This window comes from Nicotiana tabacum, chromosome 13 (genome assembly GCF_000715075.1).
Source record: "Nicotiana tabacum cultivar K326 chromosome 13, ASM71507v2, whole genome shotgun sequence".
NCBI lineage: Eukaryota > Viridiplantae > Streptophyta > Magnoliopsida > Solanales > Solanaceae > Nicotiana > Nicotiana tabacum.
Genome location: NC_134092.1, coordinates 35,411,801 through 35,555,979, shown reverse-complemented (window position 1 = coordinate 35,555,979; position 144,179 = coordinate 35,411,801). Strand labels below are relative to the sequence as shown.

The window sequence follows — 144,179 nt, the reverse complement described above, 5'->3', positions numbered from 1 at the left end:
ATTATTCAAAATGGGATTATTTATTTAATCAGAGTCGCCACTTGGGATAATTATTATGGTGTCCCAAGTCACCGATTTATTTGAAATCCCAAATCGAGGAAGTTTTGACTCCGAATTACGGTCCGCAAACACAGAAGACCAGGTAAGGAATTCTGTTAACCCGGAAGAAGGTATGAGGCACTCTCGGATTCCGTGATTTTAGCACGGTCGCTTTTAATAATTATACCTGGCATAACCAATTCTGGATATTTTATGTTCTAGGGAACTTTGTGCACTTTCATCTTAAACCACTTTTAATTGCTTGATTATTTGTGACTATGGAATTATCTTGAAACGAATCACGCGTACGTGTATTCGTTTTATTTGGTATGTCATGAATCATATCACGCGTACGTGTACGCAATTAATAACACTTTATTATTTTTAAGATTGTTTTGTCAAAGTTGCGCGAACGCATACTTTGCCTTTAATTTGGAAAATCGTAACTATGTCACGCGAACGTTTACGTAATCACGATAATTGATTGGTTAACACGCGCCTAAAGTATACTAACGGTGTTCATTATTCTTCCTAAACTTTAAGATTATTGTGAAGCCATGAGTTATGGAAGTCAATTATGGATGAAGTGTAAAATTTTAATTAAGGAGCATTAGCAAGATCACTGATATATCTAAGTTGTTGAAAGCATTTGATAATTATGAAGTATTAATTTTTAAACAAGTTAGGCCATAATCTATAAATTAGTAATCATCTGAACTATTAAACAATGATGTAAGATAATGAAATAAAACCATAGGATCATTACACATTCCAAATACGTCATTAAAATAACAGACTTAACAAATTACACTTATGACCAATTACTAGTAGATTTAAACCAAGAAACTTCTATAATGGTAAAGTCAGTAAAGAAACTTCTCATGGACAAATATATATATTTAAGAAAAAAAAACATCATCATCACTTCATTTGCACGAATGCATGAGGCTTTCGTTACTGCTAATATCTATTGGCAAACTAATTGAATTAGAAAGAAAATTTATATATTTATTCAGAACGAACATGCTTGCCATTATGATAAGAGAAAATATATAATTCAAATAATTAATATCGAACACATATGAATACGTAGGTCCATTTCAAAGTTCAAAAGTAAGCCAACAAATTAAAATAGGAACGAGGTTAAAGTTGGAGTTGCAACGTGGGATGAGTACCTGGGAACGGGTCCAGTTCTCAGTAGAGAAAGCAAAAGCAGTGATAACTTGTATTCCCAGTTTGGAAGAAATATTGCAAATATTTTTGAGATTTGGAGTAAGAAATTTGTGACCCTCTTGCACAGGTAAACCTCGAGCATTAGCCCATCTCCTCAATATGACACCTTCTTCAATTTATAATGAAACTTCATGTACAAAAACTACTAGCTACTAGCCACGTCTGTTTAGAACACATCAATACCAAGCTCACGAGATCGTAACCGTGAACCTCGAATAAGACATCGCCCAACTGACCAGAAAACCTCACCTTGAATGGACCTCTTCGACCTCGAACATCAACAGGGAAAACTCTAACTGGTTTTAGGGTGGGTGGTGGCTGGTTTAGGTGGCTTAATGGCTAAAGGTTGAAAGAAGTTCACTTCTTGAACAAGAGAGTGATGGATAAGGGTCTAGAGAGGAGTGGCCGGCTGTTAGGAGTCTTCAATGGAGGAAAGTGAAGGAGATGGTGTTGGTTCAAGCTTTTTCCAAAGCTTTTCCTTGTTCTTATTTTTACGTTTTTTTTTTTCAAAAAAAATCCCCCCCCCCCTCCCCCCTTCATTTGTGAAGTCCAAAATATATAGATGTGTGGGTTGTATAACTGATGTGAGTAGGTGGTGAGAAGAGTGTGGGAAGTGGGGAAAGGGACGTGAGGGAGTTAGAATTGTGGGGAGAGGAGACGTGAGGGAGAGGGGAGTTTAGCAAACAAATATGGGAAGTTAGGGGATTGGGGTGAGCTGGGTAATTAGTAAAGATAACATTTTATTTTTGTATCTTTCAAGATTTTACCCGTTGTTTTTTTTTTTTTGCTGTCTTTTGCTTTTCGTTAGTTTGTAGCTTTTTTCTTCTTTCTTTTTTAACTTTTTACTAACCTTTTTTTTATTAAACAAAAAAGAAGGTAGAACCCATAGGTATATATATATATATATATATATATATATATATATTAACCAACTTACTTTTAGACTTAAATATTATATACATAAGAAAACAAAATATTTACATTGTAGTTTAAATTATACTAAGAAAAATACTAAAGCTAACTTATTTATTATATTTCTAATTAAAAGAAACCATATATTGTTGTAAATTTTCATTTTTATATTTACAAATAGAAATAAAATATGTTCTATAAGTATATATATTAGTTTATATATATATATATATATAAATTAGACCTAAAGAAAATATTTACACCAAAATAGTATAGAATTTGGGTATGGTCAAAAATTAGTTGTTCACAGTCGGTGCTGCAACAGATTGATATTTGGTTATTGCATTTCATCTTTACTTGCAAATTTCCTTGGTTGTGTATCTGATTTATTCACATATCTTCTTTATATGCTGGATTACTAACTAAGCAGAGTATGTCAAGTTCTTGTGTGGACCAAGGTGATTTTATATGTGATTCATGACTTGATCATATTATTGTTCAGTAGTTGTTAGATTTATGAATTGTACAGGTGATAAGCGAGTATCATTTATAATTCTTGTTTTTATTACCTCGCGGAGGTCAGTTATGATACTTGTTGAGTGCATGGGGTCGATGGTACTTATACTACACTTTTGCACCTTGCGTACAGATCTTGGAGCTGAGTTGCTGTGGATGGCGGAAGCTGGCATTGAAAATGTACCTGCTTTCCGGATATAGCTACCACTTGTCCTTGGTAACTTTGGCTAGGTAATCTGTTTATGTATATTCCGAACAAATATTGTATCTATTTTCACACTAGCCTTGTAAAACTAAGTCTTAGTGGCTCATGACTTGTACTACCAATCCTTAGGTTATTGTATAGAAATTCAGTTATTTCACTTATTGATTTCTTATTATTTTCATTAAAATTGTGTTGACTTTTACTTGGCATACCTAGCGCGGTTGGGTTAGGTGTCATCACGACTAGGTGGATTTTGGGTCGTGACACGTTGGTATCAGAGCTCTAGGTTCATAGGTTCTATAAGTCATGAGCAAGTATATAGTAGAGTCTTGCGGATCGGTACGATGACGTCCATACTTATCTTCGAGAGCCTACAGGGCACTTAGAAAATACTTACCATCTTTTTTTCCTAATCGTGCGGCCTTGATTCAGCTTGAAGCATATCTCTTGGATTTTCTTCCATCCAATCGTGTGTTATGTGAGCGCTCAATATCAGTTGTGCATCGACGGCTTGTGATATCATGGATGAGGTGTGAGATATGTTCTCGGTGTTGTAGTTATAGGCCAGTCTGGGGTCTTGAGGCCAAGCATAGAACGCAGTTTGGGCTCAATGACTTCCGTTGTGTGAGTATGTGCTCTTGGACTTATATGTCTGGTAGTGTCCCCAGGAGTGGAATTGATAGCTCAATGAGTGGTTGGATAGCTATATGATGAGTATTATGTGACTGAGGAATGTGCTTATATGATGGTTCTGTTAGGTTCGGATGGTGATATTAGACTTGATCGTATGCCGGAATTGAATTTTGATACTTCTAGAATGTTTTGGCTCTATTTGGCGAAAGTTGGCAATTTGAAGATATGTAGAGTTCATAGGCTTGACAGGGAGTTGACTTTGATATTATCGGGCTCGGATGTTTGTTCCGTGAGTTGGAATAGGTTATATATGTCATTTAGAACTTGTGTGTAAAATTTGAGGTGATGTCGAGTTATTTAGATGTGTTCGGTGTAAGTTTGGAATTTTAAAATTTGAAATAGTTCATTAAACATGAATTGAGGTGCGATTAATGGTTTCGATGTTATTTTGTGGGATTTGAGGCCTCGAGTATGTCTGTGATATGTTTTGGGACATTTTGGTATGTTCGGACGAGGTCCCAAAGGGCTCAGGTGGGTTTCAGACCACCTGGAATGTGGTTGAGTTTGGTTGAAGGTTGGTAGGCGTGGTGCAATTGCACCTGCGATGGCTCATCTATGGTATTTGGTAAGTAAACGCAGAAGAGGTGGCTTGGGAGTAGAGTCCACAAATGTGGAGATTGACCACATAAGCGAAAGCGCAAATGTGCTAGGGTGTCTGCTTATGCGATGTCAACGGAGTTTGGGTGTGTGCCCAGGTGCGAAGGTCTTTCCGCATCTGCGAGTCTGTAGATGCAAGGTTGTGTTCACAGATGTGGTTGGTTGGGGATTCAGTGGAACTCACATATGTGAGTTGCTTGTCATAGATACGACGCCGCAGATGTAGCTAATTGGTTCGTAGGTGCACAGATATCTGGGCAGATTTTATATATATGATGGTGGAGTCATTTTATCACATTTTGTGTTTTGGAGCTCAATTTTGGTTGATTTTGGAGGATATTTTCAAGATTTGGATTGGGGTAAGTATTTTTTACTCAAATTTGATTATTTCTACATGATTTCATATTTGATTTTGGCATTTGAGTGATGAATCTAAAAGAGAAATTGGGGGTTTTGTCAAAACCTTTCTAAAGTGAATATTTGAGATTTGAACATTGATTTGGGTGGATTGTGATATTGAGCATGTGACAACATCGGGCGGATAATGATATAGGGTCTATGACCATGCTGGACGGATAATAATATTGAGCATGTGACGCCGCCATGCGTATTGTGATATTGAGCACGTGAGTTGTCCGTGCGGATCCGAAATATTGTTTTTATTAGCACGTGAGTTTTCCATGCAGCACGTTAGTTGTCTGTGCAACACGTGATTTGTCTGTGTTGTTAATATTATTAGCACATGAGTTGTCCATACAGCGTGTGGATATGGATCCATCCCCCTAGGGTCACCCTCTCATTTTTCTTCTTGATCGTATACTCGCAAATTGTGAGAAATCGATGGGTTTCTAGTTGATGTGTTATGAGGAAAGTTGATCAGTGTTTTGGTTCGATTATTGAGATTTTGTTGTGGGCCTTAGAGTCGTATTGTGATTTCAATTTGGATCGAGTTGGACGTTGCAACGGATTGATATTTGGTTATTGCATTTCATCTTTACTTGCAAATTTCCTTGGTTGTTTATCTGATTTATTCACATATCTTCTTTATATGATGGATTACTGACTGAGCAGAGTATGTTAAGTTATTGTGTGAACCAAGGTGGTTTTATATGTGATTCATGACTTGATCATATTATTGTTCTATAGTTGTTAGCGAGTATCATTTATAATTCTTGCTTCTATTACCTCGCTGAGGTCAGTTATGATACTTGTTGAGTACATGGGGTCGATGGTACTCATACTATACTTTTTCACCTTGCGTACTTATCTTGGAGCTAAGTTGTTGTGGATGGCGGAAGTTGGCATTGAAGATGTACCTGCTTTCCGGATATAGCTACCACTTGTCCTTAGTAACTTTGGCTAGGTAATCTGTTTATGTATATTCCGAACAAATATTATATCTATTTTCACACCAGCTTTGTAAAACTAAGTCTTAGTGGCTCATGACTTGTACTACGAATCCTTAGGTTATTGTATAGAAATTCAGTTATTTCACTTATTGATTTCTTATTATTTTCATTAAAATTGTGTTGACTATTACTTGGCATACCTAGCGGGGTTGGGTTAGGTGCCATCATGACTAGGTGGATTTTGGATCGTGATACGTTGGTATCAGAGCTCTAGGTTCATAGGTTCTACGAGTTATGAGCAAGTGTATAGTAGAGTCTTGCGGATCGGTACGATGACGTCCATACTTATCTTCGAGAGCCTACAAGGCATTTAGAAAACACTTCCATCTTTGTTTTCTTATCGTGCGGCCTTGATTCAGCTTCAAGCATATCTCATTTATTTCTTTATCCAATCGTGCATTATGTGAGCGCTCGGTATCAGTTGTGCATCGACAACTTGTGATATCATGGATGAGGTGTGAGATGTGTTCTCAGTGTTTTGGTTATAGGCTAGTCTGGGGTCTTGAGGCCAGGCATAGATCGTATATTGGGCTCAATGGTTTTCATTGTGTGAGTATATGCTCTTGGACTTATATGTCTGATAGTGTCCCTAGGAGTGGAATTGATAGCTCAATGAATGGTTGGATAGCTATATGGTGAGTATTATATGACTGAGGAATGTGCTAAGATGGTTTGGATGTGACGAGAAGAATTTTGCTTCGGATGCGAAAGGACTATGGATGCTTGATTTCTGTCTTGATGTGTTGAACAATTTTGAGTTATGAGTGTGTTAGGGATATTTTAGTTGCTCAGTTGTGGAATAAAGTATACTCTTATGTCTTGTTGACGAGTTTAGCCTCGAAAAGATTAAGTGACTGCATAGTGGTTGTGGACATAAAAGGGCATAGAGAGATGCCAGTTTGAGGCTAAGCATGTGGGTTATCTCCTGCGGGGTGGTCTACAGATGTGTGATCTTAATGATGTTTTTGGGGCGTGTTTTCTTATATCTGTGGGTTATATGTGTTGCAATTTTAGTTTGGATCGCCTTGAAGGAGGTTGCACGACTGTCAGGGGGATCGATATGCGCTTAGCAGATGATATGAGGTATTTTATTATTAGTGATACATGAGCTTATGAAGGATTTTATTGAATTACAGTGTAGTATCGTGGTAGATATGGATAAAGGGTATCGTGATTTATCGGATGTTATGTTATATGGCTTCGAGCCTAGTGAGAGAGTCTGCTATCGACAATCAGATTGCATGGTCATATGTTATATTAGTTTCAGTCTAAGGCATATTTATGGATCAGTTATGACCTGAAGAGGTTGGTTTTGAGGATGATGGAATTAAGGAACTTCTGGATGCATGATATGTTATACTTTATGGGCATAGGGACATCTTGGAATGATTCAGGCTGGTTAATCATAGTGGATGTAGTGTGCAAGGGGAAGGGATTCACTCAGTTGCTTAAGGTGGGGGTTACTTCTTTTGGTGTTTGTGTGCTAATGGGACACTAGTCGCTCGGCTCGTTTGGGCGGTGCATTGGATATCAGAGCAGAGTGGATGAATCTCGAGAAGGTTCTAATGAGTTCAAGTTTCATATGTGGTATTTGAGCGTTCTCCGAAATTGTATATGGATAAGATGTGAGATTGCATTGGATGGAGCTTCAAATTAACAGAAGGTCTCTTTAGAGTGGGTATCTCAGTTGCAGCATTATTGGGTGCTTAAGAGGGAATACAGTGGCTTATGGGCCTTAGGACGACGTGGCTTCATGCCTATTGTGGTGGTCTTGCGGTTTAAGGACCGTAGTGTACTAGCAAAGAGAAGTGCAAACTTGAAGGCAAGTCGAGAGAGACTCGAAGAAATGGGTCAGCTTGGTAGTGGTTCGGGTCGGCATGGTAATAGAAATGATCGGTTATTGTGGTTCTTCTGGTGTGGCGAGGCTTTGTAGGTGTTTTGTGGCAATGATCTTGGGCTTTACGATCTACATCACTTGGTTGAGTTAGAGGGATTCAGTTCTAATGGCTTGGTTATGTGCAAACGGTTTTCGAAGAGTTCTCGATGGTATCGACCACGGCTTGAGGCAGATGTCTTCTACAAGTATGAGGAGTTTATTGTGTGTTGTGATAGGGCCAAGTGGAAGGTTTCTGGCTGAGGGACTGTTTATCTTGCTTATGATTCAGAGTTGATAATGGGATTTCTGTGTTTTCATATAATGACATGATAGAAGCGGTGCGACGTGTGGGATTGAGATTTGCATGTACAAGTTTATGGTTCAGTTTTGAAGGGGAGGTCATGAGCTCTAGATAGCATGGATAGCTTCACATGTTTAGAAGAATGTTGGCACTATTTTATATTACCTGAGAAGAGTGTGCATTTCTGAAGACGCACTATGTTTGGACTTGCGGATGCTTGACTGGTATTACGGTAATTGCATGGTTGATCGACTGCTGATGTTTAGATTTTGCTATGTGGCATGGAAGAATTGTTCCTTGGTCATGGATGGTGAAGGTATATTAAGAGGTTAACAGCTAATTGTATGTGTTATGGATAGGTTATTGTGAACTTTTGGAAGGTTATTTACCTATTCGTGGATGATCGGAGTTGATTTGGAGGCTACTGGTAGGACTAATGGGGATGTGTATTCTACATCGAGTCGGATTTATTTTCTCAGCGCAACTATGGTTGAGGGGGAGTGTCATCGGTTAGAATTGATCTTATTCGTATATTGATATGTTCCATATGTTACTCGCATATACTATGATGGATTGTGCGACTGTTGACTATTTACACACATGATGTGGTTTTGCTTGGGCCTTGTGACAAAATTCGAGCAAGATGGTTCTTGGGGTGTTGAATGGTGGATGCCTCTTTAGTTATGGTCTTCCTGTTTGTGGTATATTGTGCTATCCGTTTCTCCATGGTTATGGTCATGCACTTAGCGTGTTTGTTGTTGATATGCATATGGCTGTTGATTGTGAGCATCATGGCTCGAGGTATTCCATATGGACCGGTGTTTGGATTGGGCCACGCATAGCGGCGGAGATATGTTGGGATATGATCCTTGTTCTTATTTCATGTGCATTGTTTCTCCTTTGTATGATGGGTTCATATCATTGCGCTTTGTGGTGGTATCTATTAAGCTTGCGGGACGGTTCTCTCATTTTTTTTCTCTTTCCATTATTGGGTATATTCGAGTTGTTGCTTATTTGGTGTGCCGATTGCACAGTATGTGGCTCGAGGTGGCGCCGGTGTGGTATGTCGGTCAGCAGCTTGTATTGGATGGGATGAGTTATTGGACTTGGAATGAGTGCTATCGGATTTGATTAAGGCATGTCTAACGTCACTAGTCAGCTTAGAATTTGGCTATGGTTCTTGTCGGGCGGATAGCTCCAGGACTTGTTGATCTGATGAGAGGTTATGAGTTTCTGTGTGTTTCTTTCATCATCGGCAGTGTACGAAGGTTTAGAATGAGGTTTCATTTGATATGAGGTTTGTTACCGGTACCAAGTTTAGTAATATGCAGCTATTATGCTTAGAAGGTATTACTATGAGTATGTGAGGTATGTGGTATATCATGTGATTATATCTTGGAATATGGTTATGGCTTGATACAACTTCTTCAGACTTATATAGTGTATAGATGTGAGAATTGGGTCTTATAAGCAATTCCGGATGTTGGAGACTGGTTCTAAGGTTCACGGACTAAGATTGAAGGAAGGATCTTTAGTTATGTTGAGTTAACGGGCTTACATGTATTTGGGGTGACATGGGATCACCCATGGGAATGTGTATGGTGTGTTTATACCGTGATTTGATGGCTTTATAATGACTCTTAGCATGTTTGAGGACGAACTTATGTTTAAGTGGGGGAGAATGTAACGATCCGACCAGTCGTTTTGAGCATTTGCATTCCGTTCGGTAGATTGAAGTCTTGAGTAGCTTCATATGATGTATTGTAACTTGTGTGTATGGTTGGTTTTGGTTTTTGAGTTGTTTGATATTGACTTGGAAGAATGATTTTCAATTTGGAAGCTTTAAGTTGGAATGTTGACCAAGTTTGACTTTTGTGCATTTGACCTCGGATCGGAGTTTTGATGGTTTCGTTAGGTCCGGATGATAATTTTAAACTTGGGCATATGCCCGGATTTGCATTTGGATACTCTAGAATGTTTTGGCTCTATTTGCGAAAGGTTGACAATTTAAAGGATTGAAGAGTTTATAGCTTTGACCGTTAGTTGACTTTGATTTTATCGGGTTCATATTGTTGTTCTAGGAGTTGGAATAGGTTCGCTATTTCATTTGGAACTTGTATGTAAAAGCTGAGGTGATTTCATTTGGAACTTGTGTGTAAAAGCTGAGGTGATTCTGAGTTGCATAGACGTGTTCGGCGTAAGTTTGAAATTTGAAATTTTCAAATAGTTCATTAAGCTTGAATTGAAGTGCAATTCGTGGTTTCGAAGTTATTTTGTGGGATTTGAGGCCATGAGTAGGTCCGTGTTATAATCTGGGACTTGTTGGTATGTTCGGAAAGGGTCCAGAGGAGACCGAGTGGGATTTAGAACACTTGGAAGGTGGTTGAGTTTGGCTAAATGTTGGCAAGCCTGGTGCAATCGCACCTACAAAAAGAGGTGCGTAGATGCGATGGTGCATCTGCGGTATTTGGTGCGTAGAAGCAGAAGAGGTAGACTGGGAGCACAATCCTCAAATGCGGAGCTTGATCGCAGATCCACTAGGGTATCTGCTTATGTGATGTTAGCGGAGGCTGGTGTGTGTGCATGTGCGAAGGTCTTTCCGCATCTGCGAGACTGCAGATGTGAGGTTGTGTTCGCAGATGCGGTTGGTCGGAGCTTCAGTGGAAATCACAGATGCGAGATATTTGTCGCAGATGCGACGCTGTAGATGCGACTGATTAGCCCGCGGGTGCAGAGATGCCTGAGCAGATTTTATATATACGATGGTTGAATCATTTTATCACATTTTAAGTTTGGGAGCTCGATTTTGGGCGATATTTGAGGATATTTTCACGATTTGGATTGGGGTAAATATTTTTTACTCGGATTTGATTATTTTTACATGATTCCATCTTTGATTTTGGCATTTGGGTAATGAATCTAAAAGAGATATTGGGGGGGTTTTGTCAAAACTTTTCTAAAATGAATATTTGAGATTTGAATATCGATTCGGAGTAGAATATGAGCGAAACTAGTATGGTTAGACTCGTATTCGAATGAATTATCGGAATTTGTGAATTTTGTTGGGTTCTGGGATACGTGTCGGAGTTGACTTTTTGGTTGACTTTGAGTATTTGATTAAAGATTCGATCTTTATCGTTTGGGTTTGTTTCCTATGGCAATATTTGGTGTTTTTGAGTTGCTTTTGGCTAGTTTTGAGCCGTTCAGAAGTTGATTCGCATGGGATGGTGTTTCTAGAGTATTGTTTTGGCTTGCTTGAGGTAAGTATCTTACCTAAACCTTGTTGAGGCACTAGTTGCCAGAGTTATTTATAATAGCTACATGCTATGGGCGGCGCACATGTGTAGGGATGAGATCATATGCGTGTACAGGGGTATTTTTCATGCTCGGGGTAGTGTTTAGGCTATGATATGTCTTAGATTGATTGCGAAGCTTCATGTTGTGAGGATTCTTGTATTTGTACCCCCGTTATAAGCTATTTTAGACATGTTTGAGGTTACATAGAGGTTACTCTCCTTATTAAACTTGATAATTGTTACTTTTTGTGATGTAATTGCCTGATTTGAGCTGTGATAGAACACTTTGCACATGCATACACCTTAGCATGTCACTTATACCAGTCCAGGAGTATGAAATTTGATGTTCATTGATCATGTACATGTATTCTTGTATATCTGATTTCTGTGTGATATGGATTGGACTACTAGCATGCGACCATGCCAGGCAGATTGTGATATTAATCCTATGACCATGCCGAGCGATTTGTAATATTGAGCATGTGCACACGTCGGGCGTATTGTGATATTGAGCGTGTGACCATGCCGAGTGGATTGTGATATTAAGCATGTGACCATGCCAGGCGGATTGTGATATTGAGCATGTGAGCACACCGGGCTGATTGTGATATTGAGTTCGTGACCACGCCGAGCGGATTGTGATATTGAGCTTGTGACTACGCCGGGCAGATTGTGATATTGAGCCTATGACCACGTCAGGCGATTTGTGATATTGAGCACGTGAGTTATCCGTGTGGATCCGAGATGTTGTTATTATTAGCACGTGAGTTGTCTGTGGCTCTGTGCAGAACATGTGTTGTCCGTGTAGTTGATATTATTAGCACGTGAGTTGTCCGTGCAGCACGTGAGTTGTCCGTGCAGCATGTGGATATGGATCCATCCCTTTAGGGTAACCCTCTCATGTTTCTTCTTGAAGGTTTACACGTGGATTATGAGAAATCAACAGGCTTCTGGTTGATGTGGTATTAGGAAATTTGATCAGTATTTTGGTTCGGTTATTGAGATTCTGTTGTGGGACTTAGAGTCGTATTGTGGTTTCTATTTTGATCGGGTTGCGCGCCGCAATGGATTGATATTAGGTTATTGCATTTCATCTTTACTTGCAAATTTCCTTGGTTGTTTACCTGATTTATTCGCATATCTTCTTTATATACTGGACTGCTGACTGTGCAGAGTACGTTAAGTTATTGTGTGAACCAAGGTGGTTTTATCTGTGATTCATGACTTGGCCATATTATTGTTATGTACTTGTTAGATTTATGAATTGTACAAGTGATTAGCGAGTATCATTTATAATTCTTGCTTCTATTTCCTCGCTAAGGTTAGTTTGATACTTGCTTTGTACATGGGGTCGGTTGTACTCATACTACACTTCTGCACCTTGCGTGCATATCTTAGAGCTGAGTTGATGTGGATGGTGGAAGTTGGCATTGAAGATGTACCTGTTGTTTATACCCAATTTTGCCTTCATATTTTATAAAGTATTCTATATACTTTCAAAATATCATTTCGCATTATTACTCAATTTATAGGGGTTATATAAGTATTTTCTACAATTTTTAAAGCTTTAAAATTAATTTTCTTGTATTTAATCATTTAAATATCTATTAATTATCCCTTCAAATTATTTTAGGGTGACTTAAATATCCAAATTTATTATTTGTATTCACATGCATCTTATAATATTTCACTCCATTTTTTACAAAATTAAATTTGCATTTTTTCTATTTATCTACATTAGCTACAATAATGGCGTATATTCTCATAATAATTACATTTATTATATATTTTATTTCAAAATAGTATTTTTATATTTTTATGACTCTGACTTATTGTTTTTAAGTATGTAATGTCTTAAATAATATTTTTTATTATTTATTATTCATTTTATAATTTATTTCTTTATGAATTTCGTGTATTTAAATTATAGCCCAATATATAGGGATAATTTCGGACCAAAACAGGCCCAAAACATTTAGCCCATCCCCAGTTCACCTTCAGCAACCCAAGACCAAACAACCCTCTTTAAAACCCAGTCGCGACCCGACCTTAACCCGCCCCGCGCCTCTTTCGAACTTGGCCGTTGATCTCAAATGATCAACCGCCCAAATTAAGCCGACCCCTTTCCTTATATCCCTCCCCACTAACCCTAGAGATCATTTCCCTACCCAGCCACCTCTATGTTCTCTCTCCATTCTCCTCCTCTCCTCACAAAACCCTAGCCGTCTTATCCCCAAAATGCTCTCCAAATCCGGCTATACTATGGAATCCTTTCGTGATTTGCTTGCCTTATTCCGCTACTACTCACGTGTTCATGGTGTTACTTAGTATTTGCCTAACTTTGATAAGTACTGCCTTTCAAATCGGGCATGATTGACTCCAATTTTTGAAGATCTGGGTGATGTTTCATCTATATACATTTTACGATGAATGATTCTTGTATTTTCGGTCCGATTATTGGCCCTTGGACTCAACTAGGGTTTGAAATTTCTTTCACTTCTTTTATCGGCTCTATTAGGGACTGTATGCAATCATTTCTTTACTTATTTAGGTTTAATTGATTATTTTCCATGTTATTCGTCCTAATATATCACTATAAAAGCCCCTTCCCCAATTCCCCTAGGGGGCCGGGACTACTGTTGTTCTCTCACTCTCACTTTCTATATTATTCAACATTCTTGATTATGGCTGGCTGAAATCCAAGGCCACCAGAATCCTCTCTATCGACCTCCCTAGTGCGAGCACTTCTCGAGGCTCATTTGAAGCTCCTGTAAACTCCGACGCACTAGAATTTGGGGTTTTGGTTGTTCTCTTTGATACTGATATTTAAGTTGTTGTTGGCACTTGGTTTTCTCTTCTATTTGTTTGTTGAATCTGCAAATTAGTGAGTACCTTGACTCTTACAATTATATCTTCTTTTGCTTGTGTTCAATTCTCAGTATAGACATGTTGTTTGAACTTTGTGAACCAATATGACTTCAATATTGTGTTATTTTCATTTGCAACCCTACTTGCTTTGAAGCTATTTTGCAGTTCTGAATTTTCTAGTATCAGAACCTGCTTAGATTTGAAACTTCAATATATGCTCATTATGTTCAGCTTGAATGATTTTGACAATCTTTAGCCTGCTTTGTTGCTTTGATCACTTATTATTTGAGTCTTTTCTCAATCTTTGTCTTGGATTCTCGAACTGAAATTCTTAAGGAATCATCTCCTGCCCTCTTTAGTATTGATTATGCTTCTAGTTGAATCCCAATACACTTAGTTCCTGTTATTATGCATAGTTGAGTGCTTAAGTATTGGAGTCCGCATGTTCTATTTAACCTTGAGTTGATATGTCTTCCTGCCATGATACCTTTGGACTTAGGAATCTTTATGTTATACTCAGCATGATTAGGCTTCTTATTGATTACTATAGACCATGCATACTTGCCTGTTTGTTATGTGCAATTGCCATTCCCTAACCATGACTCTGTCAGACCTTCATAACTTAGACTCCTAGGTTTAAAATACATTTTAGACTAACTATGGATCATGCTCTACCCTAAACTCACTCTGAAAAGCTTAGCATGTTCATTTTGTATGTGTCTAGTGTGCTTACCTTATTAACCCCAAGTGGCATGTCTCATCAACTCTCTTAATGTTGTATTCATGCTCAGCATGCTATCACTTGCTGAATGATTAAACATGTGTTGTTAGTTTGTCATATCAAACTTACCATGTTGAAATTAAGCCATACTGATTCTCCTAGTTTGCATGTTCTTTGTTTAATCAATCCTGTCACTCTTGCTTCTGAAATGCAAATATGCTTTCCTGTAAATCCTGCCATATAGTCTCTATGGGAGTTGCTGTTAGTAGGTTCCAGAATCATTTAAATGATTTTCATGTGCGGTTCATTAGTTTATGTAGTAAAGTTTTTAATCTGCAATTGCTGGGTAAGTGGGACTTCTATCTGGGCTTGATATGGGTCCATGTGTGGGCTTGAGCTCTGCAATAGATACACTCCAATGTTTGGCTTGAGTTTGGGTCTGGGTCTACTACTTGTGTGAGGAATGAGCCTGTTGAAGGCCCAGGCAGTACTGGTTATCTCCTCTTGGACCTACTCTATATGTTGGGCTTGTAGTCATTTCAATTACGTAATATTTGAGCTTGTTTTTTCTTTTATCTTTGGGCCTGTAATAATTTGTAAACAAATAGTTGGAGAGTTAGTGAAATGGGGGAACGGCTATATTTCATTTTTGCATAAAGGGGTAAAAAACATGCCTATAATAATCTAAGTGTTTCACTTGTTCACATGCTCTATTTCTACACGCTATTAGACAGCATGCCTATAGGATTTAAACATCATTGGTTATTTGCTCAACTTGCTCTATTGCTATGTGTTGTTAGATAGCATGCCTATAGGATCTTGTTAAGTGATTGAGAATTGCTTACATTGACATTTCCTCCGGCCACATGACTCACCTAGATACCATGCCTATAGGATCTTAAATTGATTAATCAAATTGTCTTCTTATCACATTTCCCACCTAGAAAACATGCCTATAGGGTATTACTACTCGCTTAGAAAGCATGTTTATAGGATCAAAAATGAATAATTCTGTGCTTTCAATTGCCTCACTGCCCAAGTACAAATTTCCTAGAGATTATGCCCATAGGTCTTTAATAAGTATTATAATCAGCAGCGTCGTTAAGATAATCCGCCTAGACGTACTGCCTATGGAATTCAATCACATAGAAACCATGCCTATAGGCCCTAAACATTTTTTTAATGTGTTTCAGCTCCAAAACAGCCTATGACAGTTTCTGCATAATCTGGAACCTCTTTAGCATAAAATTCATGGTTGTTTTGCGTGCATTTGTGACTATGTATGGAGGCCAACTTGAGCCCTTAATTGCGATTATGTGCAGTCCTACCTGTTTTGAATGTGCGCCTAGCTTTATCATTTTTGAGCATCCTAAGTAAAATCTAGAACCACCCAAATAGTAGGTCCAAAGCCTCCTCGACCATAGGTATGGGACGGGTATGTAACGACCCGACTGGTCACTTTGAGATTTAACATCCCATTCAGTGACTTAAGGTCCCGAGCAACTATGTAATGTGAATTATGACTTGCGTGTGTGGTCGCGACTAGTTTTCAGATGATTTGGGATTAAATTGAAAGAACAATTCTTACTTTTGAAACTTAAATGAAAAGTGTTGACCGGAGTTTTGACTTCTGTGTAGACGACTTCGAAATCATATTTTGATGATTCCAATAATTTCGTAAGATGATTTTGGATTTAGGTGTGCGTTCGGATTTGGAATTGGAGGTCCGTAGGGTAATTTAAAGCATTTCGGCGAAAACTGGAATATTAAAGTTTTGGAACGTTGAGAGGTTTGACCGAGAGTCGACATTGGTGATATCGGGGTCGGATTTTGATTTCGAGGGTTGGATTAGCTCTGTTATGTTATTTTGAACTTGCATGCAAAATTTGACGTCATTCCGAGTTGATTTGATATGTTTCGGGGCGAGTTTTGGAAGTTAGAAGATTTGGAAATTCATAAGTTTGATTCGTGGTGCGATTCATAGTTTCGACGTTGTTTGATGTGATTTGAGACCTCGAGCAGGTCCGTGTTATGTTATGAAACTTGTTGTCATGTTTCGACGGGGTCCCAAGTACCTCGGGTGTGTTTCGGATAGGCTACGGGCCATTTCTTCATGCTTTTGAGTTGTCGGTTTCTGGTATTGCTATTGCTCTTCGCGATCATCAAGATGAAGCTGTGATCGCGAAGTGATTCTGGGAAACTCAGCATTTTTGCTTATCGCGGATGTGACAGTGGGCATGCGTTCGCGAAGGTTCAGCTGGTTGTTGCTCGAGTTCGCATTGGGTGTTACGCCTTCGCATAGCACAGCTCAGTAGCTCGTATATATATTTTTCTCTTTCACGATCGCACCTTCTGGTTCGCGATCGTGTAGTACCTTTTTGTGGGGCAGTATTCTTTTCTTCTTCGTGATCGCATGCGCGAAGAAGAAACAATGACTGCCCCAAAAATGCACTACGCGATCGCATGGATCCATTTGCGATCGCGTAGTGCATTTTTGGGGCAGTCATTATTTCTTCTTCGCGATTGCGATGTGCAAATACCTGGGCAGCAGAATATATTTTCCAAATCTAAGGTTTGACCATTTTTATCATATTTTTGAGTTGTAGGCCTCAGATTTGAGCAATATTTTAGGGTTCTTCGCGTGTTGGTTTGGGGTAAGTGTTCTTCACCCGTAATTTATTATATTCCATGATTTTATCTTTATTTTTATCATATAATTAGTGTTTTTAGTTGAGGAAAAATGGGGATTTTTGAAGAAATCTTTCCAAATGTAAAATGATGATTTGAAGGACGAATTGATATCGAAATTTGGTAATTCTTGTATGGTTGGACTCGTTATCGAATGGGTGTTCGGATTTTATAATTTTGGTCTGGTTCCAAGATGCGGGCCCAGGGGGTTGAATTTTAGTTCTTGTTAAAGATTGAAGCTTTATTATCCGGAATTGTTTCCTATGAGTTTTATTTATGATTTGAAGTTATTTTGGCTAGATTTGAGCCGTCCGGAGGTTGTTTCACTCGAGAAGGTCATTTTAGAGTAACGTTCTAGCTTCTTTGAGATAAGTATCTTGCCTAACTTTGTGGGGGGGAACTACCCCTTAGGATTTGAGTCATTTATGCTAATTGTGTCATGTAAAGGCCGTGTATGCGAGGTGACGAGTACGTGCTCGGGCTTAATTATGGAAACTTGACCGTTTAGTGATCTTAGGTTCTTATGTCCATTAAATATGAAGTTGTTTTGCTATGTTAAATTCCCCATTTACTAAATTCACCCTTATGCGTTTTATTTGGAATTAATTGCTTCATGTTTTACCCTTATTGCCGATTAAACTCTTATGTACCTTAACTGAAGTTGTTGCCTCTTTAATCGTCATGCTATCCTTTCCGTAATTACTTAACCTTAATTGAAATCATTATTATCTTTCCGTAATTGCTTAACCTTAAAGAAAGTTTGGTATCCCTTTCATTGTTGAAGTATTCTTATTTGGGGTCATTGATTCGTGCTATCTCTCTTGTTGTCGAATTGCACTTTCGTGGAATCATTGTTACACATTACCTCTCCCTTGTTGAACTATTCTTATTGAGACTATCATTTCCCTATTGTGCCTTTCTTTGTGAGTTCGTTTTTCCGTTTCTTTGTGTTCTGAAGTTCTTGTGTTGATTTACTTGTCGTATTCTCGTGTTATTGTTGTTGTGGTTGTTGTATTCAGTGTTGTTGAGCCGAGGGCTATGCGTGGTTGTGATATTGAAATTGTTTTGAGGAAATGTTGTGGCATATGGGCACATATTGTGAAAGTCATTTATTTGAGTTGTTATATTTTTGGCATACATGTTTTGTTGAGAGAATTGTTATGTTGTTTGCATGAGGTTTCTGTCGTGCGGTTGTTATTGTGTTTGCACGAGGTATTTTTCATGCGGTTGTTATTGTGTTTGCACGAGGTTTCTGTCGTGCGGTTTTTATTGTGTTTGCACAAGGTTTCTGCCATGCGGTTGTTATTGTGTTGCACGAGGTTTCTGTCGTGTTGTTGTTATTATTAATACGCATGCGGTGGTATAAGGTCAGGGTGTTGAAACGCATGCGGTGAGATAAGGTGGGCTTAAAATGCGTGGCTAGTAGGGGAACTACTAGAAGCCATGCGGTGTGATAAGGTGATCTAAAACGCGGGATGCTATTTTGGAAAAAATGATTTTCAAAACTAAATATAAAGGCTCCCGCGGTGATATAAGGAGAGTTATGATTCATTTTACGATTTGAGACTACGAGGCGGTACCCCGGGAGGGCTCTTGTTGCAATTTCCCATTTTCTGTGCACTTGTCTTTGATTATTGTTTTCCTTAGCATACTATTAATTGTTTTCCTCCGTGTTGCACAATTTGCTCAATTCTATGTGGCTAATCTTGTTGTGCTGGTCGTTTCTTCAAACTTCATTGCTGGTTTTGTTATACTGTACATTTCGTGGTGATCGTTTCTTATGAGCCATTCATTGACTCTACTCTTATTTGTTGACTGGAATTATGATAGAACACTTGCACAAGCATACGCGTAGTTAAATCACCCATATCGGTTTTAAAAGGTGAATCCTTACGTCATTAACCATTATATGTACTCTTGTCTTCTTGCCTTCTGTGTGAGGATTGTTCTATTGGCACGTGAGTCGTCCGTGCGGTTATGAGTTGTAATGTGGGCACAAGATGCCAAGTAATTAGGGTTCATAAATTGGGACCCGTGAGCTGTGATTATGAGGTTCGGTACCTCTTGGAAATGCTTGAACAGATCTAGTGTGAAAGCGGTTGTTCTTATTGAGTTGTTGCTGGTTTTCCCTTTATTTGGTTTCCCCGGGCTTAGACTGTGATCAGTTACTCAACAGCATTATTACCCGACCGCTTCCTGTTGAATATTGTTGTTACTAGTGTATCATTGCAAGTATTGTTTTGTATTCCTTATCTTGCTTAGCTTTATATTGATATTGTTTATCTTTTAGTTCATCTACACACTTGTTCAAGTTGTTTAGTCCGGTAGGTGTCTTGATTGTCCCTCGTCACTACTCCACCGAGGTTAGTCTTGATACTTACTGGGTACCACGGTGGTGTACTCATACCACGCTTCTGCACATTTTTGTGCAGATCCAGGTGCCACGGTTGTTGTTGATTATTAGCTGGCTGGTCGAGCATTGCTATGAAGACTCAAGGTAAACCTGTCGTCACGTTCGCATGCCTCAGAGTCACCTTATGATACTTTGCTTATACTGTTTAATTCTATTCTAAACAGTTGTATTTAGGAATTTTCTAGCAAACTCAGTAGAGCTTATGATTTGTACTACCGATTTTGGGGATTGTAATTGTATATAAGATTTTTATCTTGTATTTATCATTCTATTTATTTACTATGTGCTGTCACGACATCCTACTGAGGGAAATTGGGGCCGTGACAGGGTAATGCATGCCTAGGATGCGGTTTAGAATTGAACTAGAACGCTTTAGGTAAACAACTTTAAGATAGTAATTGGGTAACAGGAGATGATAGTCTATGCCCGCTGAATAATATGAGCAACCCCTACCTTAAGGGAGTTGCGAAGTATTATTTATGTTGCACAGGGTGATCCTTTAGGCTAAAAAACTTAGGATCCCCCTATATATGTTTACCACTTGCACCCCTGTTTATTTGAACTTAGATCAAACTAGGTTGTACCTTATAATCCTTAAAAGATTACACCAATCACTTATTAATGTATAGTATACTTCCTTCATATGTTCAATCTTCTTTATGATTGTTTCACATTGTAGTTGGATATTTAGATTCCCTCTCTTTCTTTAATTTACATGATCACATAGGACAATTATAATCCGATAATCTCACGTAGCATAAAATTCGGTCGGGAACCACAGTTGTGGATCTCGAAGAGTGGCTAACCCCTTCTTTTCGAGTTAATTTGAGACCTTACCCAATCTTTGGTGACACGAACTAGTTCTAATCAGAGTTACTTGCAAATAGGTTCCCTAACTCATCTTAAATCGTTAGGTGGCGACTTTTCTCTTTTAATACCCATTTAAAAGAGTTGTCACACGTCGAAAGCGACACCTGCTTTCAGGATATATCTACCACTTGTCCTTGGTAGCTTTAGTTTTGTAATCTGTATATGTATATTTCAAATAGATGTTGTATCTATTTTAATACCAGCTTTATATTTCATGAATCGATCTTCGATTTTGACATTTAGATTATGAATTTTAAAGAGAAATTGGGGGGTTTTGTCTAAACTTTCCTAAAGTGAATTTTTGAGTTTTGAACATCGATTCGAAGTCGGATTTAAGTGAAATTAGTATGGTTGGACTCGTAATTGAATGGGTTGTTGGATTTTGTGAGTTTTGTCAGATTCCGAGGTGCGAGTCCGAGGTTGACTTTGAGTATTTGATTAAAGATTCGACCTTTTTCTATTAGGTTTGTTTTCTAAGGTATTATTTGATGTTTTTGAGTTGCTTTTGGCTAGTTTCGAGCCGTTTGGCAGATGTTTTGCATGGGATAGCATTTCTAGAGTATTGTTTGGCTTGTTCGGTGTTGGATTTGGCTTGTTCAAGGTAAGTAACATTTCTAAACTTGGAATTGAGGGTAATTATCCCTGGGAACAATGTTATTGTGATATGTTGAGGTGTCGCACATGCTAGATGACGGGCGTGTGGGCGTGCACCGAGGTAATCATGATTCAAGTTGACTTTTATACCATTACCAGACTTATTTTGTTATCATAGCATGTTATATCCGTATTTTCCCCTACTTGATGATTACCTAAGTTATGATTCATGTTAGAAATCATGTTTAGGCTATGTGATTATTCGGTTGAGACCTAATGGGGCTATTTCTGTTATTTTGAGTTATCTGAATTAATTGTAATTATACAATCGGTCATGGTTCTTCATTGGCACATCATATCTTAGTCTCTGTTCATCATTCATTATTACATCACATGTTATTATTGTTTCTTTTCCATATATGGAGTTGTTGGGCTGAGTGGTATGAGATTGTGAGCCCTTGAGACTTGAGAGGTTGATGACTGGGGTGGGCCTTAGAGCCGTGTTGAGAGTATTATTGTGGATCGGTTTGCACGCAACAACAGGCCTTATTGGCTTTATTATTATTGTGGATCGGGTTGTACGCCGCAACAGGCCATATAGGCTTTTGATTAGCGCTTGGGCAGGATCCGGCCCTCCAGAGTCTGACATACCAGCAGTGAGCGTAGGCATGGTGATATATACACGTGCTTTGGTGAGGGGCTTATGAGCCAGGCACTCGTACAGTGATGAGTGATTGTGTGTGTGATAAAGTGGGTAATTGAGACAGATAGCTTGAGTATGTTGAGAGTGATGGTACCTGGGAGTATCACCGTGAAATCATTCATATGACATGCATACTTGGTATGTAGGCATAGAGATGCATTTTTCTCATGCTAGACGGTAATGTGACATATATGATTTGACATGTATATTTGACATATGTATATTCCTCATGCTACACAGTATATGATAATTAATGACTTGACATGTATATTGACATGTAGGCACAAAGATGTATTTTCCTCATGCTAATTGATAAACGAAAAGTCTTATCTGATGTTGTAAATTGGAAAATACCGTTCTTTTGATAAACTCATGTTTAATTGATTTCATTGGTAAGATTTAGATTTGGGTTGTTATACTTGAAAGACATGTCTACTTTTTCGTATCTGTGAACGAGCTAATCATTACATCTCTTGAGTTATATACCTCTATAGCCTTCACTATACTGCTATGAATTGTTAATGGTTATTGGTGATGGGAACTGACCTTCTTCTGAGCTCGTCACTGCTTTCAACCTGAGGTTAGATTTGTTACTTATTAAGTATACGGGGTCGGTTGTACTCATACTACACTTCTGCACCTTGCGTGCAGATCTTGAAGTTGATGTTGTTGTGTATGGCGGGAGCTGGCACTGAAGATGTACCTGTCCGGTTGCAGCTGTCACTTGTCCTTGGTAGCTTTAGATTTGTAAATCTTTTTATGTACATTTCGAACATATGATATATTTACTTCGTACCAGCTTTATAAACTCTAAATCTTAGAAGCTCATGATTTGTACTACCAATCCTTAGGTTATTGAATAAAAGTTTATTTAATTTATCATTAATTTTCTTAATAATCTCATTTGGATTGTGTTGACTATTAGTTGACTTACCTAGCGGGTTGGGTTAAGTGCCATCACGACTAGTTTGATTTTGGGTTGTGGCAATTTTGTTTGATTTTTCAGTTATTTTAAGCTTAAAACAAAAACCAAATCAAATTTTGACGGTCGTGACAATTTTGTTTGATTTTTCGGTTATTTTATGCTTAAAACAAAAATCAAATCAAATTTTGACGGTTTTTAAATATTAAAACCAAATCAAACCAAACCAAAAAAAACTCAATTTTATTCTTCGGTATAAGCTAGTCTTTGGTTTGGTTCGATTTTTTGATTTTTCATTAACATCCCTATCTGATATACAATAATGATAAGACATTGAATTCAAGTCTCAGATTATATCGATGATACGACATTGTGATAATGATGATTGGATTATGTTGTTTGATTAGGCATTACATAGAATTGGTATGGACATGAAATGATATATATTTTATCAAACGGTATATGAACTAAATAATTGTTGATTACTATTTATTACATTACAATCTTGTTATATAATGTATGTGTTATTTGTTTGGCAAATCAAACAACCTCCTACTGTTCAATATAGTCATCCTAACCTTTATTGGGTATTTAGGGGCCATTCGGTTTGATGTATAAAGCAAAATAATTTTGATAAAGTCTCGACATGAATAATACATTGTTTATTTGCATAAAAATCCTAGTATAAGTTTCAACATAAATAATGCATTGGTTGGTTACATTTTGCCAACTTGAATAAATTATATACGAAATATGTATTATTATGTGAAATAGAATGTAAAATAATAGTATATGTATTAGTAATACAGAAACTAAAATAATAAAATGACAAAATTATACTCACACTTCCAAATTAAAATCTTTTTCTTTTCCTAAGTTTAATATGCAAAATCTTGATTCTTAAATTTAAATTTTTAATAAAATATTTGATTGTTATTTCAAAAATTATACAAAAACTCAAAAATATAACAAGAAATAATCTCTACATTACTAATTCCTGCATAACTAATCCTTGTATAATTAATTCTTTCATAAATAATTCTCGTATAATTAATTCTAACATAGTTAATCTTGATTCTTAAATTTAAAGTTTTAATAAAATATTTGATTGCTATTTCAAAAATTATACAAAAACTCAAAAATACAACAAGAAATAATCTCTACATTACTAATTCTTGCATAACTAATCCTTGTATAATTAATTCTTGCATAACTAATTCTCGTATAATTAATTCTTACATAGTTAATCCATGCATAACTAGTTCATCCATTGCTAATCCCTTCATTACTTATTTTCAAATCAAAGATCCTTAAACATTCATAAAAAATAACTTTCGTTTGATTATTCAAATTTAAAGTAGATGAAGCATGAATGAAAATTTTAAATGATATTTGACCTTTTTGTTTAACTTAAAATTTGTAAAACAAAGTCTGTAATATGTGTATCCGATAAATAATATTAATTATTTGTAACTTTTTGCACAAATATATTGTTGGTCATAGTTCAAAAGGATCAATCTTTAGTAAAAGGATATAATGAACAGTTATCTGTAAATTTATTTAGTTTTGCAAACTTCAGAGGCATATGAGAATAGTGCCACGACGGAAGGGGGAGGGAGAAGGAGGGAGAAGGAGGGAGAGAGAGGGAAGGGGGAGGGAGGGAGAGTAAAATAACATAGACTCTTTTTTCACATAATTATTTGGTAGTATAATGTCACGATCTGCGATTAAAGAATTATGAAAGCAAAGCCATAAAGGAATCTCGTACCAAGTCAAGAAATGCTACTATTAATACAAAACAACAAGACAAGCCAACAATATGACATTTAAAGTGTACGGGTAAGACAATTAAGGCAAGTAGCAGTTAATCACGGAGCATGGAAGAAACGAGCATTTCAATACAAGAGAAAATAGTGACAAGTGATAAGTTAAGGCATAAGAAGCAATTAAAGCATGTAACAGTTAAGATATGGAACAAAATAATTAATGAAATACGGAAAAGCATGAAAACAACTATCTTGACGGCGTATATACACTCGTGACCTCGCATATACGCCGTTACACATGTAAATCATATAACATATAGTTCAAGGATTCTTAATTCCTTCAAATCAAGGTTAGACCCAACACTTACCTCGCTCGGCAAGCAAATCATAACACAATCGGGGCCTTTCCTCTAAAATACGCCTCCAAACCAATCGAATCTAACCAAAATCGACTCAATAATATCAAACAATGCTAGGGAAATCAATTACAATACATAAAGTTAAGATCTTTACACTTTTACCAAAAATTCAACCTCGGGGCCGCTTGGTCAAAATCCGAGATTCGGACCAAAACCCAATTACACATTCACCTCGAGCCCTATTATGTGATTAGTTTCGAAATCCGACCTCAATTTGAGGTCTAAATCTTAATTTTACAACAAAAAAAACCCCCCAATTCTACCCAAATCCCTAATTTTCTACCATGAATGAGCATAAATCAAGGTTAGAAATTAATAGGCGTTGATGAAAATGGAAGAAAATAAGTTAAAGTACACTAACCTGTGAAATGGTGATGAAATTTCTTTTCTAAATCGCCTCTAGGCCAAGCTCTAATGAGAAGATAGTGAAAAATGAGTGAAATCCTATCTTATGGATATTTAATAGACTAGGCGTTAGGCCTTCTTCGCGTTCACGAAGGGCCTGGCACGTTTGCGAAGCACAATAGCCAGAATGGCCTATGCGTTCCTGAGGTTCCTCATACATTCGCGAAGCTTCTCCCCCAGGTCTTCGCGTACGCGAGCCAGAGCTCGCGTTCGCATAGAATAAACCTCAGTTTCACCCTCCCAGGCCCCTTGCTCTTCGCGTTCGCGTATTGCTGGTTGTGTTCGCGAAGGGTAATCCTACCATAGCTTCGCGTTCGCGTACACAGCTTCCCGTTTGCATAGAGGAAAAACCTCCCCAGCCCAGATTACTCTTCGCGATCGTGAAGGAAAAAGCACCAGGTAATAGAAAACTCCAAAAACCAGCAATTTTTCTAAGTTTAAAAATCATCCGTAGCCAATCCGAAGCTCACCCGAGTCCCTCGGGCTCCAAACCAAACATGCACACAAGTGTAATAACATTATACGAACTTGTTTGCATGATCAAAACATCAAAATAACGCATACAACCACGAATCAGATACCAAAATAATTGAAATTTTCAAAAAAAACTTAAGAACATGAAATTTTACAACCGGACAACTGAATCACGTCAAATCAACTCTGTTTTGCACCAAATTTTGCAGGCAAGTCATAAATACTGAAATGAACCTATTCCAAGTTCTGAAACCAAAACCAAAATCCAAACCCGATAGCAACATAGTCAAGTTATAGTCAAACTTAAGTATTCTTTAAACCTTTAAATTGCTAGTTTTCAATAAATTACGTTAAATCAAGCTCGGGACTTTCGAATTCGATTCCGGGCATACGCCTAAGTCCCAAATCACGATACGGACCCACCGGGACCGTCAAAATACTGATCCGGGTCCGTTTATACAAAACGTTGGCCGTAGTTAACTCAAATGAGTTTTAAGGCACGATTTCATATTTTTATAAATTTTCTCATAAACACTTTTCGGAAAAAGGACACTGACTATGCACGCAAATCGAGAAAGACTAAATAGAGCTAATCGAGGCCTCGGAACACAGAAATGAAGGATAAGACTATAAATGACCTATCGGGTCATCACATTCTCCACCTCTAAAATAAATGTTCGTCCTCGAACGGACATAGAAAGGGACCGGGACTAGTGAAAAGTTGTGAATATCTACTCTACATGTCCGACTCGGACTCCCACGTGGCTGCCTCGATCGGCTGACCTCTCCACTGCACTCGAACTGAAGGATAACTCTTAGACATCAACTGTTAGACCTACCGGGCTAGAATAGCCACCGACTCCTCTTCATAAGTCAAATCCTTGTCCAATTGGACTGAGCTAAAATCTAACACATGGGACGGATCACTGTGATACTTCCGGAACATGGACACATGGAACACCGGATGAACTGCTGATAAACTAGGTGATAATTCCACTCTATAGGCCACCTCGCCTACTCTATCAAGAATCTCAAAGGGTCTGATATACCTAGGGCTCAACTTGCCCTCCTTTCCGAACCTCATCACACCCTTCATGGGTGAAACCCGGAGCAATACCCTCTCTCTAACCATGAATGCAACATCACAAACTCTACGATCGGCAAAACTCTTCTGGTTTTACTGAGCGGTGAGAAGTCGATCCTAAATAATCTTGACCTTATCCAAGGCATCCTGAACCAAATCGGTACCCAACAACCGAGCCTCTCCGGGCTCGAACCATCCAACTGGCGAATGATACCGTCTCCCCTATAATGCCTCATATGGAGCCATCTGAATTCTCGACTGGTAGCTGTTGTTGTAGGCAAACTCTACAAGCGGTGAGAACTGATCCCAAGAACCCTCAAAATCCATAATGCAAGCGCGAAGCATAGCCTCTAATATCTGAATAGTGTGCTCGGACTCTCCGTCCGTCTGGGGGTGAAATGTTGTACTCAACTCAACCCGCATGCCTAACTCACATTGTACGGCCCTCCATACATGTGAGGTGAATAACATACCTCGATCAGAAGTGATAGACACAGGCACACCATCAAGACGGACGATCTCGTAGATATAGATCTCAGCTAACCGCTCTGAAGAATAGGTAAGTGCCACTGGAATGAAATGTGCCGACTTGGTCAACCTGTCAACAATGACCCATACCGCGTCGAACTTCTTCTGAGTTCGTGGGAGTCCAATAACAAAATCCATAGTGATACGATCCCACTTCCACTCAGGAATCTCTAGCCTCTGAAGCAAACCACCAGGCCTGTAATGCTCGTACTTTACTTGCTGACGATTTAGACACCGAGCTACATATGCAACTGTATCCTTCTTCATCCTCCTCCACTAATAATCCTGCCCTAAGTCCTAATACATCTTGGTGGCACCCGGATGAATATAATACTAGGAACAGTGGGACTTCTCAAGAATCTATTCACGAAGCCCATCCACATTGGGCACACAAATACGACCTTGCATCTGTAAAATCCCATCATCTCCAACAGTAACCTGCTTGGCACCACCGTGTCGCACCGTGTCCTTAAGGACAAATAAATGGGGATCATCATACTGATGCTCTCTGATGCGCTCATATAAGGAAGACCGAGAGACTGTGCAAGCTAGCACATGACTAGGCTCTGAAACATCTAACCTCACGAACTGATTGGCCAAAGCCTGAACATCTGCTGCAAGCGGCCTCTCACCAACTGGAATATATGCAAGGCTACCCATGCTCACTGCCTTTCTACTCAAGGCATCGGCCACCACATTGGCATTCCCGTGATGATACAAAATGGTGATATCATAATGCTTCAACAACTCCAACCACCTCCTCTGCCGCAAGTCGAGACCCTTTTGCTTGAACAAATATTGTAGACTCCGATGGTCTGTGAATAATTCACATGACATGCCGTAAAGGTAGTGCCTCCAAATCTTTAGCGCATAAATAATGGCTGCCAATTCTAAGTCATGAACAAGATAATTTTTCTCGTGAACTTTCAACTGTTGCGATGCATATACAATCACCCTGCCATCTTGCATCAATACTGCACTGAGTCCAATACGAGATGCATCACAATACATCGTGTACGATCCTGAACCTGTGGGCAACACCAACACTGGCGCCGTAGTCAAAGCAGTCTTGAGCTTCTGAAAGCTCAACTCACACTCATCCGACCATCTGAATGAGGCACCCTTCTAGGTCAATCTAGTCAATGGGGCTGCTATGGATGAAAGCCCCTCCACGAACCGGCGATAATAACCCACCAAACCCAGGAAATTCTGAATCTCTGTAGTTGAAGTAGGTTTAGGCCTGTTAGGAACTACCTCAATCTTCTTAGGATCCACTTTTATGCCATATGCTGATACAACATGTCCCAAAAAAGGCAACTGAGTCTATCCAAAACTCACACTTTGAAAAATTGGCATATAACTTACTATCCCTCAGAGTCTAAAGTACAATCCGGAGATGCTGCTCATGCTCCTCTCGACTGCTGGAGTAGATCAAGATATCATCAATGAATACAATCACAAAAGAATCCAAATAGGGCTTGAACACCCAGTTCATCAAATCCATGAATGTTGCTAGGGCATTTGTCAATCCAAATGACATCACTAGGAACTCATAATGCCCATGCCGAGTCCGAAAAGTCGTCTTAAGGACATCGGATGCCCTAGTCTTCAACTGATGGTAGCCAAACCTCAAATCAATCTTCGAAAATACCTTGGCACACTGAAGGTGATCAAATAAGTCTTCAATCCTCGACAACGGATATTTGTTCTTGATAGTGACCTTGTTCAACTGCCGATAATCTATACACATCCTCATCGACCAATATTTCTTCTTCACGAACAACACGGGCGCACCCTAGGGTGAGACACTGGGTCTAGTGAATCCCTTATCTAGCAAATCTTGCAACTGCTCCTTCAATTCCTTCAACTCTGGCGGGGCCATACAGTATGGTGGAATAGAAATAGGTTGAGTGTCTGGAGCCAAATCAATACAGAAGTCAATATCTCTGTTGGGTGGCATTCCCGACATATCTGTAGGAAACTCACGAACAATTGGTACTGAATCCATGGAAGGAGCCTCCGCACTAGAATCGTGAATATAAGCCAAATAAGATAGACACCCCTTCTCGACCATATGTTGAGCCTTCACGTAAGAGATAACCCTGCTGGTAGAATGACCAGGAGTCCCACTCCACTCTAATCGAGGCAACCCTGGTATGGCTAAGGTTACCATCTTGGCATAACAATCCAATATAGCATGATAAGGTGACAGCCAATCCATACCCAAGATAACATCAAAATCTACCATATCAAGAAGTAGGAGATCTACGCTAGTCTTAAGACTCCTAATAGTAATCACACACGAATGATAGATGCGATCTATAATAATAGAATCTCCCACAGGCGTGGACACATACACAGGAGCACTCCAAGAATCACGAGGCACAACTAGATAAGAAGCAAAATAGGATGACACATAGGAATAAGTAGAGCTCAGATTAAATAGAACTGAAGCATCTCTATGGCAAACTAAAACAATACATATGATAACTGCGTTTTTTAAATCGACCTCAAGCCTAGTTGGGAAAGCATAAAATCAGGACCGGGCCCCACCACTCTGACCTACGTCTCTAGGATGACCTTTAGTTGGCTGGCCTCCACCTCTAACGGCATGACCTCCAACTCTGGATGCCTGGCCCTTGCCTCTCGCTGGCTGCGTGTGTTGTGGAGCAACCGGTTCCGGAACCATGGCATGAGAACTCTACTGTGGCATGCCGCCCAACAATCTCGGACAGAACCTCCTGATGTGACCAGTACCTCCACACTCAAAACACCCATCCTACTGTTGTGGCTGCTGAAGCTGAAGATGACCCGAACGGGTTGGATAACCACAGTGATAGCTCTGAATCGGAGGCGCACTGATAGGGGTTGATGGTGCACTTTAGGTTGGCTGCCCAGAATGAGGCACATAAGGACCACGACTCCCTAAAGCACTGTGAGATGCTTGAAGCGTTGACTGAAATGGCATAGGAGGATGGCCTCTACCAAAAGTACCCCTTCCTCCAGATGAGGCACCACTAAAACCACAGAAATAATGAGGCATCTTATCAAACACCGGCCCCCTCTCCTGAGCACGAACCATCTCCATCCGTCTAGCAATATCTACAGTCCTCTGGAAAGAAATATCACTCCCGATTTCCTTGTCCATTTATAGCCTAGTAGTGAAAGTGAGCCCATTAATAAATCTCTTCACTCTCTCCCTCTCAGTAGGAAGAAAGATAATGGCATAGCGAGCTAGGTCCACAAATCGAGTATCATACTGGGTAACAGTCATACTACTTGTAAGGCCCCGCAAAATTTCACCTAGAACCCGAGGTTTTGTGGTGCCGAGGAAGCTAATGTATTTGAGGTCATGATCAAGAATAAGTACCCACTGCCAAGGATAGATGACTTGTTTGATCAATTGCAGGGTGCTAAATATTTTTCCAAGATTGATTTAAGATCCGAGTATCACCAATTGAAGATCAGGGAGCAGGATATTCCGAAAACAGCTTTCAGGGCCTGGTATGGGCACTTTGAATTTCTGGTAACGTCTTTTGGGCTAACAAATGCCCTGACAGCTTTCATGGATCTTATGAATCGAGTCTTCGAGCCTTTTCTTGAATCCTTCATGATAGTATTTATTGACGACATCCTTGTATATTCGTGAAGTCGAGAGGACCATGTCGATCATCTCAGGGCAGTTCTACAGACTTTATATCAGCATAAGTTGTATGCGAAGTTTTCGAAATATGAATTTTGGCTTGAATTTGTCACGTTCTTGGGTCATGTCGTCTCTAGAGGAGGAATTAAGGTTGATCCTCAGAAGATTGCAGCTGTGAAGAATTGGCCTAGACCTACAACTCCAATAGAGATACGCAATTTCTTAGGCTTAGCGGGGTATTACAGGAAATTTGTGGAGGGATTCTCTACTCTTGCCTCTCCGTTGACTAAATTGACACAGAAGGCAGTTAAGTTCCAATGGTCAGATGCTTGTGAAAGGAGCTTCCAAGAGTTGAAATCAAGATTGACTACGGCACCGGTGTTGACTCTACCAAAGGGTACAGATGGGTTTGTGGTATATTGCGATGCTTCAAGAATCGGACTTGGGTGTGTGTTAATACAACATGGAAAGGTGATAGCTTATGCTTCTAAGCAACTCAAGAATCATGAAAAGAACTATCCAATACATGACTTAGAGCTTGCAGCGGTGGTATTTGCATTGAAGATTTGGCATCATTGTTTGTATGGGGTCCATGTGGATATATTCACGGACTATAAGAACCTTTAATATATTTTCAAACAGAAGGAATTGAATCTTAGACAAAGAAGATGGCTTGAGTTACTCAAGGATTATGACACTGATATTCTATATCATCCGGGAAAGGCTAATAATGTGGCGGATGCTCTTAGCCAGAAATCTATGGACATTTTGGCTCACTTGGAGGCATATCAAAGGCCATTGGCCAAGGAGGTTCATCAGTTGGCTAGTTTGGGAGTTCGTCTTGCGGATGCTAGTGAAGGAGGGGTGGTTGTGCAAAATAGGGCCGAATCATCACTTATGGTAGAGGTCAAGGAGAAGCAATACAATGATCCATTGTTGGTACAATTGAAGGAGTGGATTCATAAACATAAGACCATGGCCCTTTCTCTTGGCATGGATAATGGTACACTAAGGTACCAAGGGCGACTATGTGTTCCAAATGTAGATGGTCTTCGGGAAAGAATCATGACCGAGGCTCACACTTCTAGGTATTCCGTGCACTCGGGCTCTACAAATATGTATCATGATCTTAGGGAAGTCTATTTGTGGAATGACATGAAGAGGAATGTAGCGGAATTTATGGCAAGATGTCCAAATTGTCAGCAAGTGAAGGTCGAGCACCAAAGGCAAGTGGGTTGGCACAGAACATAGAAATTCCAATATGGAAGTGAGAGATGATCAATATGGACTTTGTGGTGGGAATACCTCGCACGTCTCATAAATATGACTCAATTTGGACGATTGTGGATCGACTCACGAAATCAGCTCACTTCTTACCGGTTAAGGCTACCGACACTGCAGAATAATATGCTTAGTTGTATATCAAGTAAATAGTCAGGTTGCATAGCACTCCAGTTTTTATTATCTCAGATCGAGGGGCACATTTCACGGATAATTTTTGGAAAAACTTTCAGTAAGGTTTGGGTACTCAGATGAATCTTAGTATAACCTTTCACCCGCAGACTGATGGGCAGGCAGAGCGGACTATTCAGACGCTTGAGGATATGTTGCGCGCTTGTGTTCTTGACTTCAAGGGTAGCTGAGATGACCATTTTCCACTCATAGAGTTTACCTACAATAACAGTTATCATGCTAGAATTTAGATGGCACCGTTCGAGGCTTTATATGGTAAAAGATGTAGATCTCTCATTGGGTGGTTCGAGATTGGAGAAGCGGAGTTGATAGGGCCAGACCTCATGCATCATGCTATGGAAAAGGTTAATATCATTAATGAGCGGTTAAAAACTGCTCAAAGTCTTCAGAAGTCCTATTCAGATGTTCATCGTAGGGATTTGGAGTTCAAAGAAGATGATTGGGTATTCTTGAAGGTTTCCCCTATGAAGGGTATAATGCGGTTTGGTAAGAAAGAGAAATTGAGTCCGAGGTATGTCGGACCGTACAGAATCATTCAAAGGATTGGTCAGGTGGCTTACAGGCTAGAACTACCTCCAAAGATCTTTAGTGCACCCGGTATTTCATGTATCCATGTTGAAGAAGGTGGTTGAAGATAAGTCACTTATCGTTCCGGTTGAGACTATTGAGGTTAATGAAGAATTGACTTATGAAGAAATTCCAGTTGTCATTCTTGATAGGCAAGTTCGAAAGTTGAAGAATAAATAAATTGCCTCCGTGAAAGTGTTATGGCGAAGCCAACAAGTTGAAGAGGCCACCTGGGAAGCCGAGGAAGAGATGAAGAAGAAGTACCCTAATTTATTTGAATAGCTATATAATAGTATCCATGATGTTAAGAGCTAACTTTCTATAAATTATATTCCCTCTGTACAACGTATGTTAAGGATACCCCTCTTGGTATTGCAATGTTTATGGCATTGTGGCCGATGTTATTTCCATGTTGTTTACATCGTTGTGTTGTGGTTATGTTGTTAGAACTAGTTTGGGATTCTCTAGCAGGTGGATAGGTCCAATTATAGGGGAGACTGTGGCGAAATTTTGAAAATTTAGGGAGTTAGTCAAAAATTTGGAACTATTGGTTTTCTAATGGTGGATTTTGGCCCTCATTCGAGGACGAATGATCTTAAGCGCGGGAGGATATAAGGTCCCACGAAATATCACCTAGAACTCGAGGTTTTGTGGTGTAGAGGAAGCTAATGCGTTTGAGGAATGTAGAAATTCTTCGCGGCTCGCAAGCTCGTCGCGGTACAGACTTTTGGGGTTGCTTAGTGAGTTGAGGAGTTGAAGGAAAAAGTTTTAAAAGTTTTCAGAACATGGCAGTTCTGCGGTCCACTATGCGAACGTAGAACCAGTTTGCAGGCTGCAAATCAGCAGCGGATTGAAGAAAAAAGATTTGCCAATTTTGAGGACCATTATGCGGTCGTAGAACCTTTATGCGAGCTGCAAATGCCATCACAGATCCCGCATGAGAACTTTTGAAAGGAGATTCTGCGGTCCATTATGTGACCGCAGAATTGGTCTGCAGACCACAAACCTGTCCCAGAGTGAAGCTGAAATGCCCAGTTCTTGAGGGCCATTATGCGATCCATTTTGCGGACCGCAGAAGTGTTATGCGGTCGCATATGCGACCGCAAAATCGCATCGTGGCTTCATGTTTCTAATTTTGTGACCCGACCCTATTTCGATATATAGTTGTTAAAGACCATTTGTAAGGTAAAAACCTGATTTAGAGAGAGGGGAGTGGTCTAGAGTGAGAGGGAAAGTTCCTAAGGTTACTGTTCATCAACTCTTGCTCAAAGTTGAAGAATTCACAAGAAAAAGTCACAAGGTCTTCATCCAAGAGGTAAGGCTCCATACCCTAGTCTTCAATTTCGAGTTTGGGGTAAAAGATGGATAATGGGGAGTGTAATTCTTAGGTGTGGGGGTGTTATCTATGCATGCATATACCAACAAAGTTGTAGAAAGGTTGTTGAGCTAGAAAATGGTAGATGTTGGGTTGGGGATGAAGGAATCCACCATAGGAGGACCTTGAATCCTTAATGCACATATAGTATTTGATAAAATGCTCAAATGAGTTAGAACTATGAACTCCTTCCTAATTTGTGTTCAATTTTGTTGTATCTCTAAATAGATCGAAGTGGCTAAGATTTCTGAAACATTGTAGTAATTTAAGGAAAGCTCAAGGCGAAGTATGTTGGCTAAACTTCTCTCTTAGAATTGAACCCCCCAATATCCTTGTAAGTCCTGAGTTGTTTATTATAAATTGATTATTTCGAATAAGCCTTGTGTCAAAAGATATATGTTCAATATGTATTCCAATGTTCTTGTTATGTCACATCCTATTTCAAAATGTGCTCGAAGCATGGGTTGTATATCTAAATGTTATAACTTCAAGTCGTGAATCAAATAAAAGCTATTATGCCAAATTGTGTAAGAAATCTCAGTGTGCTTAACATTATTAATTGCTCATATGTGGACTTAAAGTCTTGAATAGAAATGCTTTGTTGTTGATTATCCATAATGATGTTTGAAAGTGAAAGAGATGAACATGAAATATGAAATACGGCCAATGTGCCAAGAGTGACATTGCATTATGGCCATCAGTGCCAATGAACTGAATGATGAATAAAAGATAATGAAATGAGTTATCAATCCTTTAAATAAATAAACACCCTGGGAGTATCGTTAGTCACCGAGGAAGGGTAGGTTAAAACCTAACCCCGAAACTGCGCGTGCCGGTGTAGGAGTGAATTGTGATTGTACCCCTTTAATGAGAAGAGATTGATGTGATGAGAATATTCCCCTTTATTGGGATGAGATGATTGCTAGAAAGTGTGATGTCAATCCACACGGCATTGTTGTGAGACGACCTAGCCGATCGGGTCGTGATCGGATGCCATGCCGCACACATGGCGGTGATTGTGCTTGAGATTATGATTGAGAATAATGATTGAGATTGAGATAATGATTGTGATTGTGGTAGATCTCTTTGGATGAAATGGCCTAGGCGATCGGGCCGTGATCGGACTCCGTGCTTAAATCACGGTGGTATATCGGTGCTAAGATCTCCCAACCTAAAATATGAAAATTTACTTGAAAACTTGTCTTGCTCCTAACTTGATGTTGTGGTATTGTTTGAGGCTCTCATTGATTTTATGACTGTTCTTCCTTGTGTTATCATTTCATTCGTTCTATTGGGAGGGTGTTTATTTATTCATATTAGTACTATTCCATATGTACTAACGTCCCTTTTTGCCGGGGGTGCTGCATCTTCAATGGATGCAGGTGGTTCCACAACAGGCGACTTTGATCATTGATAGCGGTACACCCTCTTCCCAGCTGACTTGGTGAGCCCCACTTCATATCGGGGTCGTATATCTTTTGTTCATTGTATACTATATTTTGAGTTATAGCCGGGGCCTTGTTGCTGGCACTATCATCGCATGTTTTTTGTATCTATTAGAGGTTCCGTAGACATAATGTGGACAATATATTGGTGTTGAAAAAGTCAAACTAGTGGCAAGTGGAAAATGGAAGAAACAAGCATTTCAATACAAGTGACAAGTTAAGGCATAGGAACCAATTCAAGCATATACCAGTTAAGATATGGAACAAAATAATTAATGAAATACGGAAAAACATGAAAACAACTATCTTGATAGCGTATATACACTCGTGACCTCGCATATATGCCGTTACACATGTAAATCACATAACATATAGTTCAAGGATTCCTAATTCCGCAAATTAATGTTAGACTCAACACTTACCTTGCTCCGCAAGTAAATCAAAGATAAACCGGGGCCTTTTTTCTAAAATTTGCCTCCAAACCAATCGAATCTAACCAAAATTGACTCAATAACATCAAACAATGCTAGAAAAATCAATTACAATACATAAAGTTAAAATATTTACACTTTTTCAAAAAGTCAACAAAGGTAAACCCCAGGCCCGCATGGTCAAAACCCGAGATTCGGATCAAAACCCAATTACCCATTCACCCGAGCTCGTTTATGTGATTAGTTTCAAAATCCAACCTCAAGTTGAGGTCTAAATCTCAATTCTACTCAAATACCTAATTTTCTACCACGAATGAGCATAAATCAAGGTTAGAAATTAATGAGTGTCGATGGAAATGAAAGAAAATAAGTTTAAGTACACTAACCTATGAAATGGTGATGAAATATCTCTTCTAAATCGCCTCTAGGCCGAGCTCTACTGAGAAGATGGTGAAAAATGAGTGAAATATCGTCTTTGGGATATTTAATAGACTGGGCGTCAGGCCTTCTTCGCATTCGCGAAGGGCCTGACGCGTTCGCGAAGGGCTTGATAGCCAGAATGGCCTACGCGTTCGCGAGGTTCATCACGTGTTCGCGAAGGCTTCTCCCCCAGGCCCTCGCGTTCGCGTAGAACAAACCTCACCCCCCAGGTCCCTTGCTCTTCGCGTTCGCGTAGTGCTGGTCGCATTCGTGAAGGATGATCCCACCATAGCTTCATGTTCGCATACACATCCTCGCATTCGCATAGAGGAAAACCTCCCTAGCCCAGATTACTCTTCGCGTTCGTGGGAGTATCTTCGCGATCGCGAAGAAGAACGCACCAGGTAACAATAGACTCCAAAAACCAGCAATTTTTCTAAGTTTAAAAATCATCAGTAGTCTATCCGAAACTCACCCGAGCCCCTCGAGCTCCAAACCAAATATCCACATAAATGTAATAGCATCATATGAACTCGCTCGCGCGATCAAAATACCAAAATAATACCTAGAACTACGAATCAGACACCAAAATAATTAAAATTTTCAAAGAAACTTAAGAACATGAAATTTTACAACCAGATGTCCGAATTAAGTCCAATCAACTCCGTTTTGCGCCAAATTTTACAGGCAAGTCATAAATACTGAAATGAACCTATACCAAGTTCCGGAATCGAAATCCGAACCCGGTAATAACAAAGTCAACTTACGGTCAAATTTAGGAATTCTTTAAACCTTTAAATTGCTACTTTTCAACAAATTACGTTAAATCAAGCTAGGGACTTCGGAATTCGGTTCCGAACATAGGCATAAGTGCCAAATCACGATCCAGGTCCGTTTACACAAAATGTTGACCGTAGTCAACTCAAATGACTTTTAAGGCACGATTTTACATTTTCATCAATTTTCTCATAAAAACTTTCCGGAAAAGGGACACGGACTACGCACACAAATCGAGGAAGACTACACGGAGCTAGTTGAGGTTTCGGAACACATAAATGAAGAGTAAAACTATAAATGACCTATCAGGTCATCACATATAATAAAAATTATATTTTGACTATCTAAATTTTTATTTGATTTGAGTTGTCGTATAATCTAATTATAGATTTTATGACAAGTGTTGAATATTCATTATTCGTTCATTCTTGTTTGCTATCGAATTGTTACATTTGATAGGTAATAATGCTTATCATCTTAATTTTTACTTAATCTAATATGTTATTAGTTTTTGAATTAATTATTTAACTTTTAATAATAACGCGGATATAGGTATCATGCATTATCGTTATAGCCATTTAAACATTTTAGCTTACCAGCTTTTATGATTCTTGTTCTTTCCCTATTTTAATTAAAGTATTTCTTTTATGGTAAAATTTGATACAGAACACTAAGTAATTTTCATAAATGAAATACCTAGTCGACTTTTATTAAAATCAACTTAAATTTTCCAGAGTGAAGCGCATATTTAGTAAAATAAATTGTTTAATAGCATATGTTTGGATTTGAAAATAATATATTTTAACTAAGTTACTGATATGCCCCTTGAAAGATAGTGTTCTCGAAGATATCTAATGTTCGGCCAAAAGCATGTATTTTTGTATATGAATCGCCTCATATTTTGCTCTATTTTTTGTTGTTTTAATGTGTAATTGCAATGAGTTGAGCTAATTCTTTTGATGTTTATATGTGTAGGAGTCAATTGGAAGTGATTTGAAAAGTTTGCGTGCAAAGTGAAGTAAAAAACGAAAGAATTTGGAGGAAGTACGAGTTTGGTGCCTAAGTTCACGCCAGGCACCAACTAAAACGCTGTTGACAACAGGCTAAAAAGTTCACTGTCCAACTTCGCGCCAGGTGCCAAGCGAGACACTGAAGGGCGGATTTTGTCCTAATTCGGCTGGTACTTGATGATTTCAACCCTACATGCCCCCAACTTGTATAAAAGGGTTTCTAAATCCAATTTGGGGGAGATCGAACATACTTTGAAGGAGAATTTACGTGGGGAAATGCAAACCATGCTTGGAAGAGGCTTCCGACTAGTTTTTCTTCGCTTCTCTTCCTTTAACTTTATAGTTCATTAGTTCTAGAGTTGTGGGTGCTACATGAACGTTGTAGTTTGAAGCTTGAATTATTCTTATTATTTTATCATATTAGTTTGTTTATTCAATCTTGCACTTAATTATTTGATTGCTTGATCACCAATTAAATACTATCTACGAATTTAGGATAGAACTCGGGAGAGGAAATTCTAGATTGCATATAAGATTGAGTAGAGCAAGATCTTGAACCTAAGTATTGGGAACGAATTTGCGGTTATGATAGAGATATACCTAATCGCCTTGCTTGGTTACTATACATGAATTATTAATGCGTTCTTGTTAATCCTAACTTGAATAGGCGAGTAGTACTTCGGTAGAATACTACGAGTAATATCAACCCTGTCAATCAATAAACTAGATAAATTAATTAGACAATTTAAGTGAAAAGACTCAACGGGATTGTTAGCTAACCCATAGCTTTGGAATATTCTCTCCCATTAAATTCGTCTTTAAATTTGCCGACTCGTTTCTTTTAATTTTTTAGTTTGCTACTCTAGATTAATTATAGATAAATAATCACATTTTAGAAAATTGCTTGAATAAATTAATTGTCTTAGTTTAATTTAGTAAATAGTTAATCATAAATCCCCGTGGGTACGATATTTTGACTTATAATCCTATATGACTTGTACGACCACGAACACTTGCGTGTGTGTTTGAGAACAAGAATATTTTCATTGAAAATTATAGGAATTCTCAGATTGAATATGCAAAAGTTGCACCATTACACCAGTGAGGAAAAAAGTGTACAGATCCATGCACATTGTGTGCTGCTCTATTTGCAGATTAGCACTTAGATTCCAATCTGCATCTTTGTTCTTTTTCTTCTTTTTTCTTTTTCGAATTTTCCTTTTAATTAACTTTTGAAAATTATGATAAAAAAGGTGAGACAATATTTGATCATGCCATCTAAGCAACACATCCACCTATATACCTTGCCAATTGGGAACCCATGTGGACACCAATTAATAGTTCTTGCCCCGACAAAGCTCTAAGTATTATACATGCAAGAACATGTAAACTATTTAATTATTCTCAAACAAAAAATTTAGAACCACAATTTCAACTTTAAAAGAGCAAATAGTGAAAGAAATTTAATTTGACTGAAGTGGATCAGTAGAGCTAAATTATGTTACTGCAATGCAAACTATGATGGTGATCTTTTAGTCACCAAATTAATTTTGACAAAATTTCAATAAAGAGCATTCACAAAATTTTCCCTTTTGTTTATTAATGGTTCCATCAATTTTGAAAATAAATTTTAAAATGCTTTTTAGAAAAGGAAAATTTTCAAGTCGACTGAATGAGATATAAAAATATGAATCTGATTCTTTTTCACCTACTTATTTGGTAGTTCTATAAAAATTAAATGTTAAGAATTACATTTCGATTATCTAAATTTTTATTTAATTCGAGTTGTCACATGATCTAATTATAAAATTATATGAAAACTATTGAATACTTATTTTTTTCACTGTTTCTGATCATTACAAATCGTTCTTCACACATAGTAATAGATAATGCTTATGATGTTGATTTTTCATTTAATTCACTTTATTTATTTTATAATAAAAGCACAAAAGACAAGAATTGACATGTTTAATGTAGGTGAAGTATATAATTTGACTACACTATGTTAGCAGTGTGTGACCAGGTAACCGAATTATGACATATTAGTCACCCAACTAGTAAAGGACAAAAATAAGAATTGAGAAAAAAACTAGTAAAGCTAACTAAAAAAGTTTAAAACTAAAAATTACAACATTGAAGAAAATGTAATAACAAATAAGTAGTGAAATGTCCATAGGTCTTTTTACTCGAACTTATAGTTATTAAGTATTTTTAATTTGATGTTCAATATTCATTTTGGGTTCGATTAATTCGCAAATTTCACTTTAAGAGTAAAATATTATTTTATCAAAGATGACTCAAAACTTAAGACCTCTAGATACTTACCACTAATTATTACCTAATAATTGCAATTACATGCCACATTATATTATATAGCAATATGATTCAATTTCTCTGTTTATATGTTAGTTAAGGGGTCCACCCTTTTCCAAACGAAAAAGTAAAAAAACAAATTAAAACTCTCAAAAGGGAAAACAATATTAAAAGACGAAAAAAAGGACAGCACCCCTGTTCCACAGTGGACAGTTCTATAATAAACAAAATGAAACAATAAAATTCATATTCAAAACCCTTCTCCCAAGTCTTCTCTTTCTTCCCCAAATACAATTACTCTCTTTTCCCTCTTTCTCTCCTCCCTCCCTCCCTCTCTCTTTCTCTCTCTCTCTTCTCTCTCTCTCTAAACGTATCAGGGAACAGTAATATATATATATATATATAGATAGATAGATATAGAAGAGGTATATATATACACAGAAAGAAAATTGTTTGTGGGGTAGGTGATTGGGGAGGGGTGGTGAAGATGAGTAGCAGCAACAGTAGTGGAGTTGTTGTTGGAGGGGTTAGGGTTTCAATTCCGAGCAGTGTTCGGAAAACGATTCAGAATATAAAAGAGATCACTGGGAATCATAGTGAGGATGAGATATATGCAATGCTCAAAGAATGCTCTATGGATCCCAATGAGACTGCCCAAAAACTCCTCTTTCAGGGTCAGATAAATATGTGCTTCTCTATACACACACATATTTTTAGCTATGTATATATGATGTTTGATCTTCCTTTTTTTTTTTATTTTTTATGATTCCTTTTCTGTCTTGATTACTCTCTACAGTGAGTTTTGGTGACAGATTTTTATTCTATTTGTTCTCCTGAATATTGGCCTTTATTTTTGATGTCTTTCTTCTTTTATTTTCCTTATTTGCATGTGTCTTATACTGTATTGGGTTTCAATGGTGGACTTTATCAGGCTGTTAAAATTGTTTTGAGCATATATATGTGTGTGTAAAAACATGGTCTTTAAATTATTTTGGTACTATTCCCTCCCTTTTTTTTAAACAGAGATGGCTTCCCCCTCCCAAATGAATTTTTTTTATGCCGATTACGTTGAGAGAACCCTCTAGTTTCGGAGAATCCTTGATTTGTGTCAAAGACAAACTTTTTATAGCAGAAAGGGCCCAAAGAATTCATATAGTCGGCCCGAGCTACGTGTAAAATAAGGGAGAAAAAAGTAAGCCGGTTGGTGCTGATAACATTTTGAACTACATTTTTTGTTCAAAGATAACATTTTGCAGTTATATTTTGTTATAGAGAAGGTTTAGCCACACTTTGCATCCTCTATTTGGTGCACGGCGGAGTTGTCGATGAATTTTGTATTTTATAGTAACTAAGCAATTAAGAGGGTCAACTGTTCTTCTTTCTTGTTTTCTTTATTACATTTATGACGGTTAGATCCAACGCATTCTCTCATAGAAATCCGAACCTTCAAAATATAGGAGCGGAAAATTTCGCTTGCTCCATTATCTTGTCTTGCTGATTTTTTAATAATTTTAGTTACTTGCACTAGTAACCTATGGGTTTCAAGGTAACAAGTCTAATTGGAAATTTGCAAGCCTTCTCGTAAAAAAAATGCATAGATTGGTCTTGTTTTGTGTGTTCTGTATTTTGATGTTCTCTGCGACTAGTTCTTTTTAAAGCTACGCATACTGCCCCAGCTAGACTCTTGTTGTTGTTGTTGTTACTTTTCCTTTCCTAGCTATGGAAATATATAATTTGTTTTCTCTTTACTCATCTAATTTGAGGGGTTATTTACAGATACATTCCATGAAGTAAAAAGGAAACGCGATAGAAGAAGAGAGGTATGGTTAGTGACTATTTTTCATGCTTACAAACACTCTCCACAAAGACCCATTGGGCATAAAGTAATGCTGACCTGATTTGCCTGTAAATTTCTCATAAAAGTGGTTTAGAAGTTAATTTTCCCCCATTAATTTATTTATGTTTTCTGGGTGGGGGATTCATTAATTAAGGCCTCAGCTGATTCTAGGTGTCCGAAGAGGTTAACGTACATATCGACAAGTGATATATTAGCTGATGCAGATTCATGGATCAAAATTGAACCTAGGGTGGTGGAGCAATTATTGCCCGACACTAAAAAGAATGTAATGTACCATCTCAATTAAACCTCTTTGCTAAGATGATGCTGTTCTGCATGTGTGAATGCCTAAGCTATTACCCACTGTCATCTAAGTTGCAACTCAGCTGGCTGATTTGCGAAAAAATCATGTATTTTTATGGTGCAGAGGATGTCTACTTCGTATAACAAACCTGATTAATGCAATAAAATCCGGAATGTGCAAGTATGCATGAGCACCTTGGTTTGTATTAGTTCATTTTTTGCTCTTGTTGACCCCATGAATGTCAAATGAGTTTCTTTTCCTGTAGAATTCCATGGTATAGTTCAATTTTCATATCAGCACGATGCTTTAATTTCTTCACATGTTCTCTCTTAACGACCCAATAAATGTGAGTGTTAGGATGACATGCTTCCTTGTCCTTTTACATGCTGTTCCTGAATTGTTATACTCCAACTTGATTTGCGTTTGTGCAGAATTTGAACAAGGAGTCTGCTGAGCCAAAGTGGAAACCAGCTATGCAGGGGAGGGGAAACAAGGGGAGTCGGGGAAACTTCACTTCTCGCCATGTTTCGCTTGGTAAACATCCATTTTGTTGTATTTTCCTGTATTTGTGATCTCTTATGCTGCCTGTGATTTCATATTTGTCATTCTTGTGATAACATGATTTTTGCGTGATTTTTAAATTGCTGACCTACTTTCCTTTTTTATTTCGTTCACGCTTTGTGCAAAATGACAAAAGCATCTCTAAGAATCCAAATTAATACCAGTTTATGTTATTGTGATCTTGATGCTGCTTCTAATCAACAATCTCAGACAGTTTTACACAGTTTGCCTGATATATTTAAGCACATTATAAGTTGCCGCAAATTATAACTGATTCTCACTTTTAACTTTCGTAAGTAACACTGGTCAAAAGGTAACAAAGAGGACTGATATTCTGCCTTTTTGGCAGCGAGTAGGCTTTGAACAATTAACATAACTTACTGAGACCTGCTCCTTTACCTTGGGAGAGTTTTCACTATATCTTTCAGATTGAGTCTTATGAGCCCCTCTTTTCCTATCCACTCATAATTGGTGTGTATATGTTTGGTCAGATGCTGGTGGTCGAAGGAACTCTGCACCTGATAAGGAAAATGGAGGCAGTCAAGTTTCTGACAAGAGTGTCAAGCCATCTTCCGTACCAACTATTGAGACGAAGAATACTATAAGGTGTTATTGATGTTTTTGGATTTTACTCCGTCTGTGCATTACAGCATATGTGTGCTCCTTGAATTGCCACTGTTAAACCCCTTCAGATTACAAAATATGGTTTTTGTTTCCTACACATAGTTTGAATATTTCTGTGACCTAACTTTTTTGGCTCTTTTGCAGCTCATCAAGTTCCAGAGCCAATGGGCCTGGTGCTGTAGCTTTTGGGAGTAACAGTGTTGTACATGATGCCCATGCATCAGCAGGCAGAGGGATTAAGCAATCTGAAGCCACTGCAGGTGCTGGCTCTGTCAAGTCGGAGGAACCACTGCACTCTCCAAGTCATGATGTGATCAAAAGCCCTAGAGTGTCTGTAGGAACCAGGGATACACTTGGACAGAAGATGCCAAACTCCAGCAACTCTTCAACCTCCTTGTCTTCACCACCTTCGTCAGGAGCTTATTTTTCAGCATCAGATCCTGTTCTTTTGCCATCTCATGATTCACGACTCCCTGGTGCAGTAGGCACAATTAGAAGGGAAGTTGGTGGCCAGCGTGTGTCATCTGATCATGTCCCTACCAACTCGATCGGGAGCAAGGCAACCACTGGTAAGCCTGTGAAGATTTGTCTGAGAACTTGATTGTCATTGTTTGGGTTTTTAGGAAGACATACTTATTTCTCGTCCAGTTAATGAAGCTTATGTATTTGTTTCTGCCTATGCCTGTACAGCAGTTTCTGACTCTAGAAGTTCGACTGTGCAAGTAAAAATGTCAAGCAAATTCCAGGGGCCTGGAAAGAATCAGCTTCCAGATTCCTCACAATGTGCTTCATCGGCTCAGGGTGCTTCTTCTCTTAGTAGGCCTTCATCTAATTACAACAACCGTCCCCTGGTTGGCCCACAAAAAGGTATAGTACTTTACAAGTTGACTACTCTACACATTAGTATATTGTTTTCTTTCCCCCTCCCTCTCCATGAAAGACTCTTTTAATTGATATTGCTACTATAATTGTTACCCCACTTACTTACCTGATGATTGAAGAACTCCATTTTTGCCCTCTAATTACGTGCTCAATGCTTTCTGTACCTTCTCCTTTTGTATTTTGTGAGAAGTTTGAACCTTTTCATATGGATTTTTTCTAGAGCTGAGAGTGATCTTTTTTTGCCAGTTGGTGTTTTTGTTGGTCCAACTTGAGAGATAAAAAGGTCATCTCCTATTCTCATTTGCAATTGCGATTTTCTTCTCAATTTCTCATTTATCTGCATTTTACGGTTTGTACCTTTACCTTTTTGTGTTTGGTAAGAAGTTTTGAACCTTTTCATATTGATTTTTCTAGTGCTGAGTGATTGGTTTTTTCCAGTTGGTGTTTTTGTTGGTCTAACTTGAGAGGTAAAAAGATCATCTCTTATTCTCATTTGCAATTGCGATTCTCTTCTCAATTTCTCATATATCTGCATTTTTGGTTTGTATCTCCTCCTTGTGTCTATAGTCCTACTTGGGGGTCTTAGTGTACCAGTAATCTTTAATTTTCCAAAACAGAATGGTGGTTGTTGCTAGTGAAGTCGTGTACCTGGTCCATGCTATGTCTGCTGGTTTACTGTACAGGTGTCATTTTTGTTTAAACTTATTCTTTGTATTTCTGGAATAAGGAAACCCAAAAATGTCATTCCCAGATGTTGACTACTCTTAGTCTCCGGTTGACTCAATAACTCCATTGTTTGCTGCTTTAGAGTGTTCTGATACTGTTGCTGTTTGTTAAATTTGATTTCAGTGGAATTGTAGCAATTAGGGTCTCTTACATGCATATTCATTCATACTGTCATGCTGAAGCTAAACACCTGTCTTCTTTATTTCACTGCAGCTGGTCCTGGTAAGGAATGGAAGCCAAAGCCTACACACAATAATATTGCTCAGGGTAAAGCTACATCTGCTAGTTCATCTGATCTTTCTACAGTTTCTGCTGAAGTCGATACACAACCGCAGCCTCCGTCTGTCAGTGTTGAATCAAAGGAAGGGACTTCGGAACTGCTGCAGAAGCTAGAAAAATCACATATTTCAGAGATTCAGCATGTTATTATCCCTAACCACCTTCATGTGCCTGAGGCTGAAAAACTTGGGTTCTGTTTTGGAAGTTTTGAAGCTAGCCTGGGTTTAGGTGTGAGCCCTTACAATGCTGCTGAGAATGAAAAGACTCCATCACTTTCTGGAACTTCTGAGGATATTGAAGAAACAGAAAATGAGCAATTTTCCAGGTCCGTCATCTCATGGTCTCTCTTCCCTCAATCCCTCTTCTCCCCTGTTTATGACTTGTGAAAGCTTTTGGTAGTTGCTCTTCTTTTAGCTTTAGGAGTCTAGGACTAGGATGAGTAGTATCAGTAATATTTCTCCTGTTAGAAGTATAGATGTTAGGAAAATCTGGAATGTCTTGTTTTTGCTGTTTTATATTACACGGCAATTAGAAGAGAAATGCATATAATTAGTTGGTGGATGCCAACGTTGTTAGAAGGGGCTTCTCCTGTTTGAGTTGTATATTATTACCTTACAAAAGATATTTTAAGCATTATAGGGGGTAAGGAGGGAATTGTTTGTTTTAAAGTCCAGTTTTGCAGTAATATTAAACAAGATATTCAAATATGTTTCAGTATATAATTCAAGTAATATATTTTTTCAATATTTTGGAGATTGAAAAATTTTAGTTACTGAAATTTAGTGATGCAATTTAGATTCAAGTGCTCATTATTCGGTCTTCAATTTTTGAGACAGCTGGCAGCTATGTGTTGTTTTGGCAATGGTTCAGAAAGCATTCCAAAAACTAAAACCAAGTGTTGTTTGGTTTGAGAAAAGTTGAAACCAACTTGATCTGGTTTTGGAAACCCAAAACTGATTAACAAATCTTTTTCTAAGCAAAATCTGACTTTGAAACCAATTCTTCCAAACTAACCGTAATCCAAACATAAAACTTTCACCCAGAATCATTTCCGGATTAGGTTCTTCTGGAACCAAAGGCAAGCCTTCTCCAAATTTCTTCTTCACTGACCTAGTTTTCTTCTTTTCTTAGAAGTTTGGACAACATTTGGAAAGGTTTTTTTTGAAATAATCTTTTAGAACAACCATATTGAAACTGAGACGTGTTTGGATATTTGTAGTTTCTTTGAGAAAAAGTTTGTGGAAGTGAGTGTGTTCTGCTTACAAGAAGAGCTTTCTTAATTATTTAGAAAAATATACTTTGAAATACACCCTCAAACCACAACTTCAAAAAACAGTTTTTGGACCTTTTTTAATCTTAAACAAACGCGAATTTCAAATATTTCTTTTCACAAGGTTTGAGAATTAATTTCATGGATAGAATCCTCTAATTCTAGCTTTTAGATAATTCTTCTTGAAGATTGAGACCTAAAATATCTTATTCAAAGTGTTTTTTCTTCTTTCATCTTTTAAGTGCCTCTCCTATTTCTATTATTTTCTGTTGCATATGATCTTGTTGCCATTAGCTGTGTATTTTAGATCTTGATGGAATGCTGTTATATCACACTTGACTCAGTTAGTTAGATATATACTTCCATTTCTAGCACGTTAAGATGTTAACATTTTTCATTCTTATGAGTGAATGCAGTGATCAAAATCCACCAACCACCGCAGATTTTTCTGACCAGTCTCCGCCTTCAAGTGGGCAGGAGAATTTATCTGCAAAGCCAGAAGATGTATCACCTTCTGTCCCTGAGTACAGTGAATCTAAGCAAGAGACTCTGCAAGGAGGCCATCAGTATTCAGCTGTTCGTACATCCCCCAACTATAGTTTTGGTTTTGTGCCACCAACATTAGGCAGTCAGCTTGCACCTTTTGAAAACTCTGAATTACAGTCTCATGATGTTTCTCGTCTTCCAAACTTTGTTGTAAGCCTTCATTCTCTGATGTTCTTTTTCTATGTACTGTCATTTTACTGGTTCTGAAGCTTCAATTTAGATCAAATTGGTATAGAAACTTGCAAGTACAGTAGGTAAAATATCCATAGTTAGATTAACACCTTGTCATGGACTCATAATATGTGTCATCAGTGTTGGTTTCACCTCATTTGTGAGTGGCAAGGTCCTCGAATCTCATGCTTTATTGAGTTAAGGTGGGGTCTAAATTAATGTTGAATGTAGGAAATATTTGACAGCAGTAAATAACGTTGTTCGGGATGATTTGACATATCCCGAAAAGTTTGAGACCATGTGGAATCAATATATTATCAATGCAAGAAAATTTAGTTCTCATACTCGAGAATTGTTAAAACAATTCATTTTTCCTCTAGGTTCAGCAACCAATTGACCCAACAAACTACTATGCCCAGTTCTACCGCTCCAGTGCTGATGGTGATGGCCGCATTTCACCTTTTCAATCAGCGGGAGTTTCTACCAAGTACAATGGCAATGTTTCAGTTGTGCCTCCACAAACTTCTCAACCTGCCCAAGAGGTATGAAAGTACTTTATCAGGTAGTATGTTCTATTTTTTATATTACTCTTATCCAGGAAAATATACGTGGAGGGGGGGGGATACGTGGAGAGGGGGGGGGGCAGAGTAATGCAATTGACAGCTTATTAAGGGTTTCATAGTGCATGGATGTAAAGTGAAATAAGAATGATCCCAGAAACAGAAAGATGAATGTTTCTGTTTGGAATTGTATGATAGGCGGCTTCACTACATTTGGTATTTAACAATACCTTTGCAGAATATATGTGGGAGAAACTCAGTTACGCCTTTGACTGAGTATTGGAATATGCTTGTCACCTCACTCCTACTCATATTCCCACTCCTCTGGTTTCTTGTCTTCTCTTCCCTTAAAGTTGGACTAGACGAGTTGGAATAAATTGGACTTTTCGTCTTAAAATCTATCATGATTTAACCATTTTTGAATTGTTTTTCCTCCTAAAGTTGGTACTCTAGACAGGACTATAGTTGCCATTATTGTACAGCTTGGATCAATGATAGCCAAATGTGATGATTACCAGAGTCTACAATGGAATGGTAAACTGTAGAAACTGTAGAAACTCTGTTACTTATCAAAAAAAAAAAAAAAAAACTCAGTGACCTAGTCACGCTGCTCATCATTGCTGTAGCATCTCTATGGTCCTTCTGCCAGGAAGTTCCAATCCCTTGTGCTCAGGTTATTCACTCTTGAAGCACACATAACTACAACCACCCACCTCTCGCTGCTTCCCTTACCCTTCTTCGCATCAACTGTTTTTCTGTCTATTGTATTCCCTTGTATAGTAATTAGTTCTTCCTCTCTGCTTTCTTGACTTATCCATTGTTTAATTTCCTTTACTAATGATGTGCTTAGCTTAGACGGAAAGTTCATTTTTCTGCTAAAAACCCAGTGAAAAGCTCTTATTGGTGCAAATCAGAATTATCATCATGGTTGCAGTTCTAGCAGGGTTCAGTTCAATGTCTCTCGTTGGTTGACTGTTTACATAAACTTATATGACTTGTATAGTTCAAGAAAATGTGATAAGACAGATATTTTTAGAGAATTATAAAATCCTTTTCACACTGTACATAATTTCCATAGTGTAGTGAACATTAATGAAATGTTTTGGAGTTGTATTCTTAGAAGCCTGAGTCATTTTAAGCAAATGCTTTCTAAGTTCTATAAGCTAAGTTGCTCCGACATGGCAGTTTAGGCGCCGCACGTGTTGACACGACACTAGTATAGGTGTGGGTATGGGATCTATATCGAATCTGGTCAAACAATTTTGGGTACTTTGACCACGTTGGATGGAAAAATTCGAGATGAAATACAATTTGATTCCTTAAATCAGAACCAAAACTAGGGTAAATTTGAAGCAAATAGTACCAAGTGTTTTGGATAGCGTGCGGCGACAAATAGCGACGAGGGCCCGCTTCACTGAGGCGAGAGGCGCGCAGCTAAGCGCTCGCCTTTTTGATGTGAAGTGACAATTTATACAAAAACATAAAATATTATATACATATAACTAAAAACTCAATAACAATAATATATTAATAAATATATCAATTCAAAAATTAAAGACTCAATAGATAGTCATAGTAGATTCATAAACTAAAGTCTAATAGTCTAAACCAAGCAACATCTATTCTTCTTCAAGATTTTCAAATTCTACAACCAGAGCAAACAAAAAAAAGGGCTACTGCCTCTGCTCTGCCTCTGATCGAAAAACAGAACCCAAAAAAAAAAACAGAGCTCTGGTCGAAACAGAGCAAAGAAAGAAGAAGAAAAACAGAGCAAAGAAAGAAGAAAGAGCTGATCACTGAAGAAAGAAGAAGAAAAAGAAAAAAGAATTAGACAGCAATGGTGAAGTCGACTAGAGCGAAGAAAAAAAGAAAAAGACAGCTGAAATAGAAGAAGAAGAAGTAAGGAGAAGAAGAAGAAAAGAAAAGAAAATAACATACCTGAGTTAGTGTGCTGATGGCTGATGATGGAAGAAGAAAGAAGATGAAGTCTTAATTTTTCTGCTGAGAAATGGTCGCTGCCCGTCGCTGAAGGAGAAGAAGTGAAACCCAAACCCTAATTTTGTGTTTTAATCTAAATCGCTGCCTTTTCTTCCGTTTTTTTCAAATAGCGTCGCCTCGCAGTGCCTCTCGCTACACAGGCAGAGGCGCTCGCCTTTTCTGATTCTCAACGCAACAGATCAAAAAAGTGCAGCTGCCTCGCCTCGCGTCGCCGCACGCTATTAACGACGTAGCGCTCGCTATTTACAACACTGATAGTACCTTATCTAGGAAATCAATTTTTTACTTATCTACAACTTGAGAATAAAAAAGAAGTCCACACTTTACAAGCTATGCGTAAGTATTCTACAAAATTTCTCAAAATTTAGAGATTTTTTATATTTTTATTTTTTTGAATTATTTTTAGCCGGATCCCCTCACCCGTATCCGTACTAGGATCCGTATTTCCGAATCTTAGAATTTACATCTCGAAGGATCCGACCTCTAGATCCGCACCCGTGTCGGACACCGCATCCGTGTCCGAGCAACTTAGTCTATAAGTATTGAGATGCCTACTTTTGCTGTTTGAAATTGATGTTTTACTAATTTTCGATTCACTAGAAGGTTCATGCTAATGGTATGAGTTCTTCTTAGATGTTGCAGTGAGCCACCAAGTATATAGTAAATCTATTCAAGATAGCTTTTGACAATCTGCTGTAAAATCGTGTGCTTGGTGCTAGCAGTCCCTTCTGTATTTATGACGGAACAAACTTTATTTAAGTTCTGGTGATTTTTGTGCCATCATAACTCTCCACAGAAGTATAGCACATCTATTTGTTAATAATTTGCACAGAAAAATAGTTTATTTCTTGGGTCACCTGTTTGATGTTGAACTTGCTAACTTCAGGTAATCTCAACACTAACATACTTACTGATATGTATTTAGAATGATTTGCAGGGAGGAAACACTCTCGTTTTATCTTCAGCGGCTCCAACACCACTTGCAACTCAAGCTCCTGGGCTTATGCAAAGTTCAGCAGCTGTAACTCAGCAACCTCTCCCTGTATTTCGACAAGCTGCAGGGATGCATCTACCCCATTATCCTCCAAATTATATTCCATACGCTCACTACTTTTCACCATATTATGTTCCACCAACAGCCATCCATCAATTCTTAAGCAATGGTGCATTTCCCCAGCAACCTCAGGCTGGTGGCGTATATCCACCTCCACCATCCGCTGCTGCTGGCAGATACTCACTTTCACAATATAGGCCAGGAGCTAATATAGGAAACTCAACTCACAGTGGAGTGCCTGGCTCGTATGGGCCATATGGATCCTCCACAGCCAACTATAACCCTAGTTCAACTACAGCAGCTGGAAACCCTGCTTCTAATGATGATCTTTCTGCTGCTCAATTTAAGGAAAACAATGTCCACGTGAATGGGCAACAACAGGTTGATCTTGTGTTTAGTTTAAATCAATGTTAATATTATCTTTTTCACTATTGAAATATTTACTTGACATTATTCGCATCATCTTTAAAGTTCTCGAACGGTGAGCAAAAGAGATTGTGTAGTGATGAAAGATCAACCCCTGAGTTCAGCAGCAAGGGGGTGCTATCCCAAAAAGGATGGAGAAAGAGAAATGAGTAATAGGTCTATATTGATTTATCTCTAGTGAAAAGATATTTGCATCATTCTAACCTCAAATAAAGTGAAAGAAAACCATGTAAAAATAATCATTACTTGAGAACTTGAAATGCTTTGAGCAGTATGATGATGGGCTGAAAACTGATTGGAGCTGAGAATTGATGAAACTAGTTCTGAATTTCTAATTGATAATTATATGATAATTAATCCGAATGCAATATGGTAATTGTTAATTTTCTTTTGGATAAGTATGGTAATTGTAAATTTTCATTTGTATATTGTCTAAAATGATACTCCCTTTGTTTCAATTTAGATGACACACTTTCCTTATTAGTCCGTTCCGGAAAGAATGACACATTTCTACAATTGGAAACAATTCAACTTTAAACTCTTTATTTTACCCATTTACCCTTAATGAGAAGCTTTTATAACCACACAACTGTCATGGTCCCATAAAGTTTTTACCCCTTGAGCTTTTAAGACCACAAGTTTCAAGTCTTTTTTTTCTTAAACTTCGTGCCGAGTCAAACTACCTCATCTAAATTGAAACGGAGGGAGTGCAATATATGCTGGAGAAACTTGGTGTTGCTGGATCTCAATATTGGGGTTTTTTGGGGGAGTGGAGGGACAGTAGCTGAGCCACATAGCTCCAAGGTGTGACAGTCTAACATCCCTTTGCCGAAAAAATACACCGTTTAGATAGGTAAAAATTAAGAATTTTTATGTAATATATATTATGCTTTGAATCCCTTGACTTCTTCGTTTATTTATTTATTTTTAAATTTTGACTCCCCTTAGTGAAAAGTATGGCTTCGTTATTGGGCAGGGGACTTGTGTGTTAGTGAGGATGGACATTGTATTAAAGAAATCTTGAGGCTATTTCTGCTCTTTTAAAGCATTTCTAAAATATTCGAAAATCTCCTTCCCCTGCACTTTAACCAATGATTCTTTAAATTTTTTCGCTTACATTGGAGAGCCATATTGACACTTGGACTTTCTGTGAATATTTGTGTGTCTCAGGGGAAACTGCTATCATGGTGTTTATATTTATTGGAGTATGATCTTCACTTTTTTGAGTGGTCGTTAGTGTACGCTTAGTGTAGTCTTAGTGAAGAGCAAATTATGGAACATAATTTTAGGTGAAACAATTGATTTTTGTGTTTTGTATTTTGCTTTGCATATTGTATTATTTCTTGCAGTTGCACCCAAGGGTGTGCCTAGTGGTCAATGAAGTAGGAGGAGAACCGTGAGGTCTCTGGGTCCAAATCCCAGCGGAGACAAAAAACTCTGGGTGATTCCTTATCTGCGTAAGCATTGGTGGGCAGAGCTACCTAGTACCTGAACTGGTGTGAGGTAGTAGGTACTCGGTGGAATAGTCGAGGTGTGTGCCAGGTGACCGGATACCACCGTCGGAAAAAATAAATATATATGTACTTTCCTGCAGTTTCCGGAGTTTCTATATATGATGTTTGCGTGTGTATTCTTATAGTTTATGCATGTGTGTATATATATTTGCTTTAGATGGCAGTCCTCCTTTGTGGAGGTTCTAAGGGTTCCCTTGGAGTGTTGTGTAGACTTTGCCTTCAACATTTTAAATTTTTGTTTGCTTTCTTCAAGGTTGCAAAACAGATGTTGTGTTACATGGCAGTCCTTTTGAGGAAGTTTCCACGATTCCTTTGTTCTTGTGCGGGTGTCGAGTAACATTGTTTGTCAGTCACACCTTTGCTCTTGATTGAATCAACCTGCTGGTTGTGGGGACTTGTACATTGGGAAATTGAACTGGCATGTTTCTACAGTCTGTCTGGAAAGGCTTCTCCTTTGAAACTGAGATATTTGCTTTCATTTCGAAATCTAATTTATGAATGAGCTTTTGCTATGATTTATCCTTCTGACTTATGTGGTAAATAATTTTGTATACTGGTTGCTTTGAGTTTTGGAGTAGTGACAAAGACAAGTATCAAATCTTTTGTTGTTTGAGATAATTTAACGTGTAACCTTGATTCTATGCCCACCTCTTAATTCTTATAAAGGTTTCCAAGTTTAAAGTTGATTGTTCTGAAATAGCATCGTTATGTAGGGCCTGAGCCCATTGATTCTGACCTTCTCTCTCTTGGCTGTGTTTATCGTCTCTTATGTTTTTACTTTATTAATGTGTTCTATAGAAATGAACAATTTTGTTTTTGCAGAGTGAGGGCTCAGGTGTGTGGATTACTCCAGGCCGAGATTTATCCAGCTTGCAAGCAAGTTCTTTTTATAACCTACCCCAGGGTCAAGTGGCTTTTACTCCCGCACAACCTGGCCACGGAAACCTTGCTGGTCTTTATCATCCAGCACAACCGGTGACTGCACAGACTGTTCATCCACTTATGCAACAGTCGCAGACGATGGCTGGTCCAGTTGATATGGTAGGACCAACAGCCACTGTCTATCAGCAGCCTCAACATTCACAAATTAACTGGCCGAGTAGCTACTAAGGAGCTGTTCCTGTCATTTGTAAACCACAAAGAAAAGAAGAAATGAAATTATTGATTGGAATTCACAAGTTTGGAGATGGAGGCAGCATCTAGCAAATGCCAAAAAGACAATCACTGTTCAGGTTGACTGTAAATCTATGAGAGAATGCCCCTCCTAGGGAAAAAAAACAATGAGGTATCACTTTTCTTGCTTGGGATTGAGGATGCAAAGGGTATATCCTCCTGTAACGAATAGTGACAGTCTTTTAGTTTTGAGGCTGGCAGGCATAAGCAAATCGATTTTCCATTACATTTTGGTAGCCCTTCGATAGTTTTCAGTATTAACTCTTTTCTTTTCAGTCATTTTTTCGAGTTTCTTTCCTATATATCCTTCTTTGGTAGGTTTGGGGCTCCTTAAAGCAATGTGGTTTTTAGGGGATTTTCATACATTTTCTTCCCTTTTTTGGCTCCAATCTTCTTTATCTGTAAAGTTAGTTTTGACATTAGAAAACAGACGTAGTTAGACTGTTGTAATTGATGCTTGGCACAAGCAAAGATCCTGCATTCTTTCAGTTTTGACTGTTGTAATTGGTGCTTGGCACAAGCAAAGATCCTGCATTCTTTCAGTTTTGCTGGATTACTTAACAGTGGTGAGCATGGTGGGGTAAATTGGTATGATACAGCTTTTAAAGCTGTTGGTACATTGGAAATTTTAAAATCTTGCCGATGCCCGAGTTAATGTGATTTTGTATTTTTTCTTAGGTTTGTCTTTTCGATTATTCAGTACAGAAATGTACATTATCAAGAAGTGAAGGGGTACAGAATGTGTTTATTTTAAAAGAATCTGCTGGATTAGCTAAGATGCTGGATATCATAACAGCACATGATAAACTGTGGTTTTCTTTGATATCTTGGATTCATATTGGCAATATCAAAATATTATTGCTATTTCAGTGAGACATACAGACAAACATGAGTCCAAGCTCTTTGAATTTTGGAAGCTCAGAAACTCACTATTAGGACCAACTACTTTCCATGTTTTAATGGCTTGGCCCAAGTGTTGCAATTCAACCTTTCCTCAAAAAGCTTCTAATTGTTGAAGCTTTGTTTTCCCTTCATAATCTTCAAGTAGCCTTTGCTAAGATGATAGTTTCTGGATAGAATGACAGCTCCAGTCTCCTCCCTTAATTTAACAAAATATTGTGAACATGGAGTCAAATCTCATTAGGTTCTCTGGGGGTTAATCCCAGGACTCTGAATGACAGCTATGGTCCTGAATCCTAATGAATGAAGCTATGTTTCCACTTGTGTCATCTCATAATATTTTATTAAAACAGATTTATGGTACTTTGGAAAGTACTAAACAACATCCCTTATTTATGTAATTAAATTTTGAACTAATCCTGAACTTGTTTTGTGTTAAAGTATTACAGTACTAGCCAGAGATAAGTGATATCCCAGTCAAGCAGTTTCTGTTCTTTTAACCAAGGTGAGAGAGAGATTGAGATATGTTCAGGTGCGTATGATATAATTTAGAAGTGGGTTGAATGAGCAAAGTATCAAAGAAAAGTCAACATTGAAGTTTAATAAGGAGTTTTGGAAACTTGAGCAAGTGCAAAAATAGAACCAGGAAGAGAGAACAGGAGCGTATAGGCCGCGCTCCTCTGGACTATATATATTTTTGGGGGAATTATGGGTTTTGGCTAGTTGGTTAGAACACTAAGTATATTCCACTCATTTATTACAATTATTAACCCCTAAATACATTGAAACCAATATTGATGTAAGGGTATTAATACAATTCTCCTCCAATTATATTGATGTAAGGGTATTAAAGGTGTTTAAGAGTTAGAAACATCATTTAACTCACAGATCGAATAAACCATAGAATCTTGAGTTCTGAAATTGTTGGGTTTGTTGATGAAGAAGATGATTAGTGATATGACATGATTATTGAGTTATGTATTACTTTAATGGCTTCAGTGCTTGGGTAAATGCTAAGAATATGTAATAGACTAGAATTTATTGAAAGTAGAGAAAATTAAGAAGATAACAATTGAGAAACAAGCTTTTATTATTCGAGTATCAATGGAAATGAGTTACAATTGATCCACCAAGCTAACTTTACAGTTGATGCCTGAAAAAAGAAGAAAAAGAAGACGATTAGGAGAAAGAGAGAGGGGAGGAAAGAGAAAAGGTACTTGTAACAGAATTTACCGGTAATTGGCTAATTCATTCGACTCATTCATATATATATATATATATATATATATATATATATATATATATATATATATATATATATATTACATGCTAGAAGAAGGCGGGGGAACTGGGCCTTAGAAATTAGGCCCAACTTATTAATACACTCTACCTACTCGGTGTAATAACCCGTCTATCAATCCAATTTATCAGGCCCAAGCACTCATACTAAAGTGAGTGTCTAGATGATTCAACTAATTTTCCTAATTTGTAACCTAGAGATCTCCGAACATAACAATCCCATCCCTTTCGAGAAAGACCTTGTCCTCAAGGTTGATGTTGTGCAATAAACTCAAGGGATCGACTCTTGATGTAACCCCAGTCCTTCTAAGAAGGTTCCTTTTCATTCAGATTAGCCCACTGAACCAACAATTTCACTCCCACACCATTAGTGATTTTGACCATTTTGCGCCGAAGAATGGCTACAAGTTAAATCAAAACTCGACCATCTGCATCACAGGGGGGAGGTTGTCGCTCCAGAACTATGGTTGGGCCAACTCAGGGTTTCAGTCTTGAGACATGAAAAACAGGACGAAGTTGCGACCCAGGTGGAAGCTCCAATCAGTAAGCTGCTGACCCGATTTTCTATTCAATCTTATAAGGTACATAGTACTTGGTGCAAAGCTTCACATTTTTGCGCACATCAATAGAATACTGTAGGTAGGGTTGTAACTTTAGGTAGACTTTATCCCCGACTTCTAATATCCTTTTTGACCGAAGTCTGTCTGCGTAGAATTACATGTGATCTTGTGCTCTACTTAGATTTTCTTTTTGAGCTTGTAGCATGTGCTGGAGTTGAGCCAAACTCAACCCTGCTAGTGACTGACCGACATTAGGCGAGGATCATGTTGGTAGTTAGGGTGGGGAATACCCATACAAGGCTTGAAATGGAGTTGTCTGTAATGCACTATGAAAATTTGTATAATACCATCACTCTGCCAAATGGGGCCATTTGGACCATAGCTTAGGATTATCAAACACCATTGCTCACAGATAGGTTTTTATACACCTGTTAAGTTATTCTGTCCGCCTATTTGATTGTGGATGGTAGGCTATACTCATATTCAGTTTGGTCCCTATAGTTTTGAAGAGGTGTTGCCACAAATGGCTAGTGAAAATAGGATCCATATCTGATACTATTGATCTGGTCTCTGGGCAATCCATGTAATATGTAGATCTCATTGAGAAATAGATCAGCCATTGAAAATGGGTGTTTGAGAGCCAAAAGATGATCATACTTAGTGAGCTTGCCAACTACCTCTAGCATGGCATTTTTGTTCCCAACTTTGGGCAGTCCCTCCACAAAGTCCATGGAGATGTCTTGCCAGGCTTGATCTAGAATTGGGAGAGGTTGAAGCAATCCTGGGGTGTGAATATTCTCTGTCTTCACTTTTTGAAAGACATCACACTCATCCACTCATTTACAAACATTCCTTTAATGTTAGGACAATAGAAGAGAAGTTGTAATATTTTATAGATACACTGATGGCCTTGATGTCCACCAATGGTAGAATAGTGCGTAGTCTGCAATAATATTTTCCTGAGATCAGTGTCCCTTCCCACATAGATCTTCTGCTTATACCTTATGACTCCCTGATGCAATGAATAATCAACCTTATTGCTAGGAGCAACTGTTAACTCACCAGTAGTTGTAAGGCTATTGGATCATCCTCATAACTGATGTTAATTTCCTGCAGTCAAGTGTCCTGTATAGTATATATAGCCAATAATGTAGAATCTTCGTCCTGCCTTCTTGAAAGTGTATCTGCCACCTTATTCTCACTCCCTTTCTTGTACTGAACCTCATAGTCCAGTCCCACCAATTTTGTCAGTTCCTTCTGTTATAAGGTTGTAGTTACCTTCTACTCTAGTAGATACTTTAGGCTTTGATGATCTGTCTAAACAATGAAATGTTCCCCTCGCAAGTAATGTCTCCATGTCAACAGTAATATCTACTTATTACTTCTCATAAGTAGATAAGCCTCTATGCTTTGGTGCCAAGGCCTTGCTGAAAAAATCTATAGGTCTTCCTCCTTGCATTAGTACAGCCCCCGTCCCGGTAGCATATGCATTAGTTTCTACCACAAAGGACTTTGAAATCAACCAAGCCTATCACTAGTACTGTTGACATTGCTGTCTTTAACTGCTGAAAGGCAGCTTCTGCCTCATCAGTCCATTGGAAGGAGTTCTTCTTCAGCAAGTTAGTTAGTAGCATGCTGATGATTCCAAAGAATTTAACAAACCTTCTATAGTAGCTAGTCAAACCAAGGACCCCCCTTAGAGCCTTAACAGACTTGGGTACATGCCAGTTCATCATTTCTTCAACTTTGGCAGGGTCAGTGAAAACTCCTTTTCCTAAAATGATATGCCCCAAATATTCCATCCTATCATGTCCAAAAGTACATTTGGACAGCTTTGCATAAAGATGTACCTTCTAAACTTTCTTGAGATGTAACACATGATTCTCCATAGAAGAGCTATAGACTAGTATGTCATCAAAGAATACCAATACAAACTTCCTCAAGAAGGGCTTGAACACATGGTTCATGAGACTTTGAAAGGTAGGAGGGGCATTGGTCAAGCCAAAAGGCATGACCCTAAACTAATAGTACCCTAGATGTGTTCTAAATGCAGTTTTAAAGATGTCACCCTCCTTCATCCTTATTTGATGATAACCAGCTCTTATATTAATTTTTCAATAAATGCAAGAACCATTTAGCTAATCCATCAGGTCATCCACCAAGGGAATTGAAAACTTATCTTTAATTGCCATCTTATTTAGCTCTCTATAGTCAATGTAAAACCTCCAACTCCCATCTTGTTTCTTGACTAATAACACAAGGGAAGAGAATGGGAATGATAGGGTTGAATAGTACTATTGCTAAGCATTTCATTAACTTATTTCTCTATCTCATTTTTTTGAATGTAATTATACCTGTATGATCTGATACTGACAGGTGCTGCCTCAGGTTTAAGTGGAATGTGATGGTCATGATTCCTCCTTGGTGGCAAGCATTTTGGCTCAACAAACACTCCCCAAAACTCATTAATTACATCCTGGATCATATCAGGTATGCCTTTATGTTCTTCTGTGGTTTTGATGGTGATTGTGAACAGATGTGCCCATAATACTTGCTCTTTCTTGAGCAGATGTGTTTTACACCAGTAGTTGTCATACTTTGTAACTTACCTTCCTCATAGTAGCCTTTCAAATCCACCCCTTTTCCTTTCACACTCACCTGCAATCTATAACCAATAAAATTAAACAAGACTAGATTGTGTTTCCTCATCCAGTGTACTCCAAGGACTATATCACACCCCCTATATCCAATAATCTCAGTTTATGCTCAAAATAAATCCCTTGAATCTTCCATTTGAGCTGAGGGCAAGATTGGTAACTCATCCGGTGTCCTCCATTAGTAGCAGCCACCCGCATAGGCACATCCTCTTGGATTGCACACCACAGTTGTTTGGCAGTACTACTAGCTATGAATCTATGAGTAATGCCAATGTCTGCTAAAACTATTAATACGTGTTTCCCATATACTCCTTTCAGTTTGATTGTTGTAGAGGTCATAGTTACTGATAGTTCATTGAGGTTGATTGCCTCATCAATAACTATTTCTGAGTTTTCATCAGGGAAAAATTCATTCTCCTGATTAGGTCCTATTTCCAACTATTCATGATCAGTAGTACCAGATAAGGCATTCAGTAGTTTACTCTTACAAACATGCCCAGGGAAATACTTTTCACCACACTTGTAGCACTCTCTCCTGGTCTTTCTGGCCTCAAACAGTTTGGTCCCTGAGATTGATGCATGATGACTTCCCTCCTTCTGCACATAACCTAGAGGGTTTATTTCTTGTAGTACTAGCAAAAGGGTACTAAATTGAGTTGATTGTCTTCCTCCATAAACTCTATTCTTCCTGCTCATGGACTCCAATAATTCCTCCTTGTATCTAACCTTCTCCACAGCATGACTTAGGGATAAGGATCAAGCTCTTGACTGTGTGTCTAATCTCTTCCTTAAGTCCTTCAATGCAGAACTCCAAGAAAAATTCTTCAGGTATAGTGGGATGTTTAATCAACACCCATGCCTTCAAGTCCTTAAATATCTCTAAATACCCATTCATTTTGTTCCACCCTTTTAAAATTTTCCCAACAAATTGAGGTTGTTATTATCAGCATCATTGAATCTTTTACAAATTTCTTCTATGAAATCATTCCATTTAACAGTGCCTCTACTCAGTTGGTAAGAGAAATACCAAGCTTCTGCCCTCCCATTTAGATGTAGCACGCCATTTTTTAATTTGTGTTATGAATAAGTTATGTGATTGTAATGAAAATACCTCTCACATTTCTGCAGCCAAGATCTGGGATCTCAATCCTCAAAATAAGGGCAATCGATATTAGAGGTAGAGTTGTTCAATGGAATCTGCCAGTTGAAGTTTCATGGGTCTCCATCATCCTTCCTACCAGACCCTTCAATCGTGTGAGAACTTGTTGGAGTACTCCCTAAGATTACATCCGTGCTCGCGAAGAATTTATCCATCATCAAATCAAATTTATGATTTAATTCATACATTTTAGAGTCATTCGACTCCAATTTTTTGTTGGTCTCTGCCATGTAATTGCGCAATTGACTTTTCAATTTTTTGACACTATCCTCTGTAACTTTTGCTCAAGTTTTTGGTACTGTCATGGTGCCAGGAAGATGCTCTGATACCAACTTGTAATAGACTAAAATTTATTGAAAGAACTAAAGAAAAATAAGAAGATAAAAATGGAGAAACAAGCTTTTATTATTCAACTATCAATGAAAATGAGTTACAACTGATCCACCAAGCTAACGTTACAGATGATACTTGAAAGAAGAAGAAGAAGACGATTATGAGAGAGAAAGAGGGGAGGAAAGAGAAAAGGTAGTTAGGGAGCTATAACAGAATGTACCGGTAATTGTCTGGATCTTCAGCTCCTTATCGTATATTTATTACACCTCAATTGAATATTACAGACTGGGCCCCTTTTGCTAGAACTGGGCCTTAGAAATTAGGCCCAACTTATTAATACACTCTACCTACTCGATGTAATAACCCGTCTATCAACCCAATTTATCAGGCTCAAGCACTCATACTAAAGTGAGTGTCTAGAGGGTTCAACTAACTTTCCTAATTTGTAACCTAGAGATCTCCAAACATAACATAATCGAATATACTAGATTTATTTTACATAATTTTGAAGGAATAAAGTTTGGGTGGCTTGTCTCCAATGCTAAGCCCTAAATAGGTCATGTGGATTTTTATGAACAAGCGTTGATCAAAATTGACCGTATTAATGTAGATTGATTGTTACTGGCTGAAAGTATTTGAAAGGTTAAACTAGCAAGGTAAGTTGGACGCATACACGTTTACTAAAAATGCATGAATTGATGTTTATGAAGATTGTTTTAAATGTGAGTAAGGTTCGTATGAACAAGCAACCTATACTTTCCATTCCATATATATATTCGAGATTGAATAATGTTATCTTTTATGTTATATTCAAGTATGTGATTCCTGCGGCTAAGATTATACCAAAAAGTGAATGAGATGTTCTTGAATGCATAAAACTACGGTGAAAGTGTCCATGATAAAGATTCATGTTTGTATGTTTTACTTGATTTCAAATGTATGATTTGCTTTCAAGTTAAAGTGTTAAAGTTAATATGTTTTATGAGTTGGCTCACAAAGAGTTTATTCTTAGAACAATGAACTTTTGTGAAATGCTTTATGATATATCGTTATTATTGCAAGTATCCTTAAGTTTTGGAGACTTCCTCAAACCTTATTGGGAGGATTAAATGATATTTAGGAGGTACAATTTTATAAAAATTATACTCAACCTTTTATTTTATGTTTCAGATACTGTTATATACGTGCTACGTATCTCCTCCACCTATTGATTTATTTTGATAAGCCTCACTCTTACTTCTATGGCTGTAAGTAATAGACATCATCCTTTTAGATGAGTCGGAGATTTATATCTGGTGCCATCGTTCCTTTTACGGAAAAGGGTTAAAAATGTCCCTAAACTATTGGAAAAGGTTTAAAAATACTCTTTATCCACCTATTGGGCTAAAAATACCCCTTTATTCACCTTTTTTGGTTCACTTATGCCCTTTGACCATTAGACCAATGCGAAAAAATAATAATTATTTAAATTACACGTGACAACTTCTTATTGGCCAAAATTAAAACATAACTCATTAGAAAGACCCACCCATATCTACCATTTTTTCGTACTAACCCGCTTCAAACACTAACCCGACCCGATCAAAAAGTTCAACTAAAAAAAAGAGAGGGCCCACTTCTATCAAACTCCATGGAACAAAAGCTCCATAGAAGTTGCAGCGAACATATAGACGCAAATTTACTACGTGATTTTCTTTTTCTTGTTATGGCATCCAGTTCAATTTGCACGATAGACACAAATTGCATTATATTCAAGAGGAGTTTAATTTAATCATTTTCACATAGCGGAAAGATCTCAAAGTGATTGTTTGGAGGATATCATAAACCGTTGGACTACCCCTTGTTTTCCGTCCCACATTATTGTCAAGAAAATCATTGGCTCATTCATGCTAGGCTTTTCTTGTTTGTTTAATTTGTTTATGAACCTTTATTTGATGATAATGAACACATGTAAATCCACGGGTTAGATAGAAGTGAGGCGTCTTTTTTGTATTTGAACTTTTTATTCGGGTTAAGTTAGTGTTTGGGGCGGGTTAGTCCGAAAAACGGGTAGATATGAGTGGGTCTTTCTAATAGGTTAGATGTTTTAATTTCGATCAATAAAAAGTTATCACGTGAAATTTAAATAATTATTTTTTAAATTCAGCATTGACCTAAAGATCAAAGGGCATAAGTGAACCAAAAAAGTGGATGGAGGAGTATTTTTAACCCAATAGGTAGATGAAGAGTATTTTAAAACCTTTTTCAATAGTTCAGGGGTATTTTTGACCGTTATCCGTTCCTTTTATGTTCATACAAGTATTAGGAACACTGTGTGAAGTCTAGCTATTTATATCATAACTCTGTTTGGTCTCTCCTATTATGATAACGATGTCATTCCTATAGGCCCTTATATATTTTGGCCAAGGCCTAGATTATCCTTTTGAAATAATGATGAGACTATTTATGCCAAATATTTATGATGAAATTTTCAGAATGTTTAAATTATGTTTTATGTACGTGAAGGATTTTATTAAATAGATTGACAAGTTTATGTGATTTATTCTGTGTAAGTTAAGGACATCCCAATTATGTCCTCTTTTTTTTACACGTAAACGAAACAAATTAAGGCACCGTCATATTATATTATTAAGTCCAATAAAAGTTGAGGGGTAAAATAATAATGATCTTAGATTGAGGAATGCGGACGTGGATCCAGGATTTTAAGAGGTTGGATGAACTACTATGAAGAGGTGGATCTAAAATTTATATTTGATCGGTTTAACTTTAGGCTCTTACCATGAATCCATAATACTTTTCAAAAAATAGATTTGAAATTATTTTTTTTTTAAATTTTAGTGATTTTCACATATATATTTATAATCCGTATTGAAAACAAGACCGTCCGGAGTGGATTTGAGCCGTCAATTTCACTTGTAGAGGTTCACCCAATAATTATTGTACCATGAGTGTCTTTGAACTTAGGTGCACATATTTATATTTAAGTAATTTAAAAAAGATATAATAATGTTATACATAGTATACGTATAAGGGGTATAGATTCACGTGAACCCACGTCCAATAACCTAGATACGCCCCCCCCCCCCGGAGGAATGCCATTAACCTCAGTTAATAGGCGATGATCATAAATCTCATCATAACTTGGCAGGTTAAATTTGTTTTGCTTTAGTCGTTTCGTAAATAATTCTTAAAAGGTAGTGTTTGGATTAATTTATGAGAAATACTAATTGAAAATGTAAATTCTTACATTACGAAACGGTAATCTGTTTTTCGATAAGAAAATGTCAATTTGTTTTTTGAAATTTTTTAGAACAATTATAAATCAAAATGCTCTGAGAAAAAAGAGTCAATTCCGAGGAGAAGGGAATTGGTTTATTCATTATTGGCAACCCAAAAGTCCTCCCCTCTTCTTTTCCTACTTTTTTCCGTTATCCATTTGAAAACACATCAATTTTCCAATGTTACGTTAACAGGTAAAGTAAATAATAATTTTTCTGCGGTCTAGTTTTCGGATTTTTAAATATCTGTAGCTCCCCTTCTGGAACCGTTACATTATAAACTAGAGCTCAGATTACTGTACTAGAACCCAAAAAAAGAAAAGAAAAAATTGACTCATCAAATGAGGAAACACATCTGTAAGAATATTGTGATTTTCATACTAATTTATGGCAAAGCTATTTGGAACCCCCTATGGCAAAGCTTTTGTTCTGTTTTCGGACAACCCTACCAATACTTACGGGCTAAAAATGAAGCTGGAAATTACACGTCTTATTTCTCCATCTCGGATGATGTAATGAATAGTTTAGCTTGATGCACCATCCTCTTACTATTGAGTATCCGCATCCAATTAGAAACTTCAAAAGAAAAAATTAGGATACAGAAAGTTTGGTATTCTCATCCCTCAGGAACTCTGTTAGTTGTGGTCTATCACATCTTGTTTTGTTGATAATGATGATGTCCAGGTCGCTCCGACTATTTCACCAAACGTTTGCTACCTCTCACCTAACACAAGTATCGAGTGACTCTGGCTACCGATGCTTAGCAGACGGGAATGGTTTACTGATCAATGGTTGCTAGTCCTTTACATAATCATCTATCAACCTTAGATGGGTCTGTGAGAAGTTGCAACAGGCATCGTTGGGTACAAGAGATCTATGCCGGAGATGGGGGAGAAAGATCCAAGCCTACACTTATAGGGTTTATCAGACGTTCAACAATTACGACCGTTTTGTAAGGATTGAGGCATGGTTGGGGGATAGAAAATCATGGGTGATAATACCAGAAGATGGGTACAACACAGGGTGGAGGGACATAGCGGGGAAGATTCTGAATTTTCTGGGTAGACGTCGCATCATTCTCCGTCGTACTGCTCCAGAAACGCCGTACATTGAAGCTGCAAGCAAACAAGAATGGTCGGAACAGGGAATGAAGTAATGAACGCAACGACAGTGGTGGACAACATGGTTAAAATCAAATCAGATGCAACAAATAGTGCCCTGGAGTATTTATCTAGCAGTTTGATTGGTACACTCAACGACCCATTTAGTCCATCGCCATCATCAGAGGTGCTGCGAAGCTGGTTTGTTAAGAGATGGCAAGTCACGGCGGGTATAAGTGTAACAGCCTTAGCACATAACCAATTCTTATTCCGACTTCCGTCGCAATAGGAGGCTATGAGAGTGAAAAGGGGAGTGGTTCTGGAACGGAAGAAAACTTTTACTATAGTGGTGGTCACCAGTGTCTAGTTCAAAAATGAAAAATTCAAATTCAGAGCATAAATGGATTAGAGCATTTGGCATCCCATTACATGCCTCATCAGAAAGTACCCTTCACTCAATTGGAGACGTATGTGGAGGCTGTTGCGGAAGCCAAATGTATATAGTGTGAATGAGTCACAATTACTATACCAAAAATTATGACAACCACTAAATAATAAACAAGACAATAAGACAACAATAAAAGAACACCAGAATTTACGAGGTTCGGCCAATTTTGCCTACTTCCTCGGACACAATCAATATTTTATTCCACTCCAAAATTACAAGTGAAATAATACTAAAGAGAGAAGATACAAATGCCTTAAGAAGATAAAAGGCAAATGAGAGGTGTCTTTAAATCCTAAACATTAGGCCTCCTTTTATAGGGTGAAATTCCCATTCAATATTGTCATCCACCGATGTGAGACTTTTGACAATTTCAACAAATCTCCACCTTGGCAAAATTCCACATCTTCAATTTTCTCTTAATAATAAATTTTGGTTGTGTCTTCATCTTCAATCTTTAGTGTTCAACAATGTTGATCAAATCCAAACAATGTTGAAACTTGATCGCAGTCACCACTTTTATCAGCATATCAGCAGGGTTCTCCGTAATATAAATTTTCTTCACCGTGACTCCACCTTCTTCTATGATTTCTTGTACGAAATGATACCGAACATCAATGTGCTTCGTCCTTGCATGATAAACTTGGTTCTTCGCTAATTGAATAGCACTTTGACTATTACAAAAAATTGTAATATTTTTTTGTTCAATACCAAGATCCTTTAGCAACCCCTGAAGCCAAATTGCCTCCTTCACAGCCTCTGTAATAGCCATGTACTCTGCCTCTGTTATAGACAAAGCAACTGTTGACTGCAAAGTAGACTTCCAACTAACTGGTGCCTTTGCAAAAGTAAACACATAACCAGTAGTTGACCTTCGTTTGTCAAGATCACCCGTAAAATCTGAGTAACAATATCCAACTACAGACCGATTGCCTTCCTACTCAAAAACTAACCCAACATCTACAGTACTATGAATATACCGTATAATCCATTTCACAGCTTGCCAATGCTCCTTTCCTGGATTATGCATATATCTGCTAATAACTCCAACGACTTGTGAAATGTCAGGTCTCGTACAAACCATTGCATACATCAAGCTACCAACAGCATTTGCGTATGGTACCCTTGACATATACTCCTGTTCAGTTTCATCCTTTGGCGACATAGTAGTACTTAGCTTAAAATGGGGAGCAAGTGGTGTACTAATTGGCTTAGTCTTCTTATCTATGCCAAAACGATGTAGTACTCTCTTCAAATATTCTTTCTGAGATAAACAAAGTTTCTTTGAATGCCTATCTCTTATTATCTCCATGCCAAGAATTTTCTTTGCCTTACCCAGATCCTTCATCTCGAACTCCTCCTTCAGTTGAATCTTCAACTTATCAATTTCTTCCGAATTCTTGAAAGTTATCAACATATCATCAACATATAGGAGAAGATATACAAAGTAACCATCATTAAGTTTGCGCAAATACACACAATGGTCGTATTTGCTTCTCTTGTACCCTTGCCGCAACATAAACTTGTCAAATCGCTTGTACCGTTGTCTAGAAGATTGTTTCAATCCGTACAATGATTTTTCAAGTTTGCATACTATATTTTCTTTTCCAGCAACTTTGAATCCTTCTGGCTGAGTCATGTAGATTTCCTCCTCCATGTTTCCGATCTAAAAACAGTTTTTACATCCATCTGAACAAGTTCCATATCCAACTGTGCTACCAAAGCCAACATAATTCTAATGGAGGAATGTTTTACAACTGGAGAAAATACTTCATTGTAATCAATTCCCTCCTTTTGAGCATATCCTTTAGCCACCAATCTTGCTTTGTAGCGAACATCTTCTTGGTTAGGAAATCCTTCTTTCTTTGCAAATACCCATTTGCACCCAATTGCTTTCTTTCCCTTCGGGAGATTGGCCAATTTCCATGTATGATTCTGATGAAGGGACTGCATTTCTTCATTCATGGCAATCCTCCACTTATCTTCTTCTGAACTTTGGATTGCGTCTTTATAAGTGGTAGGAACACCATCAGCTATAATTGAGGTTGCACAAGCAACCGTCTCTATGAGACGAACAGGTTTCGTTATTGTCCTTTTTGGCCTGTTGGTTGCTATTGATTCAAGTTGTTGTCGAGGTTCCTGAGTTGGAATCTCCCTCTCTACTGGCTCTTCTTCCAGAGGGTAATCTTCATTTGTTTCCTCCTCTACTTCTTGCATAGGAAAAATAAATTTTCCCTCAAACTCCACCTGCTTTGATGCACCACCAGTTTATTTGACATCTTCAATTGTCACCTTATCTATTATGGCAGATTCATCAAAGGTAACATCTCTGCTGAATATAATATTCCTTGTCTCTGGACACCATAAGCGGTATCCTTTGACTCTAGAAGTAATCCCCATAAATATAGCCTTCTTTGCTCTCGGATCCAATTTTGACTCTTTCACATGATAGTATGCAATTGAGCCAAACACGTGCAAAGAGTCATAATCTACAACAGGTTTTCCATACCATTTTTCAAATGGTGTCTTGCCATCAATAGCAGCAGATGGTAGACGATTAATGAGGTGGCATGCATATGTAATTGCCTCAGCCCAAAATTCTTTGCCCAAGCCAGCATTGGACAACATACACCGTACCTTCTCCAGTAAAGTCCGGTTCATACGTTCTGCCACTCCATTCTGTTGTGGTGTATGTCTGACAGTGAAGTGTCGGACGATGCCATCATTTTCACAGACCTTATTGAAATGATCATTTTTGTATTCACCTCCATTGTCTGTGCGAATACACTTGATCCTCCTGCCTGTTTGATTCTCCACCATCGTCTTCCATTTGAGAAAAATTCCCAACACTTCATCTTTCCTCTTCATTGTATACACCCACATTCTTTGAGAAAAATCATCAACAAAAGTTACAAAATAGTGCTTCCCACCCAATGAAGGTGTTTTGGAAGAACCCCAAACATCAGAGTGTACATAATCCAAAATGCCTTTAGTATTATGGATCGCTGTACCAAATTTAACCCTTGTCTGTTTCCCTTTGACACAATGCTTGCAAAACTCCAAGTTGCAAGTCTTTACGTCTTTTAACAATCCTTGATTAGATAGAGCTTTCAAGGATTTCCCTCCAGCATGTCCCAAGCGCATGTGCCATAGCCTGGTTGCTTCTGCCTCTTTGTCATCACTGGATGTCACTGTTGCTGTCCCAATAACTGTACTACCACGATAGCGGTACATGTTATTGTTCTTCCGATTGGCCTTCATTACCACTAGTGCACCGGAGCATATTCTCATCACTCCATTTTCTGCAATGATTTTGAACCCTTTTGATTCTAGGGCTCCCACAGAGATGAGATTCTTCTTCAAATCCGGTACATATCGAACATCTGTTAATGTTCTGATCATTCCATCATGGCTCCTTAATCTTATTGAACCAATGCCATATGAGGTAAGAGGGCTGTTATCCGCTGTGTGGATGACTCCATATTCTCCTTCTTGAAAATTCACGAACCAGTCCTTGTTGGGACATATATGATAGCTACAAGCTAAGTCCATCAACCATATGTCTGATGATGTTGATAACTCTGTTGTAACTAATGAGAAGTCTGAATCATCACAATCAGCTACATTTGAATCCATAATGGCCTTTCCATTGTTATGTCTGGCCTTATTCTTCAACTTCAGACAATCTTTCTTCCAGTGCCCCTTTTCTCGACAAAAGGCACATTCATCTTTGCTGGGTCTAGATCTCGACTTGGATCTTCCCTTCTTAGTCCTCGTTTGATTTTGAGGACGACCCCTCACAATTAGTGCTTCTCCTTCTCCGCCCTTCTGTTTTTCTCCCTTTCTTTGTTCATAGCTGTACAAAGCCGAACAGACTTCTCTGAGAGAAATTTCGTCATTTCCATGGAGTAGAGTAGTTTCAAGGTGCTCGTACTCATTAGGAAGTGACCCTAACAACATCAAGGCCAAGTCACCATCATCAAAAGTTGCATCCATATTTTGCAAATCTGTGACCAACTTATTGAAACTGGTGATATGTTCATTCATTGTAGTACCAGGAACATAGGTGAAGCGAAACAGTCTCTTCTTCATGTACAATTTATTTTGACTGTTTTTCTTCAAAATTTATCCTCCAGTGCTTTCCATAATTTACTTGCAGAAGTTTTCTTTGTGTATGGATATTTCTGCTCTCTAGCAAGGTAGGATCGAATGGTACCGCAAGCAACACGATTGATAATTTTTCAATCTTCTTCTCCAATAACATCTGGCTTCTTTTCTTCAATGGCAAGATCTAGCCATTGTTGAAAAAGAACATCTAGAACCTCGCCTTGCCACTCCCAAAATGTCCTGACCCGTCAAAAATTTCTACCGCAAATTTCGCATTTGACACAATTCTTGTCATAAGCGAAGATGCCAACGATGACGTATTATTGACACTTGATGTAGATTATTCTTATTTATTGTCTTCCATTTTGATACAAATATTATTTAGTAGCTGACGACACAAATCAAGATTATTTCCTTTCTGGTGTGGAAGATCAGACTAAGCTGGAACCACAGAGCATACTCAGACAGAACCTTGACTCAGTTACCAAGATAGATCTTTTCTGATGTGGAAGATCAGACTATGCTGCAACCACAGAGCATACTTAGACAGTACCTTGGCTCTGATACCAATTGTTGCGGAAGTCAAATGTATATAGTGTGAATGAGTCACAACTACTATACCAAAAATTATGACAACCACTAAATAATAAACAAGACAATAAGACAACAATAAAAGAACACCAGAATTTACGAGGTTCGGCCAATTTTGCCTACTTCCTCGGACACAATCAATATTTTATTTCACTCCAAAATTACAAGTGAAATAATACTAAAGAGAGAAGATACAAATGCCTTAAGAAGATAAAAGGCAAATGAGAGGTGTCTTTAAATCCTAAACATTAGGCCTCCTTTTATAGGGTGAAATTTCCATTCAAAATTGTCATCCACCGATGTGGGACTTTTGACAATTTCAACAGAGGCTATATCGAAATCGATATTGACACAAAGTCAAAGTTCAATTTATTGTGGGCTCGAATCTGCGTGAAGAAATCTCTGCCGGAGCTTCCACCCAAGGTGGTGGTGGAAGTGGGTGATTGGAGCTATAACATTGCTATTTTGCCTGATGAATATGTGCAGTTCGCCGGAAAAAAACTCGTCGGGCCTTTGAAAGAGAGAGACTGTTGCTACTGTTTCCTCGAGCCAACAAATGAAATCATCAGTCCCTTCCTGTAGTCAGCACGTGGCTGTTTTAAATTCAAATTCTAAGGGCATTTCACTGGGCAAAAATACTATGCAACACTCACATGATTTGGGCCAAGCCTCATAAAGTAATTTCTACAGTAAAGGCCCAAAGAAGGAGGCTAATAAAATGAGGCCTATCAGGAAGAAGCAACCCAAAACATACTGGAAAGCTATTGGGCTTTCTGCCATCCCATTAGCTAATAGTTTTAAGAGAAATTTTCAGAAACCACTATGTTTTAGTGATTATTAGCTTGCTATAGCTACCATTTACTAAATTACTTCCTATAGCTATATTTTCAGTTGTTATAGACTATATTCGATGTATTTTTGCTACTGTATTCATGAATACAATAGCAAAACTCGGCGAAAAACAGGGGAGTCCAGCTAAGCAAAGAATGTATTCGACTGTATTCGCGAGCTGTATTCGTGAATATAGTAATGAAATTTGAGAAAAAAAGGTCTTCAAGTGTTTAAAAACGGTAAGTGAATCAATTAACGCGATAGACTCCTAATATAACTCAACAAACTCAATTATAACACACAAAATTTGTATTTTAAGTTATAAAAAAGATTTTCATCAACCGAAAAACACCCCAAAAACAAAGCAATCTCCAGAGATTCAATCCATCCTTACTTTTTTTAGTGGTATCTTTACTAAAATATTTTTTAGTGGTATCTTTACAAATAGATTTACATATTAAAATTATATAATTACATTGAATACAGTTAAATATATAAAAATACATTGAATACATGAAGTATAGCAGGTCATCTATAGTGCAAAAACATATGAATACATACTGCAGATACATTTGAATACATATATACATCTGAATACATAAGTAATACATATATACATCTGAATATATAAATTATATTAATTAAAAAAATATATAAATACATTCATGGAATACAGCGAGACAGTGAATACAATAAAATACATGAAATACAATGATATACATTGAAATACAATAAAAACAAATATAGTGAATACAATGAAATACATGGAATACAGCGAGATACATTGAAATACAATAAAAAAAAAGGTAACAGACTCTTCAAGTTCCTCAGTCCCAAACTTCATCCCCAATCCACCGATATCCAGGCTGTCGCCATGTGGGGCGTCGCTGCCGGTTAAATGAAGACAATTGTTGAAGAAGCACCAATTTAAAGGATCAAACGGAAACTAGAGACAGAACTTCTTCAGATCTTGCAAGGCAAACATGAACAATCAATGCAAAATCTAAGAAAAATTTAGAATGTGTAACACAACTGTGTGAAAGAAATCGCCGCCCGGAGGAGGGGGTTAGGGGTGACACAACAAGGAAAGAGGGAAGTGGTCGCTGGCCGGATCTGTCGTTGGCAGAGCACAGCCCTTGCTAGGGTTTCTAAAAGCAGGGGAAGAAAAAACCGGGGGAAAAAGAAAAAAAAGAGGAAAGAGAAAAGAGGAGAGAGGGAAGAGAGAGGGAGAGAGAGAAAAATAATACACAGCGTATTTAATGGCTTAAAGGTAGGAAGTGGCCATAAATAGATATTTTGCTATAAAAATTAAAAGGTAGCTATAGGAGATAATTCTTTTAAAAAGGTATTTATTTATAATAAATAAGGTATCAACTTTTGATATATGAGGTAAATTTTTCTAGTTTTAATGCACTCTCTGACGCCCAGCCATCTACTTCTATCACCATAGAGACCGTTGTGCCGCCATCTTCGATACTCCAAGCCACAACTGAAACCAACAGTTAAGATTTCGATGCTGATGATAAAGTTGATCTCTCAATGGTCCACACAATCTTGCTTCAACAACCACAATTGTCATGGGGTCTTATGTATGAGAATGATTCTGATTTCTCATCTCCCTCTCTCAACAATTCTCTAATGCTTCCATGGTATGAGAAGGGGTCTGGTTCAGCGATATTTCCAGAACCTGCCGTCATTGACACCTCAAGGTCGACGAAAATAGTTATAGGCAAAGCTTGCAAAGCTTTTGGGATCAATGTTGCAGGCTTTGAGCATGAATTGTTCGACATCATCCTGCGAATGGAAGAAAGAAGACAACTCCAGTTAAAGCAGAAAGACATGTCAAATTCTGGAAAAAAGAGCAGTAAAAAAAAAGGAGAAACTGAAATAAAAAGGTTGAAATGTGGGTTAAACTATGATAAGGTGGTTAAGAAGGATAGGGGTAGGCATCTCAAAGCTTTTTCTGAATGAAGCTCAAAATCCTAAGTTGGAATGTGTGGGGGGTTAAATGACAATAATAAAAGAGATACTTTAAGTTATTTGTTACATAAGTGGAGGATTGATGTTCTTTGCCTTCAAGAAACAAAAATTAAAGACTGGACTGTCAAATTATGTAGACAAATATGGGGGAATAGGTGGGCAGGTTGGGCAGAGCTAAAGTCTTGTGGCAACAGTGGGATATGGTAATTATGTGGGATAAGTGATAATGGAATTGTCTTCAGATTCATCAGGGGTTTTACACCTTATCTTGCATTCTGGAGAGTCTGCAGGATGAGTTCAAATGGTGCTTCTTAGGGGTCTATGGCCCTCACACAAACCTAAAAATAAGTAAAATGTGGGATGAATTGGCAACAATCAGGGGAATGTGGGCTGAAAATTGGGTTATAAGGGGTGATTTTAACATATGCAGATTTAAGAGTGAGAGGCACAATTGTGTGAAGAGGTCTAGAGCAATGAGGGACTTCTCAGATCCAAGACTTGGATATCATTGATCTACCTCTGCAAGGGGCCTACTACACTTGTTCGAGGGGAGAAATTTCTATCAAGCATCCCAAATAGATAGATTCCTCATTTATCCCGAATGGAATGAGTGCTTCAAAGGTGTGAATCAGTTTCACTCCCTAGAGTTTTCTCGAATCATAAGCTTTTGCTCCTGGAAAATGGGGACTGAGAGGTGAATTCTTCCTACTTCAAATTCGAAAATATGTGGTTGCAAGTAGAAGGTTTTATGAAAAATATTGCATAATGGTGGCAAAGTTACAACATAAATGGAAGGCCAGGTTATGTACTCATTCAGAAGTTAAGAATACTGAAGAAAGATATAACGCGCTGGAATAAAGAAGTTTATGGCAAGAAAGAGGTTAGAATAAGCAAGATTATGGAGGAACTTATGGTTCTTGAACAAATCACTGAGGGCAGAGTTTAGTCTTTTAGTGGAAAGAAACAAGATGCTTGCTTTGAAGTTTGAACTTCAGCATATAGCAAAATCAGAGGAGGTGTCCTGGAGACAAAAGTCCAGATGCTTATGGTTGAAGGAAGGGGATAAAAATACCAAGTATTTCCAAAGAATTGCTAGTTCTCATAGAAGAAACAACTGCATAGATAGGCTGAAGGTGAATTATGAGATCATTGAAAATAAGGAGCTGATCAGGGGGGAAATTCTGGATTATTATCAAAAATTATATATTGAGTCTGAACAATGGATACCTACAGCTAGGTTTGATGATTTAGCAAGTATTTCTGAAGGAGACATAACCTGGTTGGAAAGCTTATTTGAAGAATAAGAGGTATTGGTGACGTCCAAATCCACTACAAAAAAGTAAATAGACACGGTCACATTCAATATAATTTATCCAACTATGAGTCGGAGTCGAATCCCACAGAGAACAATACGTAGGCGATTAGGCGTGTAAGAAAATTATCACGTATTATGCTAAGCCAAACACTTAGAAGGTGATTGTGAAAATATTTATAACTAATTGCAAAAATATAAACTAACCTAGAAAGCAACTAAAATGATCAATGGCTACAAGCATGGATGCATTGGGAATTACACTCAAGTAACGATCCAATGTATTTCACGATTTTATAAATATGAGCGAGTTTATGTTAATTAGCCTCGGGTAATAATTCTATAATAGATTCTTCCGAAGACTAACAAGACTTCCTAATTGAATTATCCCTAAAAAAATTAATAGATTAAGCACACCCAAATATGGCTATAAGTAGTTCAATCCTATCCCTAGGTAGAATCTATAAAGTGAGGGTTAACGCCTCAAGTTCTTGTTAATTAATCTTTCTCAACCCCAAATTATCTTTTCCAAAATCAATTCGAAGTAAATGGGCGAGTCCTAGGGTTAGATACTCCCTTTGGAAACATTAAAGAACAAGAATAATAAAAAAAATAATAACTCACTTCAATATAGATAAAACTCGTCAATACATAAGCACAACAAGATATTTAATCCACACTTTAAATATGAATATTTCCATAAATAAGATTCAAGTGTTGGAAAAAATACTACACACTTAGATATTCAATACAAAGCAAGCAAATGAAGAAATGAGCATAAATGGGTAAGAAATTCTCAACCAAAAGTTTCAAATCTTCAAGATCCAAGTGTGTGTGCAAGAACCCTAGCTCCAAAACTTGTGTTCTCTAGTCAAGAAATGTCAAAGATGTCCAGAGATTGGCCAAAGATGTGTTTTCAATAAGCTAGGTCGTGTATTTGTGGGGTTGTAATGGAGTAAATGTGAAATGCCAAGACTATCCATAGCTGAAGCCCGTTGACCGCAGAAGCGACCATTGGTGGAAAATACTACTCCGCAGAAGCGAAAATGTCACCGCAAAAGCGGCTTCGCAAATGCGGACCTCAACCACAGAAGCGGATTCGTCTTCGCAGGTGCGCTTCCAATGTAATTTCTCCTATTCCGCAGAAGCGGCCTTTTCTCGCAGGTGCGGGCCCGCAGAAGCCCGCACCTTTCCGCAAATGCCGTTTCACTGAAGAAATTTTGCACTTCTTTTCCTCTTTTTTTGCTCAATTCCACTTCAATTGACTTCAATTCTCTTCAAGACTCATTGTACCTGAAAATCTAGCAATGCACACCATAAATCACCTCATTTTATAATTTAAGGACATAAAAACTAAAAAAAAGAGACTAGAATAAATGGTAAAATCACCACTCATCAGGTATTCTCCACCATCAAAACATGTGCTCCTGATAAGGCTCCGGGGCCTAATGGTTTCACTATGGCCTTTTTTCAGAAGGCATGGCTGATTATCAAGAATGACATGATAGCTGCCTTGAATTTTATTCATCGAAATTGTCATATGGAGAGGTCATGCAATGCCTCTTTCATTGCTCTAGTTCCCAAATAAAAAGGTGCTATCGAACTCAAAGATTATAGGCCAATTAGTTTGATTGGTAGTTTATACAAGATAGTAGCTAAACTTCTTGCAGAAAGACTTAAAAAGATGATAGAAGGTCTGGTTTCAAAGCGTCAAAATGCTTTTATCAAAGGCAGACAGATCACTGATAAAATTTTCAGTTCTTGACAACAGAGGACCAGTGGGTTTTTTCTCTCAACAAAAGGGGCTAAGACAGGGTAATCCTCTCTCACCTTTTCTCTTTATTCTGGCGATGGAGTGTCTTAGTAAGATGGTAGACAAAGCCAAACAGATCTAGTGGTTAAGTGGTTTCCATGTTGGTCTTAATTTTGGTCTTTCTCTCTCAGTTTCCCATCTGCTATATGCTGATGATACCTTGATTTTCTATAGGGCAGAGAGATCCAAAGTCCTATATCTCAATCTCACTCTTCAGTTATTTGAAGCGCTCTCAGGCCTTCACATCAATATGTCAAAGAGCAATGTATATCCTGTTAATAATGTTCCTAATCTAGAGGAGTTGACTGAGATTCTGTGTTGTGGTACAACTTCTTTACCTACCACCTACCTTGGCCTCTCACTTGGTACAAAAAATAAATCTTTAGAGGTTTGGAATGGAGTGGTAGAGAAATTTAAAAATAAACTTGCTTCTTGGAAAAGGCAATATCTCTATATGGGGGGAAGACTGACACTCATTAATAGTGTATTGGATAGTATTCCTACTTATCTCAATGTCCCTTGTCCCAATTCTAAGCAAGGTGGCCAAGCAATTAGATAGAATTATAAGAACCTTTTTGTGGGAAGGAGGCCGCAACGAGCACAAATTTCGTCTTATTAAATGGACAAAGATTACCATGCCTAAGCAATTTGGGGGTTTGGGAACCAGGGACCTAACCATCCATAACGAGTGCATGCTCAGGAAGTGGTTGTGGAGATATAGCCAACCAGGAAGCTTTTTATGGAAGGAGGTTGTAATGGAAAAACATGGCTCTCAAAATCACTGGTGCACTTTGCTCTCAAGAAGCCCACATGGAGTTGGCCCATGGAAGCATATCAGAGAACTCCAGCAGCACCTCTTTCAAAGTGGAAACGACGCCAACATCAGATTTTGGAAGAATATGTGGATAGAGGGGACCATCCTAATGAATGAGTTTCCAAGCCTTTTCCATATTGCTAGTGACCAGAACACAACCATTTCTCATAATTGGCAAGATAATTGTTGGCACATTCAGTTCAGGAGAAACTTCCAAGATTGGGAGCTACCAAACTACTTCAACATTCTGGAAAAATTGGGGGGCTATTCACTTGTGCAAGAATCTGCTGATAGCCTGAAGTGGAAGGATGGTCTTTATTCAGTAAAACCATGATACTCTCATTTGTGCTCTTTTAATGAGATTATTGATAGATGGCCATGAAAATTTATTTGGAAAACAAAACTCCCTACAAAGGTCAAATGTTTTAGCTGGATAGCCTTACACGAGGCTACATTAACTCAAGATAATTTAAGCAGAAGAAGCATTCCGATTGTTAACGGATGCTTCATGTGTCTTCAATAATTAGAAACTAACAGCCATCTTCTACTTCACTGCTCAGTTGTTGCAGATATCTGGTACATGTTCCTTGCTATTTTTGGCATCAGTTGGGTTATGCCACAAAGCATCAAAGAAGCCTATGAATGCTGGTCTCTTTGGAAAGTTGATAAGTCCATCAGGAAAATCTGGCAGATGGTTCCTGCCTGCATCTTTTGGTGTGTCTGGTCAGAAAGGAATCGCAGATGTTTTGACGGGATATCAACTCCTTCTATGGTGCTTAAGGCTAGATGTTTTCTATAGTTGTATAGTTGGCATAATTTAGTTCCTAATGACTGTCATATGAAGTTTTTTGATTGTTAGCTCTTTAGCTCTTGCTTAGCTCCTTTTTGTTCATAGCTGACTGTTTTTTTTTTGTAAGTACTCTCTTTTGTACACCTTGCATCTACTGGATGCCATATGCTCCCTCCGTTGAACCCATTTGACTGAGCACAGAGTTTAAGAAAAGAGAGGACTTTTAAACTTGTGGTGTAAAATGAGTCACATATATTTTGTGTGGCTATAAATCATTGCATAAAGTTAAATTGTTTCCAAATATGGAAATAGGTCATTCTTTTTTGGCACGGACTAAAAAGGAAATAAGTTTACATAAATTGAAACGGAGGGAGTATAAAATTCCGCTTACTTTATCAAAAAAAAATCGTCTATCAAACTTCACTCTGAATGAGTGCTCCATATTGGAAGATCAATATTTTTAATTTGAGAGACATGTCCTGCTACTGAAAAAAGGACAGTACAACTATTATTGCTTTATTTGTGTGCATAAGGGTTCCTCCTAAATGTAGTTAAAGGGAGTCTAATTGAAGAATCAAGATCCCATATGATACATAAGATTATTCATGCATAGGTTAACCTCCACTATTAGACAAGCTTTATTTGCTTGAATTCATGTAACTCTTCGGGAAAATGCAGATAACCTATCAGGATTATGTGACATTTCATCATATCAATCAAGCAGTAAATTGTTCCCTTTATTGCTAGCTGGCTAAGCTAGAAGATGGAGAACATCCCAAGTGGAAAAATCATAATATATATGTACAACAATGTATGAATACTTGGTCACAACAAAGAGACCCGTCACTATGAGAGGACGCAGAGTACTACAATTTAACAAGCTACAGACTTACGCCGATCAGGCATCCATCTATTCAATCTGTACACTACTAAGCTGTACATAGGAACACCTCGAACAGATGGAGTAGTAGCCTCACAAATTACTAGATTCACATTGGACAAGTATCTTCCTCACCTTCTTGAGGCATAATGTAATTCCTGCAGAGAGGACAGGTGACATTCCAATTCTTGATCCATTTCTCGAGACAGAGCTTATGAAAAACATGGCCACATGAGAGGCGGTTTATTTCTACATCATGGTTGAAATCTGCCAGGCATACCGGGCATTCTTGTGCAGGGTGATTAGATGTACACATTGAATCATAACGAACTGCAGGGGTTCGCCTTCGGAAGTCCTCCATATATGAACCCGAGGGGCTCCCACGACATTCAAACGGGTCCAAGGGGACTTCAATAGAATATTCTTCCGAAGATGCAAAGTGGATGCCAATCACATGAAGAATAGACCAAACTATCTCCTTGACAACAGAGATAGATATGGCTGTGTTAACCAGAATCACACAGAACACTCCTGCATCTGCTGGAGTTGGATATTGTGAGAGTCCCATTTCGATTCGAATCGGAACCTGGATAACGAAAAAGAAATATTGACAATTATAAAGTATAGCAATTCAAGGAAGACATAATAAGTTCACCAAGCAAAAAGAGTCTGTTAGTCTAAAATCAAGTCCCATAGTTTTTTTTAACAAAACCAGCAGTTAAATCCATCTGCATATAGGTAAAAGAATCAATTTCATATTTAGCCCATAAACTACTTTTCGTAATAGTTTTTCTAACACTCTCAGATAGGGCATCAAATGATTTAGTTTCCTTTTGGAGCTCAAGTAGAAATAGATTAAGTAGTCTGCTCAGAGGAAGTAACAGCAGTAATTTCCCATCCATGTCCCTTTTTTTCCCCATACTTCTTTTGCTAGTATCGATGGCAAAATGATACAAATAGAATGTGATCACTGGCCATTATTATTATGAAGAGAAACGGTTGGAGCGATCAGTTTGAAAGCACCAAAGCAGCCATTTTAGCTATTTCTTGTATTGATTTTCATGCATATATCTGTAAAGCATGAAACATTTATCTACTACTACTATGCATTTAACATTTGACATAACTTAAGTACTCAAACAGAAAAGAAACATCAAGTCAATGACTGAATATCGTCTACTGAGAATCAGAAGCCAAGTAATGATGCAAAAATTTACCTAGTCCAGAAATGAAGAGTTTTTCTTCAAGCAAAACTTTTGGAAGAGCTTAATTCACTGGAGCTGCATAGAAAAATCAGCAATAAATATCAATCAGTCAATTAAGAAGAAATGTTGAAGAAGGCCGCAGCAGTGAGCCTAAAGATTAAGATATTCCTTCAACAGAAGCAGATTAGATAGAGTCCTCTTATCCAAGTATTTGTAGCATATGCATCAACATAACATCTATAAGCATAAGAACCGAGCAGGTGAGAAATTTTTGGGAAGCATAATCTAGTAAAGAAATGAAAATTGGAGCCACATCTAAGCAAAAGGAAGAAATCCCATTAACCAAAATCCCCATCTTATTTCCTATCAGTTAAGTTTTTTGCCATTAGCAAACAAATCCAATTTTGCTTTCTTGCAACCAAATAAGAGAAAGCGCATGAAAAGCAAAATTTCTATTTCCTGAAAATTTTCAACTTGACCTCTCTCTCCACTTTTCTGTTCGAGAAAGACCATGCAAAGATAAATTCTCAGATCACCAACTACAACTTTGCAGTAAAACCCAAAACGAGAACTTTTCTATCCTAAAACCTAAATTCCAATGCAAGGCTATATATAACTGTAAACCCAAAATTCTAAATTTTGTAATGTAAGTAATATAACCTAGCCCCTTAATCCTAACCCTAAACTTTCTACGAATGAATATGAAGATCCAAGATTAAATTTTTAGATCACCAACTACATATATGCAGTAAACCATTTAAAAACAGAACCTTTTGGATTATTGATTGAAATGTGAAGATTCAAGATAAAGTCTTCAACTACCAAAAAACACTAAAAAGGAATCAAAATGAATTAAAAGCATACTCTGAGTAAAGAAGCACTATATTTCTTGAAAATTGAGATCTAAGTACACATCAGAGTCACTTTTTATCTAAACCCCATCAAAAAGAACAACCAAAAGAGGAGGCTTTTGTTTTCTACAACAAGAAAAAAGAGTAACTAGTGGACCAAAAAGAGAAAAAGCAAAAGCACAGCTGGAAAAGAGAAAGAAAAAGAAAAAAAGGGTAGGTGGTACTCTTTATTTTTTGCTCAAGAAAGTAAAGGGTACTTACTTGTAAGTTTCTTTTAGCAAGAACTTTAAGATTGTAGAGAAGAAGTTGTTTTTTGATGATTGAGCTGGAAATTCATAGGACAGTTCTTGAAAATGGCTGTCGATGACTATGTCCTAAGAACCTCCAAAATATCCTTCTATTTATAACAACAAACAAAGTACTGATCAAACTCTCTTTGGTCCCACCCAAAAATTACAGCATGTATTTTGCTCACTTTTGTGCAAATCTTTTTCAATTATTGGAACTTCTTTTTTGGGGTTGAATTGGAAGTGTGTCCTTTTCATTGTAAAAGGTGGCATAGCTTGCTTCCAATAATGGACAGTAACTCTTTTTGTTTTTTCTGCTAATTAAAATATCTGTTGATTTTAGTACAGGTTTGTTAGGTAACTTTAACTAGTAATTTTTTGACCAGAGATTTTAAGGGCCTGTTTGGACAAAATTTGATGGAAGACTTTTTTAAAAACAATTCACTTTTTTCCGAAATCAGCGTTTGTTCATAAAATTTTCAATTTTCACTTGAAAATGCATTTTAAAAATTTTCGAAAATTTGAAAAACTATAAAAAGCAGTTTTTCAAAATTTTCACTCAAATCACTTACAAAACTTCAAAAACAACCCAAATTAAAATTTATGTCCAAACACAACTCTAAATTTCAAATATCATTTTCACTTGAATTTTTTTTTTACCATTTTTTCGAATTTTACAATTCTTATGTCCAAACGCCTATTATTTTTCGTTATCAGTCAAAGTAGTTTCCACCCAGTTGATCGAGACAAATTATTTAGTAATGCTTGGAGATGTCCTACTAGTTTAAAATTTTAATATTTCGCATAAATAACTCCCATAAATGATTTTTATGCGAAATATTAACTCGAATCAAATTTAAGATTCTTAGTTATTTTTCTTAACATGGAGAAAATTGTTACTACCACTTTTTATTTCTTATTTTTTTTCAAGAGACTGATCATCCAACTCAAAATTTTAATAGGAACATTATAAACTTCTTTGGAAGCCCTTACACAATTATAAAGAATAAGTGTATTAATCTAACATTCTTGAAAAGCAATAGTTCGAACTGACATGAATAAAATGATAAATCAAAATAAAAAACAAAAAAAGAGTTTCAAATTCCACATAAATAGCGATAATAACATTTTCGCACAATGGATCACCGTACATAATGAAATCAGTTGATTTCAAGCTAAAAGTCCTTGAATAGTGCAAAACTGGATTGATGAACGTTTTCCTTTAGTCATTCGGAATATAAAATCAGTGGATTCGTAATTTACTTTCATCTATATCTATAAAAACTGGATTGTTATTGTTATTGTATATCTATTGCTTCTCTTTTAGTTTGTCTTGGTGCAAAATTTTATTACGTATGTGATGTGTCTCACTCATCTTTATTCCATTTTTACCGAGAGGGGGGAGGGTGGAGAGAGAATCATACATGTCAAACTGGAAAATTATTCAGACTTTCACTCAATTATTGACAAACTAATTTCTATGGTATTCGACTAAGTTACTTTTAAAGATTAAAGTCAGTGGTTTGAAAGTAACAAGTTAAGTGGAACTTCCGTAACCTATTCTAATATCCTGTTTGGCCAACCCTTTTTAAAATAAAAAAAAATACTTTTGGCTAGAAGCATCAGTAGTTTTGAAAAAACAGAAAAAAATAGCTTCTCTCGAAAAACAAAAACAATTTTGACTTTTTTTCCTACCAAAAATACCCTTTGCAAAATATTATATATACCAAAATAACCTTACTTAGTTTAAACTATTAAGTAATATAAAATGACTTTTGGGATGAACTTTCATATTTATTGGATGATTTTTTGATATATTTAAATCATCTTGAAACAATAAAGTACTTTTCAATTTTATTTTTATATTTTACTTAAATAAAATAAAAAACTTAATTATTATCTTTAATAATAAATATTTATAATTATTTATCTACTTATATAATATTAACTATTAAGCAAATCTCTTCATGTCCTTATTTATAATTTGACACATAAAAGTACTTTTTGAAAAGTTTGGCCAAACACAAATTATTGTTCAAAAGTGCTTTTCAAATTGATTAGCCAAACACAAACTTTTTTTCTCTAAAAGTACTTTTTGAAAAGCACTTTTGAAAAAAATATTTCTCAAAATAAGCTGATTTTTTCAGCTTGGCCAAACATGCTATAAATCCAGTTTTGCATTCAACAAGAAGAACTGTGCACTTCTTGTTTCCCTACTAACAAACTCTCACAAGTTTTAAATGGATTTTTACTTAGAATAAGGGGAGAAATTATTAAAGTAAAAATTGTAAGCTAAAAAATAGAGCAATCGCACATTTTACATCTAGAATCCATTTATTAAATTTCTGAAAATGATAAGTTATGTGCCTTGATGTTTTGATAATTTAACAAACTTCATATGAGAACCAGATAGGGAATCTGATACAAAGTCTCTCCGTGCTCAGAACAACAAGACACATGTCTGGCACAAGTTCTAATGAAATCAATTAAGGGAACGGAAGAGGGAACATATGGCTATCAGTTCCTCCGGTCACAATACAAGTCAACTCTTTATAGCTGTTAAAGCTGCTGCACTGCAGACGCAACAGTGCAACAGTCACTGTTGAAGCATGTTGTGTACCAGACACTTGCTTGCATCATCCTAGTTACCTCACTTATATATTACCAACATGAGGCAATGGATTACACACACTTGCAAACCCTAAAATAGAATTTACTCTCAAGTGTGCAACCACCTTCATTTACTCCAAGGCATTGAAGAACAAAGTAGCAATAGAACGAGGACCAGATCCTATCATTGAGTACATCGTTTGTCCTTAGTATTATTGTATCTTTGTTAATGTTATTCACTTGTAACTCCAACTCAGCTTAGTTAGAAGCATCTTGTAGGACACCTTTGTAAACTATAAACCTTGTATTTGTGTTTGACTAGAGTTAGTCAAAATGGTGAGATTTGTAATGTAGTTATTACAAAGAGGCTTGCAATATAGTTATTGCAAGTAGGTGAGGGATTAAGAGTTTAATTCCTAGGTTACAATAGGTTGTAATCTAAAGTTGCTCGGTTAGTGAAGTTGAAATCCTACGAGTGTAGGTCGTGGTTTTTAATCCCGTGAGCAGAGAGTTTTTCACCTAAAATATTATTGTGTTATTTACTTACCATTGTGTGTGTGTGTGTGTGTGTTTTGTGGGAACTGATAGAGAACTAGGTTCTCTATACAATTTGGTGGACTCCTATTTTACATCAATTGGTATCAGAACATGTTCTTTTTGTAAGACTAAAACCTAGAAAGGATCTACATGGCTGCTCCACCAAATCTTGAAGAAGGTCAATCAACTTACAGACCACCAAAATTCAATGGACAATACTATGGATGGTGGAAGACAAGAATGCATGATTTTATCATGGCTGAAGATTTGGAGCTCTGAGATGTCATCTGTGACGGACCCTTTGTACCTATGAAAACAATTGGCGAGATAGCTATTCAAGTTCCAAAGACAAGGAAGGAGTACAATGATGCCGATCGCAAATCCATAGAGAAAATCTTTCGAGCAAAGAAGATCCTCATTTGTGGTATTGGACCAAATGAGTACAACCGAATCTCAGCCTGTCACAATCTGGGAGATTCTCCAAACCGCACGTGAAGGTACAACTCAAGTCAAGCAGTCAAAAATGGACATGCTCACTACTGAGTATGAACTCTTCAAGATGAAGGATGATGAGTCCATTCAGGACATGCATACTTGCTTCGCGTCCATCATCAACGAGCTTCATTCTCTAGGAGAAATTAACTCAAAGAAAAAACTGGCCAGAAAAATACTCAATGTGTTACCTGGTTCTTGGGAGAGCAAAGTTAATGCTATCACAGAGGCAAACGATCTGCAAAAGCTAATGATTGACGAACTCATTGGAAATCTAAAGGCCTACGAAATGAAGAAGAAAAAGGATTATGAAAGAAGATAACCCAAAAAGGAGAAGAACCCGGTTCTCAAAGTAAAAAATAGTGATTCAGGTGGTGATGATGCTGACATGGCCTATTTGACACGGAGGTTTCAGACAATGGTTCATAGAAATAGAGGTATTCTGAAAAAGGGCAGCTCTAGTAGAACAATAGGCTATGATTGTTATCACAAATACGGGAAGCCAGGACATTTCATCAAAGATTATCCTCTGCACAAGTATGACCATTACAAGCACAACACAGACAAGACGATCAAGAGGAACCCGGTCCCCAATAGAAAATTCAAGAGAAAAGATGCCGCTGATAATGTTGTGAAATAAGCTCTTGCTGCATGGGGAGATTCCTCTAGTGAATCTGAGGGAAATGATGAACAAGGCGACACCTCCATGATGGTCGTTGAAAGAGAAGCAACAGAATATGAATCCATATTTTCCATGATGGAAAAATCTGATAAGGATGAAGATGATGATGTCGATGAGGAAGCAGTGAAAGGAAGCAACCAAAGATGGTACATGGATAGTGGCTGTTCTAAACACATGATTGGAAGTACTGACGATTTCCTTTCACTCAAAGACCTGCAAGGTGATAGTGTGTCCTTTGGTAATGGCAAAAAGGGATACATTCTGAGAGTTGAAAAAATTAGGAAGACACTCACTCATTCAATTAAAAATGTGTATTATGTGAATGACTTGAAATATAGCCTGCTGAGTGTCTCTCAAATCTGCGACAAAGGAAACAAAGTGGATTTCTTATCAAAGTCTTGCACATTCACCAATCTTGTAACTAATGAAGTGATTCTGGTGGCAAAAAGATTCAAAAATATCTATGTTGCAAACTTTTAGTGTCTGAACAGTGGGGACCTTATATGTTTGAGTGTTGTTGATGATGATGCTAAACTGTGGCACAGAAGATTGGGACATGCAAGTTTCTATCTGTTGAACAAGCTAGTCAATAATGACCTAGTTCGTGGGCTGCCAAAGTTAAAGTTCAAGGATCACAAAGTGTGATGCATGTGTGAAAGGGAAGAAAACTAGGTCCTCATTCAAGCCAAAGAAGGAAGTAAGTACCTCAAGGCCACTCGGTCTTCTCCATATGGATCTGTGTGGACCTATGAGGATTCCTAGTAGAGGAGGAAAAAGTACATCTTTGTTATTGTTGATGATTACTCCAGATTCACATGGACTTATTCCTCAGAACCAAGGATGAAACCTTTCCAGTCGTTGCTGCCTTTGTGAAGCAGATTCAAGTAAAGATGAGCCATAATGTTGTAAGCATAAGATCTGATCATGGTACCGAGTTTGACAATGCAAAATTTGATGAATTCTTTGCTGAAAATGGTATAAGTCATAATTATTCAGCTCCTAGAACACCCCAAGCAAAATGGTGTTGTGGAGAGAAAAAATAGGGCTCTTGAAGATATGCCAAGGACGATGATAATTGATAGTGGCGTACCAAAGAGCTTTTGGGTTGAGGCAGTGAACATTGCCTGCTATCTGATAAATAGGTGCATGATCAGGTACCTCCTAAACAAGACCCCATATGAATTGCTAAATTGGAGAAAACCAAAGCTGAGTTACTTGAGAACATTTGGTTTCAAATGTTTCGTTCTCAATAATGGTAAGGAAGCGTTGGAAAAATTTGATGCCAAGAGTGATGAAGGGATTTTTCTTGGATATTCTTCACAAAGCAAAGCATACAAGGTCTACAACAAAAGAACTCAATGTGTAGAAGAAAGCGTACAAGTAATCTTTGATGAATCACACCACTCAAGTGGGACAAATTTATATGATAAGAATGATAAGACGGAGAGCATTCAAAGGTTCCTGGATAAGTCATTGATATGGCAAACGGGAAGGAAGATCTTATGAGCCAGGTCAAGGATTCTAGTGAAGATGATGCAACAGAACCTCTAGCTGATTTGGAGGAACCTGGTCCCTCCGTTATAGCAACTGAAAAAGAAAATATAATTGTTGTTATTGTGCAAGGCACCCTTGATGCTGAGCAGAGAAGTGGCACTCACACTTCCATGGATGCCAATGATGGATCTCACACGTCGTAACCTGGTTCTTCTCACCCTAAGACTCAGGTTTCTAACTAGATGCACAAAAGCTCACATCCTCTCCAGAATGTAATCACTCCTTTAGATTCAGGAATTCAGACTAGATCAAAGACAAGAAACATGTTTGCTTTCTCAGTCTTTCTGTCTCAAATTGAGCCCAAAAATATCAAGAAGGCATTTAAAGATGCTGACTGAATTGCTGTTATATAAGAAGAACTCCATCAATTTGAGAGGAATAGTGTGTGGCACATGGTTCCCCGACCTTGAGATAGAACAGTAATTGGAACCAGACAGGTATTCAGAAACAAGCTTGATGAGTTTGGAAATACAAAGAGAAATAAGGCCAGGTTGGTAGTTCAAGGCTATAATCAAGAGAAAGAGATTTATTGTGATGAAACTTTTGCTCCAGTTGCAAGAATGGAAGCCATCTGAATTCTCATTACTTTTGCATCTCATATGGAATTCATATTGTTCCAAATAATATTAAGTGTGCTTTTTTGAATGGATATTTGAAGGAAGAAGTCTTTGTCAAACAACCACCTAGTTTTGAAAGCGATGAGCATCCTAAACATGTATTCAAGCTTGACAAGACCTATATGGATTAAAGAAGTCCCCTCGTGCATGGTATGAAAGGTTGTCGAGGTTCCTTCTGTAAAATGGTTTCACTAGAGGAAAAATTGGCAATACTCTCTTTTTCTGAAGAAAAGAGGGAGGAACCTACTAATTGTGCAGGTCTATGTTGACGACATCATCATTGGTACAACAAATGATTCCTTGAGTGAGGAGTTTGCCAAGCTTATGGGAAGCGAGTTTGAGATGAGTATGATGGGGGAACTGAACTTCTTCCTAGGACTAAAGTTAAGCAAACCTCAAAAGGGACGATGATAAGTCAGCAAAAATACATTAAGGAGCTTCTGAAGAGGTTTGAGATGGAAAGTTCAAAGACCATTAATACTCATATTTCTACTTCCACCCGTCTAGACATGGACGAACCTGGTTCCCCGGTAAATAAATTAATATATCGGGGTATCATTAGTTCACTCTTGTACCTAACAACCAGTAGACCTGACATCATGTTCAGTGTAGGGTTATGTGCTAGATTCCAATCAAGTTCTAAAGAATCTCATTTGAAAGCTACTAAAAGAATCCTGAGATATCTCAAAGGAACGCAGGACATGGTCCTCTATTATCCCTCTGGAGATAATTTTGACATAATTAGGTATGCTGATGTTGATTATGCTGGCTATCTGGTGGATCGGAAGAGCACATCTGGTATGGCACATTTTTTGGGATCATGCTTAATTTCATGGTGTACAAAGAAATAATATTTTGTAGCTCTCTCCACTGCAGAAGCTAAATATATAGCAGTTACCTCATGTTGTGCTCAACTACCGTGGATCAAGCAACAATTAGAAGATTTTGGTGTATTTTCCGACTATGTGAAAACACAAGTTCCCTCAATATAGTAAAGAACCCGGTTCAGCATAAGAGGACAAAGCACATTGATGTGTGACATCATTTCCTCAGGGAAAATATTAAAAAGGGTCTCATCTGTATGAAGTTCTACAAAATAGAGGACCAGGTAGCTGATATCTTCACCAAAGCATTGAGCAGAGCATTTTGAAAAGAACCGGTTAGAGCTTGGATTGATCAAGTTGAACTGGGAACCTGGTCCCTCAATGATTGGCTATGATAGGATGGTAAAGTAAATTGCTAAAAAGTATTTTCTGGCAACTTCTAACTCGATTCTATACCATTACAGGTAAACACGCATGGTAATTACAGGATAAACAAGCAGCTAATGACATTGCAATTTGTTCGAAGGATGATGCACATATTTGCAAAATTAGTCTGGGAATCTGGTTCCCGTGACTCAGGTTAGTAGTTCCTCTTACACTCATACATATTTTGAACTGTTAGTGTGCCACGTCATTAAATGTGTCCTCCCTTTTCCCATATCCTTTAAACCGAAACGTCACACCCATTACAAACCGATCTGACTACCCAGTCCATCGCGTCCATCTGTAACTGATCCCTCATTCCCTCTAAATAACCCCAAAAGACATGTATCACTCATAACTGCCTACATCAAAGTCATCAAACTCTCTTTTTCTCTCGGAAAACCCTCTCTTTTGTGTCTTCACTCTCAAATATTCACCATGTCTTCTCATAAATCAAAGTCTCCTAAAGCCACCATTGAGATACCTACAGTGTCTTTATCTCACGAAGCACAACCATTAGAATTAGATCCTCAATATTCACCTATTGAAACCCCCATCTCCAACCAACTACCACCCACTATGTATTCCCATACTCCATCAAATTCTGGTTCCCATCGTAGCGGAAAAAATCAAACTCCTAAGAAGTTTGTCACTTCAACCTCTCCCTTTGCTACAACATGAAAAATGGAGGTAGAATGACTAGTGGAGGGAGAAGAAGATATATAGGTCTCGAGTCAGCGGGTTGAGGAAGAAACTGTGAACCAAGTGGTTGTCACTGGTCTTGGTGAAGAATTTTGTGCATCTGGTCTTGGTGACACCCCTTCTATTCAAAAGTTTGATCTAAATGTCCTATTACCATCAGGTAATTCCTCTCTAGATCCTACTGATTTTGCATTATTGGAAGATTTGGGTGAGAAAGAAGCTATAGAAAATATGTTACTTATTGTTGCTGAAGGGAGTCTGGTTGGGGAGTTTGTATCTAGTGATGTGACTACTGGGGCTTAGGGGGAAGAAAGAGAGAACGGGGATGAAAATGGGGACATGATGCCTCAAGGTGACTTGGTACAGGTCAATACTATAGGGGAGCCAACAGAGGGACTTGCTCCCTCTGCCCAAAAGGATCACTATGCTCCTACTTGGTATGAAACTCCATGCTCCACTAGAAATCCCCTGGACAGTATTGACCCTCCTCTTTACCCTCACCTTGATGCAGTCCCTTTAGATTTTGTGATTCCTGAGATAAAGTCTGTGTCTAAAGAAGAAAATGATAGAAGTGGGGAGGATTATGACAATATGACTGTGGCCCAGTTTATCACTGCTAGAAGCGGTGGGACATCTTCTAAAGAGCATATTCTTAAAAGACCCACTACTAGGAAGCAAAAGAAAGATGGCCTTGAAAATGCTCTGAAGAAGAACAAGGAGAAAAAGAAGAGAAGGAGATTGGTGAAGGCGGGTAAATTAGTGAATGAGGAGGATCTTCCTCCGGCCAATTTTGTGGAAGTTGAGGACGAAAAGGTGAATGAGGTACCTACTTCCTTTATTCGTAAATCCTCTAAGAAGTTTGTACTTGTAAAATCCAAGAAAGTGTCATCTGGGAAGGGTGTTGAAATTGGTGGAGAGAAGAGTGTTGAGAAGAAGGAGTCTGGTGAGAAGGCGAAGCCTACTAGGAAGGAGAAAGGTGTTGAGAAGAAGAAATCTCACAAGAGAAAGCCAAGTGATAGTGAGGGACCTCGTTCCTCAAAAAGAGCCAGAGTGAAAGTGTTTGAAAGGAAAGAAAAGCTGAAGAAGCAAAAAGTGATGTGGGGCAGAGTGTTTGATACTGACATTTTCGACAAGTCAGACATGGGGCACTTAGTTAAAATTTATGAATTTTAGAAATCGACTCATCTCTTTACTGTTCGGAGTCTGAAAGTCTATGAAGAGGACGTTCACAGTTTCTACGCTGATTTGTTCACTGTGGAGGATGACAACATCTGCTAGAAGGTCAATGAGGTGGATTTTGTTATGGATGAAGCTGTACTGGGGAGTATTCTGGATGTACCTACTGAGGGGCTCTCGACTATTGAGGGGACCTATACCCAAAATATTAGGAAGCTTATTCAAAAGCCTCAGGCTGTTCAGCAAGTAAAACGAGTGCACAAGAAGGCACTGCTTCCAGAATACCAGTTCATATTTGAGATGGTGAACAAAGTCGTGCTCCCTCTTACTGATAGACGTTCTATTGTATCAATAGCAAACCTGGTTCTCCTAGAGGCATTAGAAGGATACACTACTATCAACCTGCCCGAAATCCTGATTGAACACATGAAGAAGGTGACAGACTTCAAGGATGGGAACCATGGATTGCCATATGGGTTCTTGATCACCAAAATATTTGAATAATTCAAAGTCCCCTTGGGGAGAGCAGTTGTGGGAACTCATAAACAAATGTTCTCAATGACTACCTTGGAGGAATGCGAGTGTATTGATAAGAAAAGAGGAGTTGGTAGTAGTTCTACAATTTCTCAGCTGATTGATACTCAGAGTGTTGCTAATGAGAAGATAAAGAGGCTGAAGGTTAGGAATTCCATTCTTGAGGGAAAGCTCAGTCAAGCCAGAGAGGAACCTAGTTCTAGTAGTGCTCAGGGTGCAGAGGTTACTCGCTTGACGACTGAGAATGCAAAGCTGAGGAAACAGGTTGAGAACCTGAAAGAGAAGTTGATCAATGAGCAGCGGTCTGCAAATGCTCGAGTGGATGTTCTCCTCAAAGCCCTTGCCCCTTCGTCCTTCCCTCCCTCTTCCAGTGCCCCCTAAATTGTCCCCTTGTCAGTGTCCAGTTTATTAGTCATTGTTTTAGTCCTAGTGTCCTGTTTTGATATCTTGTCCCTATGACTGTGGTACTTTAGTGTGTTTATTTTGTGGATGTTTTGTAACAATGGTCCTACTACTTGTGTTCTCCTTTCTTTAAAATTAATGAGCAATTTCTATGCCTTTTTAAATGCATGTTATACTTTTGTGTTCTGTTTTTAGCTATGTTGTGTGCACACAAGTGGCATGAGTTAACTTTACTGGACTTCTTTTTGCTTTTACTTGATTTTTTTTTTTTTATGATGCCAAAAGGGGGAAGAAAAATTGAAGGGGAGAAATAAGTTCTCAGGGGAATATGACTAATATGCAGGGGGAAATGTGGAGATCTTGTTCTTAGGGGGAACTTCAATTCTAAATTTTAATCTTAATAAAAGGGAAAATTGATAAGTTTTGTGCCTTTGTGTTTTGATGGTTTAACAAATTTTATATAAGAACCAGATAGGGAACCTGATACAAAGCCTCTCCGTGCTCAAAATAACAAGTCACATGTCTGGCACAAGTACCAATGAAATCAGTTAAGGGAACGGCAGAGGGAATATATGGCTATCAATTCCTCCGGTCACAGTACAAGTCAACTCTTTATAACTGTTAAAGCTGTTGAACTGCAGACGCAACAGTGCAACAATCACTATTGAAGCATGTTGTGTACCAGACACTTGTTTGCATCATCCTAGTGACCTCACTTATATATTACCAACAGGAGGTAAGGTATTACACACACTTGCAAATTCTAAAACATAATTTATTCTCAAGTGTGCAACCGCCTTCATTTACTCCAAGGCATTGCAGAACAACATAGCAACAGAATGAAGGACCATATCCCAGCATTGAGGACATCGTGTATCCTTAGTATCGTTGTATCTTTGTTAATGTTATTCACTTGTAACTCCTACTCAACTTAGTTAGAAGCATCTCGTATCTCGTAGGATACCTTGTAAACCATAAACCTTGTGTTTGTGTTTGACTAGAGTTAGTCAAAGTGGTGAGTTTTGTAATAGAGTTATTACAAAGAGGCTTGCAATATAGTTATTGCAAGTAGGTCAGGGATTAAGAGTTTAAATTATTAGGTTACAATAGGTTGTAATCTAAAGTCGTTCGGTTAGTGAAGTTAAAATCCTACAAGTGTAGGTTGTGGTTTTTAATCCCGTGAGCTGGGAGTTTTTCACGTAAAATATTATTGTGTTATTTACTTACCGTTGTGTATGTGTGTTTTGTGGGAACTGGTAGAAAACCAGATTCTCTATACAGTTTGGTGGACTCCCAGTTTACAACTGAAAATTTGTTGGTTAAGGGTTCAAAAGCTCATAAATCTATTTAAATTGAACATTCCCTGCAGTAAGTTCCAAAGCAGAACTATGCATGTGTGATTGGAAATTTTAATCACTTTGAAGGGCATACTTCACTTATTGATTATGGCTTTGCTTTTACATTACTATAAAGCACATACTTCAGTATAATTTTAAAAATTCCATATGGCTTTGCTTACAAAGACATCTGTTGTCATTACTAGAAATCCGGTAAAAACCGACCAACGTTGGTCGGTAATGGCCAAAAACCGACCAAAACGCGACCATTTACGTGTGGACAGTATTTTTATAGTCGGAAAGGCATACCTACCAAAGTTAGCCGGAAATTACCGACCAACTTTGGCCGGTCAATTAAATTCAAAAAAAAAATATTGCAAAAAAAAAATCGACCAAAGTTGGTCGGTATTTTAATTATTTAATAAAAAGATTCACCATCTGGGAATCGAAACGGGGTCTGTACTGTGGCAGGATACTATTCTACCACTAGACTATTGGTACATTTTGTTTTAAGACTGTCTTTTATTTGATTTATACTCTTTAATTGTATTTTCGCACGAAAATAACCGGCCAAATTGGTCGGTTTTATTAAAAAATAAAATTACCGATCAAAGTTGGTCGGTTTTTTTTAAATGACCAGCCGAATTAACCGACCAATTTTGGTCATTTTTTTTAATATTAATTTTTATTTATTTTAATTGAAAAACCAACCAAAGTTGGTCGGTTTCTTGAAATATAAATTTCGCGGGACTCAAAAATAGTTTCCCGCATTTTTGCACCAAAGAAAACCGAAAAAAGTTGGTTGGTTTCGTAAAAAAAAATTAAAAAATATATATTTTGAAAAACCGACCAACTTTGGATGGTTTTTTGGTCGGTTTTTTGACCGACCAAAGTTGGTCGGTCGACCTTGATCGGTTTTTGCCGAATTTCTAGTAGTGCGCTCCATAATAAAACAGAAAAAGTAAGCATAATATGCTTGCTAAACGGCCTCCTTACCCTTTACTATGATCATTGTCGATTATGGATACACATACATGTACAAATGAAATTATTAAACACAACAAAGATGATGGGATTCAATACGATTTGTGAGCATGGAAGAAAATCTTGTGCCTATGGTAATAATGTTATTTGTCACAAGTAAGAACGTTTAATAGCCTGTTTGCAAAGCTTCTTTTTAGTTAAAAGTTTTTTGCCAAACTTCTTTCCGGCTAAAAGTATTTTTTTTTTTTTGCCAAAAGAGTTTTTTCCTTCCAAAGTTAAGGTATTTGGCCAAGTTTTTAGAGGAAAAAAAAAAATTAATTTTGAGTAGAAGCAGAACCAGTTTTTGAAAAGCCGAAAAAAATAGTTTCTTCCCAAAATTACTCTTTTTGAAAAGCACTTTAGAGAAAAATACACTTAAAAATATTTTTTAAAAGTTAGCCAAACACTAATTGCTGCCGAAAAGTACTTTTCAAATTAATTAGCCAAATACAAACTGCATTAAAAATACTTTTTGTTAAAAATAATTTTGTAAAAAAAATATTTTTTAAAATAAGTTGAGAAACTTAGCCAAAACATGTTATAAGTACTTAAGTAGAGTCAATAATCTGCAACTGAAAAGTAGACGCACATTATGGACCGTGCATGTGAGCGCGTACTTTTTAAATTTACACCAGTACTTACTAATTACTCAAATCTTGAACGCCTCCGGAGAAAGATATAATGTAGTTGCCTAGCTAGAAGTATGAAAATCAAAGTACTATATCTCATGAGATATAGTACTCCTCCGGAGAAAGAGGCGTACGTAGGATTTTTCGCAAGCGATATCAATATTTATAGAAGAGTGAAAAATAAATAATATTAATTATTAGATTACTCAACAAAAAATAATATTAGTCCATTGATTTTATAGAGTCTTAAGTTATAAGAGGTCGTGGTTTCAATTTTACCTCACCATAATTTTTAACAATAGAAGCTCTCTCAAATATTTTTAAAAAATATAATCTTGTGGTTTGAACCTATGATCTTTTAGGAAAGATATCAAGAACTTAACCAGCATGCCAAATGACAATATATGCCTAGTGGTGTCATTTTTTAATGTTATTATTTTTGTACAGTATTACTATATATATCTCGTAAAATTTTCCGATGAAGCGGTGTCGCGTGACACCCCTTAATTCCACATGCATCCACCCATGTCATCTTATCTCCGTACCAATATAGAGGTGGATATCTCTCTCCTTCTTTCTTTGTTTTGCTGAGGGAGGGTTGGGCGCAATACAATAGCGGAGCTAGGATTTTCGCTAAGGGAAGTTAAAATATAAAGAAGTAAACATATGAAGAAGTTAAGGAGATTCAGAATATAGGATATATACATAAAATAAAAAATTTGACCTGTTACATACTGTAATTTTCCGTAGGGTGTCAGTTGACTCCCCTTAACAAATGACTACTTTTGGTGCTATTTATATGTGACGACTTAACTGGTCGTATTGAGTTTAAGAATCTTATTTTCCTATTTGACACTTTTCATAGTTCATTTGGTGTTTTATGACTTGCGAGTGTGGATGATTTGGGCTTCGAGGGGTTCGAGAATGATTTGAAATACTAAGTTCTTAATTTGAAGCCTTAAGTTGAGAAGAGTTGACCAAAATTATCATTTTAGGTAAACGAGCTTGGATTTGTAATTTGATAGTTTTGATAAGTTTGTGTATTGTTAGACTTGTACGTATGTTCGATTTTGCACCCAAGAGGCTCGGATGTGACAAACATATTTTGTGAAAGTTGAAACTTGAAGAACATAAGAGAGTTTATAGTTCAGTTTGGACCTTGATTCATAACTGTGGTATTTTCATATGCGTTTTGAGCCCATAGACAAGTTTGTATAGGGTATATGGACTAGTCGGGATGACTTGGAGGACCCAGGGGGTCGGGTGAGTTTCGGAGTGTTCGCAAGTGGTTTGGAAGAGAAAAACCAACAAAATCAGCACCGGGTCACAAAGGCTCCCGACGCGAGGGGAGGAAACGAGCTCTGGGGATAGTGGGCTCGCGACACGAGGACCCATATAAGCGGCTTCAGTTGCACAAATTTCAGTTTCTTATATAATCTCATTTCGTACATGGACTCTATTTTATCATGTTGAGAGCTACTAAACACGAATTGAGATTTTTGAAGGAGATTTCATCTACAGTATTGTGGTAAAATATTCTAACCTAGATCTATGAATATTACTTATATCTATCATCATTTTTGCCTCTAAATCAAGGAATCTAAAGAGAAAAAGAAGGTTTTTGACTTGAAAGTTAAGAAAGTATATTTTGGGGTTTTGAACACCGATTTAGACTCGAATTTAGAAAGGAAAAATGCATAAGTGCCCCCGTGACCTATAGCCGGATTTCTAACTACACACTCTACATTTGCGTGAGTTTTATTACCTCCCCAAAACTATGTTAAAGTAGAATTATTTGTACCCTTAAAGCTTATGTGGCAGAGTGTGTATACTTCACTCTCTTTGGGAGAGTGAGAAGCAAGAAAAAATGATTTTTCAGATTTTTTTTTGCTTTTTACATTTTTAGTGAGATATATAATTTCTTACTTTTTTCCCCTTTTCCTTTTCTTTTCCTTTTCCTTTGTCTTTTCCTTCTTCTCCTCCACTTCGTCATTCCCGTCAATAACATACATCAATCGCTGGCGCACTCTGAATTGGAAATATCCATCACCGAAAAATCTTTTTTCTGTCGGAAAAAATGAAGTTTTTGAAATTTCAAACTGGAAGAAGCCTTTTCTTACCCAGCAGACACACATATACTCACATAATTCACTATTACTCTTCTCTTAATTATAAGAGCTACTATGTTTATGCCCCCACAATTACCGGTGATAGAAACCATCCAAAACGTCATCACCACAATAGCCATTTAAAGGCCTAAGAAGAACAGATCAGGGGCCAAAAATTAGAACAAAGGGTGAAACTTAGTTGTTTAGTTTGGTGGTGACGAGAGTAAATGAAAAAGAGAAAAGAGAAAGAAGAAAATAAGGGAAAGAAAATAAAAATAATTTTAAAATAAAATATACACTTGTCTAGGGCGCGTAGTTCACTTCCTAGCAGAAATCTGGTTGTAGTATTTCAAGGGTGGATTTATTCTATTTTAAAATAGTTTAGGGGTGAGGGTAATAAAACCCCCGCAAAGGTAGAGTGTGTAGTTGGGAATCCGGCTATAGGTCAGGGGGTATTTATGCATTTTTCTAATTTCGAAACTAATCAAATATTTGGAATCATTAGATTATGGGTCAATAGAATCTTACTTATTTCAGAATTTGATCATATGGGCCCGGGGGTTGATTTTTTGTTGACTTCTATGATTTGGTTAAACATTAAAACTTTATCATTTGGAATTGAATTCTATCGCTTTATTTAACATTTGTGAGTATTCTTTGGTAAGATTTTGGGCATTTGGAGGCCGATGATAGATAAAAAGGTATTTTTGAAAGTTGAAGTCTGCTTTAGAGAAGGTACGTATCCTGACTAACCTTGTCTTGAGTAATTTTTTTTAAACATGGACTTATGTGCTACATGTTATGTATTTTTTTGGGGGAGGGGGGGTGGAGGTAACGAGTATGCGAGGTCACAAGCTTATATACAGATACCGAGGTTATTTCATGTTTGGGGTTGATTTTACTCTTTCTTATGCCTTTTTGATACATGTTCTGCCTATCACATGCTTTATTTGTTTGCATGACTACTTAAGCATTCTATTCATGATAAGAATCACGTCTAGACTTTTGATACCTTATTTGTATTACATCCGTACACCCTTGCATGTTTATCTTTCTTATCAATATACATCATATAGATACTCATATTGCTTGTATATATGCATATATTCCTGCATATAATTTATTTATATAGAGTGAGGTTATGGCATGTGAGTTGTCTGTGTGAGTTGAGATAGTTACGCTACGTGAAATATCTGTGAGGATTGAAATGCTTATTGAATAATTGATTATTCAGCTATCATGCTTAGATATAGCATGAAATGGATTTGTCCCTCATGCATCGTCCTCCTATGTTTCTACCTTGGTGTCATATACGCAGTTTGACACAGAGAGTGTCAGGGCATAAGAAGTGCCGGTTATTGTAAACTTTGAGTTTTATCATGCATATATATTGTAGACTCATGTAGAAGCATTCATACAAATCCTAACTGTTGCATATCATCTTTATATGCGGATTCAGTGTCTGATTTATGCTTTTGATCATTTAACAGTGTTTATCTCGTACATAGTTTTTTGGTTACTTCTCACCAGTATGTATGCTTATGAAGTGCATAGCTTAAGGAAAGTAAATTTCTTTTGTCAAAACCTCGTCACTACTTCGTTAGGGTTAAAGTTGATTCTTATTGAGTCCACATTATCTATTGTACTCATACTACAGTTCTACATAATTTTATATAGATTCTGATATTAAACCTAGAAGTGTTAAGGAGGGAGCTTGGGAGCGTAATTTGGAGACTTCCTAGTGAGTTGTTGTGCTTGGTATTCACAGCTTATGGAGTTCCTCTCTATCTTATTTACTGTTTCGTATTCCATACAGTATTTTTGTACTTAAGACTATGTTGTATTCTATTTAGTGGCTTATGACTTGTGCTACCAGTTCTTAGGTGTTTATATAGTATTTTTCACACTTTGATATTGACTTTAGATTTATTTTTGCACTTATCCATTGATGGAAAATTAGGGTCCGCCAAATTGTATAGAGGACCTGGTTCTCTATCAGTTCCCACAGAACACACACAATAAGAGACAAGTAAATGACACAACAAAGTTTTACGTGAAAAATTCTCAACTCACGGGATTAAAAACCACGACCTACACTCGTAGGATTTCAACTTCACTAACCAAGAAACTTTAGATTACAACCTATTATAACCTATGAATTAAAATCTTAATCCCTCGCTCACTTGTAATAACTCTATTACAAGCCTCTTTATAATAACTCTATTACAAAGCTCACAACTCGACTAACTCTAGCCAAGACACAAACACAAGGTTTATGGTTTTACAAATGGTTTCCTACACAATGCTTCTAGCTAAGCTAAGTAGGAATTACAAGTAGTTCATTCTAATACAAGTACAACACAACTAAGGATATATTGATAACATAGAGCTGGAAACTGGTCCTTCGTTCCGTTGTTCTTTGTTCTTGAAGTCTGGAAGGCACTTGCAAGATGAAAACACACTTGAGAGGAAACTTGATCGATTTTTCAGACGTGCAAGTGTATGTTTTTCCTTTGCTTCATGTTAACAATATCCAAGTGATGTAACTTGGATGATGCAAGCAAATATTCGGTACAAGGCATTCCTAATAAAGTGACTGTTGCACTATTTGCATTGTTTCATGTGTGCTGAGGAATAGTTGCAATGACTTTACAGCTGTGAGGAGTTGACTGGTATAGTCAGAAAGGGAACTGATGTTCATCTGTTCCCTCTGTCATTTCTTTGACTCTAGCTGTTGGAACTTGTGCCTTAGAACTAAATTTCAACCTTCGAATTTCTTTACAATACCTGATTCTAACATACCAACACCGTATCAATCACTACACACTGTACTAAAACATGATTGTGCACCTGTGCTGAATCACACCTCGCACCACATAAGTCGGTTGCCCATAGTAAAATCCCCCAACCATAATAGCTGAAATTTTACAACGTTGATGCCCGCAATATACCTCATAACAGGTTCCCGATTTGGTTCTTATCATAAAGTTTGTTAGATCAATAAAATATAAAAAGGCACATAACTTATCAATTTTCCTTTTTTTTTATGATGACAAACTTATAATTGAAGTTTCCCTTGAGGACCAGATTACCATACAATATTTCTTGTAATCCCCCTGAACCTGTTCCCTCTCTCAATTAATTTTCCCCATTTTGGCATCACAAAAAGATTAGTCACAAGTAATAAGCAAAAAGAAGTCCAATATGGTTAACTCATTCCATATGTGTGAACCCAATCATGGCTAAAAAAAGAGCATAAGAGTATAGCATGCATAGAAATTGCTCATTAATTTTAAAGAAAGGAGAACACAAGTAGTAGGACCATTGTTATATAACCATTCAGAAATCAAAACAACTTAACAGTACCAGCCACAAACAACAAAACAAAAAAAAGTACTAGGGTAGGATAGATAACATTTCACTGAACACTGGGAAGGGAACTGGTTTAAGGAGCACTAGAAGGGGGAGGCAGGGTTGAAGAGGCAAGGGTTCAGAGGAGAATATTCATTCGAGCATTTGCAGGTCCTCGACCTGTTTCCTGAGATATGTATTTTTCTTGGTCAGACGGTCAATCTCTGTGCCTTGTGCACTACTAGAACCAGGTGCGTCCTGGGCCTGACTAAACTGCCCTTCAAGAATGGCATTTTGCGCCTTCAACCTCTTTATCTCTTTATTTGCAGCATTCTGAGCATCAATCAATTGCGAGATAGTGAAATTGCTGCCAACCCCTCCCTTCTTATCAATACACTCACATTCCTCCAAGGTGGTCTTTGAGAAGGTCTTTTGCGAGTTCCCACTTTTGCTTTTCCCAAAAGGACTTTGAAGAAGTTAAACACCTTAGTGAGCAAGAACCCGTAGGGTAACCCATGATTACCATCCTTAAAGTTTGCCACTTTCTTCATATGCTTGATCATGAGATCTGGCAGATTGATAGTGGTGTAGGCATACAGTGCTTCCATGAGGAATATGTCTGCTTTTGATGTAATAAAATGCCTTTCTACACGTGGAAGCAAGACCGTGTTCACCATCTCGAACAACAGTTGATACACTTGCAGGAGGACCTACTTGTGCACCCGTTCCCCTTGCTGCACAACATCATCCTTCAGAATGGCACTTTTGAAATTGGGAGAACAAGTCCCCTCAATGGATGAGATCCCTTCAGTAGGCACTCCCAAAATGTTCCCCAATACAACCTCGTCCATCACAAAGTCTACTCCGTTTACCTTCAAGCATATGTTATCATCTTCCACTGTGAACATATCTGTGTAGAAGCTACGCACTTCTTTCTCATACACCTTGGGGATCTCACTGGTGAACAAGTGTGTCCACTTTTGAAACTCACAAATATCAGCCAGTTGACACATCCCTGTCATGTCTAGCATGTTAGAGGAAAATATTCTGCCCCACAGTACGCTCTGTTTTCTCAGGTTTGCTCTGCTTTCATCCTTGGTCACACTTACTTTGGCCTTCTTGGAGGAACCAGGTTCCTCGTTGTCACCAACCTTCCTTTTCACAGACTTTCTCACACTTTTCTCTTTCTTTGTAGACTTCTCAGACAATTTCTCACCAGACTTCTCAGACAAATTTTCACTAGACGTTTTAGACACCTTTTCACCAGACTTGTCTACCTCAACATTTTTCACTTCCACATCTTTCACAGATGGCTCTCTCCTGGGTTTTGGAATCACATGTTTCTTATAGGACTTACTAATTAAAGAAACAGGTTCCTCATTCACCTCTTCATCATCAACATCAACAACAAGTGTTGGAGGCACTTCTTCCTCATTCACCAGCTTTCCCCCTTTCACCAGCCTCCTCCTTTTCTTCTCTTCTTTGTTTTTCTTTACAACAATTTCAAGGGCTTCCTTCTTTTGCAGCCTGGTAGTGGGTCTTTTAAGAGTGGGCACTTTGGGAACTGCCCTTCCACTTATAGCAGCAATAAAGCTTGCTACAGGCACATAGTCATAGTGTTCCTCACTATTTTTATTTTCCTCTTCAGATAGAGATCTCATCTCAGGAATGACAAAGTTCAACGGCTCAGCATCGAAGTGAAGAGAAGGAGCACGATCAACACTAACCTGGGGCTCCTTTGAGGAGCAAGGGGTTTCATCCCAAGTAGGAGCATAATGCTCTTTTTCGGAAGAGGGATCAGGTCCCTCTGTTGTTTCCCCAGTAGTACTGACTAGTGCCAAGTTTTCAAGGGGCACCAGTTCCCCACCTTCAACCACCAGTTCCCCACCTTTAACTTTGTGACTTTCACCTTCCCCCTGAGACGCAATGGTCTTATTATCACCCTCATAACCATCAACCAAACCTCCCTCGACAGTAATTAGTAACATGTTCTTAATGGCTTCTTGCTCATTTACCCCCAAAATAGAATCAGAGGATACAAGAGGAACATTACCTGTAGGGTTGGAAATAATCAAATCAAAGCATGGAACGGCCACTGCTGAAACTTCGGCACTACGAACCACGTCATGTTGGGTCTTAGAGCTTTTCCCAACTTTTTGACTAGAAACTTCCTGACCTTCATCTCCGTCTACTGTTTTGCCTTCTACCATTTTATTCGGCGAGGCAGAAGGAGAGGTCATAACAACGAATCGTTTGGGGTTATGAGTCTTACGATTGCGGTGAGAACCAGAACTTGATTGGGTTGGAGAGGAAGTAGTATGTGGTTGTTGGTCTGGTATGGGGTTTGGACTGGGTGACAGAGGGGACTCTTACTCTCGTTCATATGCTTCATGAGACGAAGATACAATGGGGATTACATTAGAGAAGTTTGAAACTTTTGGATTTTCAGACATAGTGGAGATTTGTAGTGAGTACACGAGATGAAAAGTGTTTTCTTGGAGAGAGAAAAGGAAATTTTTGGCTTTGATATGGATAGTGAGGAAGGAGACAGCTTTTGGGATTATTTAAGGGAAGTGAGGGACCGGTTACAAACGGGTACGAATCACCGGGTAGATAAGTCATTTAGTAACGAGTGTGACGTTTGAGTTCTAAAGATATGAGAGAGAGACTAAAATTTTTAATGACGTGGCACTTTTATAGCCGTTTAAAAATGTGAAAGAGAATACAAGGTAACTACTAACCTGTATCAAGGGAACCGGGTTCCGTGACTTAGTTGTGTAAATGTGAGCCTCATCATTTTACCAAGATGCATTGTCATTAACTACTTGTTTGATCTGTAGTTGCCATGCGTGTCTACCTGTAACGGTATAAAGATGAGTTAGAACTAGCTAGAAAACACTTTTTAGTTGTTTTTACTTGTTCATTCTTTCATAGCCAATCATTGAGGGACCTGGTGCTCAGTTCAATTTTATCAACCCCAATGCCAATCGATTCTTTTCAAAGTGCTCTCTGTTCAGTGCTTTGGTGAAGATATCGGCTACTTGGTCTTCTATTTTGCAGAGCTTTATGCAGATAAGACCCTTTTCAACATTGTCTCTGAGAAAATGATGTCGCACATCAATGTTGCTTTGTTCTCTTATGCTGAAATGGGTTCTTTACCATGTTGAGAGGACTGGTATTATCACACAGTAATGGCACACAATCATAAAATACACCAATGTCCTCCAGTTACTATTTGATCCACAACACTTGCGCACAGCAAGAGGCAGCTTCCACATACTCAGTTTCTGCAGTTGAAAGAGCAACATAGTTTTGTTTCTTTGTACCCCATGAAATCAAACATAATCCCAGAAAATGTGCCATGCCAGATGTTATTTTTCTATCCACCATATAACCAGCATAATTAATATAAGCATACCTTAATTAAGTCAAAATTGTCCCCTGAAGGATAGTAGAGAACCAGGTCCTGCGTTCCTTTAAGATACCTTAGAATCCTCTTGGCAACTTTAAGATGAGATTCCTTTGGACTGGATTGAAATCTAGCACATAATCTCACATTGAATACAATATCAGGTCTACTAGCTGTGAGATACAAGAGTGAACCAATGATGCCTCTGTACCTGGTTTCATTCACAGTAGAACCAGGTTCATCCTAGTCCAGATGGGTGGCAGTGGCAATAGGAGTATCAATAGTTTTTGAACTTTCCATCTCAAATCTCTTCAGGAGCTCTTTAATGTACTTCTGTTGGCTTATCATCGTTCCCTTAGGGGTTCGCTTAACTTGAAACACTAAGAAATAATTCAATCCCCCCATCATGCTCATTTCAAACTCGCTTCCCATAAGCTTTGCAAAAAACTCACACAAGGAGTCATTTATTGCACCAAAAATGATATTGTCAACATAAACTTGCACAATGAGCAGGTTCCTTCCCCGTTTATTTAGAAATAGGATGTTGTCAATTTTTCCTCGTGCAAGACATTTTCATACCAAGCACGAGGGACATGCTTCAGTCCATATAATGCCTTGTCAAGTTTGAATACATGTTCAAGATGCTCGTGATACTCAAACCCAGGTGGTTGTTTGACGAAGACTTCTTCCTTTAAATAACCATTCAGAAATGCACTTTTGATATCCATTTGGAACAATTTGAATTCCATATGAGATGCAAAATCAATGAGAATTCTGATGGCTTCTGATGTTCCGTACAAATACAACACTTTTGACACTAATTACATAGACTTTAGCTCATCTTTTATAGCATTATAAGTCATTTCTTATGTAGTTTTGGTGCTTTGTAGGAAACCGAACTTGAAGAACCAAGATCATAAAAGAAGATGACAAAAACCTATGGAAGGCAAAAATGCAGTAGGTCTGAGGCCGCAAAAGTGATGTGCGGGTCGCAGACTCAATGTAGAATGAAGCAGAAAAACCCAGTTTCTGAGAGACAAGTCTGCGATCCATTATGCGGTCGCATAACTTTTGTGCGGACCGCATATTGATCGCATAATTGTTAAAGAAGTCCAGTGAAGATGACTATGTGGTGAGTTATGCGGCCGCAAAAGTGATATGCGGACCGCATATCCAAAATGCGATGGAAAAACTAGAAGTTTGTGTGATCAACTCTGCGGTGGAACTGAAGATATGCGAACCGCGAAAGCCTTCTGCGACCCATTCTGCGTTCGTAGACTTGATCTGCAGGGTCATTTTTATCAGTTTTTGACCACGACTTTTAGTCCATTATAAATAGAATGATTAGGTTTTTTGTGCAGGATTTGGTCTGACAGAAAGAGGCTACACTTAGAGCATTGAATGCACTATTATTCTGGAAGCTTTTGAGAGAGAATCCAAGATTTTGTCTATATTTGTAAGCTTCGTGACTTTATTTATTACATTGTTCTTGTATTTTAGTATGAGCAGATAATTTTAAATACTAAGGTTGTGAATCTTACGTGGGTGTAATGTTAATGGGTATTTATCATTTATAATATATATGATGGTTGATCGATTTCTATTCATTTCTCATACTTCATTTATGGTTGATGGTTGCAAACATTGACTAGTGTCAATTCACTCTATCGTTACTTGGAAAAGTAGGTTAGAATTCGGTAGAATTGAATAGCAAGAACTCAAGACTTTAAACTTTGTTTAATAGAATTTCTTAGGGATAAGTGGATTCTACTTGGCATAAATTGGTTGTTCTTAATTGTAACTCTTTTATATTTGGAAAAATCATAAAGAGGAAATACTATCTAATTATTGAAAAATATTGGGTAGTCATTTAGGAATCATTTGCATATCAAAGGATATTCCATTAGAAATATATAATATTAACACTGATAGCATTACATTTCATTGATGGAGACACAACCTTGGTTTCTAAATCAAATTAATCAAATTATCTCAATAAAATAGCTTTTCTCGACAATTCACAATTACACACTGATTAAACTAACGGAGTAGAATTACGGCTTAAGTCAAATTTTGCACTATTTAATTAACCTTTTCACACATATTCCCTATGGGATTCGACCCCAACCTAGTTGGGTTATTATGTTTGACATCGACCGCCTTACACCATTTATATATGTGTAATTTGAGCGTATCAAATTTTGATGCCGTTGCCGGGGAATACGGTTTTGAAATCACTAACTAGTGTGTGCTTTACTTGACATCTTATTCTATTCCACCACACTTTGCTTGTTTTGCTTGGTGTCATTAGGTAAACATGGGCGAGACGGAATAAAAGAATGTGTTTGCGGATATAGATGAGTATATTGAGGATACAAACGCCATTATCCCTCCAAGAGTTGATGCTGCTACCTTCAAAGTGGAAGACAATCTAATCCTAATGCTAAAAGCAGAGGGGTTCTTCCGAAATTCTACCGACGATGATCTGACACAACATCTCAGAAATATTTGGGTGTGTGTGCAATGCACAAGCAGAATCATGTCTCGGATGATGCCCTAAGGTTGAGGGTGTTCAAGTAATCTCTAACTGGAGAGGCAAGGCAGTGGATCTAAAATCTACCTTCTAATTCCATCCACACTTGGCCCGAACTTGTCTGAGTTTTCCTAGCAAAATGGTTTCCACAAAGCAAGAAGTCCAAGCTCCGGGATAAAACTTTCTTCTTCAAGCAATTACCCAGAGAGCATCTACATGAGGTATGGGATAGATTCAAGCTATATTTGGTGAGGTCGTCGAATCATAGCTTTCCAGATAATATTCGATTGGAGAAGTTTTACATGGGCTTAGATTCTATGAATCAATCCATAGCTAAAAATGCAACGAACGGGTCCTTTATGGACAAAACATTTGCAAGGTTCACATAAATCCTTGACAAGATGGCCGAACATAACCAAGCTTGACACTCGGAAGATACCACATGTGGAATTGCATATGGTACTCCCTCCTTGACCAAAATGATTAAGGAGAACCAAGAAAGAGATCAAATAATTATCGGGCTTGCCACCAACATCAACGTGTTTATAAAAATGTTCACGGAAAGCCAAACAAAAAAGATGAATGTTGTGGAAGATGTGCAACCCATGTCGAATGAGGAATATGAAGAAGCAAATTATGTCAACAATTATCAAGGAGGATGTCAAATAAAATCCTACCAAGGTTCAGGACAACAACACCAATGGAGGTCTAACCTGCAATGGCAAGGCAACTAACAGTGGCAAAACGACCAAGGTAGTTCAAATCAAGGAAATTGGAGTAACAAAAATAATAATTTTTCAAATCGGAGTTCAAACCCCTATGTTCTACCAAAGGGGCAATATTCTAACTCTCTACATTGGAAAGAAAGCTCTTCAAGTGAGTCCAAGTTGGAAAACATGCTTGAAAGAGTATTGCAAAATCAAGAGAGATCCGACACTTCAATGAAGAATATGACAAAACTTGTGGTTTCCCACACCGCATCTATTCAAAAGTTGGAGATGCAAATGAGCATTCTCTCAAGAGAACAAAACCCGAAACAAAAAGGCACACTCCCAAGTGATACAATTGCAAACCCAAAAGGTAATGGAAGTGGTCCAACCTCTCATTGTATGGCAATCACAACTCGAAGTGGGAAACTACTTCAAGGAGAGAATGAACAAGTAGTCGAAGTAGAAGATTTTGAACAAGAAGTCAAGGCACAAGTTGAGGTGCCAAATGTTGTTGAAGTTGAAAGACTCCCGAAGAAAGTGAGAACCCAAGAAGTGAACCGGGAAAAGGTAATAGAGGTACCAAAAACTCTAGCACAAATTCCTAGACCTCCTCCTCCTTTCCCTAAAATACTAACTAGAAAGGTTGATGATAGCAAACTCGAGAAGTTCTATGATATCTTAAAGCAATTATCGGTGAACATTCCATTTATGGAAGTATTTCAAGAGATGCCAGGTTTCGCTAAGTACCTGAAGGACTTGATAACTAAAAAGAAAACCACCAAGAATGAAGTGGTGAATGTGACTCACCGGGTTAGTTCCATCATTGCAACAACCACCGTCCAAAAGAAAGAGGACCCGGGAGCCTTCACCATTGCATGCATGATTGGATTGCGTGACTTTGCACAAGCGCTTTGTGATAATGGGGCTAGCATCAACTTAATGCCCCTTGAAATTTAAAATCAAGAGGGATTAGGAATGCCTAGGCCTACAAGTATGAGGTTGCAAATGACCAACCGTTCAATAAAGCGGCCGGTGGGAATAGTTGATGATGTGCTTGTGAAAGTGGGGAAGTTTATCCTCCCTATCGACTTTGTTATTCTCGACTGTGCCATTGATAAATATATCCCTATCATCTTAGGGAGACCATTCCTTGCTACTAAGAGGGCACTCATGGACTCAGAACAAAATGAGATCAAGTTTCGAGTTATTGACGAAGAAGTTACCTTTCAAGCAAGTAAGGGTATAAAATTGCCACAAGCATATGATAGTATTTCAGTCATTGATGTAGTTGATGAGGTAGAAGATGCAGTTGAGGTAAAGATGGAAGAGGGATGCCTTGGTGAGGCATTGACAGCTATTTTTCTAAATTTTGATGGTGAGGACATGGAAGTATACGTGGAATCGGTGAATGCGTTGGAAGGGCTTGGGTCCTACACTTATACACCAAAGAAGCTTTCTCTTGACTTAGAGAATAGAGTCACTCCTCCCGCCAAGCCTTCAATTATCGAGCCGCCACAACTTGAGCTAAAACCACTCCCGTCACACTTAAGGTATAAATTTCTTGGCTTTAATGAAACTCTACCCGTAATTGTTTCGTCTTTGTTGAATGATGTGCAGGTTGAACACTTATTGGATACCTTGAGGGAGCACATACATGCCATTGGTTGGATTATAGTAGATATCTGTGGGATTTTCACTGGAATTTATGAGCATAAGATACAATTGGAGCAAGAGAGCAAACCTAGTATGGAACATCAAAGAAGGTTAAATCCTTCCAAGCAAGAGGTGGTGAAGAAAGAAATCATAAAATGGTTGGATGTCGGGGTTGTCTACCTCATTGCCGATAGTCCTTGGGTGAGTCTGGTGAAATGTGTGCCAAAGAAAGGAGGCATAGCCGTGATACATAGTGACAAAAATGAACTCATCCCAACAAAGACGGTGACCGGGTGGAGAGTTTGCATGGACTACCGGAAGCTCAATAATACTACTTACAAAGACCATTTCCTTATGCCTTTTAGTGATCAAATGCTTGATCGGCCAGCGGGAAGGTCGTTTTATTGCTTTTTGGATGGTTATTCTGGCTACAACCAAATCAACATCACCTTAGAAGACCAAGAGAAGGCGATATTAACATGTCCGTATGGAACCTTTGCTTTTAGTCGGATTCTATTTGGGCTATGCAATGCCCCGACTATGTTTCAACGATGCATGATGTCAATTTTCTCAGACATGGTGGAGGATTTCTTAGAAGTATTAATGGATGGCTTCTCTGTAGTTGGTGATTACTTTGAGGTTGCCTTGAAAACCTTAGGCAAGTGCTCAAAAGATGCTAGGAAACAAACCTTGTGCTCAATTGGAAAAATGTCACTTCATGGTAAATGAGGGTATTGTTCTTGGCCACAAAATCTCCAAGCAAGGCATAGAGGTTGATCGGGAAAAGATCGAGATCATTTCCAAGCTTCCTCCTCCCACTCCAGTAAAAAGGTATTCAGGGCTTTTTGGGGCATGCCGGGTTTTACAGGGGATTTATCAAGGATTTCTCAAAAATTGCAAGTCCCATGTGCAAGCTCCTTGAAAAATATGCTAAGCTTGAGTTCGATGAGAAGTGCCTAAAAGATTTTGAGGAATTGAAAGCAAGGCTCACCACGACACCTATTATTGTCATACCTGATTGGTCTCTTATATTTCGAACTAATGTGTGATGCCAGTGGTGTGGCTATTGGAGCGGTGCTTGGTGAACGGCATAACAAGATTCTTCATACTGTCTACTACGCAAGCAAGACACTCAATGGTGAACAACTGATTTACACGGTAACTGAGCAAGAACTGCTTGGTATTGTCTATGCTTTTGAAAAATTCTGGGCCTATTTGTTGGGATCCAAAGTGATAGACTACACCGATCATGCTGCTCTCTGTTACGTTATGGTGAAGAAGAATGCTAAATCAAGATTGATTAAGTGGGTTCTTTTATTACAAGAATTTGACTTTGAAGTCAAAGATATGAAAGGAACAGAGAATCAAGTTGTGGATCACTTATCTAGGCTTGAAGAGGCAGGAAGACCAAAAGAAGATATTGAAATTAATGATGCCTTCCCAGATGAACACTTATTGGCAATATCTAGCACCTCCACTCCTTGGTATACCGACATTAATAACTTCTTGGCTAGTGACCTTATCCCCGACGGATTGGAAACATATCAAAAGAAAAAGTTCTTGAAGAAATGTAGGAAATACTATTGGGAGGAACCTTTTTTGTTCCGAATTTGCACCGACAACATCATTCGGCGTTGTGTTCCGAAAGATGAGATAATTCAAATTATCAAAGCATGTCATGACTCCCCAATTAGAGGTCACCACAATGGAAATCGTACTGCGGAAAAAGTGCTTGGATGTGACTATTATTGGCCATCGATCTACCAAGATCCAAACCAAATGGTCAAGGCATGTGACCAATGTCAAAGACAAGGGTCAATCTCTAGAAGGCATGAGATGCCTATGAACTTTGTAATGGAGGTCGAGATCTTTGATGTGTGGGGGATAGATTTCATGGGTCCCTTCATAAGCTCACGCGGCATGACATATATCTTGGTGGCAGTAGATTATGTCTCCAAATGGGTCGAGCCTATTGCCTTGCCGAACAATGAAGCAAATAGTGTAACCGCCTTCTAGAAGAAAAATAAATTTACTCCGTTTGGAACCCCAAGAGCCATCATTAGTGAGGTGGCTCTCACTTTTGCAATAAAGCTTTCGTCGGGCTACTAGAAAAATATGGAGTTAAGCACAAGGTAGCCATCCCTTATCATCCTCAGTCAAACGGCCAAGTTGAAGTCTCCAACCGGGAGATCAAAAATATTCTAGCAAAAACTGTTAATGCAAACAGGACCGACTGGTCAAAGAAGCTAGACGATGCATTGTGGGCCTATCGAATGACATTTAAGACACCCATTGGCACCTCACCTTACTGGTTAGTTTTTGGTAAGGCTTGTCTCTTGCTAGTGGAACTTGAACACAAAGCCATGTGGGTATTAAAAAAGTTAAATCTTAACTGGACCGAAGTTGCTGATCTTAGGATGACACAACTCAACGAGATGGAAGAGTTCTGTTTCCATGCCTACGAGAATGCAACCATGTATAAAAAAGAATGAAGTTTGTTCATGACAAGAAGATTTTGAAGCGGGAATTCAAATTCGGTGACTTGGTCTTACTCTTTAACTCAAGATTGAAGTTCTTTATGGGAAAACTCAAATCCAAATGGTCGGACCCATTCAAAATTGTGAGTGTGTCTTCCTATGGTGCTATTGAATTAGAATCCGAGGACAGGACTCGAACTTTCAAAGTAAATGGCCGAAGAGTCAATCACTAACTCGGAACCAGTGGAGAAAGGAAATTGGTAGAACAATTCGCACTCAAGGATAGTCCTGTACCAATCCCTACCACTGATTAGCCAAAATAGGGGCAACATCGTCGTGCCGTGACGTTAAATCAAGCGCTTCTTGAGAGGCAACCCAAAAGTTGGTAACATCATTTTTTTAGATTTTAATTTTGGTAGGTTTGTTTGTAAGTGTTGGACAGTTTGACATATGTATTAGAATGCAGGCTACCCAAAATACAAAGAGATAGGATGCAAAGGCAAAGGGAAAATGAAGGAAAGAAAACTGAGATTCAGATGTTGTTCTGCGGCAACATATGCGACCACATAACAGGTTTGCAGACCGCATAATGGTCGCAAAAACAAGTAGAACACCAATCAAATTGGACCTTAAAAATGCAGAAGAAATTCAACTTTTGCGGCCCACATAATTATTCTGCGACCGCATAATGGGTCGCACATGTGTTGCACTAATCCATCGCACAACACATATGCGGCCGCATATTATGTTATGCGATGGTCAAGTAGCCGCAAACCAACTGGTAATAAAACCTAACTCTTTATCTCTCTCCTTGCCATCTCTCTTCTCTAACCTCACGCATACAGACACAAAGCATAACACAAAAGAAATCACATTAAGAAAAATAACAAGAAATTGAATAGAAACGGCTCACCTTGCTCGCGAATTTACAGCAACTTTGCTTGCTCAATCGTATGACATATTGTATGTAAATTTCCAACGTTTCTCCTACTCAGTTTAAGTGAAGATTATTGTGTTCTTTCACTCACCTTATTCTCCCACATCATCTATGATACCCGTCTCTATTTTCCTAATTGTTTATCTTCTGTAATGGGAATCAACTTTGGAGGAAAGTATTTGTTGTGGGTAAATCAAAAAATTAGAGTTTAATGTTAGGATTACTGATTTGAGGGCTGGGGATTGGTAATTTGTGTTTGGCTAAGCATGAAATCGACCTCAGGTTGAGAGTATATTGGTCTATCACGAGTGATGATTTATCTATGTAGTGTTGCATATAATATTGCATGTGAGGGAAATTTCATGGAGAAGATAAAGTTTGCGCTGAAGAACTGGTTTGCGGTCCGCATAATGGTCGCAGAATTAGGCAGAATCAACTTAAGTTTAATGTAAAAATGCGACCGATCTGCGGTCGCACACTTGTTCTTCGGCCACTTATGCGGTCGCACACTTGTTCTGCGACCACTTCTGTGGCCCGCATAAGTTTTTTGCTACTGATAATTCATGTTCTACGTTATGGTTTGCGGTCCACAGAGTTAATATGCGATCACATACAGGCTCGCAGCACACACACACACACACACACACACACACACACACACACACACACACACATATATATATATATATATTTCCTTTCTTTTCTTTTCTCTCATGTCTTTACTATATGGTACACATGCCCTCCTTGAATGTTGAGAATGAGGCTAAAACACTAAGTTGGGGGTATTGGTATCCATTAGGAAATGGTGAAGATGTTCATTGTGTGTAGAAGCAAATACCTCAAAGTTGTGTTAAATGAAGATACTCAAGCTCCAATAGAAAAGCAAAAGAATATATATATATATATATATATATATATATATATATATATATATATATATATATATATATATGGAGTTTTGAGAAAATTAGAGAGGTACTTTAAGGTGGTTCTATGTTGGTACTAGAGGTCAATAAGGGCCATTTATTTAAAAAAAAAATCAAAATGCAAAAAGTTCATAAACAAATGTGTGTCGCGTTCAAGGAGTGTACAGTCACTATATTCCCAAATATTCATCCAATCTTTACCGAAGCCTATACTACAACCCTTAAAAAGTCCTTTTTGATCTACAACCAATTATTCCTGGGTAGCAATGAGTTAAAATAAGGGCAAGCATATGGACTGATACTTGTAGCACTTAGCCTTCTTTCTGAGTGCAAGAGTGTTTGATTGTATCCCCTGTACATATGTGTTGAGTTGGGGATTTTCGTTGATGTGAGCATGCATGAATTGCAAGATTTAGCAGAAGTTAGGCTTCTTGAAGTAGGATATAAGTGCATATCTAGCTATGGGTAGCACTCTATCATTGTTCTAGAGGCTCGAAACTCACAAACTGATTATTTGAACTGTTAAATGATCTTTGTCCTTAAAGAAGGATGAGTATAAAAAAAAAGGGAGGGGTTATATGCTTGTTAGCTAACAGTCAGCACCATCCATAGTCACTGCTGCTTTGTGATCAGTCGGGAGTAGATTAGCATTTGGTCAGTTGATTGTTTTAGTTACTTGAGGGCAAGCAAGAGTCTAAGTTGGGTGTGTTGATGTGTCGTACAAATGCAGCACTTTTGACACTAATTACATAGACTTTAGCTCATCTTTTATAGCATTATAAGTCATTTCTTATGTAGTTTTGGTGCTTTGTAGACAACCAGACTTGAAGAACCAAGATCATAAAAGAAGATGACAAAAACCTATGAAAGGCAGAAATGCAGCAGGTCTGCGGCCGCAAAAGTGATGTGCGGGTCGCAGACTCAACGTAGAATGAAGCAGAAAAACCCAGTTTCTGAGAGCCAAGTCTGCGATCCATTATGCGGTCGCATAACTTTTGTGCGGACCGTATATTGATCGCATAATTGTTAAAGAAGTCCAGTGAAGATGACTATGCGGTGTGTTATGCGGCCGCAAAAGTGATATGCGGACTGCATATCCAAAATGCGATGGAAAAACTAGAAGTTTGTGTGATCAACTCTGCGGTGGAACCGAAGATATGCGAACCGCGAAAGCCTTCTACGACCCATTCTGCGTTCGCAGACTTGATCTGCAGGGTCATTTTTATCAGTTTTTGACCATGACTTTTAGCCCATTATAAATAGAATGATTAGGGTTTTTGTGTAGGATCAGGTCTGACATAAAGAGGATACACTTAGAGCATTGAATGCATTATTTTGGAAGCTTTTGAGAGAGAATCCAAGATTTTTTCTATATTTGTAAGCTTCATGACTTTATTTATTACAATGTTCTTGTATTTTAGTATGAGTAGCTAATTTTAAATACTAAGGTTGTGAATCTTATGTGGGTGTAATGTTAATGGGTATTTATCATAATATATATATATATAATAGTTGATCGATTTCTATTCATTTATACTTCATTTATGGTTGATGGTTGCAAACATTGACTAGTGACAATTTACTCTATCTTTACTTGAAAATGTGGGTTAGAGTTTGGTAGAATTAAATAGCAAGAACCCAAGGCTTTAATCAATATAAGCATACCTTAATTAAGTCAAAATTGTCCTTTGAAGGATAGTAGAGAACCAGGTTCTGCGTTCCTTTAAGATACCTTAGAATCCTCTTGGCAACTTTAAGATGAGATTCCTTTGGACTGGATTGAAATCTAGCACATAATCTCACATTGAATACAATATCAGGTCTACTAGCTGTGAGATACAAGAGTGAACCAATGATGCCTCTGTACCTGGTTTCATTCACAGTAGAACCAGGTTCATCCTAGTCCAGATGGGTGGCAGTGGCAATAGGAGTATCAATAGTTTTTGAACTTTCCATCTCAAATCTCTTCAGGAGCTCTTTAATGTACTTCTGTTGGCTTATCATCATTCCCTTAGGGGTTTGCTTAACTTGAAACACTAAAAAATAATTCAATCCCTCCATCATGCTCATTTCAAACTCGCTTCCCATAAGCTTTGCAAAAAACTCACACAAGGAGTCATTTATTGCACCAAAAATGATATTGTCAACATAAACTTGCACAATGAGCAGGTTCCTTCCCCGTTTATTTAGAAATAGGATGTTGTCAATTTTTCCTCGTGCAAGACATTTTCATACCAAGCACGAGGGACATGCTTCAGTCCATATAATGCCTTGTCAAGTTTGAATACATGTTCAGGATGCTCGTGATACTCAAACCCAGGTGGTTATTTGACGAAGACTTCTTCCTTTAAATAACCATTCAGAAATGCACTTTTGATATCCATTTGGAACAATTTGAATTCCATATGAGATGCAAAATCAATGAGAATTCTGATGGCTTCTGATGTTCCATACAAATACAACACTTTTGACACTAATTACATAGACTTTAGCTCATCTTTTATAGCATTATAAGTCATTTCTTATGTAGTTTTGGTGCTTTGTAGGAAACCGAACTTGAAGAACCAAGATCATAAAAGAAGATGACAAAAACCTATGGAAGGCAAAAATGCAGTAGGTCTGAGGCCGCAAAAGTGATGTGCGGGTCGCAGACTCAACGTAGAATGAAGCAGAAAACCCAGTTTCTGAGAGACAAGTCTGTGATCCATTATGCGGTTGCATAACTTTTGTGCGGACCGCATATTGATCGCATAATTGTTAAAGAAGTCCAGTGAAGATGACTATGTGGTGAGTTATGCGGCCGCAAAAGTGATATGCGGACCGCATATCCAAAATGCGATGGAAAAACTAGAAGTTTGTGTGATCAACTCTGCGGTGGAACTGAAGATATGCGAACCGCGAAAGCCTTCTGCGACCCATTCTGCGTTCGTAGACTTGATCTGCAGGGTCATTTTTATCAGTTTTTGACCACGACTTTTAGTCCATTATAAATAGAATGATTAGATTTTTTGTGCAGGATCTGGTCTGACAGAAAGAGGCTACACTTAGAGCATTGAATGCACTATTATTCTGGAAGCTTTTGAGAGAGAATCCAAGATTTTGTCTATATTTGTAAGCTTCATGACTTTATTTATTACATTGTTCTTGTATTTTAGTATGAGCAGATAATTTTAAATACTAAGGTTGTGAATCTTACGTGGGTGTAATGTTAATGGGTATTTATCATTTATAATATATATAATGGTTGATCGATTTCTATTCATTTCTCATACTTCATTTATGGTTGATGGTTGCAAACATTGACTAGTGTCAATTCACTCTATCGTTACTTGGAAAAGTAGGTTAGAATTTGGTAGAATTGAATAGCAAGAACTCAAGACTTTAAACTTTGTTTAATAGAATCTCTTAGGGATAAGTGGATTCTACTTAGCATAAATTGGTTGTTCTTAATTGTAACTCTTTTATATTTGGGAAAATCATAAAGAGGAAATACTATCTAATTATTGAAAAATATTGGGTAGTCATTTAGGAATCATTTGCATATCAAAGGATATTCCATTAGAAATATATAATATTAACACTGATAGCATTACATTTCATTGATGGAGACACAACCTTGGTTTCTAAATCAAATTAATCAAATTATCTCAATAAAATAGCTTTTCTCGACAATTCACAACTCTCTTTTTAAACTAACGGAGTAGGATTACGACTTAAGTCCAGTTTCACACTACTCAAGTAACTTTTCACACCTATTCCCTGTGGGATTCGACCCCAACCTAGTTGGGTTATTATATTTGACATCGACCACCTTACACCATTTATATAGGTGTAATTTGTGCGTATCAGCTTCCATACGTGTAATTGGAGCAAAACTTTCATCATAGTCTATCCCTTCTTCTTGATTGTAGCCTTGAACCACTAACCTGGCCGTGTTCCTTGTTGTATTCCCAAATTCATCTCTCTTGTTTCTAAACACCCACCTGGTTCCTATGACTGTTCTATCTGAGGGTCGAGGGACCAGGTGCCATACACGGTTCCTCTCAAATTGATTAAGTTCATCTTGCATAGCAATAATCCAGTTAGCATATTTCAATGCTTCCTTGATATTTTTAGGCTTAATTTGAGAAAGGAAAGCTGAGAAGGCAAACGAGTTTCTTGTTTTTGATCTGGTTTGAATTCCTGAATCAAGAGGAGTGATCACATTTTGGAGAGGATGTGAACTTTTGTGCTTTCAGTTAGACACCTGAATCTCATTGTGGGAAGATCCAAGTTCCTCAAAATGGGATCCATTGTAAGCATCTATGGACGGGTGAGTACCACTTCTCTGCTCAGCATCAGGAGTTCCTTGCACGGCATCAACAACTTTATCCTCTACTTCAGTTGTTGTGATAGAGGAACCAAGCTCTTCTGCTTCAGCTGAGGATTTTGTTGTATTTTCTTCGTTGAATTCCTTGACTTGGCTCATCAATTCTGCCTTTCCATTTTCCATACCAATGACTTCTCCAGGAACCTTTGACTACTCTCTGTCTTGATCAATTTTTCATGTTAATTTTTCCCACATAGGTGGTGTGATTCATCAAAGATTGCATGTATGCTTTCTTCAACGCATTGAGTCCTTTTGTTGTATGCCTTGTATGATTTGCTTTGTGAGGAATATCCAAGAAAGATTCCTTCATCACTTTTGGTATCAAATTTTCCTAAAGCTTTCTTATCATTATTGAGAACGAAGCATTTACATCCAAACATTCTTAGGTGAGTTAGCTTGGGCTTCCTTCCATTCAGTAATTCATATGGAGTTTTGTTCAGGAGGGACCTGATCATGCACCTGTTCACCAAGTAGAAAATAGTGTTAACTGTCTCTGCCCAGAAGCCTTTTGCTACGCCACTGTCAATTAGCATAGTTCTTGTCATGTCTTCAAGAGTCCTATTTTTCCTCTCCACAACACCATTTTGTTGGGGTGTTCTGGAAGCTGAAAAATTATGATTTATGCCATATTCAGCACATAATTCGTCAAATTTTGCATTGTCGAACTTTGTGCCTTGATCAGACCTTATACTTACAATATTATGGCTCATCTTCACTTGAATCTTCTTCACAAATGCAACAAAAACTAGAAAGGTTTCATCCTTGGTTCTGAGAAATAAGGTCCATGTGAATCTGGAGTAGTCGTCAACTATGACAAGGATGTACTTATTTCATCCTCTACTAGGCACCCTCATAGGTCCACATAGATCCATATGGAGGAGATCAAGTGGCCTTGATATGCTTACTTCATTCTTGGGCTTAAAAGAGGACCTGGCTTGCTTTCCTCTTACACAAGCATCACACACTTTGTGACCTTTGAACCTTGACTCAGGCAGCCCACGGACCAGGTCCTTCTTTACCAACTTGTTCAACAATAAAAAGCTTGCATGTCCTAATCTTTTGTGCCACAGCTCAGCATCATCATCAACAACACTTATACATGTAAGATCCCCATTATACAAGGACTCAAAATCAGCAACATAGATGTTTTTGTATCTTTTTGCCAACAGCACCACTTCATCAGTCACGAGATTTGTGACTGTGTAGGTTTTTGATAAAGATTTCACTTTGTTTCCTTTGTTGTAGATATAAGAAACACTCAGTAGGCTATATTTCAAGCCATTCACATAGTACACATTCTTAATTGAGTGAGTGCGCATCTTCCCAATTCTTCCTACTCCCAGAATGTATCCCTTTTTTTCATTGCCAAAGGACACACTCCCTCCTTGCAGGGCTTTGAGTGAAAGGAAGTCATCGATGCTTCCAGTCATATGCTTAGAACAACCACTATTCATTTGGCTGCTTCCTTTCACTGCTCCCTGCACAAGAAAAGCAAGGATTAGACTTAGGAACCCAAATAAGTTTGTATCCCTTGTAATGAGGAAAAGGGCGAATTAAACTTCTTTTTGTCCAAGAAGGCAATACACGTTTCTTAATGGAGGAACCAGGTTCCTTAGCAGTAGTTATCTTTTCAACAAAAACTTGGTTTTTCTGTTGGGACCGAATTCTAGCCTTACGGTTTTCTTTAAAGTGTCCAGTGTTGCCACAGTGAGTGCAAAGCCAGTTATCAGGGACAGTAATATACGTGCTATGTGGATTGTAGGGAGTCATTTCCTTTTGAAACATGACTCCCTGCCTGTTCCCACCATTGCTTGTAAACTTGGCAATGATTGTATCAGAGGACCAGGTCCACTTTAGAGATTTTTCTAGGTCATTTTTAACTCTTCCTAGATCTTCCTGAAGTTGTTTGTTTCTTTCAAGTTCAGCACAAAGACTAGATTTCATAGATTTGAGTTCATTTTCAAGCTTAATGTGTGCCTCACATGTAACTTCCTTTCCCTTTTGGATATTCCCATAATTGTTTCCCTTTTTAGTTCCTCTATTATTTATTTTAGATCCACAACAACTACCAATAGGTTATCTCTCTCATGTTCTATGTTTTCAATTTTTCAATCAGAACATCTTTTTCTTTCTTTAGAACCTCGATGGTTTCTTTTAGATCCACCACTACGACTACCAGATCATCTCTCTCATGTTCTACCTCTCCTAGTTCCACAGTTAATGCATTTTTATCATTTATAATACTATGATAAGCATCAATTAAAATATTTTCCAAAGATATAAGCTTCATCTCAGAGTAAGACTTTAAATTTCTTTGAACGTCTAGAAAGTTTACCTCATCATCATCATCAGATTTTGCCATCAGGGCAAAGATAGAGTCATATTCAGCTGCTTCACTTTCAACTGCCATCATGGAGGTGTCACCTTGTTCATCATCTTCTCCAGATTTGCTGGAAGAATCTACCGATGCAGCAAGAGCTTGTTTCACAACATTGACAGAGATATCTTTTCTCTTGAATCCTTTGTCATGAACCGGGTTCCTCTTGATTGCTTTGTTTGTGTTGTGCTTGTACTGGTTTTGCTTGAGGAGAGGACAGTCTTTGATGAAGTGTCCTGGATTACCACATTTATGACACAAGTCATAACCTCTTGGCTTGTTGGAGCTGCCCCTTTTTGGAATGCCTCCATTCCTGCGAACCATTTTTTGAAATCACTTAGTCAGGTAGGCAATGTCAGCATCCTCACCACTTGAGTCATTATTGTCTGCCTTGAGGACCAAATTCTTCTCCATTTTGGACTCTCTTCTTTCATGGTCCTTCTTCTTCTTCATTTCATAAGTCTTCAGATTTCCAATGAGTTCATCAATGGTCAACTTTTGCAGATCCTTTGCCTCTGTGATAGCATTTACTTTGCTTTCCCAAGAACTACGTAATACACCGAGTATTTTCCTCAAATGTTTGTTCCTTGGAATTATCTCTCCTAGAGAGTGGAACTCGTTGATGATAGAGGTGAATCGAGTGTGCATGTCCTGAATGGACTCATCATTCTTTATCCTAAAGAGTTCATACTAAGTGGTGAGCATGTCGATCTTTGACTGCTTGACTTGAGTTGTTCCTTTATGTGCTGTTTGGAGAGCTTCCCAGATCTCTTTGGCAGATTGACAGGCAGAGATTCTGTTGTACTCGTCTGGTCCAATACCACAGACGAGAATCTTGTTTGCTCGGAAGTTCTTCTCTACGGATTTTCGGTCAGCATCGTTGTACTCCTTCCTTGTCTTTGGAACTGTCACTGCTGGCTCGCCAACAGATTTCATGGGGACGAATGGTCCATCACAGATAACATCCTAGAGTTCTGAATCTTCAGCCATGATAAAGTCATGCATCCTTGTCTTCCACCATCCGTAGTACTGTCCATTGAATCTTGGTGGTCTGTAGGTTAATTGACCTTCTTCAAAGTTTGGTGGAGCAGCCATTTGGATCCTTTCTAGGTGTTATCCTGATATAAAGAACCTTCTCTAATACCAATTGATGGATACTTAGGGTCCACCAAACTGTATAGAGAACATAGTTCTCTATCGGTTCCCACAGAACACACACAATAAGAGATAAGTAAATGACACAACAGAATTTTACGTGAAAAACTCTCAACTCACGGGATTAAAAACCACGACCTACACTCGTAGGATTTCAACTTCACTAACCGAGAAACTTTAGATTAAAACCTATTGTAACCTAGGAATTAAACTCTTAATCTCTCACTCACTTGTAATAACTCTATTACAAGCCTCTTTGTAATAACTCTATTACAAAGCTCACAACTCGACTAACTCTAGGCAAGACACAAACACAAGGTTTATGGTTTTACAAATGGTTTCATACACAATGCTTCTAGCTAAGCTAAGTAGGAATTACAAGTAGTCCATTCTAACACAAGTACAACTAAGAACATATTGATAACACAGAGCTGGAAACAGGTCCTTCGTTCCGTTGTTCTTTGTTCTTGAAGCCTGGAAGTTACTTGCAAGATGGAAACACACTTGAGAGGAAACTTGATCGATTTTTCGGATGGGCAAGTGTATGTTTTTCCTTTGCTTCATGTTAATAATATCCAACTGATGTCACTTGGATGATGCAAGCAAATATCCGGTACAAGACGTTCCCAATAAAGTGACCGTTGCACTGTTTGCGTTATTGCGTGTGTGCTGAGGAACAGTTGCAACGACTTTACAACTGTGAGAAGTTGAATGGTACAGTCAGTAAGGGAACTGATATTCATCTGTTCCCTCTGTCGTTTCTTTGACTCTAGCTGTTGGAACTTGTGCCCGACTTGAGATTTGTTGTACTTTGGCACCTTGAGGATGTGTAACAGGTTCCCAATCTGGTTCTTATCATAAAGTTTATTAGATTATCAAAATATAAAAAGGCAAATAACTTATCATCCATATTATGAGAGTTAAACACCCATTATATTGTTCGTTTGTGATTATTTTTGTGTGTGGTTTGTTTAACGGGTCGGGTTATATGTCATCACGATCTTGATGAAATATTAGATCGTGACATTATAATTGCTCCCACTTGAGTTCATAAACGTCCAATTAGTCACCAGCTATCCTTGGCATTTAAGCCATGGGGACACCTTCGCTTGTTCCACTCACATGCAAATCTATCCTTAGAGTTTGCTCTTGAAAGGATTATATACATAATGTTTTTTACTATGATATGTCTGTCGGGACCCTACACCATCCTCTTGCCAAAGTGCCAACAAGAAAATTGCTTCTTAATTGTCTCTATAACTGTAGATTATATATATGACTTAATTTTTGATACTGTATAGCCGCCGTAAAAATAATAATCGAAAAAATGTACAATATTTATATATTTTTTGTATATAAATATATTATGTATGTTATATACAAAAATTATACAAGTTTTATACACTTGTTCGGCTACCAGATGTAAATAATTTTTGGCGCGGACTAAAAGTGATAATACCCGATCAGTAATTTCCCTACACTTTCTAGGAATCAAATAGATAAAGCTTTTCCTTTTCTTAATCTTTCACTACTCTTTATTAGATTCTTTTCTCTTCCAATGGCAGATATGAATTAGTAGATGTGTTTTATGGCTTTGTTTCAAAGCATTTTTCTCTACATGTGAATCTTAGCTCATCCCACTAAGTAATAAAGAAACATATCCCTTTTAGTAGAATATTATTTTTTATCTCTTTGTTCCAAATATTGCAACGATATACTATGCTGGATAATGGCATCACAACTAATAACTAGGGTATGCTTCTGAACGGATAAATTATAGCCAAATAGTACCCTCCCCCTACGACCCCCCCCCCACACACACAAATATTTAAAAAAAAATAAGATTATGAAGTACTAGATTTCTAGAGATAATAAAATAGTAAGAGCCGTTCAAATGTAATGCTCAGATGACAACCAGAAATTATAATCCCAACGTATGAGAAGATTATAGCAGTATGATAGTTTGATCTCTCAAAGCACTGACTCACTATGTGTATACGGTCAAAACCGAGTTCGCCTCTTGTGCGACTAATCGAGACTGAAAAATGGTAGGTTAAAGTTCAACCTCGAATTATATCAAACCGAGGTGCGAAGCTATATCGTTAAACTCGAGACCATGTCATCGAACAAAATAGAGATCAGACAAGATCGAGGAAAATTTACCAAGCTGAATAACAGAAGGACGAAATATCCGCGATCGGTTGTAGATCACGGTGAAAATCTCAGCACGTATCAAGGATAGGCCGATTGATTAACAAATCATGAGATTTCTTACCTTGTATAGAATTGTATCAAGAATAGGACTCCCCTACTATATAAAGGGGGTCTGATCATTTGTAAAGACACATTACATAACATAAAGCAATATACGGTTATTTTCTAGCTTTTATCATCTTGTTATTCTGTTCATACATCAGTTGAGATATCTCTCGGATCAAGGGTGTTCGATTTGATAAACAGTTTGGCATAAGGTTGCTCAATTCATGTGGTTTGCATTAATTCTTTTATCGTCAATTTCAATTTTAATCCGTTTCCTTAATTTGTATCAAGTTATATCACGTATCCTTAAAACCGCGTATAAATTCAATTGTTATCCGATTTTTAGGGTAAACAATTTGGCCCCCACCATGAGGATAAGGATAATAGTGATTACCTGGTACAAACTTTCATAACACACACTATTTTACACTTGTTCTTTGGAGTATCTTTGATTCCAGGACCAAAATATCGAATTCTCAGTCAACACCCCTACACGTGGACAATGATTTCGGTCACCACGAAAAAAATGATAACATAGCACCAGGGAACGATGTACCTCCAGTTGGCCTCGATGGAGTTCCGGCTGTAGATCCAATTGACGTCAGCTCGCATGTAGCCATCAATGCAAATTCGGTCATCGATCTCGAGAGCAGCATCCGTAGATACATTCGATCAGCCGCTCAAAGCACATGTTGCGGCGAAGAGAGCGGGATTAGCCTGCGGATGATCTTCGAAATGTTGCAGACTCAACAAGTAGCAATAGCCCAGCTCCAAAACCAGAATCACCCACCGAGCAGGATCGAGCCCGAGCCATCCCAGGAAGTTATCTATAGGGTGGAATCTGTTTCAAGGAAATTGAGCGAGAAGTAATCGGGGGTTGATCCTGTAATCATGAAGATGCTCGAAGAACTGACAAAACGAGTTGAGTCGGGGGAAAACAAGATCGAGGAAAACGACAAGAAGGTGAAAACTTATAACTCCATGGTTGATCAAATCCTAGGGGAACCACCAATATTGAAGGGTCTAGATTCCAAAAAGTTCGTGCAAAAACCCTTCCCCCCGAGTGCGGCTCCCAAACCGATTCCCAAAAGGTTACGCATGCCCGAGATTCCTAAATACAATGGAATGACCGACCCAAACGAGCATGTCACCTCTTACACATGTGCTATCAAAGGGAAAGATCTAGAGGATGACGAGATCGAGTCTGTCTTGCTAAAGAAATTTGGGGAAACCCTGTCAAAGGGAGTTATGATATGGTACCACAATTTACTACCTAACTCTATTGATTCATTTGCTATGCTTAAAGATTCTTTTGTAAATGCACACGGTGGGGCCATCAAGGTCGAAACCAGGAAGTCTGACCTTTTCAAGGTAAGGCAGAAGGACAACGAAATGCTCAGATTTCAAATGGAACGAATGGATCTGCCACCGGTTGCCGATGATTGGGCTGTTCAAGCTTTCTCCCAAGGACTCAATGTTTGAAGTTTAGTGGCTTCGCAACAGTTGAAGCAGAATTTGATAGAATACCCAGTTTTTACTTGGGCCAATGTGCACAATCGATATCAATCAAAGATCAGGGTTGAAGACGACCAGCTTGGAACTTCTTTCGGGTCCGTTTACCCTATCAGGCTCGTTGATAGAATCAAGAGGGACATTGACCGAGAACTGAGGTTGAACAAGTCTCAGTATCAGCCGTATAATGGAGATCGTAGGAGCAGCGGATCTGGGCAAAATCCTGTACGAAATGAAAGGAGGAGTGATCGAGGCTAGAGATCTCGAGGGCTTATGAGTAAGAACGGCTTCGATAGGCCTATCGGGCCTAAAGAGGCACTACGATTAACAGAATATAACTTTAATGTTGACGCAACCGGCATCGTATCGGCTATCGGATGCATCAAAGATACCAAATGTCCTCGACCTTTACAAACCGAACCAGCCCAAACAAATCCCAACCAAATATGCAAATATCATGACACCCATGGCCACAGAACGGAAGATTGTCGACAGTTGAGAGAAGAAGTAGCCAGGTTATTCAATTACGGGCACCTTCGGGAGTTTCTGAGTGATCGAGCCAAGAATCATTTCAGAAACAGGGATTCCAATAAACAAAACAAGCAAGAAAAAGCTCAACACGTCATTCATATGATTATCGGAGGGGTCGATGTTCCCCAAAGTCCGATGTTAAAACGCACCAAGGTGTCAATCACGAGGGAGAAACGAACTCAGGACTACATACTAGAAGGAAACTTATCTTTCAACAACGAGGATGCAGAAGGAATCATACAGCCTCATAATGATGCACTGGTAATATCCGTACTGATGAATAAAACTCGAGTTAAGCGTGTGTTAATTGATCCAGGTAGTTCGGCCAACATCATTCGATTAAGGGTCGTAGAACAATTCGGCCTACAGGACGAAATCGTGCCCGTGGCTCGAGTGCTAAACGGATTCAACATGGCTTGTGAAACTACTAAGGGAGAAATAACATTACTAGTGAACGTAGCCAAGACCATCCAGGATACCAAGTTTTATGTGATCGAAGGGGACATGAGATATAATGCCCTGTTCGAGAGACCGTGGATCCACAACATGAGGGTTGTGCCCTCGACCCTTCACCAAGTGCTAAAATTCCCAACACCATAAGGGATTAAAACAATCTACGGGGAGCAACCCGCCGTGAAGGAAATGTTTGCCATCGATGAGGTAATTACATTATCGACACTCTTATCGACAAAGGAGTCATATTCGAAAGCAAAACAGGAAGCCAAATAGCAATCACAGATGTCGGCCTTGACCCAACTAGATAAGCAGGGGACTGATGAAGACGATGATTATGGGGTACCTCGATCCTTCATCGTCCCTGATGATTTCGACGCTACCAAATCAACAGTCAAAGAGCTGGAGCAGGTCATACTAATCGAACATCTGCCCAATCGAAAGGTATACCTGGGCACAAGGTTAACTCCCGAGCTCAGGAAAAAACTCATTTAATTTCTTATAGCTAACATGGATTGTTTTGCTTGGTCCCATCTCGACATGACAGAAATCCCACCAGATATCACCACTCATAAACTGAGCTTGGACCCGAAATTCCATCCGGTGAAGCAGAAAAGGAGACCCCAGTCCAAGATCAAGCATGCCTTCATCAAAGACGAGGTAACTAAACTCCTTAAAATAGGATCCATACGGGAAGTCAAATACTCCAAATGGCTAGCAAACATAGTAGTAGTCCCTAATAAAGGGAGCAAACTAAGAATGTGTGTGGATTACAAAGATTTAAATAAGGCATGCCCCAAGGACTCTTTTTCCTTTGCCTAACATCGATCGCATGATCGATGCCACGGCCGGCCACGAGATCCTCAGTTTTCTCGATGCCTATTCCGGGTACAACCAAATACGAATGAACCTGGATGATCCGGAAAAGACCCCCTTCATCACTAAGTATGGCACATACTTCTATAACATAACGCCATTCGGATTAAAAAATGATGGTGCCACTTACCAACGCCTAGTAAACCGGATGTTCGAAGAACAAATAGAGAAATCTATGAAAGTTTATATTGATGACATGTTAGTTAAGTCCCTACGAGCAGAGGACCATTTGAAGCATTTGCAGGAAACCTTCAGTATATTGAGGAAGTACAATATGAAATTAAATCCAGAAAAATGCGCGTAGGGAGTTGGGTCAGGTAAATTTCTCGGATTCATGGTATCCAACCGAGGAATCGAGATCAACCCCGATAAGATCAAAGCTATCGAGGATATCACGGTAGTGGACAATGTGAAGGTCGTGTAGAGGCTAACCGGGCGCATAGCCGCCCTGGAGCGATTCATCTCGAGGTCCTCCGATAAGAGTCATCGAGTTTTCTAATTGATGAGGAAGAAGAATAACTTCATATGGACTCCGGAATGCCAACGGGCCTTGGAAGAACTTAAGCAATACTTGTCGAGCCCGCCACTGCTTTACACGCCGAGGGCAGACGAACAACTGTACTTATATTTGGCAGTATCGGAGATAGTGGTAAACAGAGTCCTAGTTCGGGAAGAACAAGTTATGCAATTTCCGATTTATTATGTTAGCCGAACCTTGGGTGAGGCCGAAACAAGATATCTTCACCTAGAAAAATTGGCGCTCGCTTTGTTAAGCACCTCTAGGAAACTGAAATCGTACTTTCAATGCCACCCTATGTGTGTTGTGACAACTTACCCATTGCGAAATATAATGCATAAACCCAAACTATTAGGACGATTGGCCAAATGGGTCGTGGAAATCAGTGGGTACGATATTGAATATCGACCCCGAACAACCATTAAGTCTCAAATCTTGGCAGATTTCGTGGACGACTTCACGCCGGACCTAATACCTGAGGTCTAAAGAGAGTTGTTGGTAAACTCGGGAACGTCCTTGGGAATCTGGACCCTTTTTACGGATGGTGCATCGAACGCAAAGGGGGTCGGACTTGGCATCGTACTGAAGCCACCTACGGGCAATGTGGTTAGACAATCCATTAGAACTGTGAAGCTGACTAATAACGAGGCCGGATATGAGGCCATGATTACAGGTCTCGAGCTAGCCAAAAGCTTTGGGGCGGAGGTGATCGAAGCTAAGTGCGACTCCCTCCTTGTGGTGAATCAGGTTAACGGAACGTTCGAAGTCAGAGAAGAACGAATGCAAATGTACATAGATAAGTTACAAGTGACATTACATCGGTTTAAATAATGGACTTTGCAGCACGTGCCTCGAGATCAAAATAGCGAGGTTGATGCCCTCGCAAACTTAGGGTCGTCGGTCAAGGACGACGAGCTCAACTCAGGTACCGTTGTGCAACTCACGAGGTCGGTAGTCAAAGAAGGTCACGCCGAGATAAATTCCACAAGTTTAACCTGGGATTGGAGAAATAAATACTTAGAATATTTGAAGACCGGGAAACTTCCCTCATATCCAAAAGAATCGAGGGCCCTGCGCACAAAGGCAGCCCGATTCACCTTGTCCGAAGACGAAACCTTGTTCAGAAGAATGTTTGATGGCCCACTAGAAATATGTCTGGGACTAGGAGATGCCAAGTATGTTCTGAGGGAAGTTCACAAGGGCACTTGCGGAAATCATTCAGGCGCTGAATCATTGGTTCAAAAGGTAATCAGAGCTGGATATTACTGGATCGACATGGAAAAGGATGTGAAGGAGTTTGTTCGAAAATGTGACAAATGCCAAAGATATGCTCCAATGATTCACCAGCCCGGGGAACTGTTGCATTCGGTCTTATCACCGTGTCCATTCATGAAGTGGGGAGTGGACATCGTTGGCCCTCTTCCATGGGCACCATGTAAGGCTCAATTTGTCTTATTTATGACTGACTATTTTTCTAGATGGGTTAAAGCACATGCATATGAGAAGGTTAGGGGGAAGGAAGTCATCGACTTTATTTGGGACCACATAATATGTCAGTTCGGGATGCCATCCGAAATTGTGTGTGACAACAGGAAACAGTTTATCGGCAACAAAGTGACCAAGTTTCTCGAAGATCATAAGATCAAAAGAATCTTATCGACACCGTATCACCCTAGTGGGAACGGGCAAGCCGAATCGACCAACAACACCATAATCCAAAACCTTAAGAAGAGGTTAACCGATGCCAAAAGTAAATGGAAGGAGATCCTACCCGAAGTCCTTTGGGCATACCGCACGACTCCGAAATCCAGTACCGGGGCTACTCCATTTTCATTGGTTTATGGCGCCGAAGCCTTAATACCGGTCGAAGTTGGGGAAACAAGTATCAGATACTGATATGCAACAAAGGAGTCAAATCACGAGGCCATGAATACGAGCTTGAAACTATTGGATGAAAGGTGTGAGGCCGCCCTTGTTCGATTGGCTGCCCAAAAACAACGGATCGAGAGCTATTACAATCAAAGGGCCAACCTTCGATACTTTAATGTCGGGGACTTAGTACTAAGGAAAGTCACCCTAAACACCCGGAACCCGAACGAAGAGAAATTGGGTCCGAACTGGGAAGGACCATACCAGATTCTCGAGGTCACCCGGAAAGGATCCTATAAGCTTGGAATGATGAACGGAGAACAACTACCGAGTAATTGGAATATATCCCACCTAAAATGATGTTACTGCTAAGGTACGACCCCATTTCATTTCCTTTTTATTTCGGACTAACACTTGCAGGTGATCAACAAGAAGCGGCACAAAGTTTTTAGGTATGAAAGCATGCATTGCACTCTTTTTTCTTAGACCGATTTTATCCCAAATGGGTTTTTCGGCAAGGTTTTTAACGAGGTAACAATGGATCGTGCTAACTAAGAATCGGTATCGAAGGTCAATTCAATAATATTCGAGGTCCCTCTATAATCAACCTCGAATATTATGGGGTATTACCCTCGGATATGCATTACCTTCGGATATCAACTTTAGCGAGGAAATTACTTAGTAAAGGAAGGGTCTCGACAGGAAAGATTTATTGTAAGGGCCAAACGGTCAAACAAACCGTGCCCACATTGATTACTTGAACCCTAACATAAAACATGTACGCATCTATGACTGTTTTGCACAAGAATAAAGAGAAGTACTTTCCTTGTAATCATCTTATGTTTTAAAAAATTTCCTCTTTACATCCCTTAAAGAATTTCGTACTTCCTATCTCCTGAAAATAACGAGCCCATGGGCAGTCTATAATCGGAATACAAATGACCACTCCCTCACTCGGGGACCGCCGTTCGAAAAACTCGAACAGGCCCAAGTCACTAGGCCTTGGGGGCATAAGACCTACTAGGCAACTCTCCGGTTTTTAAAGGTCACGGCCACCCCACTCATGGACTGTTATCTTGGGCAAGCCCGGATAGTTTGGAAAAATAAGTCCAATGGGCTGCTCCCGAACTAAAAGTCTACGACCAAATTAACACGGCTCGGAGACGACCGAAGCCCGTAACAAAAACTAGGCCTTCGAAAAAGAAAATATTTTATAACCGGTTCTAAAGGCTACCCTCGGTAAACTACAATCTTGGCTACCTACTTAGGGAAAAGGTTCTGGTAACACCGAACCCCCAAGATGCCTTAAAACAAAGTAGGGCAAAGGCGAGGTTTGTTTGAACTTTCAAACACATCCTAAATTACTTTATGTTAAGGCGTTTCGGCCCTTATGAATACAAGTAATAAAGTAAAGGAAAAAATTTGAAAGCCAAACGGGAAAGAAAAGCCTTGTATATATAATCTTTCTTACAAAGGCCAGAATGACCCGATATAGAAATGTACAATGGCCAAAGCGACCTCAAAAAGATGCAAAAAATAAAAACATCTAAAGGCCTAAGTGGCCTAAGCGGACTGGTCCTCATCGAGGGTAACATCTTCATCTTCGGGGTCTTCCCTACCTTCAGATTCAGTTAAGCTCTCAAAGTCTTCCTCGGGAAAAGCCAGCTTCCGAGCCCTGGCTTCTTCTACCTTGGCATTCTCGATTTCCGCCAGTATGTCAAAGCCCTAAGCATGGAATCCCTCGAGGGCTTCCCTTCGAGCTTCCCATCTTACATGATCCACCATGCTCTTGGCCTGTGACCGAATAGCTTTGACGTCAACCTTGAATTGGGCCACTTTAGCATCGGCCTTGCTAATAGCCACGGCCACCTCTGATTTGGCCGCCTCGAGCTCCGTGTCCAGGCTCTCTTGGCCAGAAACAGCCGAGTTAAGCTCAGATTGGAGCTCCTCGATCCTCTTGGCCTGCATCGAGGTCCTCTCTTTTGCAGCCCGAAGCTGAGCCTCGGCTGACGCTAGTTGTGCTTGGACAGCTTCCTTTTGCGAGGTTATGAGGTCCATATTTTCCTTAAACTCCTCGACCTCAGTTTGTATCGTGTCTATCTGCGCCTGGAGCTGCCCGATTTGTTCAAGCCTTTGTCGAGTTCCTGCAGGGTATGGTTTCGCCGCAGCCCCGTCGCCGGCGGGCCGTGATAAAGAGGCGGTCTCCTTTTGCGGGGCAGTCTTAGAAGTTTTCGCCATTGTAGAACAGAAGAAAAAGAAACTAGGAAGGTATGTTTGCTAAAAACTCAAGAAATCTAGGTGCGAGAGTTGGAGAGTAAAGGGATTTTTGAAGAATAAGAATAGGAGGAGCTTTGAATGTAAAGTTTGAATAAATGAAAGTTAGGGTATTTATAGCTTGCTGATGACGGTTCAGAATCCGTAGTGGCCAACCAGCAACTGACAGGCGTTTAATGCCTTGGTAACTGGGCCGACGGGATGTTTCGATATCCGTTTGTCGCTTACGTCATGGTCCATCGAGAGGGGATTTGGAAGTTCATATCGTTTCTCGTCATCTTCTCTCCGAGAAATGAGGGGACTGTCTATATACGGTCAAAACCTGGTTCGCCTCTTGTGCGACTAATCGAGACTGAAAAATGGTAGGTTAAAGTTCAACCACGAATTATATCAAACCGATGTGCGAAGCTATATCATTAAACTCGAGACCATGTCATCGAACAAAATCGAGATCAGACGAAATCGAGGGAAATTTATCAAGCCGAATAATAGAAGGACGAAATATCCGCAATCGGTTGTAGATCACGGCGAAAATTACGGCACGTATCAAGGATAGGCCGATTGAATAGCAAATCATGAGATTTCATACCTTGTATAGAATTGTATCAAGAGTACGACTCCCCTGCTATATAAAGGGGGTATGATCATTTTGTAAAGACACATTACACAACATAAAGCAATATACTATCATTTTCTAGCTTTTATCATCTTGTTATCTAGGGTGTTCGATTTGATAATCATTTTGGCATAAGGTTGCTCGATTCGTGTGGTTTGCATTAATTCTTTTATCGTCAATTTCAATTTTAATCTGTTTCCTTAATTTGTATCAAGTTATATCACGTATCCTTAAAACCGCATATAAATTCAATTGTTATCCGATTTTTAGGGTAAACAGTTTGGCACCCATAATTGTGATTTTTTTTTAGGAAAAAAATTAACAAAAGCAAGTTTCATATGTCATCTTGCCATTCATTCTAGCCCTTCTACACATATTATACATGACAGCAAAACATAATAGCCAAGGACCTCTCAGTCCTTCAGATATGAAAGGAGATGGTTGAATTATTGTGGGACTCAGAATGTGTAAAGTTCATCTAGTTAGAGTGGTAAGAATATAAGCAAGCTAGAGGAAACGTGGTGTAGTCGATGAACAAAATAATTACAGTCGAGACAGCAACAATCTTGACCCCTTTCTGGAATGAAGCTGATCGTGTGCTCTAGAAATGGTCCTCTGCAGCGCACTTAGTTAACAAAAGGTTAGCACGTTCATCTTTCTCTGGCTGATAAATTGGTGAAGCAGCAGAGTATTCTGCTTTCCAACGCCAGCTTCCTTGATAGGAAACGTTGAAATCCTCTCCCCAGACAACCATACAATGTCACCGAAACAAGGAAATAAGGCTCCTTTCATCCCTTCGCACAATAACTCAACCGGTTTTGCCCAATTTAATATGGATCCTTTAGTTTCCTTATGAGTTGGGTAATAAGTAGTGCAATCAAAAGCTTCTGGTCTCGTTAAGTGGGTCATAATCATAAGCATCACCAGCCTTGACAAACCGTCCCTTCACACGCCTTCTGACATCAGCCCTTGCCTTGCGGGAAGCATATCTCACATGCTTGTCAAATCTGCACATTAGAAACGACAGTTGAAAGAGTTGTACTAAGAAAATAACCAAAAAGCCAAAAATTAGAGAAAATAAATGTGGACAAAATTTCTTGACTTATGAGTGTATGTGGGAGAATATGATTTCTGAATAAAGCAAACTAGATGACAAATAAGATGCCAAAATTAAGAGAAGTATTGGTGCCGGCCGTGAAAACAGAGCTTGCACAATCCATGCAATAACCTTGCATGATAAATTCTAAGGAATCCAAACACTCTTATTCAGAACAGCACCATTTTTTCTGCATGGAACTAAAAATATTAACCACTGGTGAAGTTTCGGTGGTTAGTACAAAAGAACTTACTTGCGTATCTTCTTCTTTTCCTTGTAGCGCAATACAGCATTGCTTCTGCTAGTTGATGGCAATGAAGTTTCAGGAAATGGATGGTACCATGGTGGTTCTCCCATAAGAAGCATTGTGGAGGCTCCACATTCTTGGTAATCCCCGGCATTGCTCTCTCCCCCAAGGTTTGAAAATGAGAGGATGGATGCTTGCCTCGCAAAGCAAATGGAAGGTTCTGTTTTGCAGCTCACCAGGGAGTCTGCGGACTCGGCATTGCTACATGCTGGTTGCATTGTCATTACCCTTCGAATCGACGACCCCTGGTAAATTATTCGTTGAGATCATGAAAAATATCAAGAATAATCACAGACGAAGAGGTTGACACATCAGATCACATGAAATGGAATGTAAAAACATAATACACTCACAAAACAGGAAGAGATAAATGATACGGGCAGAACTAAAACAATCTTGCCTTGGCCCAAAGTTTTCATCGGTATCAACTCCTGATACTTGGGAACTTGTAAAAGAAAAAGAATTTCGGAGAAAATATCTTAAGAATCACTTTCATCCCTAGAAAAGAATATGAATTAGGGAGAGCTAAATTCAATACAGGGTGTATAATACTCTCAAATCAACTATCCAAATTGAATGTTCTATCAGCTCTTGTCCATGACAAATTTTCAACTAGGAGAGCGGATCCAGAGGTCTAATGGTAATTCTAACAATAAACACATTGCATTTCCTTTGTTAATAGCCAAGACACTAACCTATAAACAGTATAAATTCACAAAATGCATCCGCACACAAAATTTGACATTTTGGTCAAAGTTTTAGCAAGAAAAGCAGAGACATGATCCAAGACCTAAAAGAACAAACTGCAGAAGACTAAAAAATTTCCCAAGTAGTGATCCAAGTTAAATGCAAAGGTTTAACAAACTAGTACTATGTGAAAGTGACCTGTCCAGAATATTACACTAAATGCCTGAAATCAGCAACTGGATTTATCAATCAAAAAAGGATTTATGAGGAAAAGAAAATCCTTCACAATGCAAAATAATCTAGTTTCTAGAATGGATCATTATTTTATTCTGTATCAGTCCCAGGTCACAAATAAATCATGAATTTCCTTTTCTATTTTTATTTTAATGTTTGGCCTGCAATGAATTTAAATGGAGAAACATGGTCATTCTCATAGCCGATCCAACTTGTTTGAGATTGAGTCATTGTTATTGTTGTTGTAGAAAGCTTCCATAATGCAAAGCATTATTTTCTCTTGTAGCATTCTTGCTATTTCTTGCTGCTCTCTAATATCAAAAAAGAATAAAATTTCCGAGATAGAAGTCCTCTTCATATAGATAAGAACACTCCAATAAAGGTTGCAACCTTGAAAGAATCCTTCTTGCCATATATCCTTCGTCAGAAGAGTGGGTCAAAAGGGGATTGATTTGTTTAAGTGGAAATTACCATCTAATCAGAGACTGTTCAAATAGCCAAAATAATCAAAGAGAATCTATCCATATCTGATCTCTGTTTTCTTGCTTATAGCTCATACTTTTGCCAGCTAAGATTTAGTGACTCAGCTAGCACAAGCACATTTTCTGTTTCACTTAGATGTGTTACGGTTGTCTTCTGCCTTTCTCCCTTCAAATTGTTAGAAATCAAAACTGACTCTTAAAAGTTCTATCTATATTAGAAACCTTATGTGAAGTATCAGCTGGAAATCACTATCCATAAGAATCAAATATATCCTCCAATAGAAGGTAACAAGACCTTAATCAACATATCAGAGAAGCTAAAAAAACATTCTGAAGTGCTCCATATACGGAGTCGATCATCTAGAGCAAAAGTTCTGATGTCCTGACTGTTGCCCCATTTATGAGCATATAAGAATGTTTGAGACATCAAGGAAGGGAACACCTAAATGAAGCAACTTGAAAAAAAGTGATGACAATTCATAAATTAGGACCAAAGGGGACGAAGGGGGGCATGCATCACACAAATATCAGAAAAGAACTGTAGGTAAAATGATACACTCACTACTCTATAACTCAAACTATAGTAGACACATTTTTTTTTGGGTAAATATAGTAGACATAATTTATAGTTCTTGATCCACCTAGTAATGATAGCAAACCTTGTGCATCAAATCCTAAAATTGTTAAAAGTATATATCAATATTGAAGTTTATGCAGGATAGACAATGTATACACAATGCAAGTTAATAGTACGAACCACCTCGATAGCATCGGCATCCTGGCAGCTGGAACCAGAAACTGACATATCTTTCGTCCCAAATAAGCCATTGATGTCTTCATTCTCAAAAAACTGATTTGGATTATCGAGAGAGCCACTGAATAGCTCTTCATAATTTTCAAAGCTCAGGTCCACTTCATCCATATTGAAATCTTGAGCGAAAGGATCATCCTCATATATCGTTGAGCCTTTCATTCCAGAATAGCAACCCTGTGTTTCAACAACAATAACAGCATAAGCAACTTCCTAGAAGTGTTGGGTCAAACGATTTGGAAGCACTAAGGTCAACAAATATTGTGGATAACCATTGTCAACTTTAACATACTAAAATGATGCAGTGCAACCAAATGCTTGATGGAGAACATGAAACTTGCCAAAGGAAGAAGAAAACATCATGAATTAGAGCTCATCTTCCTCTACGGATTCGACCTCTTAGAAGTTCACTAGTCTCAGGTAGTGTTAAAGAAAGAACTCGGCATTGGCAAATCAAACTCAAACTTGTTGCAACATTCCTGAGGAACAACAAGGTGCAAGAAACCTCAGCTTCATGAGCCAAGCACGTGGTTGACTAACTTATCAGTTGTCATTGCTATCTAATACAAGTCCGGGATACTAAAAATGGCAGATTCGGGAATTCTAACAAGGGAATTCCAGCAAAAAAAGATACTACTTACAACCTAAAGCAATTTTTCAGATGCCTTTGAGACTACACTAGAAGATTCCCTTATGTTAAATAGAATTCAACAATTTAAATATATACACAAGAAGTTATTTATACCCTATTTATACGGTTTAATTTTCGTCGGGATTCAATTGAATCCCATTCTGACCATGTAGCTCTGTCCCAGGATGCTAAAATTGACTTATCATTTTCGCAACATATCAGCAAGATTTCTTCACTTCTAACCATGAGATATATTTGAAAACCTAGATTACCTTTGATGAAGAGTAATTCTTGGACCCAGCATATAGCTCCGCCTTGTTTTGCTTGTTGTCAAGAGCAGGCAAAGAGGATTCAATGAGAGTGGTTGATTTCTCTGATGAAGTATGCAACTCACTCATTTCAACTGCAGCAGACATATCTTGAGAGTTGTACTTTCCTTGAGGATCTTCGTTATCCCGAGGTTGGTTGTCGGTGATACTCATTGCGCCCATTCCTTTCTGACAAGTCGAATCACCATCTAAGAGAAATGACCAGATAGTAGAAAGTTCTGCAGCGGAAGGACATCCCGTATAACAACTAAGTGCTTGCCTCTTATGCATGGAACCCGCAGCATGACCAATCGAATCACAGTTCTTGCAAAGAGATATCTTCTCCTCGACACGTCTAACAACAGCTGGTTGTGAATTACATCTTTCGCATAAGAGTGTCCTAGAATGTCGCTGTGAAAGGGCATTGGCAGAATGCACATTGCGATCACACGACAAACATAAGCAAGCTGCATCAGACCGGCAATATACAATTGACCGCTGCTCCCCACAGAATTCACATATATGACCCATCACTCTTCCTCAATAATCTTAGATAAAAACCAGTCTATAAATCTTTATGCCTCCAACAAAACTTTAAGCAATACAAGTTGCTTCCTAGTTGAGCACATACAGATTGCTCAAGTGATCTGGTCCTTCTGCCGTATAAGGGAATAGAATCTGCATTTTTTAAAGCCAAACGAATAAGAGATGATTTAAGATAGAAAACAAGCCTAACTTTCATATCTGAGATGTTTGAAAATTCACCTTCTCAAGAAACATCAAGTATTGAAACTGAGATATCGGTAAAACAAAATTCATGAAATAGAACAACTGGCTGTTAAAGAAATCAGAGAACGCAAGGTATGAATGATGCTACTTCAATCATAAAAGGTGAAAGGTGCTAAAGCCAAATTAGAACCAAGAATCCAAACCAAAAGTGGGGAATTTTCACATAGATGTAGGTGATTTATTTCTAAGCATCATTATCTACATCAAGAAGCAACATCTTTTTCCTTTCCAGACAAATCACAAATCTATCACTCAATCTCTCTCAATTCCAAACTACTTGAGGTCAACTTTATGAATCTTTTTCCTACTTTCTCTATTCAGGTTGAGTATCCAAAGGACTCATCATAGCTAAATGTTAATTACCTTTTGCCTGGCCTTAACTACCGCAACCGTCCTCCTTTATCTAGATGTGAGCTTGGACCACTTATATTATATGAGCTAGGGGTAAACGCACCATTAGCTAAGACAACCACAAATTCTTTCAAAATTTTCAACCAAAAAAAAAAAGCAGAAAATTCAGTAAGAAAAGGGAGGAGAAATTGAACCAACAAGGAAAAAATTCCAATCATTTAGGAATACCATCAAACAAAGGAACATAAGTCAAGCTGTAGAAGAACCAGAAAACTACTTAAAGAGCACTCATATCCAAACTACTGTATGACTTGCAACTGCTATACAGCAAAATTCTAAATGAATCTTGAAATTATGAAAAAATATTCAACTTCTAAGCGACCAACAAACAGATCAAACAACACAATCCAAGATGAAGAACAAGCAACCCTTTTACCTGATATAACTGTGAAGCTGACCAAAAAAGATTTAAGTTTGTACACGAGAAGCAACCCTTTATTGTTGCAGCTTTTAGACAGTACAAGAAAAACCTCTGAACAAGAAAGATCTACCTTTTCCCGGAATATCTGACTCTCTGTGTGTTAAGACTTAAGGGTAAGGATTGGTTCTTTTGGGAAGTCTTTCAGGATTGTATGCTGTTGAATAGTTGAGTTTCTGATAACAATAAAAATATCAAAAAGCTGATAAAAAGTGCAGACGGAAAAGGACAGTGGGGTAGGAGGTGTAAAATGTGGGACCCTGTCATCCTGTCCCCACTATAAATAGCACATACTATGTCTATACTTTTATTCTGGCTTTTCCTCCTACTCTTTTTAGTTCAACTTCGTAGCTGTGCAAACAATATTTATGATAAGTATTACTAACTGATTAACTTGATAAGGATGATAAGTAATTTACTATAGCATGTTAAATTATAGGCAATTTTTTTTATATCATCTGTGTATATAATTTAGATGTACTTTTTTATCAAAGTGTATATTGTGCATTTATAAGAGTACACATTTCTTATACCATTTTAACCTTTTAGTATCACGTCTAATAATTTTATCTCGGATTCGAACTTTGGATATACAAAAATCTTTGGTAGGGAGCGCTTCCTTTTGAATGGACCCTATGCGGCGCGAATGCGGATATAGTCGGGCTCCAATGCAGGTATCGGACACCGGGTGGAAAACCAAAAAATAATTGATTCCAAATTGTGACCTCTGCAAGTATTGTGCTACTAAACCATATAGTAATCTCTTCGATCTTAATGACCAATCCTTTTTTTTTTTCCTCTCAAATATTGTTTCAATGAAGTAAAAACTTAAGTTATTCCTCGCCTTTTCTAGGATTTTCTTTTTCAAATCTAACCAATATTAGCTTCTTCAATTTTCTTTTATTTATTTTCACCTACAACTAAATAAATTCACACTTAATAACTCTATTGCAAAACGTGTAGGATTTTTACGTGAAAGTCATGTAGCTAGAATTTGATAAAAAGATAGGTAGGTAGGTGAAATGTAGGGCTAAGTGGTTCCCAATATTTCAATAGGCAAGCGTTGATAACCGAGGGTCTTTCGGAAACAGTCTCTCTAGTCCTCGGGGTAGGGGTAAAGTCTGCGTACACACTACCCTCTCCAGACCCCACTAGTGAAATTTCACTGGGTCGTTATTGTTGTTGTTGTTGTATTAGTTAATTACCCTAACAGGAAAGAGTACCTCTAAAAATAGTATTCTTAAGAAGATAATTTGATTTCCCTATTAGCATATGTATATTTTCTCTGTGTATAACTTCTCTTGGAATTTTGATGATCCTTATAGTACGCATATCCTTATAGTAGTGAATAAACTAAAAAAATTGTATTCGCGAGCGGTCGAACACATCACCAATTGAGCTATAATCACATGAAATATAACGCTATTCAATCACCAAATATTGAGTTGTTTGTGGTTGAGACTACAATGAAAATATGCCTATTACTACTCTTTTTTTATGATTATAAAATCTCATAGCTTTTCTCAATCTTAATCAAAGCTTACTATGGAAGAAAAACTAAGTGGTAATTATAATTGCCAAATCTGAGTCCGTAATTCTTAATACAATTTGAATGTTACGAGCTTGAATCTCAATTGTTTGGTGATGTCGCACCTACTTCTCCATTAAGCGTAAAAAAAATGAAAGAAAGAACAATTATATTACCTTTTCAGTATGATTTTTTTTTTCTTTATAAGCATTTAAATTCTTCTGGTTAGTGCTGACATATACTCAAACGCAAGGTTTTAAGTCTATAACTTTGCGTTTAGATGTGAGCCAATTTGAAAACTTGAAGTTTCAAAAATAGTTTGCTTTATTGCTTACTTAAACAGTAAGTTTATTTTTAAGAACTAACACAATTTTTCAGTTTTCTGAGGACATTTCTCAAAACTTTTATTTGTTCTTGATATTAGGCTTAAAGTATGTATATTTATATGCATATTGCCTCGTATTTTACTCATGTTTCGTAAATTTCGAATGTGTAATGTTATAAATTGTGTTAATTCGTGATATTTTAATCTATAGGAATCATCCGGATGCAATATGGGATGAAAGGTACGAGATTAGAGCTAAAAAGGAGAAAAATTACAAAATGATCATTTGTAGCGCCACATCAGTTTCCAGAACCTCAAAAATTCCAGCGCCAGGGATAGCGCCCCATACTACCCCGAGCGCTGGTATCGGGAAATCTCTCCTACTTCACCAGGGACAAGGTTATTTCAGCCCTAGACCTACCAAACTTGTATAAAAGCAATTCTAAACCTATTTTGGAGGGGAAGACGCCACTTTGAGAGGAAAATACACGCACATAACACTTAGGAGCAAGGATTCTTAGTTTTTCTTCATTTTCTCTTCCTTTAATCTCATAGTTTTTTCTAAATTTTTGGGTGTCACATGAACGTTGTAGTTTGAAACTTGAATTGTTCTTATTATTTTATCATATTGGTTTATTTATTCAATCTTGCGCTTAATTATTTGATTGCTTAATCACCAATTGAATACTATCTACGAATCTAGGATTGAACTCGGGAGAGGGAATTTTAGATTGCATATAAGATTGAGTAGAGCAAGATCTTGAACCTGAGCATCGTGAATGGATTTGCGGTTAGGATAGGAATATACCTAATCTCCTTGCTTGGTTATTATACGGAAATTATTAATTCGTTCTTGTTAATCCTAATTCCATAGGAATATAGGCGTTATGTTAGCTTGAATAGACGAGTAGTACTTCGGGAGAAGGCTACGAGTAATATTAATCCCGTCAATCAATAAACTAGATAAATTAATTAGACAATTTAGGTAGAAAACTTAACGGATTCTTTAGCTAACCCATAGCTCTAGAATATTATCTCTCATTGAATTCGTGTCTAATATTCGCCAACTTGTTTCCTTTAATTTCATACTTTACTACTCTAGATTAGTTTTAATTAAATATCCATACTTTAAAAAATTGCTTGAATAGATTAATTATCTTAGTTTAATTTAGTAAATAGTTAATCACAAGTCCTTGTGGGTACGATATCTAGACTTACAATCCTATATTACTTGTACGACTACGTATACTTGCGTGTGCGTTTGGGAGCAACTAGTTTATTGTGCCATTGCATGGGACTTTGAAATTGACTGTTTTGCTAGATTAGACTTTTACTTTTTATTTATTCAAGTTTTTAATTTTAGTTTAGTGTAGTTAGAATTATTTTTTTATTTTTTTACATGGCATCTTGGAATGAGAATTGGTCGAATATTGGTTAATCTTATTTTGATGATCCATGTCCATATTGTGAAGGACTACACTTGTGGTAAAATTGTGAATCTCAATCTTGTGAGTGGAATTTTTGTAATGTGTGTGGTTGTCAAGGTGGTCATTGGGATGGTTGTCCTCATTTTTACCCTTTTCTGAGCCCGTATTATGATATTTCTAATAATATTTATGAGTATGATAGGAGCAATGAAGTGGAGGATGTGGAGTGTATTGCCCGTATTATGGACATGGTGAGGTAAGTAGCCGAGCAATAAGATAAAAATTAAAAGGCTATACAAAGAATTAGTGCAGCAATCATGGGAATGAAGGTCGAGGCGTGGATAAAGAGAGCGAGTTTCCACAATAAGATAATTTTGAAGAAGCAGATATAGTGAGCCAATCTTGGCTAGAGGAACAAGCTCAACTTTCAAATATGGCAGAACAACTGATAGAAGGAAGAACTGATCTTAGACAAGAAATTGACCAATTTGGCAGCTCTATTCGCGACTTGGATGCAGATTTGTGTGCAAAGGTTGATGCATGTAATGCCCAACAATTTAGTGATGAGTTGTGCGGAGATGAAAAAGATCTTGTAGGCCAAATTGAGGAGTTAAACGAGAATACCAATTATTAGACCATGTTCTTGTTGATAATGTCGAGGTTGAAGGAGTATATAGTATTGAGGATGTTAAAAATAATGCAGTTTTGGAGTTGGGGCGTGTTGATCCTCATTCTAAATATTTTTTTTACATTATATTTAGATGAAGATATGGAGATCGAGCCTTTGGAGAGATGTAGAGATGAAGAACAAGATCATTACATTCTAAAATTTGCCACACCAAAAAGACAAAATGAGATCCCTTACTTAAAAGCCAAGAAATGCAAGATGCGACATTGTTTACTTGATTTCGTTGTATTCGCACCATTGCCCCAAGAACTTGACAGAAAAATTGATGCAAAATTGGAGACGCAATTCATATCCTCAAGGTGGAGGGAAAAGTGGTGAAAGTGATGCCGTCATGCCGCGACGTCAAATCAAGCACTTGTTGGGAGGCAACTCGATTTTATTTTTTCTTTTTATTTTTATTTAAGTTTTTTAATTATTGTGTTATCTTTGTAGTGTTGTGTTTTGTGTTTTGTAGGAGTAGGAGCATGGAGTCAAGGTTAACAGGAAGTATGCAAAAGCGAGTAGGTGGATGGAACTTAGTGTGGGGTGCCCACACAAAGGACCATGCAAAAGCGAGTAGGTGAATTGACCCAAGTGTGTAATTCTATAAATTGTGTTAATTCGTGGTATTTTAATATGTAGGAATCATCTGAATACAATATGGGGCGAAAGGTACGAGATTAGAGCCAAAAGAGAGAAAATTTGGAAAAATGCCATTTGTAGCGCCACAGGTAGCGTGGGGGCGCTACTTGAGGCCCAATTTCTAGAACCTCAAAAATCCCAGCGCCAAGGATAGCGCCCCACGCTACCCTGGGCGCTGGTGACGGAAAATATCTCCTACTTCGCCCGGGACAAGGTTATTTCGGTCCAAGACCTGCAAAACTTGTATAAAAGCAAGTCTAAACCTATTTTGGAGGGGAGACGCCACTTTGAGAGGAAAATACACGCACGAAATACTCGGGAGCACAGATTCTCCCTTTTTCTTCATATTTTCTTCCTTTAATCTCATAATTTATTAGTTCTAGAGTTTTGGGTGCTACATGAACGTTGTAGTTTGAAACTTGAATTGTTCTTATTATTTTATCATATTGGTTTATTTATTCAATCTTGCGCTTAATTATTTGATTGTTTGATCACCAATTGAATACTATCTACGAATCTAGGATTGAACTCGAGAGAGTAAATTTTAGATTGCATATAAGATTGAGTAGAGCAAGATCTTGAACCTGGGCATCATGAACAGATTTGCGGTTAGGATAGAAATATACCTAGTCGCCTTGTTTGGTTATTATACGGGAATTATTAATGCGTTCTTGTTAATCCTAATTCCATAGGAATATAGGCGTTAGGTTAGCTTGAATAGGCGAGTAGTACTTTGAGAGAAGATTACGAGTAATATTAACCCTGTCGATCAATAAACTAGATAAATTAATTAGATAATTTAGGTAGAAAACTCAACGAGATTGTTAGCTAACCCGTAACTCTAGCCTCTAGAATATTG

The 144,179-nt window shown here is 38.1% G+C and overlaps 5 protein-coding genes and 1 long non-coding RNA gene across 14 annotated transcripts; 4 read left to right on the top strand and 2 right to left on the bottom strand.

Moving 5' to 3' along the window:
- The first annotated feature begins 41,232 nt into the window (after positions 1-41,232).
- Positions 41,233-55,526, top strand: LOC107832478 (GBF-interacting protein 1-like). Of its 6 annotated transcripts, XR_001658580.2 has the most exons (12): positions 41,235-41,660; positions 42,763-42,806; positions 43,559-43,661; positions 44,180-44,294; positions 44,457-44,881; positions 45,003-45,179; positions 46,134-46,524; positions 47,886-48,165; positions 48,567-48,728; positions 51,670-52,179; positions 53,574-53,755; positions 54,561-55,526. XR_001658580.2 is itself a non-coding variant. In XM_075227906.1 (11 exons), the coding sequence occupies exons 1-11, from the start codon at positions 41,474-41,476 to the stop codon at positions 54,846-54,848; spliced, it is 2,667 nt and encodes an 888-aa protein (XP_075084007.1). In that variant the 5' UTR covers positions 41,233-41,473; the 3' UTR covers positions 54,849-55,526. The 6 variants fall into 6 exon arrangements, 5 of the variants coding, with proteins under 5 accessions (XP_075084007.1, XP_016515814.2, XP_016515816.2 ...); XM_075227906.1 differs by lacking the exon at positions 53,574-53,755 and having other exon boundaries at positions 41,233-41,660; positions 45,006-45,179; positions 51,682-52,179; XM_016660328.2 differs by lacking the exon at positions 53,574-53,755 and having other exon boundaries at positions 41,233-41,660; positions 45,006-45,179.
- A 1,640-nt stretch (positions 55,527-57,166) lies between these two features.
- On the top strand, positions 57,167-61,894 carry LOC107832479 (uncharacterized). Its single transcript, XR_001658581.2, has 3 exons — positions 57,167-57,691; positions 60,047-60,160; positions 61,456-61,894. It is a non-coding gene; the product is annotated as an uncharacterized LOC107832479 (long non-coding RNA).
- A 15,284-nt stretch (positions 61,895-77,178) lies between these two features.
- On the top strand, positions 77,179-77,835 carry LOC142168065 (uncharacterized). The gene is made up of 2 exons (XM_075228724.1): positions 77,179-77,278; positions 77,408-77,835. Exons 1-2 carry the CDS (start codon positions 77,179-77,181, stop codon positions 77,833-77,835), a joined length of 528 nt encoding a protein of 175 aa, XP_075084825.1.
- A 1,755-nt stretch (positions 77,836-79,590) lies between these two features.
- LOC107789516 (putative E3 ubiquitin-protein ligase XERICO) lies at positions 79,591-82,233 on the bottom strand. 3 transcript variants are annotated; one of them, XM_075227903.1, is made up of 3 exons: positions 82,078-82,233; positions 80,978-81,040; positions 79,591-80,346 (listed from the first exon to the last, which is right to left on the bottom strand). In XM_075227903.1, exon 3 carries the CDS (start codon positions 80,326-80,328, stop codon positions 79,870-79,872), a length of 459 nt encoding a protein of 152 aa, XP_075084004.1. In that variant the 5' UTR covers positions 80,329-80,346; positions 80,978-81,040; positions 82,078-82,233; the 3' UTR covers positions 79,591-79,869. The 3 variants fall into 3 exon arrangements, with proteins under 3 accessions (XP_075084004.1, XP_075084005.1, XP_075084006.1); XM_075227904.1 differs by lacking the exon at positions 82,078-82,233 and adding an exon at positions 81,830-82,068; XM_075227905.1 differs by lacking the exon at positions 82,078-82,233 and adding an exon at positions 81,736-81,821.
- Positions 82,234-107,942: 25,709 nt separating this feature from the next.
- Positions 107,943-111,901, top strand: LOC142168064 (uncharacterized). The gene is made up of 5 exons (XM_075228723.1): positions 107,943-108,489; positions 108,721-109,541; positions 110,068-110,240; positions 110,465-111,306; positions 111,501-111,901. The coding sequence occupies exons 1-5, from the start codon at positions 107,943-107,945 to the stop codon at positions 111,899-111,901; spliced, it is 2,784 nt and encodes a 927-aa protein (XP_075084824.1).
- A 21,082-nt stretch (positions 111,902-132,983) lies between these two features.
- LOC107789517 (zinc finger protein CONSTANS-LIKE 9) lies at positions 132,984-138,912 on the bottom strand. Of its 2 annotated transcripts, none has more exons than XM_016611348.2 (5): positions 138,690-138,912; positions 137,078-137,791; positions 136,124-136,351; positions 133,907-134,205; positions 132,984-133,564 (listed from the first exon to the last, which is right to left on the bottom strand). In XM_016611348.2, exons 2-5 carry the CDS (start codon positions 137,642-137,644, stop codon positions 133,435-133,437), a joined length of 1,224 nt encoding a protein of 407 aa, XP_016466834.1. In that variant the 5' UTR covers positions 137,645-137,791; positions 138,690-138,912; the 3' UTR covers positions 132,984-133,434. The 2 variants fall into 2 exon arrangements, with proteins under 2 accessions (XP_016466834.1, XP_016466833.1); XM_016611347.2 differs by having other exon boundaries at positions 133,288-133,564; positions 136,121-136,351; positions 138,690-138,829.
- Between the last annotated feature and the right edge of the window lie 5,267 nt (positions 138,913-144,179).

Bases quoted from the DNA above. Each gene is read 5' to 3' on its own strand.
- LOC142168065 (XM_075228724.1), top strand. From the start codon at position 77,179: ATGCTTTTATCAAAGGCAGACAGATCACTGATAAAATTTTCAGTTCTT. The intron at 77,279-77,407 runs GTAATCCTCTCT...TTTCTCTCTCAG, and splicing joins ACAAAAGGGGCTAAGACAGG to TTTCCCATCTGCTATATGCT.
- LOC107789517 (XM_016611347.2), bottom strand. From the start codon at position 137,644: ATGGGTCATATATGTGAATTCTGTGGGGAGCAGCGGTCAATTGTATAT. The intron at 136,352-137,077 runs GTAATCTAGGTT...GTTGAAACACAG, and splicing joins AGAATTACTCTTCATCAAAG to GGTTGCTATTCTGGAATGAA. The intron at 133,565-133,906 runs GTAAGTTCTTTT...TCTAATGTGCAG, and splicing joins GAAAAGAAGAAGATACGCAA to ATTTGACAAGCATGTGAGAT.
- LOC142168064 (XM_075228723.1), top strand. From the start codon at position 107,943: ATGCTTGAAAGAGTATTGCAAAATCAAGAGAGATCCGACACTTCAATG. The intron at 108,490-108,720 runs GTTTCGCTAAGT...TTTAAAATCAAG, and splicing joins AGTATTTCAAGAGATGCCAG to AGGGATTAGGAATGCCTAGG. The intron at 109,542-110,067 runs GTGGTGAAGAAA...TGAAAACCTTAG, and splicing joins TAAATCCTTCCAAGCAAGAG to GCAAGTGCTCAAAAGATGCT.
- LOC107832478 (XM_016660327.2), top strand. From the start codon at position 41,474: ATGAGTAGCAGCAACAGTAGTGGAGTTGTTGTTGGAGGGGTTAGGGTT. The intron at 41,661-42,762 runs GTCAGATAAATA...GGTTATTTACAG, and splicing joins CCAAAAACTCCTCTTTCAGG to ATACATTCCATGAAGTAAAA. The intron at 52,180-54,560 runs GTTGATCTTGTG...TTGTTTTTGCAG, and splicing joins ACGTGAATGGGCAACAACAG to AGTGAGGGCTCAGGTGTGTG.
- LOC107789516 (XM_075227903.1), bottom strand. From the start codon at position 80,328: ATGGGACTCTCACAATATCCAACTCCAGCAGATGCAGGAGTGTTCTGT.